The sequence below is a fragment of the Canis lupus genome, chromosome 12 (assembly GCF_003254725.2).
Source record: "Canis lupus dingo isolate Sandy chromosome 12, ASM325472v2, whole genome shotgun sequence".
Classification (NCBI taxonomy): Eukaryota; Metazoa; Chordata; class Mammalia; order Carnivora; family Canidae; genus Canis; species Canis lupus.
The window spans coordinates 40,750,551-40,894,729 of NC_064254.1; the positions used below are offsets into that span (position 1 = coordinate 40,750,551).

At 38.9% G+C, this 144,179-nt stretch overlaps 1 protein-coding gene across 1 annotated transcript; it reads left to right on the forward strand.

Moving 5' to 3' along the window:
* Positions 1–1,622: 1,622 nt before the first annotated feature.
* SH3BGRL2 (SH3 domain binding glutamate rich protein like 2) lies at positions 1,623–80,075 on the forward strand. Its single transcript, XM_025444394.3, has 5 exons — positions 1,623–1,719; positions 18,773–19,266; positions 56,294–56,479; positions 71,705–71,785; positions 75,254–80,075. Exons 1-5 carry the CDS (start codon positions 1,623–1,625, stop codon positions 75,263–75,265), a joined length of 870 nt encoding a protein of 289 aa, XP_025300179.3. The 3' UTR covers positions 75,266–80,075.
* The last annotated feature ends 64,104 nt before the right edge of the window (positions 80,076–144,179 follow it).

Genomic DNA, 144,179 nt, shown 5'->3' on the forward strand with positions numbered 1-144,179 from the left:
AGAAAGGAAACTCAAAGAAGTTCTAATTAATTGTCTTTGCAATAGAAAAGAAAAAGCAGATATTTAGGTTAAATTTGTAGGTACTCAAAAAACTCCCATTGAGAGCTGACCCAGACTTTAAACTTCAGAGATGGAACTTGAACTTGTGTTTTCTGTGATTCGAACTCAGGACCTCAACAAAATTCTAAGCTCTAATACTCCACCATAAAACTCACTCTCCTATGTTACATTATTAGGGTGAAGTCCCCTCAGAATCTTTAGAAGGAATTGTGATTAACACATAGCACTAGATTGGTAATGGTGGCAATTTATGCATTGGGGAGGGAAACACTACATAATTGTTCTATGATTTGGGAGAAGGAAGTATTAACTTCCTCTTCTTCCTTTCTGCTTTCTCCTCCTCTTGGCTCTTCCTTCTCCCTCTCATCTTTTGGCAGGTACACTGTGTTCAATGTGGAACTGCAGCCAAAGGTAAGCCTGACTCTGAAGGTCCCAGAGGGTTTCCTCCCACTCCCACCCCTCAACGTGAAATTTTGAGCTAGATACTGTGTTACCCCAGAAATCTGATACCTGTCATTGCACTATCAAGAATAATTTCTCAAATTGAAGAAACATAGGATAACTGCCTTGTCAGCACAACCTGAAGTTTCTGGCTGTTGGCACGAATAATTTTTCCTTAAAAATAATTTTTTTTCCTGCTCATTTCCACCCTCAAAGTTGCAAACTAAAGTTGGAACTATTCTACACATCTTGAATTGTAAAGCCAGAAGGGATCTAAAGAGAAGTGTTTTCAATCTTTCTTGGCCATGATCTGGAGTAAGAAATATATTATTTACATATGACCCAGTATACATATACACACATGCACATTCTATCTAATATATATTCTATTTTATTACATATTATTGTTTATTATTTGTTCTATTTTATATTTTAATATTTGGCTCATTAAATTAGTTCCTTGATCCATTAATGAGTTTTGGCTTGAAGTTTGAAAAATACTAGCATAGAGATTAAAGTTCTACTTTTCCATGTGGTATCAGAAAATGCAAAAGTCCAGTAAAAGGAAGTGACTTGTCCAAGGTCACATAGCAAAAACTTACATAGACTAGCATTCCAAGGCAAGGAGGATGGAAATAGGATACAGTGCAGAAGGGCGGAGGTGGGGGAGTGGAAGGTAGTGAGATCAGCAGGGCCAAAACAGGAAGCCTTTGTGCCAACATATACACACACTCATGTTCACACAAATTACAAGCTAGGGAAGCCAGGGACAGATTTCAAATAATCAGCTAACCAACAGCATTTGTTTTCAAACATAAAGCATATAACAGGGGTAGAGAACAGGAGAGAGGCAATCTCTCCTTTTCTCAGTGCCATACTTCCTCTCCTCCTTTGCAGCAACATCTTCCAATTCTTGCACACATTCCCATCTGATGCAAGCATCACGTCTCTGGATTTCCTGTTTTCCCAGGATATCCCTGTACTTCCTGATTTCAACCTTGCTGATCTAAAAACCTATCTGAATAATCCCTCTAACGTCAGGATTCATAGGTCTAGGCTTCCTTGCTTCTGATGACCTCCATTCTCCCTTCATCACTTGACACAAGGCCATGCCTTAGACCATGTCAGCGCTGAAAGCCGTCCTCTGGTCTTATCCTGTGGACATGCCCATATTCATTTCACTCCTCTACTCACTCACCCCCCGCCCAGTTCTACCAGGTAAGTATTAAATGCTACTATGTGCTGGGAAATGTATGAAGAGTAAAAGATACCAAATTCTATAACACACAGTTCTTGTGCTCAAGAAGATCTTGTCGGGTTATCAAACCAAGAATTACAATCCAGAATGATATAAGCTATGCTGCTGGTGGTGGTGCTAATAGTAGCTTTTTGATGCTTTCTATAACCAAACACTATTCTAGGTACTTTGTGGGGATGAACTCAGTCCTCTTAACAAGTGAAGGTAATTTAGCTGATAGATGTCAGAGCCAAGATTCACAGCTGGACATTCTGGTTTCAGAAGCCTTGCTAATAGCTACCGCATACCATCAAAGATAAAGACAAACACATGTTGCTATGAGAGTCCATTAGGGGCTCCCAAATAGAAAGCATTCTAGAGAGGATGACCATGAGTCTTGGGAGGTAGTAGATTTAGCCAATTGGAGATGGTGGGTTAAAAGGAAGTGATTCAGTTAGAAAGAGCCAAGTTGGAAGCAAATGGTGGGGAATATTATGGGTAGAACTAATGATTTAACCTGGTTGGAATCTAGAATGCATCTGTAGGGATGGCAAGGGATAAGGTGCACAAGATAGGAATTTTATTCATTCTTTTCCCCTGACATAATATTTAGGGCTCAAAAATGCTGTGAAATGCCATGACCTCTTGAAATCTTTCATTACCCCTGACAACCAGAGATTCTCCTTATTTTTAAATTTTTATTTATTATTTTTCCATTAATTTTTAAAAATTTAAATTCTAGTTAGTTAATATACAGTTAATATACAGTGCAATATTGGTTTCTAAAGTAGAATTCGGTGATTTATCACTTACACGCAATACCCAGTGCTCATCATAACAAGTGCCACCCATCTAGCCCATCCCCCACCCTCCTCCCTCTATCATCCCTCAGTTTTTTCTCTATCATTAATAATCTCTTATGGCTTGTTTCCCTTTCTCCATTTCTTCTCCTCCCCTCCCCTTCCTCCTCTTCTTCCTCCTCCTCCTCTTCTTCCTTCTTCTCCTCCTTCTTCCTCTTTTTCTTCTCTGTTTTTTCTCTTTAAAACCCAATTAGCATCTTGTTTGCTATTGCTCTTGCAACATTTGCTTTGGGCCTCATACTGCAACCACCTCTGCCTTTGTCTTGCCCTCTGTGGGATTTTAGGCATCCCTTTCTCAACCTAGAACAAAGCTTTGCAAGCTTGGCTACTATTGCACCCACTTATTTACTTACCCAACTAGTTCCAGGAAATAGTCAAGGAAGCTTATGAGTATGTATTTGGCACACTGTGTAGAAACGTGTGACTAGTCTGATTCAAACAGACTAATCCTGAAACAGATCTTTTGGTGGAAACAAAGTATGCATTTTGTGGATCCTGGAGGTCAGTGGCCACAGGAGAGGAAAGAGTAGTTTTAGGAAGGACTGGGACTGTAACCCAGGATAGACAGCAGCCCAGGTACATAGAGAAGAGAGCTGAAAGCCACTTTCTGATTTCTGGGAGCGGAAACAGAAAGAACCATTGGAGTGACTGAAGGTGGCTTGGGAGAGGATTCTGCTCGAAGTAAGCCACTCCTGGCTCCCTTCTCAGGACTCAATCCATAGGTTACTTCCACAGAAGACTGATTTAGACACTGCCAGAGGCAGCCCAGAGGACTCACTGTTAACATCTACAGTGGACAGTAACCTAAAGCACCAGCACTCAGATGCTCTTGCATTGGTTAGGGACCATCCTACAAGGGAATCCAGGAGACCGCATGTTTGCTTTAAATTTGGAAATCGCACTACAGGGATTGCAAGCGGCTGGAATGAAAGGCAGGGGCTTAAATGGAGCTTGGGTTTCAGCCAGTCAGCAGGCTATATCATGAGTTGACACCTTGACTGTACTTCTTGGCTGATATGGTTGGAAAAATATCAGTTAGAGTGAGGCTGAATGGACCCTCACTACCAAGTGACTCTGTGAGGCCACTTCTGTGCAGGTAGCTCTACACCATGGTGCACCTTTTGGGTTAATAAATGTGCAAACTTTAGAGTGGGCGCCAGATGCAAATGTGGCTCTGCTGCTTAATAGACAAATCCCTTCATCTCTCTGAGGCTTCGCATCATCTTCTGTAAAAGGGGTGAAATATCTCCCTCGAAGGGTTGCTGTGAGGATTCAGTGTGATCACACCTATAGAGTACCTAATGCAGTACCTGATATTATTGGACACTCCCCAGTAATGGTTATTTATCTTTCAGGAGCCATTAGCCCCTCCTGTATATGAGTATGAGTTGTAAACACAATAAACTGTTACCAGTCTAAATGTCAATGATTTCCGGGGTTATATTTTTATTAATATTTTGTATTTTTCCTTAAAAATCTGCTTTAAACCATCCCTGATTTCTTCAGGGTTTTATTTTGTAAGAATGTGGGCTGAAGCCACCTTCATTTGTCATGCTGGCAAAGCAGAAGGCCCTGAACAGGCTGTGAAGGACTTTCCTCAGCACAATGACACAGCAGAGCTCACATCAGATGGCCAGGCTGGAACATCCACAAGGAGAAGCAGGAGCTTATTTGTACTATGATCCTGCACCCAGCCTCTTTTGGGGAAGCCCAAGCAAGACGGCCACTCAAGGGGGCAACTGTAGGGAAAGCTGGGGGAAGCAGAAAACTAGAGTGTGAAGAGCTGTCGACAGGAGTAATAAGAACTAACATTTACTGGAATTCTCAGCTATATGGCAGCTCTGCTTTAGGCTCTTCATGCATATTTTCTCATACATCCTCATAGTAACTATGTGAAAGGTGGCTTATTATCCTGTTAGGTGGATATAGGGAGAAGATGCATTGCAGCAATAAGTGACATATCTGAGATCACACAGGGGCTTTGCATACATGTCTTCCTCATTCCAGAGCACATTCTCCTACTGGGAAAAACCACATATCCTAGTTTAACAGCCAATCCAGATTAAAATTTCCTTCCCTCCTAAAGCTTTTATAATTTTATTGTTTGTTATTTGTTTTTGGTTTTTGGAACCAAGATCCGGTCAAATTTCACTTGTTGGATTTGACTAAGTAAGGTAAACAAACAAACAAAAAAATCCCTTGAACTTTGGTATATTTGTTTTGTTTCATGACATTGACTTTAAGAGGAGTCCAGACCAAAGTTTGGTGGAATAACTCATATTCTGGATTTGTCTGATTGTTTTCCTTGTGCTGTTAATGTAATCCCTCTCCCCCATTTTTCCCGTAAACTAGAAGTTGGGTCTAAAGGCTTGATTGGAATTAGGTGAAACATTTTTGTCCCGAGTACTTCACAGGTGATTTGTATTTCACATCACTTCAATCAGGAGATCCAAAATGCCAGGTTATCCAACAATAGTGATACCAAATATTATCACTTGGCTAAAGTGACAATCCACAAGTCCTTTTGATGTGGGAAAGAAAGGCAAAAGAAAAATTACATTTCCTTACTACTTAGAGCCCACTCATAAGTTCTTAAAACAGGTAGAGTGAACTTCCTCTAGGAACTCAGCTGCCTTGATGTTAGTACTTTGCTGAGGGTAAGAGGCAATCTTAGCCCAATCCCCAGGATCCTGTAAATCAACTTTAACATACAGAAATTCCTTTGGAAACCTCCTTTATCTGTACCCCTCAAGATATATGTTGGCAATCATCTCCCAAGCATATGACCTACTGATATACATCTGAAGGGTCTCATGACTAAGGTTTTATTAGACAGTAATAAATGACCGTTTCCCAACAATAGCTAGCCATCTCAAAGTCCTGGAAACCATTCTTCCACAATTCCTTAGAGACTTACACTACCTTTTACCTTGTCCCTTGTATATAAACTTGAAAGTATATAATGAGTCACTCCTCATGACCCCAGGGCAGCTCTTTCTGCCCCCGTGCTTTAATAAAACCACCTTTCTATACCAAAGATGTCTCAAGAATTCTTTCTTGGCGGTGGGCTTCAAACCCTAACATCTTTCCTACATTACTTCCATTGCAAAGGTGTAGGAATTCCTTAAAAATTTATTTTACAAGGTATGGATAATCTGTTCCACATATCCTTCCTTATACTTAAGGCATTAACATCATTGATATTTATTTAATTGTATATATTATTTAATTGGTGGTTGCAAAATGGTGATTTTCTAAATTATAATTTCTTCATTTACTTGCAGGCATACTTTTGTAAGCAACAGCTTTTCTTTACCTATTGAGATGAATTATCATTCCTTTAAAAAGGCAGGGTATCTCTTTCTCTCTTAGTGCTAACTTTCAGAGTAAGGAATTGCTACAAGTTGCTTTCAATGGTGGCAAATTTAGTTTTTTCCTCTTCTTTGAACAGGTCTATGGACTTGTGGCTTTTTATTTATTCAACTTTTATAGTCAATTGCAGTCATTTGGGTTCTCAAATTGCCTCAAATTTGGACAGAGGGAGCTCTTTCAAGCTGGCTGGCTCCTTTGTCCTTTGAGATGTCCCCATCACTCTTTGGGCACTTCCTTGCCTTTTTGGCACAAGAAAATATCCTGGACTCACCTTGTACTTTCCATGCCTCAGATCCAGAATCCACCATTTCTTCAAGGAGCCCTGGAAGCTTTTGTTGAGAATAGTATTTAAAAAAGAAGATTTCTGTACTTGATAAGCTCATTACCATTGTAGGGTCATTGCTTCTAAACTGTTTCAGTGGCTAAAACTAAGAAATATATTTATTTAAATCATGGGTTCATATTGATATTTCCAATTCAAATTTAATATTAATGGTTTTTATTTTTTATTTGTGCCTCTTTTCTCTTACATAGAAAATCTCAGTTCCTAATAACCCAACATATTTACTTATTTGCCATAGTCCTCAATATATATAAAGTAGTTTTAAAGTAGAAAAACCAGAGACGCCTGAGTGGGTCACTGATTGAGCATCTGCCTTTGGCTCAGGGCATGATCCTGGTCCTGGGATTGAGTCCCACATTGGGCTCCCTGCATGGAGTCTGCTTCTTCCTCTGCTTCTCTTTGTGTATCTCTCATGAATAAACAAATAAAATCTTTTTTTTTTAAAGTAGAAATACCAGAAAATTATGAAGTGAATTTTAGATATTTTTTGGAGGGGAATTTCTTATTTGTCCTTAGGATATATTCAATTAAATATGGAAAGCAAGACAATATTGTGTTCCAAAGTCACTTGAACAAATTTTCTGTGTATATCACCTATATGATATATAGTCAATTTGTTTCAGTTTGATTTCAAATTGAGTTTGCTTTTATTTTTCTCTGTCATTAAATTTTATTTTTGAACAGTTAAAACATGGTTGAAGACTTATGTGTCTCAAAATAAAAATCACATAAAAACATAGAGAAATCAACCATATCCAACTATATCCCCTCCACCTTGCTCTCCTCCCTACTGCTTGGCCTCTTTCGGCAACCGATTATTTTATTTCTGTGGATTTGATATTTTATGCCTCTGTAATTTCCTCCACTTCTTAAAAGAAAGTAAATGATATTCACTGCTCGGTGCCTTGTTTTTTTCTTCCCTCAAAATATTAACATATATCCAGGGGAATCCATGTAAGTATGTACATATGATCCTCATTCTTTTTGTATTACTGCATACCTTATTCAGCAGTCCTATGCTGTTATTGTTGCTATGTAGTCCAAAGCAAGCAGTTTAGCTTACATTATCTTACTTTTGGCTCTTTTTTGCCTTAGTTTATACCCTTCGGTCCTCCTTTGCATTTGAGGTTTTGACCTCTGCTAAGGCTTTCCAGCTGGGTGGATGCAGAGAATGCCAGGTACCACAGATTCCCAGGAGACTCAACACCTCAGTCCACTGGCCTTTGGTGGAGATGAGGGGAAATAGGAAGTGAAGCGCTGCTGTTTTCTCACAGATCCTGCTGCAGGCACCAGGGCTTCTTCCTGTTTGGATGGGGAGCTAGGGAGTGATGAGTGAGAAGAGGGAGTGGCTCTAACACAGTTTGCATCTATTATTCTGCATCTATTCCCTTTCTCTTCTCTCGAAAGCACAAATGGGAATCATCTGCCTCTTGTGCTAATTTAAAGGCAATTAAAAAAAAAAAAACAGAGAAACACAGGACTTTTACTAATGTTCAGAAGTCATATCATTCAATTGAAGAAAGATCATATTGCATGCTGAAGCTGGAACTTCCATTTTCAAAAATGAATGTTTCCGATTTCTCAGAGTAGCCTTAAATAGACAGCTTTATGCTGACTTTTTCTCCTGCTCACCTCCAAAGCTCATAGCATGCACATTTATCTCGCATTCCCCCATCAATCTCACAGGAATCTGGTTCTATTTTGGTTTTGTTTTTAAATGAGGAACAAATATTTTTTTCTTGCTGGATAATTCTTCTGCAAATCTATTCTTTCAAAGCTCACTTTTTTTTTTTTTTTAAGATTTTATGTATCCATTTGAGAGAGAGAGCATGAATGGGGGAGAGGAGGATGGAGAGGGAGAAGTAGACCCCCACCCACCCCACAGAAGGGACCCGGATATGGGACTGGATCCTAGGACCCCCTGGATCATGACCTGAGTTCGAGACAGATGCTTAACCGACTGAGCCACACAGGTGCCCCTCAAAGTTCACTTCTTAAGTTATTATTAACTTCTTAAGTTAATTTCTGCCTTACTCTTTTAGGAAAAGGTGGGTAGACAAATTTGATTAAATTAAAAAGATTTAAATTTAAAAGATTTTGCCTTTTCCTAAAATGATTTTCTTCTGGCCTTTAGAAATGTGATAGGGCAAAAAAGAAACTCATGCAGTGATGATGTGTGTTTTGCACCGAATCCATCCATGCCAGGTGCATGACTATCAACTGGCTTGTGAGTTACTTATGCTTTAGCACATGCAGAATAAATTAACCTAGCTCTGAATATATCACCTATTATAACCTTGGAAGATAACTGTCTCAGGACTTGGAAGAGTCCTATATGAGAGTCAGCATTCTTTTTTAGCCTTGAAGTCAGGAAGAAGAAGAAGAGTGAAGCAGTGATCATTTCCTGGTCTGAAAGGAAGGGGGGGAAATCATAAAAGAGAAAAGGAATATGCATGGGAAGAGGAGATGGAAAAGTAAATGTGAGAAAAAGAGGAGAAAGGGAGAGGAGGGAAGGGAAGAAAAGAAGAATGAGGGAATATTACAGGGAAAGTAGAGAGAGGGTCCAAACTGTACCACAGACATAGGTCTTGGGGAAAGAACTCTTCTTGGAGGGTTGAAACATTCATGTTCTCCAGTTCTATATCTTCTGCACACAGTGCTATCCAGGGGATTTGAGGAATTTGGTTGTAAATCAAGCACCTTGGAAAATACAGTGCCTCTTTTTGTTAGTAAGCAATATTTATGAGTGTTTACCATGTCTGGCACTTATTTAAGCACTTGGCATGGATTATGTCATTTCATCCTCATCCCAAGGCTAGTAATTAGGTTTTATTATGATCTCCATTTTACTGATGTGGAAACTGAGGCACAGATGCTAAATAATGTACTCAAGGTCCCACTAAGCAAATGACTGTAGTAGTCACTATTTGTTGCACTCAGCCACCCCACCCCCAGCATTATCTGCTTTGCTAGCAGAACCTCAGTAATTTGGGTTACTAATATGCCCATCCTTCATCCTACCCCCACTGGATCAATGATAACAGACCTAAGCCCATCTTGGCTCTCACATTCTCCTTACTGATACACATTTTCCTAGCTTCCTCAGCCGGTGATTATGGGACCAAGTTCTAATGAATGAGATTGAAGAAGTTCACTAGGGGACTTTTGGGAAAGCTTTCCCTCTGTGACAAGAGGAAAGCATATTTTCTGCTTGCCTTCTTCCTTCTTACTACCTGATGATGGTATGAAGATTCTCTACTTGAGGCTGTGGCCACCACGAAGCCACAAGCCCAAGGAAGAATGTCATTATGCTAAGGATGGCAAAATGGAAAGCAGAAAGTGTCCTGGACTTTGAGGACATTGTTGGACTGCTACAATAAACCTAGGTTCACCTCCTTGTACTCTTCTTGTTATGTGAAATGATGTCACTAAGGCCCCTGAAAATTTCTAGGGTTTAGCCCAGCCTGCAGCTGTATGTATAGCAACTGATATGAGAACAGAAGTAGATTTTGGACACAGGAAGCCCATCTCTGCTTTAGGCTCACAGGCCTCTATTCAGGACTGCAGAGTTGTGTCCTTGAGCATCTTCCACTTTGATTGAGTATACAGTTGTTACTCTTCACCCAGGAACAAGGGTAAAATATAGCAAATCACAGGAAAATAGAAATTTACGAGATTTCAACTATCCAAAATATCACTCTACTATCTGAAACAGGAACAATAATGATACATATTGCAAGTGAGTTTTAGATCACACTACAAAGATTCTTTTCAAAGGACCCATATTCCATGTCTCTGCATTGTTCTCACACAACCACTCACTGACCTTTGTTTGTGCTTCTACCCCGGACTTTAGTTTGTACAAAAACATTTCACCCCACCCCCAACATACTCTATTTTATGAATCTTTGTATTCTCAGCATCCAGTAGAGTGCCTAGTGCCTAGTAGGACCTTGATAAATGGTCATGGTATGGAATTAAAATTGCTTAATACCCCTCCTATTGAATTGCTATCAAAGTTTTAAGCTTCTCAGGAATTATGAGGACATGTTAATATTTTTCTGATTTTGAGATATGATTTCTTAATAATTATTAGATTTTAAAGAAATGCAAATTGCTGAAGAGATAAAGTTTAAGAAGTTGCTCATAGAGAGCAGGTGTTCAACAGATAAATCAAACTGAATGGATTTAGCTTTTTAAAAAGCCATATGTTTGGGGCAAATGTAACTATGGTTAAAGTAAAATAAGATTTTTCACTACATTGTTCTTATAGCAAGAAAAATTTAATGAATTTTTTGAATATGTCTGGTTTACAACTAGGGAGCAAGGAAGGAGTAGAATTCTATTGTTAAGTGCTTCATGTTGTCATAAACTTAGGATGTCTGTCCAGGTCATGGCTTCTGAGTACAGTGAGTTGAATTTATAGGGAAGTTTCACTCCCTGACATCAGTGTTAAATGGAATTTTGCTTAATGCAAAAATGCCTTCCTTCTGGAAAGATTGTATTGAAACCCACAGGCTCTTACTGCAGTTGAGACCAAAGTAGAATGATATCCATAATTAAACTTGTCCCTGAATGAATTGGATAAGGATAGATACAAAGAACTGAGGAAAAGAAGTGGCAACCTAGTGTTAGAGTGTTCTATATATATTTTTCTCATCTTTTGGTTCTACTTTTAAGGAAAGAGTCAAGAAATTTAAAGGTAATCAGACCTCATTGTTCTTTTTGAAATCATTATTGCTCAAGGCATTAAAAGGTACTAAAAGCAAATGTTCATAATTTTCATTCAGCAAGCCCTTCAAAATCACAGGAAACAAATAATAAAAAATAATTGCTATAACAATAATAACACTTTGTTTGTTTAACCACACTATTCCATTTTCTTTAATTGTAGCTATATATAAACATTTTCTTAGACTTTCTCTGCTGCAATTATTCTAAATGGCCTTTATGCCTAGCATAATAAGAAATTATAATGAACTGAAAACTCATTAGCAATATATTCATGAGAAATCAAAATAATTTCAGAATTCAACAATAACCTAAATGTAAATTTTTGTTTATTATAATATGGTAATCATTTATAAAGGCAGTGAACTAGCAACCAAAATATTGTAGAGTACTGAAAGTTCTCCTAACTTGTGTTGCCTGCAACTATCTAAATAGTATCAACTTTTAATTTTTATTTTGTCATGGTGAGATCATCTTCTGACGTGGAATGTAATCTTGGAATGGGAAGAGAATTTTATAGATATCTCTCTCCAAAAATAGTTGATTAGGAGAGTCCTTTAAGATAAGAAAACAAAAAAAAAGCAACACGATTTTTGTGTTGTCATTTCCTTCAAGTATATTCTTGTTCAGCTTTCATCTTCCGGATTAGCCATAACCTCTATAAGGGTAGGGACTGTGTTTGATTTACCACTGAATTCCCAGCACCTAGCAAAGCTTCTGGCACATACTGAATGAAAATAGCTGAAAGAAATCAACCGCACACAAGGTTTTTAGTTCTTCCTGTGGTGACCAGCAGATCTCAAAGCCTTCTAGTTACAGTTCGCTTTTCTTCTCATACCTTTTTCCAGTTCCTAGAAGGATCAAGGCATTGAAGAAATGAAAGTGTTTTCTCCTGTCAGACAGGTTAGGGAACCCTCTGGGGTAAGTCAAATATGTGCAGATTCAAGAATATGTCCTGAATGTTGGTTTCAAGGCTTGTTCCTTACTTTATGATTTTTCTTCATTCCTTAAACATGAGTGATCAAAGTTCCATCCAATTCAGGGACTGGTTAGTGTGTTCCTGTTAACTAAGACTTTATTTCATTAAAAATACACAGAATGAGCCTGTTTCCATTCTCTTAGGGAATTCAAGCTGCCATTATTTGACTTTATTACTGCTTCATTTTACCAATATTCCTTTTATCTTAAGTATGGTTTCCTCTAAAATTCATTAACATCAAAAAGATTTTAAGTACTTAAACTGAACATGGCACTGTACAAAGAGGCCCATACAAACCAGATCTTTGCTATTTAGAAAATGAAACTCATAGACATAAAACAGAAATATTTGTGAAATTTAAGGGCACCTGGGTGGCTCAGTTTGTTGAGTGTCTGACTCTTGATTTTGGCTCAGGTCATGATCTCATAGTTGTGAGATCAAGCTCCATATCAGGCTCCACGCTCAGTACAGAGTCTGCTTGTCCTTCTCCCTCTGCTCTTCCCTCCCTTCCCTGCTCGCACTTTCTCTAAAATAAATAAAATCTTTTAAAAAAAATTATGAAAATTATATATATATTTTTAAAGATTCTATTTATTTATTTGACACAGAGAGAGAGTACAAGCAAGGGGACAGGCAGAGGGAGAGGGAGAAGCAGGCTCTCCACTAAGTAGGGAGCTTGATACAGAGTTGGATCCCAGGACCCTGAGATCATGACCTGAGCCAAAAGCAGATGCTTAACCAATTGTGCCACCCAGATGCCCCGAAATTTATATTCTTTATGCAAATGAAGGCCATTCTCTGAATTTACTTTACATGATTAGTAATTGCTAATACGTATTGAGTCCTAACTACATCCAAAGCACTGTGTATAAAAGCATCTTACATGCATCTTCTTCATTAAGCCCCCAACAACAATGAGGAAGGTGAGGTATCCCATGTTAGGTTCCCATGTAAGGAAGGTTCATACAGCTGTGACATTAATTCAAGTCTGGCTCAGAGACCAGTTCCATAACCACTCTGACCTACCCCTGCCCTCTTATAACCTTATAACCTCTTCTCCCACACATCTGTCACCTACTAACAGCCAAATGTACCAAATCAGCTTTCAGAGGAGCAACTGTCTGGAGCAGGGCAGGGATTTGTGATGGGCATAGATGTAGTGACAGAAGTGCCTTAAGTTAAATCCTTGGGGAGCTAGATACTATTGGCTTGAGTCCTGTTTAAAGAGGGCAGCCCTGACCGAACAGAATTATCAATCAGATTCAATTCCATTCTAAAAATAAAATCTGGAGAGTTGAGATTCCAGACCGCTTAAAAGAGCTCTTTAATGTGTAGATAAAACTTACTGAAGAATGTTTATGCTCCCTGATTCCGCTTCATATTTCTGTCCTCCCTTGTCCCCTCTCATCACTCTTCAAATCAAATCCTAATTAGAAAAGACGATGCAGTTGTTTCTTGTGCCTCGTCAGCCCTGAAGCCACTGCCAGCAGGCTAATGCTTCCAGCCTCTGCTGGAAGTGCTCTCACAAAGGTCAGCAATGATAACAAACCATCATCATTGTAATAACACCTAGTGCTTCTTGTAGATTTATTGGGCTCCTAACACTGGGATCAGAGTTTTATTTACACTGGAGGAGGAACTTGGAGAACCACAGGATTGTACAGGATTGCAGAGGTTTTGGCTTAGTTGAGTCAGTTTTTAAAAAATTAAGTTGACACTGAAATTTCAGAATATTTCAGCAAAAATCTCAATTTTTTTAGATGTACTGTCCTGTTAGTGACAGACCACACGGTGAAGCCCCTGTACCTGGACCTTCCTCACCTCTCTCATTTACGTCACTTGCTTGGCCCCGACAGGCACATGATTTACTACCCACAGTTTACATGGGTATTCTGGTAGGATTTGGGAGTTGTCAGGAAAAGACCCCTCTTAAATTAGCCCAGGAAAAAAGGTGGATGTTATTAAACAGCAACCCAAAACAGGAACCGTGGCACACCTGGATTCATGGAAACTAAGACTGGAACTAAGACAACTGTCAGCCTCTTCACTGGCACTTCTACTTTTCACTCCACGGGGGCTTCGTTCTCCCATCACACACCGACTCCCTCTTAATTCATTTCAGTTCCTCATTCCTTAACTTGGCCCAAAGCTTCTCAACCCTTGTAGCATCTTCCTTTATGCTCCTACTAGCGATTACCTTAGTCTTTAGATTTTCCAACTGTGAATTCCTGAAAGAGGACTGACATGTATTTTCAAGCCTGGTCATGAAGGTCATAAGTTGCTCTCAGGCTGCAGTAGGTCACACTAAGTACACAGATAGGGTCCAAACATCTGCACCCAGTTGGAGTGGGAATAGCCTCCAAACAGATACTCTACGGCATAATTTGGAGAACATCCAAAGCATAATTCACACTAATAACAGTCGTGAATGATAATTATTATTTAGACTCACTTTATAGACATGAAAACTGAGGCTTAGGGAGGTGACAAAATTTGTCCAAGAAATTAAGTGGTAAAGCTGGAATGTGAACACAGGCTGCTGACTAACGAACTCCAGGCCTCCATTTCTATTATCTTTCTTGACTTCTAGGCTGAGTAATGTTCTTGATATTCTCTGCTTCCTGAAGCTTAGAACTCCTCTCATGCATTTTGTGATACTGTACCCTTTGGGTTTTGTATTTTTTCTGATGGCTCCTCCATTCCTTTTAGTTCTTTGTTCTCTTTCCAATTTTTAAATGGAAGCTTTCTCCAAGGAACTCTTCATGGCTTTTTTTGTTTGTTTGTTTCTTTCTATACTTTCTGTTTAGGCAAATTCATATACTTTTACATATTTGGATACAGTCAGATACTATGGTTTCTTAAATTGGGGTTTTTGGGCACACATGCCCTCCCAGCCTACCCCAAGAGATTTGTGGATAGAATTTAGGGAGTTCATGAACTTGAATGAGAAAAAAAAAATGAACATATTTATATTTTCATTGAACTCTAACAGAAATTTATTAATTCCAGAGCAGCTGTCTGGCTCAGGTAAGCATCTGACTCTTGATTTTGGCCTATGTCATGATCTCAGGGTCGTGAGATCCAGCCTAGTGTTGGGCTCTGTATTCACTGGTGGTTGGGTGGTGGTGGTCTGCTTGAGATTCTTTCTCCTTCCCCCTCTGGCCCCAGCCCCACCCCCATGCACCTGCACCCGAGTGCTCTCTCTCTTGCTCTATAAATAAAAATCTTTTTAAAAACATACTAATTCCTTCAATTATGAATGTAGACAAGTTACTGTAATAGCAGCAAACATCTGTGATTTTGTTTCCAATAGAAATCATTGGAATCATTGGTATTTTAATATTTTCCAACCATTGCAAATATCTTTATTTTTTCCCATTATACTTTAAAATCATTGTAGCTTACTTCACCCCTGCCAGAATGGCTAAAATACAAAAACCACAAGAAACAGCAAGTGCTGGCAAGGATGTGGAGAAAAAATAATTGCCTTTTACTGTTGGTGGGAATGAAAATTGGTGCAGCCACTGTGGAAAACAGTCTGGAGGCTCCTCAAAATGTCAGCAATAGAACTCCCATGATCCAGTAATTGAGCTACTAGATATTTACCCCCAAAAAGCAAAAGCACTAATTCAAAGGCATGCGTACCCCTATTGTTACAGCAGTATTATTTACAATAGCCAAATTATGGAAGCAGTCAGGTCTCCACTGATAGATGAATGGATAAAAAAGACGTGGGATATATATATATATATATATATATATATATATATATATATAATGGAATATTATTCAGCCATAAAAATAATGAAATGTTGCCATTTGTAACAACATAGATGGAGCTAGAAAGTGTAATGTTAAGTGAAACAAGTCAGAGAAAGACAAATACCATATGATTCCATTCATATGTGGAATTTAAGAAACAAATGAGTAAGAGGGAAAAAAAGAGAGACAGAGACAAGCCAAGAAATACACCCTTAATTACTGAGAATAAACTAATGGTTACCAGAAGGGAGGTGGGCGGGGAGGATGGGTGAAATAAGTAGTTTACACAACATTATATATCACTTATATCTCAATTAAAGGAAGAAAAAACTCACACTAGCCAGGGCTATCCTGACTTATAAAGGAGCTCAAGTCTTAGGTAATGCAGAAGCGTTACTTAAAGCCTTAATGACCTACTCAATTTTCTGAGTTCTGTCTTTAAGTTTTGGTTTGTCTGCTTTTTCTGCAGACTTTACCTATCAGATGGGCACCTAATCCTCCCTGTGGTATTGATACCCTGGTGTTGATCTTGGACCTCTAGTTTATATCCCAGATTGTTTTCTACTCTCACTCACTCTTCCATGTTGTTTACTAACTCTGGGTCTCAACGCCACACTAGCTGTTGTGGGTTCCTGTACTGTTAACACTTTGTCCTGGATACAAGTTCTAAACTTTTTCACCAGCATGGAATAAAAAGAACTATAACCAGAATGATCTTAAAGTATAGCTCTGATCATATCCTTTGCTTCCTTGGAATGCTTTCAAATTCACTTTAAACTTCTCAGTGAGGGCGTTTTGGTTGCAAAAAACAGAAACCTATTTGAGGTGGCATAAGATGAGGAATTTATGATATGGATACAGGGATATTATGTAGGTCTTAAAAGCAGGGATGTAGGAACAGGTTGAGCCATAAACATGGATTGGCAAACTTTATCTGTAATGGGCCAAATAGTAAATGTATTAGGTTTCACAGGCCATATGGTTTCTGTCACTTTGCCATAGACAATATGAAAAGAAATGTGTTCCAATAAAACTTTATTCATAAAACATACAATTTGCCACTCAGGTCATAATTTTAGGATCTCTGGACAAAAACATTATCAGGATTCTCTGAAACTCATCTCCATCACTCTCCAGGCATCTGCTTTGTTGCTTTCTTCCTATTGACTGGCTTCTTCGGCTTCTCGCGCTCTCATGTTGCAACGGCTTCTGAAAGCTCTCAGCTTCCAGATCACAAGTTAAAGTTTAAGCTCTCTCTTTCTTTACCAGTGCTAATTCCAAATCTTAGGGTAGGGATATTGCCTGGTCTACCTTGGGTCAGGTGTTCACCTCTAGACCAATTGGCTTGGGTCTTGCTATGTGAACAGGTCTTTGGGGCGCACCCGTACAACCTCTTAGATCAGATCTGAGAAACAGATTTCACAAAAGAGCAAGGAGCTGGGCAGACAACCCAGTGGGAGTCTCCTGCTGCATTCACTCAAACCTGCATTTTCCACATTGTTCCTATTAACCCTCAGATATCCTTTTCTGAAGCACAACCAACTCCTTGTTGATCTCATAAACTGCATATTCTCACCCTGCATTCCCCCTATCTGCCAGCAGATATTCTATTCATCTTAAAAATCTCTTCTAAAAAGCCACGCTCTCCTCTATATCCACACAGCAGTCTATTGGTACAGTGTGTCTTGTTCTGTTGCTATTTCTGTACCTGTCTTTTTGTTTTGCAGACAATAGGTTCTCTGCTGACTGAGGAAATGACTTATTCAACTTTTCATCCACTTTGGTACCTTTCAGAGAATAGGCTCTGAGTTTCTATTTGTTGAGTTAGTTTAACCATATCTTCACAGCTGAATAATTCCAAACTGAAGAAAATGTTGACTTTTAACAGTGGCAGTTACATAGGAAACACTAAGAAATTATTTTAAATTCCATAAAATATTCATTTCCACATGGGGTAGCCAAATTAAAGTGTATATGCAGAGAGATATTAATTACAGCAAAAGTTATATTTAGTTATTGTTTATAAGAAATCACGTCCCATTAGGATTGAATCTTCTGTTAATGTACTAAATTCAACAGAAATACTACAGAAATGACTTAAGATAATAGGAAAGGTTAGAAACTTGAAATATTAAAAAATGCTCTAAAAAGCAAAGCTCCAAAATGATTAGTATCTGTGCAAGAAATGTACCAAAGAGCTAGAGACTTCATCATCTCATTTCTCTCTTTCTAGAACTATTAATTAACATTGTTCCCAGAACTCAGCTAAATTCCCCCGCTGAAAGGCAGAAAGTAAATACAGTTGGGAAAACTGGTTCATTCCACCAAACGGTGAGAGGCTTAAGCTTTTGTGAAACAGAAAACACTTGCTAAATAACTATTCCTAAACTATTAGCAACTACATAAAAGCTTTTTATTTTAACAACATCCTCCTGGGAGGCTGTGCTTGGAATGTGCATCAGGTCTGAAAAAGGCACAGATTTGGCTCATTTGTAAATATGAGGTGCACAGAGGCGAAGCCATTGTGTAGAGGAGGGGGTGGGGCGGGTGGGGTCCTGATGCCCAAGGTTGATAGAAGGATTCTAATTTCGCTTGGTATTTTATTTTTTCTACTACAATTACAGTTTTGCAAAGAAAAATAAAATATCGGTTGTGCTCTCATCTGGCTTCTAATCTTTAGCATCTACAGAGGAAGAAAACGTCTCATTTAACTAAAAGAATCACCTTTCTGCAACCCCGGGAGCCGCTGGGCACACGGAAGAGCGCCCAGCCCCGCTGCCCTTACCACGCCCCCCCGCCCCCGCCTCCCCGCAGGGGGAGCCCGGCGCGCCCCACCCCGCTCCGCCCCGCCCCGCCCCGCCCGCGGCCGCAGGTCGTCAGGGCTTGCCCCGCGCGCTCGCGGCCTGAAGACCGCAGGTGGGCGCCGCTCGGTCCCGGCCGTCGGCGTTCCGCGTGGGGATGCTCCAAATCAGAGGACCCAAGCTGAGACTCTGAACCAAGCCTTCTCGCCTCGTTTCCTCCCCCCCCGCCCCCCGCACGCCCCTTGTCCTCGCGACCCCGTGCCACAGCGTCTCCCAGCCTCTCCCTCCAGCCACCTGCGTGTGTGCGCGATTGTCACGCAGCAAGGAGGGGCTGGAAAGAGCTCAGTCCCCTGGGCGCTCCCAGGAGAGACCGAAACTACAACTCCCGTCACGCCCCGCGGCCCGCTCCCTCCTCCTCCCCTCCCCCCTCCTCCCGCGGCCAGCGGCCGGCAGGCTCCGCGCTTTTATCTGCGGACCGGCGGGAGGGAGTCAGGTCCGGGCGGTCTCCCCCTTCCCGAGTGCTCTGCCCGGCGGCGGCGGCGGCGGCGGCGGCGGCTCGAAGCCGAGTTTTGCCTCCGCGTCCCCGCCAGCCCCGAGCCCGCTGGGGCAGACGGTCCGTCCCGGCGTGCGAGAGGATGGTGATCCGCGTGTTCATCGCCTCCTCCTCGGGTTTCGTGGCGGTGAGCACTGCGGGAGCCCGCAACGGGCCGGGCGGGGTCTCGGGGTCTCGGGGTCTCGGGGTCTCGGGGCCGGGGGCGCCCCGCGCGGCTCCTGCGGGGGGCGCGCCCGGCTCACCCCTGCGCGTGTCGGTGCGCAGCGCGTGCGGACGCGGGAGCCCGCGCGGGCAGGTGACCCGTCGCACTCGCACGACAGCGAGAAGGGCGGGGAGCAGAGGTGGGTGGGGGGCCCGTGGGGGGCCCCAGCTCGGCCCCAGCTCGGCCCCAGCTCCCCGCAGGCCGGCCCTCCGCGGTCTGGGAGCGCGACAGCGCTGCGGGAAAATGGAGTCTGCGGGAAGCCCCCAGCTCCAGCGGGGTGGTCGGGAATCTGGGGAAGGGGTCCCGCTTCCCTTGGTGTTAGTTCCTCCCGATTTGGGACATTCAGCCTCGTTCTGTTTTGTATGACCAGCTTTTTTCTAGGCTGCTTACTTACCTAGCTCCTGAATGAAACAAGTTCAAGGAGGGAATTGCTCTCTACTCTCCCTTCCCTCGCCGCCCAGTACATTTCTTCAGTCTTATACCTGCGCAAAGAGAACTGTAAACTAGGCTTGTCCTGTCGTGCCAGGATTTCCTTGTTTGTTTTGTCTTTTTTCTTTCTTTTTTTTTTCTTCTGCCTGGGATGCTATGAATATTTTTACATGGTGATGTAAATATGGGTGTTTGGTTTCTTTCCCCTTGTAGTGCCATGGTCAGTTACATCTTGATGTATAAATTGTGGCCTCTAATTATTTTAAGCTGTTTTGTTGGGTCTAGATTCTTGTTTTGTGTTTTTTTTTTTTTCCTTTCTTTTAGGAAGAAGAGAAGTTGAATAGCAAGGTGTCAGACTGTAAGGAACAATTCGGTAGTATACTTGATACTGCGTAGGACATGTAGCAGTATGTTTTCCATGATTATTAAGACTTAGTTTCCTTAGTAAGAGTTAAGCTATAGATTTAAGAGGTTCCTTGGGGAGATACACAATCAAACTAATCAAAAATGCAATATTGATTGCTTAAAATTTGATCTGGTCAGTTGCCTGCCCAGCAACAACCAGAGTGTTTCAAAATTTGTTTTTGAAGCAGGTGCGACAGAGTATGGAATAAAATATTGTTTATAAAGCCTTATACACCATGGAGACTTTTTGCTTAAAAAGAAATCAATACTAGTACAAAAAAGACCTCTTTTTCATTAGGAACAATAGAGGGGAAACTCCAACTTATCTTTATGTGCAGGCATGTGGTGGTCCCCAGACTCCTGACAGTTTTTGTATTTCTAGTTATTTGTGGTTGCTTAGTCATACCTGTCTTTTACAGATTTCTCTACTGAACTGCACTTGTGTCAGGAAACCCATATTTTGTGGATAGGTTTTTTTCAAGTGAGCTTCTTCATAAGAATGCTACAAAGCTTTTGGTTTCACCACCAAGTTGTATCCTTCAATAATTGTTGCAATAGCATTTTATTGATTATGAAAGGGCTGATCTGCAGCATTAAGAAGCCTAGGTTATGTTGGACAAGTCAAAGTCAGAACTTCAGGGAATTACTTGGCTTATCCTGTCAGCAGGTAATTTACAAAGGGGGAAGATAGTTCTGAATTGTGCATCTCTATTTCCTCAAATCCATTAATAAGTATTTATTGTCTACCTATGTCCTTTTTTAATTTTTAAGTTTACTGTTATGTGTTTTGCACATGAAGCTGGACTTGAGACACCTAAGTTTTAATACAGGCTCTGGCTGGTGGTGTAAGCTTGGATAAGCTGCTCTATCTCTGCCTGAGGTAGAATGGATTGTAATGTAAACTCAGAATTACATTCTAGCTTTAAACTGCTCTGATTTCATCAGTTGGGTAAAAGTGGATAAATCCTTCTAGCAGCATTTTTTTTAGACTTTAAATTTATACATATTAACCTCAAAGTGACTGTATTATTTTCCTTTGGTGTTTTACTGTGGTGTCTCAGGTCCCTTGACTGCCCTGCCTGGTAATACGTGTTTTCACATGGTTTGATTTGAACTGGAAAACATAATCTGTTATCACATATGTACAGCCCATAAACAGTAATTATCTATTGTAATGGGCCTAACTTTTTTAGGTCTCAGATAATCCTCAGTAAGTCCCTCCAGTTATATTATCTGTTATATTAATACACAGTTTTTCTATAATTATGTAATATTGATACTTTTGGTGATAAGTAAATATATGCTTATATGCAAGAATAATGATTTCTAAGAGATCGTGAAGTTGTTTAGGTTAACTGTCAGCCTGGGCCTGGGGAGGTTAATAGGGCTTATAGCAGTAAGCTATATTAAGCTTTGAAGGCAAAGCCCCTGCCCCCGGCAGTGTTGTGTTGGTCATTGGCGCTGTTTTATTTGGTGACCACCTGTGATTAGCAAGTGCATGAGAGAACAAATAATTTGATTCCAAGGCAGTTTGGTTCTAGCCGAAGTTTCTTAAACCACAAGGAAGGAATGAATGTAACTAAAAATGGACTTTGCTAAGTGAATCTCCCGTATTTTCAAAAAGATGCTCTGCCCCAATCAGCGATAGATTTAAACAATCTGTTTAGAGAAAATCCTCATATCTTGTCTGACTTGCCTGAATTCTCCAGCTTCAACACATAGCACTAACAGTAATATATGGAATAATTAACACCAAGGCATGGTTGTCCTTTTGTCCTCCTTAGCTCCAGGTAAAATCTGCTTTTATAAGGAAATAAGAGATGCCACATTATTATGCTATGGACACCTAAAAAGCAGATTTCTTATGCAACTGATAGTGTTGCTGTCATTCTTATTGTAGTAAATAACATTTATTTCAGTCCTCAGAAAATAGCTTATTCCCAAAGTGCCATTTTAAAATTTAATTTATCTGGTTGTATACCTGAAAGGGATTGTCCTGGGAACTTTATTCAGGAAATAGATTAATGTGACTTTTTAATTTAAAAACATGAAAATCAGTCAATTGTTTCATTCATTCATTATTTTATTTATTCAACACGTATCTTCTAAGGGTCTGCTGCTTGCCCAGCTCTGTTCTTGTTCTTGTGGGGAACTGGAGGAGAATAGAGGATGTGGTCTCTGCCCTCAAGGAATTTAGGTGGAGACTGAGTGGGGAGATAAGATAGGAAAGCTAAAACCACCAGTAATAAAGTACAGCCCAAGGATAGACACTTGGCTCTTTCAGAACACATTATCAGAGAGAAATAATATAGGGGCAGAGGGATACATTGCAGAATGTCAGATAAGGAGGGAAATGTGCCAGAAATCATAAAATATGCATGTGGGAGCCTTAGGCAGATGGCAGGGAGAGGAGTTGGGTTAGATTTGGAGCCTGGGAGAGTGCAGAGTCCACCTTGTTCAGGCTGGAAAGGGAGGAGCTTTGTGTAGAAGAGGGCAGGTGGCGGATGTCCCTGTGGACCTCATTTGAGAACAGGGTAGACATAAAGTTCTTGCAAGAAGCCCATAACAAACTGTGTAGTACGCAGCATCTCAGTGATGGCTTCAGTTTCTGCAGCTTGCCTGCTGTCTGGAACCCTTTGTCCCCAGTTAACAAGGGATACTGGCAGGGAGGGACCCCTGGTATGTGATTTTAGAAAAATCTTTACCCCTGTGCTTGCCTTGACTAAAATGTCAAAAAAAAAAAAAAGAAAAAGAAAAGAAAATCTTTCAATCTTTTTAAAAGTTTCTGGGCTCGGTTGAGCTGGAAGAAAACCTAAAGAGGTTTTCTTGTGAAGTCCAACCACCTAAAATCACAGAGAAGGAAATTTGGGCATAGAAAGTTAAGTGGCTTACTCTGAGGTCATTTATGTCACTCACTGTAGAGCTAAGAAAGGGTTAAATGGACACCAGGTCTCCTGACTCCTAAATGTATTCATTCCTCTGTTCATTCTGCAGTGCATTCATTCATGCGTTGATTGACTCTTGCAGTCATCAGTCATTGAAAACCTGCAAAGTACCAGGGTCTGCGTTATGTGCTGTTAGGTGCTAGGTGTCTGTGAGGGTCAGGAGAACGGACTTAAACTCTGGCCCGTATAACACAAATCAGTGCTCTCTGTAGCTCAAAGGCTTGGGATACAGACCATTTAAACAGGGAGAATGCAGGGCCAATGGGTTTCTGTGGAGGAGGGTGAAAGGAGCGGTATACCCTTGGATATTGGAGAGAGACCATCATGGGGAAGAAAAGATACAAAGAAATTGGATGCAAAGTTAGAAAACAGAGCTTTGTCCAGGGCTGCTGCTATACTTTCAAGTGGAGATGAGAGTAGCCGGGGAACTCATGGAAGTTGTGCTCAGAGTTGTCTAGATCTTTGTAACTGTAGAAGGCATACTCTACTGGTTTGCATGACATGTAACTATTTTAAACATGCAATAACCAGGATGCTGTTGCATCACCACAGAATGTATTCAGTGAAGCTTCACTGTGTGAGAAGGCCCCGGAAAAGAGTTACAAGGCAGTTCAAGTCAGGATATGACCATGTAGAATAGACTAAGACTGGGCAGTAATTCCTAAGTGATTCTAATGCCAGAAACTAGTGAGAGTGAGCCTGGTTCATCAACCTCTTTCTTTATTTCTAAAGATTTTATTTATTTATTTGAGAGAAAGACTGCGCACATATGGGCATGAGCCAGCAAGCACGAGCAGGGGGAGGGGCAGAGGGAGAGGGAGAGAGAGGGAGCGGGAGCGGGAGCAGGACAAGCAGACTCCCCAGTGAGCGCAGATCTTGATGTGGGGCTCCATCCCAGGACACTGAGATCCTTACCTGAGCCCATACTTAACCCACTAAGGCATGCAGGCACCCTGCATTAGTCCATTTAACTCATTGAACCTTCAGAGTCGCAGGGCAAGGTGATTATTTATTCCCATTTTGCAGATGAAGAAGCTGAAGTTAACTGCTCTGATGAGATCAGACATAGTAGATGGTGAGATCCTGAGTCATATTCTAGCTAGCAGGTGGCTCTCAAGTTTCCAGAACAGTTCTCTTCTTTGGGCACTGCCGCACCCTGGGGGGAATGAGAGTTCCAGGGATGCTTGACATCCTATCATGTGCTGGATGGTTCCCCAGAAGAACTGCCCTTGCAAAATGCTGGAAGTATCCTTCATGAGAAACAGTGCCAAAGAGCATTGGCAAGTGACGATGTAGAGTGAGATTAGGGAAGTAGGAGCATATTAGTAAGAAGTGGCCAGGAGAAGCAAGAGTAAGTTGGGGGTGCAGGCAAGGACAAGGATGTGATTGTAAGGGAAGGCAAGTGCATTGATTTCCTAAGGGCTGCCATTAACAAAGTACCAAAATCAGGGTCTTATACAACAGACATTTCTCAGGGTTCTGGAAGCTAGATCAAGGTGTTGGCAGGATTGCCTCTTTCTTAGGGCTGTGAGGGAGACTGTGCGCTCATGCCTCTCTCCTAGCTTTTGATGGTTTGTTGACAATCTGACATTCCTTGACATGTAGATAAATCATTTTGAGATCTGCCTCATATTTGCAAGGTGTTCTCCTTGTGTGTCTGTCACAGTATCCAAATTTCTCCTTTTAATAAGGACACAGTCCTTTTGGATAGAGCCTACTCTAATGACTTCACCTTAAATTGATCATCCGCTAAGATCCTCTTTTCAAATAAAGTCACATTCATAGGGACTGAGGGTTAGGATTTCAGCATTTTTGGGGAGAGCACAATTCAACCCATAACAACATGGAATATAAGGGATCAAATAGACTAATTAATGGAATTTTCCCCTTTAATTGGAAAGACCGTAGGCACATTTCTTCTAATCTCAAAGTTAGCAGCTGGATATGGAGTTATATGGAATTGTAGTGAATATATAAGGTCTGTTATAGAAAGGGAGATTTAGCAATATCCCAACTGAAGGCCTGACCTCAGTTTTTCTAGTTCATTTTTCTATTTCCCAAAGTTTTAAACTTGAAAATATAAATATAATCAAGGGCATGGACTCTTAGAAAATTAGGGGCTTTTTATCCATTTGTATTGGGATACTTTTAATAAACATTTCTATTTGAGAAAATGAAATTTTGACAAATATAATATGGAATATAATGTGGTTTCCATAGTGTGGGAATTTAAGACTATTTGAATCTTGTTTTTTCCGTGTTTTCCTTTTCTTTCTTTTCTTTTTTTTTTTTTTTTTTTTTTGGTCAGAACAGAAAAGGAAAACAAATGTAGTGATAAAAAGCAGCAAAAAGCAGTGTGAGATACCAAATTAAATAATATTTCTTCTTTAGATGTTTTCATGATTATTTATTTAATGTTTTATTTATTTGAGAGAGAGCACGAGCAGGAGGAGGGTTAGAGGGAGAGAGAGCAGATTCCCCACTGAGCAGGGAGCCCCACTTGGGTCTCCATCCCAGGACCCTGAGATCATGACCTGAGCCAAAGGCAAACACGTAACCAACTGAGCCACCCAGGAGCCCCTTCTTGTTTAATTTATAAAAAATCCTGAAATGATTTTCCTTTCCCAGTAAAGTTAGAAGTGGATGATAGGATAGAAAAAGTCTAGATTCTTAGAGAATGTTTCATTTTTAAAAATAAAAATTAGTGTGACATATGGATATTATATATGAAAGTTTAAAATTCTTTATTTTGAAAAAAAACAAAAAAAATAAAATTCTTTATTTTTCATTTTGAAATGCAGATTAAAAAAATGGGATCAAGACATTATTGCTTTAATTGCTAAATGTCAAGTGTTTTAAAAGTCACCCTCCACTCTAACCTCAAAAGGAGGCTCTTCCAAGTTTCAGCAAACTTTCAGTAGGAACTGCTATAAATGGGTGCTGCTGTAGCTGCAGTTAGGTAGAAACAGAAGTTACTCTGATTTATTATTTATTTATTTATTTATTTTTATATATTTTTTTATTTTTATTTATTTATGATAGTCACAGAGAGAGAGAGAGAGAGAGGCAGAGACACAGGCAGAGGGAGAAGCAGGCTCCATGCACCGGGAGCCCGACGTGGGATTCGATCCAGGGTCTCTCAGATCGCGCCCTGGGCCAAAGGCAGGTGCCAAACCGCTGTGCCACCCAGGGGTCCCAGAAGTTACTCTGATTTAAATTACATTCCTATATACATTATTTTTCTGTGGTAAGTTTTGTTATACTGTCTATTCATTATGTGAAAAAGGACCCTGGTTTTCCAAATTAGTACGTTAGTGAAAACAACTTTTTTCCCCTGTAAAATGGCAAATGCTTATTAATATTTGAGATTTGAGGGAAATTTCCCACTTCTGATTATGCTCAATTGTTTTTTTTTTTCAGGTCCTTTTTCTAGTCATAGTTTAAAAACACGTTATAGAGGGGTGCTTGGGTGGTTCAGTTGGTTAAGGGTCAGACTCTTGATTTCAGCTCAGGTCCTGAGATCAAGCCCTGCCCTGAGCTCTGTGCTCAGCAGGGAAAATGTTTACTCTTTGAGATTCTCTCTCTCCCTCTTTCCTTCCCTCCTGCTAGTGCATGTGCAAATGCTCTCTGTCTCTCTCTTGAATAAATAAATAAAATCATTTTAAAAAATGAAGACATATCTTTGAGCCTTCCTGTTGAATGATTGTTGAGACCAGTAGTGATCAGTATTTTCCGAAATGGTGGTGGTGGTGGGGGGGAGCAGTTGCAGAGGCCAGGAGAGGTGGGGGTTGGAGGTTGGAGGGCGACAAGCAGCCACAACCCAGCAATGTAGTCTGAGGCAGTGCAGCCTCCCTTCTGTCTGTCCTCTTTTAAAAATAGGCTTATCTGAGTTTATCTGCCAGCACTGACTAATTACTCAGGAACTGTACTATGGTAACTAGAAGTGTTGTTATTTCTTTTATGTTTGATTATTTTTTTCCAAACTCTAAAACATAAATCAACCTAGGAAAAGCACCTTCTGGCTCAGGACAGTTTTGATGTAGCACTGAAAGCTGAATGAGATGCTGGCAGATAGGGGACCCCTACCAACAAATCCAGGTACTTTTAGGCTGGTACAACCCCTGGAGCCTAGAACAATGCAGCTGGTCCCCTAGATCTGGTGTCCTTTGTTAACCATTGACAGCTTTCTCATTCTTGGAGGGACCTAACTCTTTTGGGCTGGCTCATTACTAAAGGGGGTTTCCTGGAACTGACCCCTGAAGGTGGAAGGGCAGGGCGTGGTGTACATCAGGGTGTGTCCTCCTTGTTGTGGGACCTCTGTGGGCTCTCTGCCAATGTTGCTCAGAGCTCCTGAAACCGGAAATGGAATGTTGGCTGTGATTGAGGGCGAAGGGTTTTAGGTATTTCAGGATGTGTTTTCCATTTCCTACCAATGATGGCTCAGACCTGGAATTGGCTCTTTGTCAGCTTGGGCCTAGTGGATTGATTTGGGAGTAGAGGGCTGAGAAGAAGAGAGACCCAATTAACTGACTTGCTTGACAGGTCAGTTGGTGGTATTTGGTAAATGGGAGTATAGTTAAAGTCAGCAGCTGTTACTGCATACCAATCCTCTATTCAAAATAAAACGAAGCAAAACAGAAAACCCAAAACAATACAACCAACATAGCTTTTGAGTTAGTTTGTTTTCCTTTTGGTATTAACACAAAGAGTGGGAGTATGGTCTTCTTCATTCATGACATTCCCATGTGATTTGAAGCATACTAGTTTTCTGCTTTAGTAATTATATTCATTAGGATAGCTCTTTGAATGGGAGTTGGCCACTTCTGTAAGCACGGGTCCCCAACTGACAGTTTCAAGCCGCACTGACCTTTTATGATAAACTACTTACTAGCCCAAGTAAGTATTTGGGTTAAATTGATTTATTTAATTCTGGAGTTAGCTTATACTCAAGTCCAGCACCTCCTTCTGCTCCATCCACAGATTATCACTGGGAGGCAATATAATCTCATGGTTAAGGCAGGGGCTATCCAAATCCTAGCTCTGCCATTGATGAAGGGCATGGCCTTATGCAAGTAATCTCAGACTCTTTATTTGTAAAAATGGGATAGGAATGGGTCCTTCTGTATATAACTGCTTTGAGCAGTCTTCCACAGGAGGTATTTATCTGGAGTGTCAGGTACATAGTAAGTACTCAGTGTGTATTATCTATGATTTCTGTTATATTCTCATCAACAGTAGCATTCTAGTAATAGCAGTAATAAAACAATTAAAAAAGTTAAAAACTTGGGTCATGTAAGATCTTTAATCATCAAAAAAATTATATATGGTACAGTAGAACTTACTAAGCCAAGGTTGCATGCTGGTATTAGTTTCTGGTAAACTTATAAGGAATTTTTTTTTACTGAAATTTGAAGTTTGAATTAAATAATTAATAAGAACATTGCAATTTGAGGTTATTCCCCAAATAAATCACTTAATTAGAGTTCTGTAATTTTTTAACACTTTATAGGTACACAGCATGTCAAACATGAGTCACTAAACCATATTGACTCATTACCTACAAAGTGCTTACTATTTGCAATTGATCACTATTCTTTGCTGTATCTAGTACATGAATTTAGAATTCCTGGTTTGATTTAAGGCTTCCTTTACCTAGCAAGTAGATTTCATCCCAGATAACAGCTTTGGTTGTTGGATGGTGGCTGCCTGTAGAGTGGAAGAGAGGTTTTGGAGCTTTGTCTGAGATCAGCTGGAAAACCACTGTGATTGGTTGTTGATGTCTTATCTGGCACCAGAGGAGAAAGGACCAGGGCTTATGCCAGCCCTGTCTTAGACTCTTCGAGATTTGCATAACTGAATGTATTTTGAATGTATGAGTAAAAGGGAAAAGAAATGTGAGACACCAAGTTGAATTGATGGATAGACAATATCTTCTGCAAACGTCTCACCCCAAATCTAGGGGGAGGTGGTAGAGAAGGGATATCTCTGTTTAATGAAGGTGAGTGAAGAAACTGATTATCATGACTGTGAAACCTGAATTTTGATGCTTGCAAAACATTCGTGGGGAGCTTGCCTATGAGGTAGATGGGCAGGCAGATGGTGGTAAAAGAAGTTGGGGGCTTTGTGGGAGAAATTGGTAGAAATAGGGAGAAAGACACTGGAATAGGTGGACTATCAAATATGACTAACTACCTTGCTGAGCCTTAGAGCACTGGAAGGTCAGGTGAACAGTTAATGTTTACCTGTGCCCAGAATGTGGTAGGATTTTTTTTTTTTTTTTTGGATTTTTCCTACAGGTTATTTAATCCTCATAATTCCCCTACAAACTGTATTTATTATACTCATTTTTCAGATGAGAATATTGAGGTACAGGGTGACTAAGTAACATGCCTAGGATCATTCAATTCAATGAATACAGATTTGAACCCCTCCCTGTCTTAAGATTTTGTGTCTAGTGCTTTTATCCCACATTACTAGTGAGAAAAGCCCCTGCTTGGAGGCCAGTGAGATCCTGAGTCTTGCAGACCCAAAACAGCCTAGGATAATAGTGTGTGAACTCAAGTTAGAGAAAGGGGGAGGGGCAGGACTGCTAAAGAGCAGCTCCAGGGGTCCCCACGCACAGCTATTTGGCCGATAATTGTAGCCACATTATCCTTGGCATGAAAGCAATGACTTTGCTTCTGTAGAGACTGATACTTGGAATGGAAATGGAAAGATATTTCATTTATGGAATGGATGGAAATGGTTGAAATGGAAAGCTAGTATTTCATAATAATTATAATAGTAACAAGAACAACTATCATTCATACCATGTGCAGGAAGTACCCAAGGCTTTATGTTTGTTATTTGTATTCCTCAAAGTAACTTGGCTTGGTAGCCATTTGTATTCGTTCCCTGGCTTCCTTCACTCTCTAGTAGAATGGGAAACTGAAGCTCAGAAATTTCAAATAACTTGCCTTGTCATAGAATCCAGAAGGTATAGACACTAGATCTGTGTCATCCATTTTCCTAATGACCATGTCACAGAGGAAGGAGTCAGAGGTTAAAGAGAAGTTGGAATAGACAGTCTTTGAAGACACTGTTGAATGTTTTGTTGGATGTCCTGAAACCAAATGTATGATTTACTTCAAATGCAATTCTCTTGCTTTGTGTGACAGAGTAGAACTGACTTGATGTGTTGAGCTGGAGGGAGCAGCATGGGTTGAGAAAGTAATAGGGTAATATGGGAGAAGGAGAGATTGGCTGGGATGAGGTCCAGGGTAGAGATGTTTTAATCTCTTGGGATGTTTTGGGCAACATGAGATCTCCTGGGAATGGTGGTAGTAGAAGCATGTGTTCTCATTCTTTCCATCTTGGATCCTCTGTTCTTGGGAGACTTTTTCTCCACAGGCTGATCATTCCTTGTTTTCTACCCTGTAAATAATGTGTCCTTTTGGGTGGAAAGAGTTTATCGGTATATAACAGCCTACTATGGAAGTTTGATGCAAGAGTGGGTAGAAACTGAGAGGCCAGAGGCAGGGCTGTTGGTGGTTGTAGGAGAGGGAAGGAAGGCCTGTGGGAGAGCAGAGGGAAAGATACAGTTGGCATGTGCAGGAAGGCAGAAGGAGCCTGCATTTATATACCTTATCTGCCCACTTGCATAATTGTAATTTTTGTGCTTTCCTTATTGTTAGCCATCTCTCTCTCTAAGATCAAATGCTTTATATGTAATTTACTAAAAGAGCCTCATAAGCATGGTTGATAGAAGAAATTTGTGTGTTACAAACAAGATGATAAATGGAAAGAATGTGAATTTTAGGAGTAGAGGGACCTAGGGTTCAAATTATGGCTCTGGTGCCCTAAGTGGCAGGGTGGCATAGCAAGTCTTTTAACTTCTCTGGATCTCAGTATCACCATTTTCAAAGTTGTCAGAGCTTAATGATAAGGTCGCCACTAAAATACTGTGGATTTCATTTACATTTAAGTCTATAATAATTCTCTGGTCTTTTATGAATTTTCAACTCTAAATGAGCTATTCATATTTAATTAGGGAAAAACAAATTATTGTTCCAGTCAGGCAATAGGTCCTGAGTTAGATTGGAACACATCTGTAGGAAGACCTGAGACTGATATTGTTTATTAGGGTTGACATTGTTTATTAGGGTTAGTACAGGCTAGAGGTCACAGTCTAGTTGCAGAGGCTAGAACCCCTTCTTTTTTGATTTTTGTTTGTTTTTGAGCAAAGATTTTAAATATGAGGAGATGTCTAGAATTCCTACTCTTCTTCAGACATCTGAAGATCTCTTGACTCCAGGGCCTTACTCCATCATGACGGATACATCAAAGTTGATTAATGGTGACCTCTGCATCGGGGCATGTGCCTTTGGGGGTCTCTGTACCCCCCACCATTTCTGCTGTCTTCCCAACTCTGAGCCATTTGTTATTGAGCTTATGCTGTTCTTTTTCCTATAATATGAAGTATTTCTTGGCATGCATGTTTATGAAAAGTGGAAATTACAAGATTATATTGAGAGGGTTCTATATGTTTCATGAAGAATGGAATTCAGCAGAAGTTTTTTTGTTGTTGTTGAAAGATGGAAATAATAGTCTTAAATTATTATTAGGTGCTTGTGGCTTCATGCCTTTGTGTTAACTACCTGACCCCTTTGATATTTGAAGGACTCTGTGGAATTATTATGGGAGGTAACAAGTGTCTATTTCTTTTTTTTTTTTTTTAAGATTTTATTTATTCATGAGAGACAGAGAGAGAGAGAGAGAGGCACAGACACAGGCAGAGGGAGAAGCAGGCTCCATGCAGGGAGCCCAACGTGAGACTCGATTCCAGGTCTCCAGGATCACACCCCGGACTGAAGGCAGCGCTAAACTGCTGAGCCACCCGGGCTGCCCAACAAGTGTCTATTTCCTATCTGTGCTTGGTGCTGGCCTCTCAGTCCTCTAATCATAGAACTGCTGCTTGAAGTCGTTATACTCTAGAACAGAATTTCCTGGAAAAGCTTAAAAATGAAACTGGTCATACCCTAAGCCAGGTTGTATCACCAGCATTACCGTTGTCATTTTGGTGTAGGTAATTCTTTATTGTGGGATTGTCCTGTGCATTGCAGACCCTGAGTGGCATGCCTGGTCTTTACTCACTAGGTGGTAGCTATTACTACCCCCTGCCTGCAGTTGTGACCATGAAAAATGTCCCCAGATATTCCCAAATGTCTCCTAGGGGGGAAAATCGCACCTGGTTGAGAAGCCCTGCTCTACTGTATAGTAGCAGAGAGGAAATGCTCATAAAGAGAAGACTCAGATTGCTTTAAAACCAAAAGGAACTGAAGAGATCATTTAATTCATCTGTCTCTTCTGATGAGGTGTGAACTGTTAAATTAGTAGTTCAAGTCTACACTGCTTGTCCTGACAGTCCTAGAACAGTGCATTGTAGACCTAGAATATTGCATTGGGAGTTGGGAAACTGTCTGGTGATGACATTTTTTTTTTTTCTTTTTTGCAAACTCTGTGCTCAACATGGGGCTGGAACTCACAACTCTGAGATCAAGAGTCACATGCTCTACCAACTGACCCAGCCAGGTGCTCCTCCCCCCCTCCCCTTTTTGCTGCCATTTAATCAGCTTTCTGTTTTTAGACAAGAAACTTAGCTTCTCTGGGCTTCAGGTTTCTCATCAGGCTGTTGTTGTTGTTGTTGTTTTTGTTTGTTTGTTATTGTTATTTTTAATTGAGATATAATTCACATACCAGAAAATTCACCCTTTTCAACTGTATATTTCAGTGGTTTTAGTTTATCCCCTATGTTATTACTACTATCTAATTCCAGAACCTTTCCTCACCCCAAAAAGAAATGCATGTCCATTAGCAGTCATTCTCCATTCCCTCCTGTTCCTTGCCCCTGGCAACCACTGATCTTCTTTATCTCTCTTTGGATTTACTTCTTCTGGCTGTTTCACATAAATGAAATCCCACTGTATGTTGCCTTTTGTGTCTGGCTTCTTTTACCTAGCATAATGTTTTCAAAGTCCATGTGTGTTGTAGTAGGTATCAGTACTTCATTTCTTTTTATGGCTAATACTCCATTGTATTAATAGACCACATTTTGTTTATTCATTCATCAGTTGATGGACATTTGGATTGTTCCCACTTTTGGTCTATTATGAATAATGCTGCTGTGAACATTTGTGTGATAATATGTTTTCAATTCTCTGGGACATATACCTAGGAGAAGAATTGGTGTTTCATATGGTAACTCTACATTTAACTTTGTGAGGAATTGCCAAGCTGTTTTCCTCAAGTGGCTGTTTTATTTTATATTCCTGTTAGCAAGGTCTGAGGGTTCCAGTTTCTCTGCATCTTCACCAACACTCATTATTTGTTTTTTCAATTATAGTCATTTTAGTGGGTGTGTAGTGGTATCTCAGTTTGGTTTTGATTTGCATCTCACAATAATGTTGATGCTTTTTAAGAACTGGTTTAGATCCTTCTTTTGAAGAGTTCTTCTAGCTTTGAATTTTAAAGTTTGTTCTTCTATTCTACATATGAACCAATATGAGTAATACAGAATTGAGTCCTTAGGGATATCTATTTTGGAAATTAATTGGGTTAATCAGTTCTCATATATTTATTAGTACCTTTTATTGCACAGTGTTTAGCCATATTCAGGATGCAGAATAGGTACATGACATGGTCCTTTCCCCTCCCACATAACTCCTAATCTGAGGAGAATAAATGAACATGGAAAACAGAGGGTAACACAGAGTCATATGGAATGTAATGTTAAAATTATCTGGCTTGTAGGTTAGTCTCAAGGGCAGGTATGTTTATTTGGACTGAGGACAAAGAAAGTTGTTATCAGAGCTGGACAGAAAAATAGCATCCTTTTGAGTTGGGAAGGTGGCTGTTTTTAAGATTCTAGAAAATTTCACTTAAATAAAAGTGGCCAGTGGAAAATGAAGAGGTTCCCCCCCCCAAAAAAAAATATTTTGTATGAGCGTGTGAACTGAAATAGATGTCATCCTCCCTGTTCCTTTTTGTGAAAAGAATGAATTTGAATTGTGTATCAGTGCTACCCTTTTAGACTAGATGACTCCTTTTCCACTGATAGGTGTTTCCTGTAGTGAGAACAAGACAAATGGAGGCTCTAAAGTTAGTTCCACAGTTCTGTTTTCATAGCAAACTTGGTTTTAAGAGATTATTAACAGGGATGAGATGATTAATAATTCACTTTTTGAATTCCTTTTCCATTAAAGGAGAGAAAAAGGCTTCATCCTTTTAACAAGATTAAGTCTGTGTGTTAGGTTCAGAGAACTTAGACAAACCTTATTGACTCCTAACAGCTTACAGCTTCAAGGCCTAACTTTTTGCCCTGGCATTTTGGGGCCTCGGTGATCTGATTCTGACCTACCTTTGCAGCATTTTCTCTTTCCATGCCTTTGACTACTATAAAAATACACCAGTCTTTTTTACCTTCTGCCTTCTATGCCTTTTCTCATAACATCCCCTCAGCCTGTGCTCACCCTGCATTGTGACCAGATTTCCCTCCTCTCTTTGAAGCCTATACCATCTCCCAGTGAAGTCTTCCCCACGCCCCTCCCTTTCTCATCCTCCCTCCAAACCGGGAGGCTCTGCTTCTCTAGCCTCCATGGTGCAGCCTATGGAACTGCTATCCTGGGGCCTCAACACATTCCACCCTTGGTTATAATTATTTTGTACCCAGGCTGTTTGAACTACAAGTTCTAAGTTCTTTGAGGTCAGGGCTGTTCCATTCATCTTTCTATACCTTCATACTTCTATATACCTCTTTCCTATTAAAGAACTTGGCATGTAGCATTTGCTGAATGAATGAAAAAGAAATATTGTTTCTGTAGCTTCCACATCAAAAATATCAAGCTTATCTAGAGTTCAGAACCATGCCAGAGTGGGACCAGCATGGAACATGTACACAGAAGTCTGCTTTGGAAAACAAAAGGCTGTGAGGGACATGATTTACAGGTTTCCCTGGCTATCCAAAGTAGAACATTCCTATGAAACTTCATAAGCTAAAATGGGATAAAGCCAAAAGGCAATTACCACTAATTTATATAAAAAGATTTTTGAGTGTTCCCAAACTAAAATATAACCTCTCTTAGGCTTTTTTGATACCTTAAGACACATCTTGCTAACAGATGCATAAATAAATGGAGATAATGCATAGATGCTCATAGATACGGTTCAAACCTATGGCTAGCTTGATGCTGAGCTGCTGAGTATAGTTCTGGGGAAGGAGCTTGGAGGTGCCACTCTTGCTGCCAGGGTGCACTCTGCTTCTACAAAGGCTTGCTGCAAGACAAACAATACTATTTTCGCTTTTTACCTTTTTCATGAAGGTGAAAATCCTCTTTGGATTTCTTTCAGCTAGTGGAAATAGGTACTAATGTAGGCCTTTCAGAAAAGTGAAGTGGTGTACTGTGACCTTTCAAAAAGCAAAGACACCTGTATTTTACCGCTTCTTAAATAAGTGGCATGAAGAATCTATGTTATTAGAGATAATTTTATTGTAGTATTACTTCTCTTATGCAGAGCTATCAGACTTCTCAAACCTCTGTGTGGATGAACTGGAGACCTGGAAGGAACCAGAGGGGTCTTTGAGAGGCAGTTGGTGACTCCACATACTGTGAGATTGGGCTGGGGGGCTGGGAGGCTAGGGGACCGCCCTTCAGAGCCTCTCCTCAAGACAGCTGAATGGAATAGTCCACAGCCATTTTCAGCTCCAATGAAGGAGCCACAAAGGGAAGCACTGCAATGAAGGAGCCACAAAGGGAAGCACTGAGAAGTGACAACTGACTCCTGAAGGCAGACCTGGAGAATTCTAGAAGCACAGTTTCAGGCTTTAGTTGGTAGAGAGTAAAATAGCAGACTTTTACACATAAGTGGACTCTGAGAATGTCAGTGCACCACATCAAAGTACTAAGATGGATTATAATGATGATTCTTCATCCAGAACAGATTAAATCAGGTTTGGCATGTTTTCCTTTGATGTACTCGGCTAAACAATGCAGGAGCACGTGGTGCATTTTAGAAAGATTTCTAAACTAAAATTATTTTTTAAAAAACGTCAAAATAAATTTTTGTTTAAAGGGATGAACTTCAGTTATACGGAAAACCACAATCTCCAATTTCAGGAGAAAGTAACTTATTTGCTCCTACCTCTGTCCCCCTCGTTGCAACTCCTCTTTTGCCTTCCATCTTCCTTTCTCTCTACCTTCTCATATAATACCTACCTGTAAGCTCCTTTCCCCCATCATCCTAGGGGCTGTTTAATTTATATTCCTTCTTTTTATATTTCTGATACTGTGCGTTTGTTTTTTGCTTACATGTTGCCAAACTTCACAGCGCCCCCTACCCCCCTCCCACCCCTTCTCCACAGAGTACTGTCCTGGCCTGGAGGCACCATTCTGACTACCAGTTTCATATGGAAGTTCATTTTTGGCCAACCCCATCTCCCTCCACCCCCCCACTAGACTATGCACTGCATCAATTTAGAGGCCTTGTTTTGTCACCTCTGTTTCTTTAGTTCCCAGGACAGCCTAGCACATTGCAAGGTCTCCACAAGATCTCATAAAAACCTGAATAAAAACAATGACTCCTTGACCTTTTAAAGATACTTTGAATTTTCTTTGTACTGGCTCTCTGTTCTCTCTCTCTCCTCTTCCTTCTTTTAATTACTCCACTTACTTTCTTGAGTGGAGATGGAAGGGAGAATTCCATGGAAGAAGATATAGAGAAATTTGAGGTGGAAACACCAGAATTTGGAGGTACTCTTCAAGACTTCACCTTATCTGAAATGCAGGAGTTAGGGTCAACTGTGGGAAGGGTGAGTGCCTGTGGAGATTTGAAAAAGCTATGAAAGCTTCCAGTGGCAGTTGTGTGGGATTCAAACAGAACCAAGTGTCTAGCTGAAGCTAGATGATTGCAGTTCTTAGCAGACAAGGCTCATAACATTGCTCAGTAGCCCAAGGAGGGAAGGCTAAGCTGATGACATGGCCAATCCAAGACAGGGTGGTTCCATAGAATGCAGGCAAGAGCATCCAGACTTTGTCTCAGAGGTATCAGTTTGTGCCTACAAAGGAAACGTGAATTAATTATATGATACCTTATAAAATATAATTGCAAAAATGATCTGGTGTTCCTCACATTACTTTTCAAATGTAAGTAGAAATAGTTTCCAGATCATCTCTTGGGATCACTTTCCACCCAATTGAGGATTAGCTGTTGTAGAAGTGGGAACAACACATTCAAAAACACAATGTACAGAGTAGCATCTCAGGCCATTGATAAAGGCATGGCCTTTGGTTGAAGGCTGATAATTCTTGCCTGCAGAAAATACTGTCCTCAGCAGGATTTCCTCCTTACTGCAGAGGATTTTGATTATTATGGCAAGTTTTGCTAGACCAGCTCTTCTGTAAAGTATTCTCTAATTAACAGAAGGCTCATGTACAAGCAATTGTGTATAATTTTCATAGTCTCGTAAGATAGCAGCATCCTAAATGCATATTTTATACTTGGCTGACTTTTTTCTTTAAGGAAGTAAAACAGTGATCTTGACAAAAAATGTAAAAACAATAAAATCAAGCTGACCACATCTTTCAATCCATTTGCTAAAGATTTATTATGGCCTCACATTGCTAAGTAATACAAGTTGTTGTTTTTAAGTTTAATTTAATTAATTAATTTATTTTTTAAGTGTACTCTGTGCTCAATATGGGGCTTGGACTCATGACCCTGAGATCAAGAATTACATGTTGTGTTTATTGAACCAGTCAGGTGCTCCTGTTGTTGTTTTTTTTTTTTAATGCAAACTAAAAGTAGTTTAATGGATGTGTTGATGGAGAAATTAGTTAGAACTGTTTACATTGCATCAAACAGGTGGGAAAGGAGACAAATTAGCTGACAGGTATGTGATGAGCAGCTCCTCCGAAGCTATCTACTGAATACCATTGGGGATGCAGATGTGATGCTCTCTCTCATGGTCTTCATCTTTTAGAGGAATTTATGGTTGAGCTGGGGAATGTCGCAGATATGAAACTGTGCCAGGCTGTGTGTCATTCTGTGCTGGGTTGGTGGTTACTTTGAGTATAATGGGAATTTGGTAAAGGGAATGATTTGGGAAGGGAGCGGTTGGTATAAGTTAGAGTTTCTCAGCCCTGGTACTACTGACTTTGTGGATGGCTTTCCTGTGCATCGTAGGATGTTTAGCAGCATCTCTGGCCACTTGAATGCCAGTAGTACTGTCTACAAATCAAAACTGCCTACAGACATTAACAAATATCCCTGGTGGGGGGACAGAATTGTTCCCAGTTAAGAACCACTGGGTAGGCATAGTAGAGCACAGTGTGGATTTGGGGCTAAGCCATGAAGAGTAAATAGAACCTGTATAGGAAGTGTGGATAGTATGGGGATGATTTCAGCTGGGAGAAAGCATTTAAATAAAAACTCAGTTTCTACATGTCAGTCTTGGAGTAGGGCTACTCAGAGGATGACTTGTGAAGCAAACTGTGTTGCTGATATTAGCCTTGCAATTGAAGGGAAACATTTAGAAACTTTTATTGCAAGTTTAGAGTAATTTTATAAGTTTGGAGGTTTTTTTTTTATTTTAATGTGATAATAATAAGAAGCTTTAGACTTCTCTCTTTTTTCTTTTCTTTTTTTTTTTTTTTTAAGTAAACTCTGCCCAACGGGGGCTTGAACTCATAACCCCTGAGATTGCAAGTCACATACTCCACTGACTGGGCCAGCCAGACTCCCCTAGGCTTCTCTTTTTTATGTCTTTATTATTTTGTTTTTCTAGAAATTTATTTTCCGAAAGTATCAGTCTGTGACAGAACATTAAAATGAGAACAACAGCAAACTAATCCTTTACCACTAATACTTGGAGGAATATCAAGGCTGTGTCTGGACTGAATTTAGTGTGCAGTGGTGGGGAAGTGCAATGGGCTAGGTATGGTTCAGATGGGACATTGAAGTCAGGGTACCTGACACATCTTAGGCCTCATTCTCAGATCTTTTCAGGATAAATGAATGAATGCCTGGAAAGCTTCCACGTAGAGCAGAATTGACCTAGGAGGGACACCTGGGTGGCTCGGTGGTTGAGCGTCTGGCTTTGGCTCAGGGCATGATCCCAGGGTCCTGGAACTTAAGTAACTTACGACCTCTCTGTGTCTCAGCTTTACCATTTTGTCAAAAGACTAGATTGACAGGCCATTGAATAATTATTGTAGGACAAATGATTGATGTCAGGACTATGGTCCAGGCATCAGCAATTTCACATTCATTGTTTCTGCAGCTTCGTCATTTGCTGATGTAGTATGCAAAGCCCTTTAAAGTCAAAAAGGTATAGCGTATGTCCCCTGCCCTCCAGAATTTAAAATTCTGTCTAAAATTCTTGTCTACTTGACAAAACCCACTAGCTCTCAGATACAAAATGAATTTGAGTAGCACATTCTCTGCAAGTTCGGAGGAAGTGGAGAATATTCTGGACATAGGATGAGACTATGAGATGTGGGTTCTAATTGGGCATTGCAGGAAAAGTAGGACTTAAATATTAAGAAGGCAAGAGGGCACTCCTGGCAAGGGAAACAAGGAGAGGTCTCTGTGGGGAGGAAGTACATGTCGGGAAAGGAGAGGTAGGAGATGGCATTGAGAAGTTGGGACCTCAAATGCCAATCCCACACACCTTAGCCATTCCCCAACAGTACCCATCCTCTTCTCTCCAGCACTAGGCAACCACTATTGTACTTTCTGTCTCTAGATTGGCCTATTCTGGACATTTTTATAAAGAGAATCATATAGTATGTGGTCCTTTATGACTAGCTTCTTTCACTGAGCATGTTTTTAAGGTTTATCCATGTCATGGTATGTATCCAGTACTTCATTTATTTTTATGGCCAGATAATACTCAAATCTATGGATGTATAATGCAAATTCTTGAGCCCCACCCAAGCCTTACTGAGAAACTTTGGGGTTGACCTTGTTTCCATAGTCTGGTCTGATAAGCTCTCCAGGTGATCCAGATATACCTGTGGGTGGAGAGCCATTGCTGCAGGGTGAGTAGGGGAGGGCATGAGGCTGGAGAGGTGGACCTTGTGGGCCCAGGCATGGATTTTTTTCTTTCATCTCAAGGATAGTGGGAAGTTACTGAGAGGTTTTTAAACAGAGATATGAAGCCATTAGGTTTATGGTTTAATAAAACAGATATTTTAGCTTCATTGTGAAAAGCAGTTTGGAGGAATCTGGTTAGAAGAAGACACGGGAAGCTGTACATGAGAGACAGTGGCTTGGCATGCATTAGTGGGAGTGAAAATGGAGAAACATGGGTGGGTTCAAGAAAAATTTTGAAAGCAGAAAGGACATGACTTGATTAGTTGCATCATCAGAGAGAGTCAAAAATGAAGTTCAGGTTTATGGACTTGGACAGGTAACTGGATGGTGGTACCATTACTAAGATCTTCTGAATTTTCTGGTTTTCAAATATGTGAGTAAATTTTTTAAAAAAGATTTTATTTATGTTTTTGACAGAGAGCGTACATAAGCAGGGGAGCAGCAGCAAGCAGAGGGAGAGAGGGAAGCAGGTTCCCCACTGAGCAGGGAGCCCCATGTGGGTCTCAATCATAGGATCCTGGGATCATGACCTAAGCTGAAGGCAGACACTTAACTGACTGAGCCACCCTGCCCCCCATATATGAGTAAAGCTTAAGCATCCATTCCTCCCCCTAGAATCTGTTCTTTTTGACAAGCCCCAGAGACAACATAGGATGACATTTGAGTTATATACTATATAGAAAATTCTCTTGGGAGATGTGCCACAACATCTAGAACTCTAAGCAACATTGGTATGTATACTAATATGTGTGTGCCTCTAAAAAAGTATAAGATGTTTGAGAAGATGGAAAACAAAGATGTAACAAGGTGTTTGGACTCAGGGGTGTGTAGAAGTCTTGCCAAGGAAGGTAAATTTGCATAATTTAGAGAAAAGAGATGATGGAGTGTTTTGTTGAGAGGAGAGAGGAGATATCAGGCTGCATTCAATTCTCAACAGGCCTAGGATGTGAGCTGAGGTACTCTGTCTGGATGGCGGTATGTGAGATCCAGTGTGCCCCAGGATTCCATGATTCTAGAGGTGAGAGCATAAGATTGTGTAGCTGTCTTTCTACAATGTTTATTCAGAGTCAATGAGGAATTATAAAATTCTGAAAAGGTAGTGATATGTGCTTGAGAAGGACATTCTTGTCTGCCTTTAGAAGGGAGTGGGTAGGACAGTAAATTTCTGGGTTGTGTGACCAGCAGAGAATAGGGACTTCAGAAATGCGGAGAAATGGGCAAGATAGGAAGGGTAGAAGTTGCAGGAGTTGGTGGCTGAAGGAAAGAAAGGAGGAGATTACTTCATGATTACTGGGAAACTGGAGGAAGATCTGGCTGTTGGACTCCTGATGGAGCAGTTGTGGAGAGAGGGGGCTGCTGGGAAAGACACTGGTTTAGTTTTTAACACGAATAATTATGTGGGATTAAACATGTAAGTGTGGTTTTGAAAAATAAAGTCACTAAACTTGAGATAGCAGATTTTATAGACTCCTTTAACTTTTTAAATTTTAACTGAATTTTTAATTCAGTTCTGCTATTGTCCTACTTAGCTATCTTTTAAAATTATGCCAAGAATTAGAAGCAAATAATGTCTCAATAACCTATGATCTGGAATGTGAAACGGGTTGACTAATAAGCTATTCTAAAAATATTTATTCCCAGTCAAGAAATATGTACAGGTAATGTTTTCATTAGTGGTGGTTAGATTTGAGTTCATGGGAAGAATTGTTCTGCCAGTGGCAATCTCTCTCTGTTCTGAATTATTTCTTTAAACTCAAGAACAAAAAAAAAACAAAACAAAACAAACAAACAAACAAAAAAAACAAAAAAAAAAAATAAACTCAAGAACAATAGACCGTAGACTCTGACACCTGCCTAAGTTTTAGTTAGGGAACTAAATGAAATTATTAGATGTAATTACATCCAAACTTCTTGATCTGTAATTCCAAAAGAGAGACAACTATAACTCACAATTAAAAAAAAAAAAGGTGTTTACATTGACAATGGCTCTCAGTGTTAAAATAAATACACCAGTACTGACTTTAAGTCTGAGGGTGTACCGTGGGGACATTTGTTAATTCCTCCTTCCTTGACTGAAATCTCTTCTCTCCCTGTGCCACTTTGTAGTTTTAACTTTGGCATTCCTTTTCTCAGTTCCTGTACGCAGCAGAGATGGGAAGGTCAAAAAGGTCATTCCTGTGAACACCCAACAGTGAATAGCGCCCATGGCCTGCCTGTTGCGCTCCCTTCGGCTCCACGAGCCCCTGCACAAAGGTCTACCTCCTCCTCCCTCTCGCTCCGCTTTAGCCCGCTGCCCAGGCCAGGATGGGAGCATGGCGTGAGCATGAGCCTGCGTGCGAGATAAATACTCAGGACACGTTCTACTAGTGAGAAAGTGTAATGTTCATATTTAAAGGGAAACCCAGGGATGCTGGGTCGCTCAGTGGTTAAGCGTCTGCCTTTGGCCCAGGGCGTGATCCTGGAGTCCCCAGATCGAGTCCCACATCAGGCTCCCTGCATGGAGCCTGCTTCTCCCTCTGCCTGTGTGTGTGTGTCTCTCTCTCTGAATAAATAAATAAAAATAAATAAAAAAATAAAAATAATGGGAAACCCATTACTAAAACGTACAGTCCCAAAGAGTGGATCCCGTGTTTAAATCAAGTTTTATAGTTCAGACACTGTCAGTGCTTGAATATTGACCCCCTGTAACTCACCGCTCATTTGGGAAATGAGCTGAAGTAAGGCAGAGGCAAGTGTCTATCCTTATGCCTGGTACAGTGCCTGACACTTGCCAGACCTTCAAAATATCCTTGTGGCATGAACAAATGAATAAGTCAAGGAATGAATGAAGAAAGAGAAGCCAGGTGACTGTGGAGTTATATGGGGTCCAGGTATCCCCAGTGACCAGCAGAATACACTTGCTTAAAGAACAGAATAGAGGATGAGGTTTGTGGCCTTTGAACAAAAATTGTAACAGTAACTAAAACGTGTATGGAGTTCTTTCAGTGGACCAGGTACAACTTGGGGAGCATTATGTCATTTAATTTTCAGCTCAGCCCTCTGAGCTGAATTATGATCTATACTTCACAGATGGGGAGGCTTTGATAGAAAAAGGAACTTATCTGGGGTGAAATTAATCCATTCTTTTCTGCCTGCCCAGGACTGGAACATGACTCAGAGCTAAGAGGTCCAAAAGAGGATCAGGCCACTGCTATTGGCATCATTATCACAATGTTGCAAACATCATGAACAAGGTGCCAGATGAACCAGTGACCCTCACAGACCTTAGAGCCAAGCTTGCTGTGGCTAGACTTCTTCCCCACCGCCTTTATTCTTTACACTGTCCCTGTTTTTAGTGCTACCAAACTGAGCTCAGAGAGGCTCCCTTCATCTAGTTTGATAACAGAGTGTGTGGTTTTCATTTAGGTAAGTTATTTTTGTAACAGTATGAAGTTTTGGACTTGTAGGCAGTTCTCTTGTCATACTGAGTCATCAACAAAGTGGTGTTTTGTTAATAGGAACAGGAAAGTTAAGGGAAGGAGGTAGATTGGTGGCATGTCTTTGTGAAATTGTTTTTGTTTTTTTGTTTTAGCCGTCGGTTGATGTTTGAAGTGATGTTGGGACATTTAAGCATAAGTTTCCAGAAAGGCTTTGGAACCATGGGATTGATCCTTGTGAAAGAGGCCAATTTTGAAATGCAATTTTTAGATATATTTTCATGGAGGTGATAATTGAAGTTGTAGAAGTGTGTGATGTCTTCAAGGGCAAAAGTATTAATATGAAGAGAAAACAGATTATAAAGGATATTGCCCAGATGTTAAGATGTCTCTATTTGCCTTATTCAAGTGTTGTAAGTATATGCTAATGTTCCTGTCTTTTCTGACTCTACATTTAGTACCATGTCTCATTTATGTTAATCTATAGAAAATATATTAGCAATTTAATATGCTACTATATTTACAGTGAAGCTCAGATTAGATTTTTAGGATTTCCTTATCCGTCTGGTAACTTTTCTACTCCCAAGCATGCTAGAATACTTTCAGGCAAAGAATATCAAGATTTAAGCTATACTTTTAGAAAATATGGTGGAATTTTATTCCCTCCATTTTTGCTGGTTTTGCAAGATAGGAATTTGCAAATTTCCTTTTAAAACCTAGTATAAGAAAAAAGGCACTGAAAAATTAGAATAATAGAATCTAATATTTCTCAAATGTTTGGAGCAGAGATTTGCCTTCTTGTTTGGAAATTATTTAGACTTAAGCATTATAAAGACTTAAACATTTTAATCTCATGTGCATGCATATGCATGTTTCTTCTGGTCACTACAGGTTTTTTAGTGCAGTAGTCTATGGAGTTTTTTGATTACATGCCCTAATAATAATTTAAAAATTCTTTGACTGCAGCCCGGGTGGTTCAGTAGTTTAGCGCCGCCTTCAGCCCAGGGCCTGATCCTGGAGATCTGGGATCAAGTCCATGTCAGGCTCCCTGCATGGAGCCTTCTTCTCCCTGTGTCTCTGCCTCTCTCTCTCTCTCTCTTTCTCTCTCTCTCTCTCTCTCTCATGAATAAATAAAGTCTTTAAAAAATTATTTGAGCATATATCCCCAATATGTGTATATTTTAAATAAATAGTGTATATATACTACTATACTAATAAAAGATGTACATCGTAAAATGTCCACAAAATAGCAATAAAAGTCATGGGATACAGTTCAAACAGTATTGTTAATTTTATTTTTCAATGATAAAACTTTCTCATCAAAAACGGTTTTTCTTAGTGAAAACAGTGTGAGCTAACAATCAATACTACAATTTGCAGGTCTGCTTTAACAGTTTTCATTGTTGAAAAGGTAACTCCCCAAGAATGCATAGATGCAGATGGAGGGTGAGAATCATTATAATTAAAGAACAATTGTAATAATTTCTCTGATCCCATTCGTCATGCTAAAGGTATTAAATTTTGATAGTTAAAATTATACTGTCTTCCCAATGTCAGTGAGTTATTCCTAAAAACCAGTCGAAGGATCTTACATTTTTACACTGAAAATTTTAAAAACTCTGAAATTTTCTATTTGAAAGGCTTTTAGATTAGAAAGTTATATTTCTAGGTTTTCATAGTGACAGTTTTTATAGATGACAAGCATTGTTTTCAGTTACAATATCAAACATTTCCTAAAATCCATTCTGTAAAAAGTTATTTGAGAAAATATCATATTTACCTTGAATGGATAAGTTACGAAAAAAGAGAGTGTATATCTGTATGTGTGTGAGAGAGTCTGTGTATGTTAGTATGTTAGGTAGCCTACTATTTATATACTTCTCATCATGACAAAAGCACATTTGGAATAGTTTTCTTTTTTAATTTAAAAAAAAATCTTTAGAACATATTTAAATTTCCAGTGGTAGGATCATGTTCTAAGTACTTAAGAATTTATGCATGCAATAACTCTGAAGATTATAAAAACAGAATATTTGTAATTCAACCAAAATATCCTACCCCAAATGTATATGTTATGGCAACTACATAAAGTATGTTTCTAAATGTTGTATCCTTGGAATATAAAATAAGAAATAATCGCCTCAGGATGACAAGGTCATGGGTGTTTTTGTTTTTTCTTTTAAACAAAAAATTCTTAAGACACCTGGGTGGCTCAGCAGTTGAGCATCTGACTTTAGCTCAGGGCATGATCTTGGGGTCCCAGGATCGAGTTCCATATTGAGCTCCCTGTGTGGCGCCTGCTTCTCCCTCTGCCTGTGTCTCTGCCTGTCTCTCTCTGTGTCTCTCATGAATAAATAAATAAAATCTTTAATAAATAAATAAATAAATCTTAAATTGCAAAGATGGCTTAAAAAATTGAAAACAGAAACCAATGCAAATTGGTTAAGAAAACAGGACCAAAAATTTGGACTGATTCAAAAGAAAATGTGTTAAAAGTATTTATTCAAACTCAGTAGTGTTTATATGGTTAATATAAACATATTGCATGCCTGTTAAGTAGCAGGGACTGTGCTAATGATACACAGATGAAAAAGCACAATTTCTTCCATCATTAAAATTGTATTGCTTTAACTTATACCATATAATACTGGTTGTTTCAAAAGTTGTTCTGTATTTCATAATCCATCTCTTTCTGACACTCTGATTCCTTAAAACTCAAGTTTCAATCTCTTGCTAGACAGCTTCTCTCATTGTTATCTTTGGCTTGGTAGCCTGGTATTTGCTTTCTAGTAAGATAACCTGCAATAGACACCGGACACACAGTACTTTACGTGTAACCTCATGTTTAGTTAACCAGTATCAGAACGTTGACAGTTAGCAGATGGCTTGTTGGGGTTTATTCTCCACCCTGCCATACTCCCCAACCATGAAACATTGGTGAATGTTCTACTTGGGAATGTGTTCACCTGCCGAAAAGGGAGAACCTGGCACACATGAGCTTAAAAGAACAGCAGTTTTGGTCTCTCAGTAAGTCTGCAGGCTGATTTGTTCAGGGCCTGTGTTTCCAGGGTTCTCTTGGCCTTTTCCTGATGCTTACTGGCTCATCACGGAAAAGCTGCCTCTACACCTCTAGCCCTCACACTGGGGTTCCAAGCAGGAAGGGGGACAAAGGACTGGGACAAAGGGCCTAGCTTCAGACTCCACATCTGCTTGACCAGGAGAGCAAAGGCTCATCCAGAAGCTCCACTTAGCAGACATGGGCTCATGCCTCAGGGGCCAGATTTGGGTCCCAGGGCTGCCTAGCTGCAGGGATGCCTAATGCCTGGTGAGTCTAACAGTGAGGTGTTAGGTAAAGAATTTGCCGTGAAATTATGCATCTTTGAGATATTCTGCTTAATTGCTAAGAAGTTCCTAGGGTCTTTGACAAGGTAAAGATCATGAGCCTTTCCTGTTTTTGTGGTGGAAAGGAGTTGTCTTAGAGCCCTTTACTTCATGCTTCAGTCCAGCCCCTGCATTGTAAGTTTTGTCAAGTTATAAGAAAATTTTTACTTTGTTTTCTTTCCTCTGCCTTTGACTTTCTCCATGTGAGATACATAAAAGGTCCTAGTCAGTCCTACATCTACCTCAAGTCGGAAAAAAGAAAACTGTGTACTTGAAGTGTGAAAGTAAGTGAAATGAAGTGTTCCATTGAATCCCTAACGCCTTTGAAAGTACTACCCAGAAGTCACATTATATTTTTTTTGCAGAGAATCCCATCTAGGGCAAAGAAAGAAAAGCTCGTGTTCAAATGAATGAAACAATTGAGCAAGTGCCTGTTATTGCTTAGTTCTTCTTGTATTTAATCCTCTCAATGAATCTATGAAAAAAAAATTTGGTCTATTTCACAGATTTGGCAACTAATGCTGAGAGAGAAGCTTTCTAATTTCTTCAGGGCTACCCAACTGACAGGGCCAGGGTTCAACTCTGGAGAGTCTGTCTGAAAAATACACAGTCCCCTCCCTCCCCCTAATTTTCCCTGTTGTCTTCCATTTGTACTTCATATGTCTTTAAACTTGCTTTCCCACAATTGTGCACATGAAATCTCAATTTTAAAAAAGTCTTCAAATTGAGTATTTCTCTTTATTTGCTAATGACTTCCAAGGTCCAAAGGTACAGCATCAGCTGTGTATACTCCGGAATTCAAACATGACTAGACATGTCTAGAAGTCTATGGAAGGATTCTGACAGGGGCTACTTAATTACATAAATTAATTGTTAGCCTTCTGGGAAAGAACTAATCCTAGGAGAAGAGAGACTGAAGGAGTGCAAGTTTACTTAAAAGTGCCACAGAGTTAGGGGTAAATCTAACTCAAGTACAGTATCATTTATTTAGCCTGGCCTCTGATCCGATCCCTAGGGACTCCTGGAGCCAGGAGGTTGCCAGTGAAAGAGCTACAGACATCTTCACTAAGTTTTTCATGGGTCATTGAGTGTTCATGCCAGGTCAGCTGATTCAGCAGTACCAGCACAGACAGTTTATCGCCTGGGCGCCTGTGGGGGTGGGTCACCAGGGCTTGGGTGCAAGCATTGGGGTCCTCGGCAGGGCTGGGTCTTGCAGGCATTTGGAGTTGAAAGGGTAAATACTCATGGTCTTTGTTTGGGCTGCTACACCACAAAACTGACTGAGTAGCTTATAAACAAGATAAATTTATTTCTTAGTTTTGAAGGCTGGATGTCTAAGATGAGAGTGCCAGCATGGTTAGGTTCTGGTAAAAGCCCCCCTCTGGTTGCAGACTGCAGACTCCTTGCTATGCCCTCATATGGTGGAAAGGGGCAGAGAAGCTCTCAGGTCTCCTTCATAAGGACACTAATCCCATTCACGAGGGCTCTGTCCTCATAAACTTATCCCCTTCCATAGGCCCCCACCTTGTCATACCATCACCTTGGGGGGATAGGTTTCAACATATGAATTTGGTGTAGGGCCAAGACAGCTACTCCAAAGCTTGCTTCAGAGCTTCTGGAGATATGGGGGGAAGTGGGTAGGGGTGACAGAAAGCTGTGGTAGCAATTGGAAGCAAAGTCAGGGAAATACTGGTATATTTGCTTTGTTCTCAGTTGTCTTCCACTTGGAAATATATCAACAATTTAATTAAAACATTTGGGCCAAACAAAAACTACATTATGCACTTGTAATTTTTAAAATTAACTGACAGTAGCATTCATTTAATGCTATTTCATTAATGCTACATACAATTTTCTTCTTCCATATCATTGTCAATGTTAGAAGCAAAGCCTTTTTCACATTCAGGGTCTATAGATTGTTCTGAATTATTTAGGCAATTTACAGTTACATGTAGCGTCCTAGACATACTGCTTTTTAAAATCATACAGCTTTGGCATTAATTGAGAAATATTGGCATTTGATCTACAATCCTTTTTGGCTGAACTTCAGTTACATTTGTTCCTAAATTAAATTACTAACTCAGTTTGATCTCTAGAACATCACCTGGAAATCTTTGATGTTCAGGGCTGAAGTGATCATTCTTTAATCATCCATTCAGTTAATATTTACTGAGGGCCTCCTGCATTGCCAGTCTCTGCGCTTACAGAACTGACACTGTAGAGAGAGAGAGAGAGATGAGCATAAAGTCAAGTACACAGATAAAGAAAGAAAATTTTAATAAATTTAGATAATAGAACTTCAGCTAAGGTGGTTAGAGAGTACTCTCCGAGGTAGATTGTTCTAAATGATGAGAGAACCAACACTGCTGAGAGTCAGGAGGAAGCCTTTCTAGCCCTTCCATGTGTGAAAATCCTATCAGTTAACACTGTGTCGTGAGTGTTTGCCACATGCCAGACACGCTTCTAGGCTCTGGGGATACAGCAGAGAACAAAATCCCTGGCCCTATGGAATTTATAATCGGGAGATAGAGAAATAAATATGGAAAACATACAGTATGTCAGATTTAAGTGCTATGGTGAAAAATGAAGGCTTGAAGGGAAGTAAGGATTTGGCCGGGGAGGGGGGGGGGGGGGGGGGGGGTGGCTGTAAAAATGCAAAATCTGGTTGTCAAGGAAGGCCTCATTAAGAAATTGAACTTTGAACCAGAAATGGAGATCTTTGGTCTAGCCCAGGGCTGACAAACTTTGTAAAGGACAGACTTTCTTCAAGCTTTGGGAGCTCTGTGCCTCTGTGGCAGCCCTCAGCTCTGCCATTCATCATAGGGCCAGAGCAGCCAGGGCTTGTATGGAAATAGGTGGGTGGAGCTATCTTCCAATGCAATTTTATGGACACTGAAATTTGTATTTCATGATTTTTACATGTCATGAAATACTATTTTTTTTCCATCCTTATTTAAAAATATCCCATTTTTGTCTGTGGGCCATACAAAAACTGTTAATGAGCTAGATTTAGCCTGTGGGCCATAGTTTGCCTTCCCATGATCTAGCCTAAGAGATTTTGGAGTATCTGTTCCTTTTAATTGCTTTGGGTGATGTGTAATGATGTTTGTTTGAATAATAAAATCTAACTCTCATCCTTTTGTAGATATCTTCCTGTTTTGGGTCCAACAACTTTTTTTTTCTTGTTTTGTGGTCGTTTTATGAAGAAAATAATGAAAATTCATCTGTTTATTCAGTGACAAGTATTCATTTCACTTAAATTTATGTCTTACAGCCTTTATTTCTAGGTTCTGCTATGCAGTAATACTTTTATTTTTCAATCCATCATACTACAGTATTTCTTTTTTTTTAAATTTTTATTTATTTATGGTAGTCACACAGAGAGGGAGAGAGAGAGGCAGAGACACAGGCAGAGGGAGAAGCAGGCTCCATGCACTGGGAGCCCGATGTGGGATTCGATCCCGGGTCTCCAGGATCGCGCCCTGGGCCAAAGGCAGGCGCTAAACCACTGCGCCACCCAGGGATCCCTACAGTATTTCTGAAGACATTTTAAATAGTTAAGAATTTCTTCAGTTAGCTCTGCATTGGAGTGTGAGCTATAGAAAACCTTGAGAGGGTAGCTTAAGCAATTAAAGGTTTATTTGTCAAATACAGAAAGGTTTAGAGTGGACTGCACAAGACTGATGTGGCAGCTGTAAAATATCATCAAGGACCCAAGCTCCTGTCTTTCTGCTTGACCATCCTTAGCGTATGGTGTTTGTTTTCACATTCGCAAAATGGTTTCTGCACCTCCAGGCACAACTTCTGGGTTTCATGGCAGGGGTGGGGGGTGGGGGAGGTAGGGGGCTTGGGGGGGGGGCGCGAACATGATGGGCTTTGTGTTTTTATTCATTAAGTCAAGCCTTCTGGAGAACGTCTGCCTTCTATCTCATTGGCCAAAACCATGTCATGTGATGACCCCTGGCTCCAGAGGAGTCTGGTAAAACAGGGATTTGTAGGGGAGCACATCAGCTTTTCCAGGCAAAATCAGCCTTCTGTTATTAAGAAAAAAAGGAAGATTGGCTACTGAGTAAAAACAAAACAAAACAAAAAACTAGCATTATCCGCTGTGGCTTTTAAGTGTGTTACAAAAACAAAAGCCTACCTGAATTATATAGGTCCTTCCATCATGGCTGGATACACATGGGTGAAGGCAGGATCTCTCACCACACTGTTATTCTCTTCCACTTGCTCCTCACAGGTCTTTTGATGTTGATTTTAAGGTATGTTTTGTTTCGGGATAGGTGAAATATGGGGAGGAGAAGCTCTTTGTGTCAAGAAAATAATGGGATATGTTACTGTTAGTTGAACTCTGAGTTTATGGCCACACGCCCATGGCAGCTTCCTGTGCCACATGAGAATCTTTTTTATTACCAGCCGCCCCCCCCGCCCCGCCCCGCCCAGCCAGCTGGCTCTTCTCCCAGCCGCTGCCACCTGGGCTGACCTGTCTTCCCCCCCCCACATAAGCCTGGGCACCCACAGTTCAGGCCACGTTCACCTCACCAGATCTGAAAAATAGCCAGTGGTAGCAGCTCGTGACTCGTCTTCCTTCCTGATGCTAATGTCACAGATATCCACGTGAAAACTTCCGATTCTCTGGGTTAAATTTCTGCCCTTTGTTTATTTTTTTTTTTCAGATTGTCTAATTGTTTTTTTTTTAATTTATTTTTTATTGGAGTTCAATTTGCCAACATATAGCATAACACCCAGGGCTCATCCCATCAAGTGCCCCCTTCAGTGCTCGTCACCCAGTCACCCCTACCCCCTGCCCACCTCCCTTTCTACCACCCCTTGTTCGTTTCCTAGAGTTAGGAGTCTCTCATGTTCTGTCTCCCTTTCTGATATTTCCCACTCATTTTTTCTCCTTTCCCCTTTATTCCCTTTCACTATTTTTTATATTCCCCAAATGAATGAGACCATATAATGTTTGTCCTTCTCCAGTTGACTTATTTCACTCAGCAGTAATACCCTCCAGTTCCATCCACGTTGAAGCAAATGGTGGGTATTTGTCATTTCTAATGGCTGAGTAATATTCCATTGTATACATAAACCACATCTTCTTTATCCATTCATCTTTCGATGGACACCGAGGCTCCTTCCACAGTTTGGCTATCGTGGCCATTGCTGCTAGAAACATTGGGGTGCAGGTGTCCCAGCGTTTCACTCCATCTGTATCTTTGGGGTAAATCCCAGCAGTGCAATTGCTGGGTCGTAGAAATTTCTGCCCTTCGTTTATTTGAATGATTTGCTATAATATTAGTTAATTTTCTGTGGCCTTAGCTCCTTTTTAAGAAAAACTTCTTTTTAATCATCTGGCTTTTCTTACAAGTTTGAATAAATATGGAGGCCAGCATGTGACAACATGCTCTGACTCCTGGGGCTTCATATCCTGTTGGAAAACCTGATTTATAGACACCACATCTCTGTGACCATATATTGTTTCTTTTAAGTGAAGCTCTCTCTCTCAATTTAACTTTCTTCTATTCAATCTTTGGAATATTGACATATTTACACTTTTTGAAAAAGATTAAAGTTCATATGTGCAAAGGGTAAAGACTCTTGCTCCTACTTTGTCTCTGTCACCCAGTTCCCACTCCTGCAGCCCCTAGACAGCTATTTCTGTTAGTTTTTTATATAACCTTCAAGAGTTCATTTGTTAACATAAACATAAGCAAGTACAAGTATGTTCCTTTTTTTTCTCTATTTTTTAAAAATGTTCCCAGTCTATGCATAGTTCTGTTCCTTGTTTGTTTGTTTTTTTTCCACTTACTAATGTACCTTGGAGATCTTTTCATAGCAATGTTAACAGTACATACAGAACTCCCCTTTCTTTCTTTTGAAGTTGTGTGGTATTAAAATTATCTCTTTGAAACACAAACCTGGTCCTGTCTCCCCTGCTTTCTGCTTTTAAAACAGATATAGGGGCGCCTGGGTGGCTCAGTGGTTGAGTGTCTACGTTTTTAGCTCAGGTTGTGATCCCAGGGTCCTGGGATAGAGTCCTGCATTGGGGTCCCCGCAGGAAATCTGCTCCTCCCTCTGCCTCTGTCTCTGCCTCTCATGAATAAATAAATAAAATCTTAAAAATAAATAAATAGGGATCCCTGGGTGGCGCAGCGGTTTAGCGCCTGCCTTTGGCCCAGGGCGTGATCCTGGAGACCCGGGATCGAATCCCACGTCGGGCTCCGGATGCATGGAGCCTGCTTCTCCCTCTGCCTGTGTCTCTGCCTCTCTCTCTCTCTCTGTGTGACTATCATAAATAAATTAAAAATAAATAAATAAATAAATAAATAAATAAATAAATAAATAAAACAGATATAATTATTTACATTTTACTCTTTACTGCCAATTATCTTCTTTGTTAGTAACTATCCATTGCTTCTTGAGCATTGTTAGTGTGTGATGATGTATTTGAATTTTTTTAAAACAGCAACCAATTTATTACTTTCCCTCTCCCTCAGTTTTATTGACATATAAGTGACATATAATATTGTTTAAGTGTAAGGTGTACAACCAATGATTTGATATATCGTGAAAGGATTACCACAGTTAGGTTAGTTAACACATCCATCACTCACATCATTTAAATTTTAATATTCTGTGATACATCTTTCAAATATTTTCTGTAGGGAGGGAGAGGTGTTGAGACATGGATATTTTCACACATTGCTAATGAGAATGTAAATTGACGTGGACTTTTTTTTTTTAAAGATTTATTTATTTATTTGAGCACACAAGCAGGCGAGTGGCAGACAAAGGGAGAAGAAGCATACTCCCCATTGGTCAGGGAGCCTGCATTGGACTCCCAGGACCCTGGGATCATGACCTGAGCCAAAGGCAGCTGCTTAACTGGCTGAGCCACCCAGGCGCCCCAACATGGACTTTTTGCAAAGCAGTTTAGCATGGGTCCATCAGGAGCTAGAGAAATGTCTCTACCCTTTTATCTGAGTTTCATTCATAGGGCTTTGTCCTAAAATAGTGTTGAGAGATACAGTCAAAGATCTCTAAATAAAGGTGCTTACTACATGATACTTCTAGTGGTGAAAATTTACAAGTATTCTAAATACCAACAATTGAGTAGTAGTTAACTGAAAATATGTACATGATGGATTGCTAAGCAGATATTAAAATTCATGCTTTTGAAAAAATTTTTAGTGACTGGACACGGGGTATATTTTTGAGTGAAAGGAGCAAGATGCAGCTGTTTTTGTTGAATGTGATCTTATGAAAGAAGGGATCAGTTGAGCAACAAAGGATTATAGTCCAGCAATAAGTGCTCTGTGTGTGTGTATGTGTGTCTGTGGGGCTATGTCTTTGATTTATCCTAGTATTGAGAGTATATGAGTTTTTAGGTTATTCACATTTTGGGGGAGATAAAGAAGTGGGATGGATGTTATGTGTATATACATTATATGGAAAACTAAGGTTCGACTATATGTCAGTTTCATTTTTGATCACTCTCATGAACATTTGAAATGTGTTGAATATGTAAAGCTCTACATACGGATATTAAATCCAAACCCTTTCCTCTAATTAATTTTTTTTTAATTTTTTTATTGGAGTTCAATTTACCAACATTTTCCTCTAATTAAATTTTGAGAGGATTGTAAGTAACTTCTTGTTTGCTTGTGTTACAATTTCTAGACTTTTAAAAATGCAAATACATTGCTTTCATAGTCAAAGGAACTGAATCATGAAGGACATTGTCCTATGCTAAGAAATCTGTGTGTTCTTCCAAGGGCAATGGGGATTCACTAAAGAAGGATTTTAAGTAGGAGAATGGCATGATTGTCTTGACATTATAGGACCTTGATCAAAGTAGGTGACCATTTTTTACCTCAGCATCATCAACCTTGTTTATCTGCCTTAAATGGTTATAAAGGGAAATTAAGTAGGATGAATAATACTTTTTTTGCAAGCCAGAGTTTCAGAATTATATAACTACGTTTCTGAAATTGTGTACCAGTGAGGGAAAAAAGTTAACTTTTTCAGAAATGAGAAATAGCTTAATTCAAGAAACTGAGATAATGCATCAATTTGGATTTATAACCATACAGTAGTTTTCTTGTTTTCTAATATCACTGAGTGTTAAGATGTCCTATTTTGCTAGCTTTGTATTTTTTGTCCGTATTAACTGTACAATCATGTTAGTCATTCATAAATTTCAACCCAGTGATCAAAATCTCTTTGCTCCTACGTATGACATATTTCCATCTCAGGAGCACACGTCATTGAGGCTTTTTGGAGGAAGTTGGAGGAAATTTATAGAGGCAATCAGTATATGAAAGTTTGTTCTTCAAGCGTTTTATTTTCTAGATGACAGGTCTTTCTGGTGGCTTGACCTCTCAGAATGATTCTTTTCTCTGGCCATTAAAAAATTCACTGCACCACTTAAGCTCGTTCTCTGTACACATCCCAGAATTGTTTAGAACAAGCAGGTTTGTTGAATGTTTTACCTGCTGTGTTTAAGATATTGAATATTGTCACCCTGTCTGAATTATTTAGTGTGTACCCTTAAGTAAGAAGATTCATAAGATTTTGAAAACCTACAGATGTGTTTGCAGCTCTTCAAGAGCATACCTGACCCCTAGTGACCAAAGAAGGAAACATAAAGCTGAGAGGAGCAAAAAGGGTTAAGGAATAGAGTTCAAAGTAAGATGGTGCTTGTTGTTTACTCTCACCTTAGAAGTGGAGAACATTTTTCTCTTGTGAATTGATGAAAGGATGCTTTCATGACAGTGGCTACAGCTGTGGAATATCTGAAAGAGACTGCTAAGGGAATAAAAATGTTGCTGCTCCCAGGAATCAGTGAAATGTCAACATCTCAAATGGACTCTACATGGTTTTCAAATGGTTTTGGCAGAGGGAGCTTTCATAACTGTAAATGTCAACTTCTGTAAGTAGGAGGGAGAGTGCTTATGGCCTACTGAGAACTGAGTTCTCACCTCATACATAATCTCATCCTTCCAGGTTGTGCCCCAAAGTTCTGGGGAGTCTATCTAGGTAAAGAAATCATCGTGTGAAGACTTGCATAGACTTCTGCTGGATATCCAGTGAGGGGATGATGCATGGTGCCTAGGAAAATTACCTCTTTTTTTTTTTTTTTCGTCAGTGACCTCTGACAATGAGAAACCAAATCTAGTTCAATTTGGAAATATCTACATATTGTTTCAGATGAGCATTTCTCCTTATTTGTTTGTCTTCTTTCTTTAGATAAAGAAGCAGCAGCAGGATGTGGTTAGATTTCTGGAAGCCAACAAGATAGAGTTTGAGGAGGTGGATATCACAATGTCAGAAGAACAGAGACAATGGATGTACAAAAACATCCCCCCAGAAAAGAAGCCCGCTCAGGGCAACCCTCTGCCACCTCAGATATTTAATGGTGACCGATACTGTGGGGTAAGTAGCCAGATTGTTACCATGCTATTTCTTTGGGTGATTCGGAATATCTAGAGTGAGTTGGGTTTTTTTCAGTGAGGACTGTGTCCTGTTCACCCTGTGCTGTTCAGATTCACAGTCTAATAGAGGGTATATGAGTCCAGGGACACAGACCGTGTGTGAATGTGAGTGTGTATGTGTCTGTTGGTCTTCCTGTCTCTGTGATTGAGGAAAGTTGTGGGAAGGGGTGTGTATGTGTGTGTTTATTGTGTTCTAAATTTTAAAGCAGATTTTTTTGATTAATATGTTTTAGGGGTAGAGTGGAAGGGAGTATCCTTGAATCTTTACCCATCTATTGTTTAAAAAACTGCTAGTAGCTGATTATAAACCAGAGTTTCTTTTTTTAGGATAATGAGCCAGATGGATCATTATGAACATCTAAAATACCTTAGGTGCCTTCCTCCTGTGTGTAGCATATGAGAAGATAAAGTCATTTTTGTCTAATTATCTATTTTCCTTCTTATTGGATTAAGAAAAAAAATTGAAAAACTTCTTCCTGATGAGTAATTAAGGTTTTCCATTCATCATGCTCTGTATAAGTGTTTGTTTTGAGACCTGTACTATAGTTCTTTAAGCATGGCCTGAAGAAGGGGAAAGGGCTATAGTGCTGAGGTGCTTAAGGTGAAATAAATAGGTGGGCTGTATTGGAATGGAGAAAAGGAATAATAATACTTTTGATATCTTGAAAGGAAACAGTTTCCATGTGCATAAGAGAGAAGATGATATTGTGACGTCTACCCCATAGAGATTGTGCACACACTTGTATTCATGTCAGAAGAGGAAAACCCTGAACATGGGCCTAGATTTAGATTGGAGTTCTCGTATGACTTTATGTTGGCTTTGACACCTTTCCAAAGTCATTTTTCTCTTAAAGCATCAATTTTCTCATCTTTAATATCTGTTTTACTTCACAGGATATTTACTTAGCTTAGGCGTGATCCCGATTACTGTAAGGTGCTTTTTAAGCATAAAGCTTATTGTTTATGTGGAATTTTTTAGATTGTGATAGGCTGATCCCGGTTACTGTAAGGTGCTTTTTAAGCATAAAGCTTATTGTTTATGTGGAATTTTTTAGATTGTGATTTCATATTTTATTACAGAAAGTATGTGGTAACTGAAGGTGTATCCCATTCATGATTACAAAGCCTAGAAAATGTGCTCTTGTATCTGCAAACCAAAACGAGGTATAGCTGAAACTGTATAAACTGTACATTTCAAAACAAAGCAAAACTACTAGTCAAATAGTGCTTAGAAGACTTAAAAATCTAACAGTTTTGTATCTCTCAGACTTCTCCGGTGTGAGAATTCCTTTTTCTGGTCTTGTAATTGAGGGGTAATTCAACTGGGTATAGAATTCTAGTAGGTTAGAAAGAATTTTGATGGTTTTGCTTTATTATCATCTGGTTTCTAGGGCTTGCAATAGAAAGTGTCCTGCTGTTTTCCATAGGGCATCCCAGATAGTGAACTTCTTACACCAATTTTCTAATATTATCTTTTTTTTTTCTTGTATTGTCCTTTTTAACTTTTTGTTTTACTTTCTGGAAGATTTCTTTAACCTCAGTTTTTTCATTGAATTATGTCACCTTTTATTTTCCTTTCTTATGTTCTGATATTTTCTTTTGAATAATGTGCTTTTATGAGATGAGTACAAGATCTTAGCTCAGTGGAGATATTAAATATGATTTCTTGGGATGCTTGGGTGGCTCAGTGGTTGAGAATCTGCCTTTGGCTCAGGGCATGATCCTGGAGTTCTGGGATCGAGTCCCTCATTAGGCTCCCTGCATGGAGCCTGCTTCTCCCTCTGCCTATGTCTCTGCCTCTCTCTCTGTGTCTCTCATGAATGAATAAACAAACAAACAAGCAAACAAATAAATAAATATTTCTTTGAGGTTTTCTTCCCTTAAAATATTGTCCCTGTTCTACTAATTCCCTTTTTTTTCACTTTGTTTATTTTGGCCTTTTCTCTCAAATGTGGTGGGCTTTCCTCAGATGTCTGGTGATGCTTGTCTTTTGCTTAGGAGATTAGGCATTAGAACGCTTGTTAGAAGCTGTGTGTGTCTTAATATAGGTGTGTAGATTTGTTTCCCACTGGACTTCTCTGTAGATTGGTTGGGTAGCCTGTTACATTCTCATTGTAGATATAGATAATAAAATCTACAGGCCTTTTCTCAGATGATGGTTTAACTTTTCCAGAGAATGGCCCTGCAGTCTCTTGCTTTGGGGATATCAGCCTGGCTCTTGGAGTTCTGGACATATAGGGTGAGAGGGCTGGAGGATCTCATTCTCTGTCATGTACGTTTTCCCTCCATAGCCCTGTTTTCACACACACACACACACACACACACCCCTTCCATGCTGGTGTTTAGGAGTTTGTTGCTTCCCAGAAGCCATATTTATTAACAGTGTGCCTTCTAGTTCCTTGACCAGTGAGGCACCCTCGGAATCTAACTGCTGCTTATGTAGATTTTCAGTCTCCCAGTTTTCTGCCTTTGTCTGCTCACCCCACCCACCTTCACAATAGCTGATGCCTCCAGATCCTGCCATTTCCTGGGGGCTCCTGTAGTGTGTTCAGACACCAAGGTTTGACCATCCTCTGCTCTCTAGTGCCCTTCATCATTTCTCTCCCCACTTCCTGCATATGTTGTGGTTCAGAACTGTAGATTTCTCCAAGTTTTATTTTTTTTAAAATAGTGTTTCTGATTGTTTTTTTTTAAATTCTTGTTTTGTTGATTTTTCAAGATAAAGGAAGAAAAGACATCTTTGCTCTATCATCACAAAAGTAGAAGTCTTCAGAGCCCTCTGAATACAGGAATGTATTGAATGAATAAAAGAATGTAATGTGAAATAGTTAATTCCTTATCCTTGCTTTCACTTCTTTATGACTTTCTAAATCTCTGTGAATCTTTGCCCTCCAGAGTTTATGGAAACTTTTTCAGGTAGACTGTCTAGGAGCTGGCTAGAGGCTTATGCATTGATTAAACTATGGTGGATAAATAGCATCTTCTCTGTGTGAGCAATGTTAGTCCTGTGGGGATGGTGACAGAAGCGCCAGTACACACTCTGTCTTTATAGTTTGTGCTAGCAGGAGTTTTGAAGACAGTGTTTGCTCTTATCATGGTCAAGTAAATTCGACTTTGACAAAAGCAGAAGCATTAGAGGGCAACTAACCATGGTCTCTCATTCATCCTGCCTGCTCAGGTGTACCTTGCTTTACCTAGTGATAGTTTTTGAGTGGTCTTCTTTGATTGATAACTTGTGGCGATCTGTCACATTGCTGATGACAGGATCCAGTAAGCATGAAGATTCTCCTATTTTCTGAAAGTGGCTAGAAACTTACTACTTATTTTAAACTGGGTGAGCTAGCCATGGGAGACATAAATTGCTGATAAGCTACTCGGTAATCAGTATAGACAATTTCCCTCTCTCTGCCCTTTAGTATTGAATAATCTGCCTGTTGGGAAAAATTCCCCACTGAATGGAAGCTCCTTGGCATGTCCCATCAGTTCTTTTCATCCCAGAATTTGAACATTGAGGGGATAATGCAACAACACAGGATCAGTTGGACAGGGGTCTTGGGTTCAGGAATAGCCATGGCAGGTGTCCTAATGGGGCTGATCCTGGCGTGTGCTCTTGGCCACCCAGACATAGAAATTCCTCTTATAAACTGGTTCTCCAGGTTTAATGTGGATTCAGAGCTTCTCACTATCCTGCCATAAATTCCTTTCCTGTTAAGTTGCTAATGTCCATTTGAGTTTTTTGTAGTCAAGAACCCAAATTGCACAGACTCGTTGTTCTTGCAGTTTCCTGGGAGTTACCTAACATGAACAAGATTCTTCTCTGGAAATGAGTAATCTAAAGGTAAACATCCCAATTACTAGGTTTTTCTCATGGGTTTTATAGTGTCTGATTCAGATTTTGGAAAGCTCAGGATCCTCATGTTGAAGGATTAAACTTTTCTCTGTGGAACTGGCATGTGTGGAGTGCACCAGAAATGAAAATGCACACATCTGTACAAAAGGAAAATATTTACTCCCTTTTCATTTTTTTTTCTCCCTTCCTATTCAGGGGAGGAGAAAAGATTTGAATTTTTAAAATAAATTTTTATTTTATCTTATTTTTTATTGAAAAATGTTTATTGTGATAAAAATATATGTTGTAAAAGTTACTTACTTTTAAGTGTACAGTTTAGTAGTGTTCAGTATATTCATTGTTGTGAAACAAATATCCAGAACTTTTTCATCTTGCAGAACTGAAACTCTGTACCCATTAAACGACTCCCATTTGTCACCCCTGCCCCCCGACCTTAATAACAACCATTCTGCTTTCTACCTGTGGATTTGACTATGTTAGATATTTCTTAGAGGTGAAATCATACAATGTTTGTCCTTTTGTGACTAGCTTATTTCACTTAGCATAATGTCCCATAATGTCCTCAAGATTCATCCATGTTGTATATCTTAGTCCGTTAAGGCTGCTATAACAAATGCTACAGACTGAGTATCTTGCAAACAACAGAAATTTATTTCTCAGTTCTGGAAGCTGGAAGTCTAAGGTCAGAGTGACAGCATGGTTCGGTTCTGATGAAGACACTCTTCTGGATTGCTGACTGCCAACTACCTGAAGTGTCCTTACATGTGAAAGGGACAAGGGACCTCATTTATAAGGGCATTAATCCTGTCCTTGAGGGCTCTACCCTCATGGCCTGATCACCTCCTAAAGGCCCTTGGGCATCAGGATTTCAACATACGAATTTTAGGGAGATTCAAACATTTAGCCTATAGCATTGAAGCATGTGACAAGATTTCATTTCTGTTTAAGGCTTCCATTGTACATATGTACTACATTTTTTTATCCATTCATTCATTCATTGATGGATTGGGTTGCTTCCACCTCTTGACTATTATGAATATGATAGTGCTTTGAACATGGGTTTGCAAATATCTCTTTGAGATTCCACTTTCAGTTGTTTGAGATATATATGTAGAAGTGAGATTGCTGCATCATAAAGTAGCTCTATTTTTTATTTTTTGAAGAACTGTCATACTGTTTTCCATAGTGGTTTTACCATTTTACAGTCCTATCAGCAGTGCAGAAGGACTCCAACTTCTCCACGTCCCACCACTACTTGTTCTTTTCTTTTTTGTTTTGTTTTGTTTTGTTTTGAGAGTAGCCATCCTAATAGGTGTGAGGTGGTATCTCATTGTGATTTTGACTTGCATTTCTCTGATAATTAGTGACGTTGAACATTTCATACTCTTAATGTCCATTTGTATATCATTTTGAAGAAAAGTCTATTCAAGTCCTTTGTAAATCAAGGTCAAATCAATTTTCTCCCATTCTTAGGTTGTCTTTCACTCTGTTGATTATATTCTTTGATGAACAAAGTTTTAAAATTTGATGTAGCCCCATTTGTCTATTTTTGCTTTTGTTGATTGTGCTTTTGGAGTCCTATCCAAGAAATCATTACTTGCCAAATACAGTATCATGAAGTTTTCCCCTCTGTTTTCTTATAGAAATTTTACAGTTTTTGGTCTTGTATTTAGTTTTTAATTCATTTTTAGTTAATTTTTGTATATGGTATAAGATAAGGGCTTAACTTCATTCATTTCTATGTGGAAAACTAGTTTTCCTAGCACTATTTATTGAAGAAACTGCCTTCTCTCCATTGAGTAGTCTTGGGGCACATTTATTGAACAGATCATTTGATCATATACATGAGGGTTTATTTTTTTGGACTCTATTCAGCTACAGTGGTTGATATGTCTGTCTTTATGCCAGTACCACACTGTTTTGTTTACTGTGGCTTGTAATATGTTTGAAAATCAGGAAATGAGAGGCCACCAACTTTGTCCTTTTTCAAACTTCTTTGGCTATTTGGGGTCCCTTGAGATTCCATGTAAAGTTTAGTATATTTTTTCTTTTATTTTTGCAAAAAAGCACACTTGGGATTTTGATAGGGATTATGTTTAATCTTTAGATAGCTTTGGGTAATATTGAGGTCTTAACAATATTAAGTCTTTCAATCCATGAACATGGGATGTCTTTCTATAGATTTGTGTCTCTGTTCATTTCTTTCAGCAATGTTTTGTAGTTTTTAACATACAATCTTAAACCTCCTTAGTTAGGGTTTATACTTAAGAATCTTACTCTTTTGGTATTGTAAAAAGAATTATTTTTAAATTTCCTTTCCCAGTTGTGTGTTCATTAGTGTATAGAGACACAGGTGATTTTTATATGCTGTTTTTTGGTCCTGTAACTTTGTTGAATTTAATTCTTTTATTTTAAAAAAATGGTGGTTAGGAACGGGAATGCAACTTCATTTCATTTGACTGGGTTCACATTAACCATCAAAACGGGAAAAGGTAGTGACTATTTAGATAGTGAAGACAAGTTGATGCAGGTTTGACTAAGAATGCCTGTATTCAGAATTGGGTTTTGGATGATTGTGAGAATAGATAAGGTGAGATAGAATGTGTGGCTGGAGTTACTCATGTAAGTCTTGTCTTGTAAGGAAGAGAGGACAGCTTGCTGAAAGATAGATGGCAGAATATTTTTATAGAAAAATAACCATTTTGATAATTTTCTATAGGGCAACTTATAAGGTTGTTTATATTTTAAAACTGTTGAATTTACTATTTTGGTACTTTTGGGTGATACTTGTAGAATGGTAAATTTGTACCTAAGCATTGGGTCTAATGCTAGTCAAATAAGTTTATGTTAAAGCTATTGACTATTTTGATTTAAGTAATGATTTGGGGGCCAACTCTGACTGCCTTTCCCCATATTACCTTGGTTAATTGGAGCCTGAAAGTAGTCTAGAGATGGGTTAGATTAATCTTAAGGAGATACAGAAAGGCTGACTGACTAGCAGTTTTTCCTGTGGCATCTCCTCTCCTATTCTTTCTTTCCCGTCAAAGGAGACAAGGAGATGTGTTAGTGTCTTCTAACCTTTGGTGTAGGCTCAGAAGCACACCACAGAACACCTAAATATATGTAGTTGTATTGTTTCTAAGTGCAGTATTTATGAAAGTCTTTTGAGAAGATTGTCTTGGGATAATAAATTTTAAGTGTGTTTGGGCATCTTTATGAAGCATGCAGAACCAACTCCCTTAAGTATCAGTTTTCAAATCCCTGTTGTATACATATGATTTTATTTTTAAAAAATCATATGTTTGAATTTATATTGAATTTGAACACACACACCTATATGTATGTATACACACATACATATCCACAGATAAATATAAGAAGTGATTTTCAGCCAAAAGTCTCTCAAGAAGTTGTTAGAGATATTTAAAGAGATTTTCATACTGAATTAGTTATCCAACATTATTATTGTTGTTTCTTTTTCCCCAGCACTAAAATGAATATGGAAGTGGAGAATATTTGAAAAATGAGAATGAGAAGGGGGAACAATAAATACTACCTTTCAAATACAGCTGCAAACACTTGGTCTATGCACACTCTCTTTTCTTACAAGTTGATTTAAATTTTTAAAATCATGTTTTTTGATCATACTATATATACCATTTTTTGCCCTGCTTTGTTCTCTAACAAAAATAGTTTCCATGTCATTGTAAGCTTATTTTTTAGACACTGCATATTATTCCCTTGGGTGGATTATTATAATTTATTTAATCATTCCCTCATTGTGGGCTATTTAGTTTGTTTCCAGTCACTTGAAATGATAGTTTTCAGCTAGCAAGCTGTTTTGAAGAATGCATTAAATTGAATGTTATTTTATAAAGTACATTCTCATTTAAGCTATTCCACCCTTTTTCTTTTCCTTGGAGCCACTTTTCTTTCTTTCCTTAAGAGTCTTCTATCAAATAACAAAAATATTTTGGGGTATACTGTTACCAAGATATGAAGAGTTATGGTTGGTGACCTTAGAATCTGGGTTCAAGGTGAAGAAAAAAATCACTTGGTGAAATGAGAACTAGTAAAAGTTAAAACAAGTTGATTACTATATGTGGTTGCTGGTAAAACCAAAGTTGAGTTTCTTAGGGCTGGGGCGGCGGGGGGTGGGCGGCAAAGTCATAGCATAAAGACTGCCCACTTGCCCAGAGCAGCATTTGGCTTGAAGATTTTGAGTACATTGCAAACACATTTTTTAAAAGCAAAATAAACACTAATATATTATGAGGAAAGATGCCTGACTTCATGAGTTTTTAAGATTGAATAAGCCTTCAAAGAAATTTCACTTTTATAGGGGCTGCCTCAAAATATATCCTCCAATGTTCTAGATCAGGGTTTGGGCTACCTGGTAAATACTTTAGTCTTTTCGGACCACCAGCTCTCTCTGCCACATCATCTTTTTGGTTTGGTTGTCTTTTTTTTATTTGTTGACCATTTAAAAATGTCAAACCATTGCTTAGCTCAGAGGCCCCTCCATAATTTAGTCCTGTTATATATTGTCCATTCACTTTTCCTCCACCTCCTGGGATTCCTTATGGTCACATTTGGACCATACACAGGATTGGCTGTTTCCCAAGTCTCCACCATAAAAGCGAAATATATCCTCTGGCAGAACAGAATAGAATGTAATGATAGACTTTTGACCTATGATGAAGCCCGACTGGCAGTAATTTTGTGTTACTAGAACTCTGATTGTTGGAGTCAATAGGGAAAAGAAAAAAAGGAAAGCTAAAGTTGAAATTTACGTTATTCACAGGAGATTGTGCTCTGTTTCTAAAATATGGATGTTGTTGATGTAGGCTTAATGACTATATCTCATCTACATGATACATAAGGCAAAGCCCTAAAAGTTACCCTAACTCATTTTCTTCACCTCAGTCAATCCCACTTGGTTACCACATCCTGTAATTTTTATCTATGTAATTCCACCCTGTTTCTATCTCAGAAATCAAGGTAGATGGGCCTTGTTATTGAGCTTTCTCCAACTAGGGCTCTGGTTATCACTGCCCCTTCCCTAGGCCCAGCAAACCTGTGCCTCATTCCTATTATGACCTTGATCTCATAGAATTTTTTTTTCACATCTTTCCCTTCAGCCAGTCTCTGAGGTTCCTTGTGTTCACTTCAGCAGGCTCTGTGGCATATTTATCTTAGTATCTATATAATACTAGAAACCCAGCAAGTATTTAGCAAAAATCAGTTGTTTGAATGGATAAATAGTTACACAGATGTTTTCAGCTGACCAGGTAGCTAAGCTGTTCTTGGGGTCCTGCCTTGTTGAAGCTCTGAGCATTTGCATTCCCATTTTATTAGTAAAAGTCAAAGTAAAATTTCTCAAAAGGAAGCTTATTGATCCTTCTAAATTTTACAATGAAATCTGTTTGGAAGATCACCTCTGCTAGAAGTTCACCTATCCCACAGGTAGAATTTTCTTAAGAAACTTAACTTGAATTAGAAGATCTGTATTCCAAGGCTTTCTGTCTGAAAAGATAACTTATCTAATCAAGGAGAATCTTCTTCAGATGTTTTACTGTAAATAATCTTATATGACATCTCACAGATACAAGGAAAGGAAAAAAGTAGGGTGGTGGGGAAGGGGTGATATAAATTCCTCTTTATTGCTTGCTGATCAGCTGTATGCCCAGAAGCATAACAATTTAATTGGATATTCTTTGCAGTTTTATCTCTTTTATATAACCATAGTTTTTATTCTTCTGTCTATAAATGTTTAATCTCCTATTTTCACCTTACTGAGATGTTTGCAGCAATATTCTACAGTGATGAATCCCTGAGACGTGTCTTTCATTAAAACAATGGCCTGTGCTGTGAATATTGAAAACCTTCATCCAGACAGGTTCAGGCTTCCCCAGTTGCATGCTTAATGGTATGGCTTAAATAGGGTGCATATTCAAGGTTTTCTTTTGGTTAAAATGTTTCTCCTTCTGAGCCTTATGCAGTTAGAGTTAATGAAAAGAAAACAAAACTGTTAAGACACTAAGGCCATGTTAATACTTTCAATATTAAGATAATAAAGGAGGGTCAAAAGTGAAAACTCCCTTTACTCTGCCCTGCTTTCTATGCGTCCTCCCCTGGACTCCCAAGAGATAGCCTCTCTTGTCAGGTTCTGCTTTATAGTTTTCTTAATTACCACCATTCTGTGCCTATATTCCTTGATTTAAAACTTTAGACAGCACGTTTTTCTTTGAAAAATGAAGAGAGGGATGCCTGGATGGCTCAGCAGTTCAGCATCTGCCTTTGGCTCAGGGCGTGATCCCAGATCCGGGATCGAGTCCCACATTGGGCTCCCTGAATGGAGCCTCCTTCTCTCTTTGCTTGTGTCTCTGCCTCTCTCTCTCTCTCTGTCTCTCATGAATAAATAAAATCTTTAAAAAAAAAAAAAAAAGGAAAGAAAGATGAAGAGAAATATGGATTTTTAATAGTTTCTCTCATTTCTCCCCCATGTTCATACACACACACACACACACACACACACACACACAACATTGCTAAAGTTTAAAAGTCACATTCTCCTGTAACTGTAATAACTATTATAAAATAAAATATATATACATATTAATATTTATTTTGTTATAAACATATAAATGCTAATCTCTATAGAGCTGTTTAGTTGTGTGAGCAGTCATAGCGGATGGTACATTATCCTATTTTACTAAATCCCTGTAGCTTAAAAGAGAATGACATAAATGTCAATATCCAGAGATTCTCTTAATTAATTGTAAGCCTCTTCACTTAACTCCTCTGGGTATTTCTTAAAATGTTATTGCTGGTTCTTTTTCCTGTGTTTAACACAAACATTTTTTTAAATTCAATTTCAGTTGGTGCTTGGGTAGATGTACTTGCTTGCTCTACTGTCTTGAACCAGCATGGTCAGAAATGTTAAGCATGAATTAGGAATTTAAAATCCTCAGCTTCGGGCTTGCCCATATTTTTGGTGTTTGGCATAAAAATTGCTGAATGAAGCTGTTTCAGACAAATACATCTTACATACACTACCAGGGTTGGAACTGTCAACTATTTTTTCCTTCTATGTCAAGATTTTATAAAATAGAACATAGCATTAATGGTCCTTAACCACTAAATCAAGATATTCTGCTCAGAGGCTACCCTCAGGCTTGAAAATTTTTAAGAAGGAGCCTCTGCCCATTTTCAGCTGCAGCAGCAGTAACTCTGGTAGAAAGAATTAAAATTTTTTTTTTCTTCCCTTTGGGTAAGCCAAATTTGCTTTGGCTCATTTAAAATCAGTGCTGCTACCATTTCCATATAAGCCATGTATTGTTTTTATTCCCCATAGCCTCCTGTTTGGATATGCCCTTGGCATGTAGAAATAATATGGGTCTGTCATTTAATTGTCATTGACTTAGTGTGGGAAGCGATACAGCTTTGCAGCGTGGCTGCTGTGGGTTTTCCTCGCTGTTCTCCTAGGGAACACTAAAAGGGCAAAGAACTTTAAGGTCTTTGTCTCAAATGCTCGTTTAGCCCATAGTAGTCTAATCATGGTGTATGTATGGGTAATGTACGCAAGTAAGCTCTGTGAAAGAATGAGGCTATTGTGCACTTTACCTGTTGTAGATTTTATCATGAGCTTAGAAATTTTCTAACATTGGTTTTCACTTGAATGCAAACAGAAATATAGGTGACAGAAGCTTTTTTTTCTTCTTAACAGCTATTTAGCTTGTTTTATTTTTCTTAAAATTGCAGCATTTAGATAGATATTCCATTAGTAATAGTGCTCAGTTACACTGATACCTATATAGTCCAGAAATTTCTCTTTTCATAAGCAGTTAGCACAAAAACATCTTTTGTTTTCACGTAAGAAAAATGTACCAGCTTCTGAAACTGGGCAATTTTATCTTGACTATGCTCTTATGTTTGTGCCCTTCTCCACAGGTAATATTAACTGATTATTATTTGGTATTGTTACAGAGGTTTGATTGTCCTGAAATGTATAATTTGCAGATGTGTATTTATAGACACTTCAGAGAGAATGTCTTTGACTATAAGGAATTCAGCAAACCTATTTAGAAACTTTATAATAGTGAGTTTTTAAAATACAGTGCTTTTAACTTTTGCAGTACCAACCTTGATATATTTTTAAAAATAGAGGCTGATAAGTGAAATGAATTTGTTAAGAAAGCAGACCTTTCTCTTTTATTGGGGAATGTCTATGGCCATAAGAATTTATACTTTATAGGACTTGATTTTAAAATTTCTAATACTATTTTAAATTATCTCAATCATAGTATTTAACTTATTACCTCTGGAAGGAGGTATTAACTATTAAGAAATCCAAGATTTTAGATTATTAATCACCTACTCTTTGTCTAAATATGACAAAAAAAATTTACCTTTTACACTTTGAGATTCATCAGACTTTATTAGAAAACATTTTTTACATAATTTTTTATATAATTTTTAAAAACCCATAGTAGAGGAGGATTTACTCAGATTATATTACCAGCATGAGATTACCTAAAACATGACAGACACATCAGTCATTAATTTGCAAACACAACTCGTTCATCCTTGACAAAAACTATTGGTAACCTGGTGTTTGTCAGGTACTATTCTAACATTCACTTTTAAAAATTATTGCCTTTAAATTATTCTACTTTTAAAATTAATTACCAAATCTTATATTTGTCACTTTGAAAGGAGTTAATTACCTTAAGTGACAATTTCTAAACTGTTAGGAGGATCTAATCAATATTCACATAAGAAGCCCCCCAGCCATAGTGATGTTAAAAGCAGAGAAAGTATGCATTGAACAGGATTATTTCTTGAACCTGGATCAGTGAAATGGTACTCAACTGTTTGGAAATAACTTTGTTAAAAAGAATATTTTAACAACATTTTCAGTTCATGGGATTTTGCCTAAGTTCTGCTAGACCTGTATTATTTATGACATTGTTTTTCTTATAAAAAATTAAAAATTTTCCATAAAATTATATGAAATCTGTAATATCCTAGAGTCACTAGAAACCTCCAACTGCCCATTTGGTATCTTATTTACTTGAATGTCTCATACAGTTGCTCAAACTGAACATTTTGAAACTCCATTTTAGCCTTATTCTCACATCTGCTTTTTCTCTGGTCTTTCCTATCAAGTCACAAAGCTTAGAGCTGTTTTAAGTCTTAATTCTCCTTAACCCTCTCCCCTAATTCCATGGTTGAGTATGATCAATTCTTCCTCCATAACATCTCCAGTTCACTTTTCTCTATCTCCGCTATCATTGGTCGGGTTCAGGCTGCCACCATCTTACCTGGATTACCAACAACACTCTTCTCACTTTACTACCTGCTTTCCTTCTTGCTGGCCTGACTCTATTCTCCACACAGTTAACTTAGCTATTTTCTTTCTTTTTTTCTTTAAGGTTTTATCCATTTATTTGAAGAGAGAGAGAGGGGAGAAGGACTGTGGGAGAGAATCTCAAGACTCTCTGCTGCCCTGCTGAGTGTGTAGCACAATATGGGGCTCGATCCGATGACCTTGAGTTCACAACCTGAGCTGAAGTCAAGATTTGGATGCCTAACCGACTGAACCATCTAGGCGCCCCTAACTTAGCTATTTTCTGAAAGGAAACTAGATCATTCTGCTCCCTTGCTCAGAGCCCATACATGATTTCCTTTTGTACTTAAGATAAAATTCAAAATCTCTTTCTTGATTTTACATAGTCTGGCATGTGCTCATCCTTGTCAGACCTGCCAGCTTCATTCTTCATCAGTGCTGTTCCCTGTCCTGAGTGCCCCTGTTCCAATCCTTTACTTGGTCAACTCTTCTCCTCCTTCAGATTTTAGCTTAAAATGCCATTTTTGAAGTAGGATTTTTGCTGAGTCTCCCTTTTCAGATGGATTGCTCCTTCTTGGCACGTCAAGGAAGGCCTCTCTTTGGTGGTGAACTGTATTAGGCCTGACCCCAAATTGCAGAGGGAGCTACCACCAGAAATCTGGAAGGAGCAGCAAGTTGTAAGGCTGAGATGATAATGAATTAAAATCAAGCTACCTTCAAAACCACATGAGACTCAACTTGCCAAAGCATTTGAACAAGAGAATCTATACAGAGTGAAATAATTCAAAGATTGTTTTTCATCATTGAGACATTCTTTGCAAGAAGCAGATCTCCATTCTACAAGTCATGGACTCTCATTTAGATTCCTAGACAAGTTTCAAAAGTCCTTGTGATGCTATTGGCTCAGCTCAGCAGTGGATTCATTAGGACTTAGTGACTCCAGTATACAGGGTGCTCCATACCTGGTTTCCTCTTGGGCAACAAGCTTCAGACTACAAAAAGCATTGATTTCAATGTTAATGAGAATTGGCCCCGAATCTCAGCTCTTTCACTGATTACCTGTCAAACTTGGGCAAAATATTTCGTTGCTCTGAGCCAGTCTCCAACCAGGTGGTCTATGGTGGGGATTAAATGAAGTACTGATTGTAAGGCACCTGGCACAGAGCAAATGGCTAAAAATGATTCTGATCACTGTCTGCTTACATTTATCCTTCGGATAAAGTTATCAGAGGGACTTCTACCAAATTTTAAGACAACTTTACATCAACTTAGAAACCATATAGTTATATATATGTGCAACTTTTGGAAAGAAACAATTGATGAACGTATTGACTAGAATTCCTTGATGGTTTCCCTTGTGAAAGTAGGAAGAGAAAAATGATTCCGTGTCTGAGGCAAAGATAAATGTTACAGAGAATATAGTTTCCTCTAGGTTTTATTTGATCTTTTTATTCTCTCTGAAGACACAGTCTGAAAGAATGTGGAAAACTTCAAAAGCAGAATGGAAGCACTTGCACTGACACATGGAGACCTTTATGGCTTTCTGTTTACCCAGTGATTTTTTTTTAAAGCCCTAGATAACAAAATATCAAGAATGGAATTGGGAGTCAGCCTTTCATATTGAAGCACTAGAATAAAATAAAATCTTAGATCTGAGTGATTTCACACAAATAAATGTTAGTGTTTCGCACAGGAGGGAAAGGGAATGTGTTCTGATTTCTCCTGTGTTGTCAGTGTTTTACATTTTAATCCTATCACAGGCCTTGCATTAAAAACATGTTACACCCATCGTCATACTCAGAGAAATTTTTATGCTCAAGCACAGCAAATCCAGTAGATTTATGTAGCTCTTTCCTGGCCTGGATGGAGCAATGATATTTTTTTTACCTTTCTATAAAGAATTTTTCAAAAGTACCAAATACTAATTTTTTGCTTTTTTTCTTTTCTCTTCATCTTTTTTCTAGGATTATGACAGTTTTTTTGAAGCAAAGGAAAGCAACACAGTCTATTCATTCTTAGGCCTGAAATCACGGTTGGCATCAAAGGTAGGTAAATCTTTTCTAGTTTTAAAATTTATTTTTCTTGAATTGTCTCTAGGGATTGAGATTGAAGGCGTTAGAGGAATCATGTGTAGTCTCCTAAATTTTTAAATTTCACTTTCTCAAATGCATAGTCAGGGGTCTGGCCAGTATAAAAACACACAAAGAAGCACAGTTTATTTTTTTCTCAAATTTTCAATTGTTGTATATTAGAATTTATTTTTATAATTTATTTTATTTATAGTCCATATCCCCTTCTTCCAAGAATTTAAGGTAGTAAGTGCTTTCTATTTTAAAGTGCAAGTTTACATTACTTTACATTTTTTGAAATAACAGAATAAAAGCCATATTTTTAAGGTTTTCTGCACATTTAACTTCTTTACTTGGGAGATAACCTATAATAATAAATGGTCAACCTTGAAAAAAAATACTACAATTCCGAAACTAATCAAAAATGTTTTTTGAAGCTACTTTATTATGTCATATGTTGTTGATGGAACATAAAAGGCTCAAGCTTTTCTAATATTTAGACCAGAAGTCTAATCTGTATTTTTTATATATATATATATTAAATATATATATAATGACAGCTTTGTGAAGTGTGTAGATTCACTTTTAAAATAAAAAATAGCATTTTTATTAAATAATATTTTGATTATTCCCCCCGTTAAAACATAACTATTTTATTCTGATTATGAAAGGAGCCTAGTTTCATTTACAAAAGTATAGAGTTGAAAATAAAAATCACCTATTATTCCACCATCCAGAGATAAGCATATTAACTTTTTTGGACGCATTTCCTTGTGATCTTTATATACGAAGCAATTGAGGTTTTGACTATATTTCAAATTGAGACTGAATTCTAAAGTGCCTATTTTTAACACTGAATTAAAATGAAAGTATATTACTGGGAACTTTGATGTCTATAAGTAATAGGTCTTTTGAAGCCACCCAGGATTTGTACCATTTCTGGAACACCTATGGGAGGAAAGCAAAGACTATCAATAATATAAATTATACACCAGCACCCGCAGTTCATAGCTGATGTGAAATCTTGCTTTGTTTTTACATTGCTAAGTCCACAGATGGTTGTGGGTGGTTTCTGTGCATATGTTTTAAACAGTGGCAAAACCCACACATATAATATTTAAAAGTTCTTAAAACTATTTTTATAAAGATGGAAAATTGGAATACTTGTTAGGAAAATTGTAGTATTTTTATAACATATTTCATCCAAAGATATTAAACAATCCAGATTTATCTTCAAAGAAGTGGAGAAAACTTGGGTGGGAGTAATCTAAAGGATGCATAAATCTAGTGGACATCATTATCTATGCAAAAACCTTTAAAAAAATACGGTGTGCTTGCCATCTTTGTTCTCATTTTTCCCTGAAGATGCAGATTCCTTAGAGACTCTGAGGGCTGACTTTTTTATTCTTTAAAAATATTTATTCTCGTGATGCCCGAGTGGCTCAGCAGTTGAGTGTCTGCCTTCAGCTCAGGCCGTGATCACAGTCCTGGGATTAAGTTCTGCATCAGGCTCCCTGCAAAGGAGCCTGCTTCTCCTTCCGTCTCTCTGCCTCTCTCTGTGTATCTCTCATGAATCAATGAATGAATGAATGAATGAATGAATGAATGAATGAATAAATAAATAAATAAAATCTTAAAAAAAATTCTCATAAGTTTCTCAGGAAGCCTATGCTATCTATAAGATAGCATTTTCACATGACTTGTGATCATAGTATTAAAGTTGGTCTTCTGATACTGTTGACATTGGCTTGATTTTAATAGACCATTCCAAAGGACTTAAAGGCTCTGGGCAACCCCACCCATTCAGCCCACCATATTCAGGCTCCTGAATCAGTCATATGAGCAGGAGCACATGGAACCAAAATAGAAGGCCATGGTGCAGTGTTTGTGCGACCCTCTCCTGTGAATCATTCAGTGCCTTAAGGGTTAATAGCAGCTCACACTTCGTCTGCATAGAGAGAGGTTAAAATATGTTTAAGAGCAATTTAGCCTTTTGTCCCTTCCTATTTATTTATTTATTTATTTATTTATTTATTTATTTATTTACCTTGTGAGGAATATACACTCAGTTCACATCCACACTCAAAGGCCTAGGCAGGGGATCCCTGGGTGGCTTAGCAGTTTAGCACCTGCCTTCAGCTCAGGGTGTGATCCTGGGGTCCCAGGATTGAGTCCCACATCAGGCTCCCTGTATGGAGCCTGCTTCTCCCTCTGCCTGTGTCTGCCTCTCTCTCTGTGTCTCTCATGAATAAATAAATAAAATCTTAAAAAAAAAAAAAAGGCCTACGCAGAGCAATGTACTAAAAGGTGGAAGCTCCCTTTTCTCCTTTCCTTTGCCACCCTCTTTGCAGTATACATACATATAAACAATAGGGTTAGAAAGCCTACCAAGGAACATATAAAAACACCATTAGCATCTGTAATTGCTCTTACACAGTAGGGAGAGAGCAGACAGATGGTAGGAAAAGAATGTTTACAAACCCAACAGGCCCAGATATAAGGTAGACTCTGGGCAGTTCTCAAAAATGGACAGGACAGAGGAAGGTAAGAGGTCACAAAATGGTGGCCTATAGGCCACATTGGCTCTGGATGCATCTGTCCTGTGCAGAACTTTGAAAAGATTTTAAATGAGTTGCTAATATTTAAAATAGAGACTTCTGACTTTTCTGAAGAAATTGGAAGGTATGGAAACCCTAGGGGAGCCCACTTCCTCCTTTGACTAGTTGGAGCCAGTAGAAGCCAACCCACCGTGGTACGTACCTAAGAGAAAAGGAGCCCTTTTTCACCAATAATTTTTAGGTAGAAAACCATCAAGTTTGTTGTTTAATTAGATTCAAAGCAGGACCTGGAGTAGAAGTTTCTGCTTTTGGATCCCTGCCATTCAGGGGTGATATTCAAAATATGTAACAACTGGTAAATCCTGGACACTGATCAGCAAGAGTTAGCTTGAGCATGTCTCGGAAGCTCCCCCTATGGCAGGTGTCTTCTGTGGTTGAAACATGGAGCTGTCCTGGTGGGGAGGGCCAGAGGTGGCACTTAGGGAATCAGCCTGCAGCTTATTTACCAAGAGTTTTGGCCCTATGAGTGCTGTTCTTCATCTCTGGTTGCCCTGCACAGGCCCCAAGTGAAGTACCCAAACACAACCCACTCACCTATGTACAAGTGGAACAGTGCCTCTGAGAGGACTCTCAACAGTCATTGGAAACATGTGCCTTCTTTTTCACTTTTATATTTCACTTTTGTAGTTGAGTAGGTATGATTGAAATCTGTGCTGATCCTAAAACCTAAGATTTGCTCTCATCAATCACCTGGGGGTGATTTATTGTGATTTCCAACATCTCCGTTCCTGACATTTAAAATATTATTGCCAGGGTAAATTTTCTTGTCAATCCAATGCAACAACTGACTTTTCCCTTTTTTTTTTTTTTTTTTTTTAATAAATAGGCAGAACCTTAGAGAAGACAAGTGGAAGATTACGGAGATGCATTTTGGAGCGCCCCCTGGTACTCAGCACACACCTGCTTACCCAATGCATCACTGTGACTAAAGCCACATGCATCAACAGTAACTTTGCTTGCCATGGAAAAGGTGTTTTTGGAAGACGTGGGTATAATGGGATTGCATGATTGCTTTAAACCAAATCAGGACTGTGGTGTGTTTTTTCTTATTTTCAGAATTGCCTGCAGTTGCCTCATTCACCTGGAGGTACTCTGACCTGTTATAGGTGTGCTTCCTTAATAACTGAAAGATAAGTGGGTGGCACCATTGGAGAGAAAATGTTGGATCTGCCCTAGGTTGTAGTTGATGCCAGTATTGCTCAGACCTGCCTCTCTTTAAGTTGCCTGGATTGTATCCTTGAAATTAGTTTGCCAGGCTATCAGAAATTTTTGATCAGAAAGAAAAAAAGCAATGCTGGTTGACAAAGGGCTAAAGATTTTTGCTGCAAAAGTCACATACATCACTATTCCAGTGCTTTGTAATAGCACCTATAGAAAAAGATGTTCTAACCACCTTTGGCAGAGGACACTCTTCTTTCCATAAATCCCCCAAAGTCATACAGATGTTTAAAAAAAAAAAAAAAACACTGTTGCAACAATGTGTGATCAGGACCAAGCTACAAGGTTAAAAATAGTTGGTATTTTAAAAAATATAGGCTTCTTTATCTCTTGCAAAGGAAAAATTTCATTTAAATGTAGAAGACAGCTTAAAAGGTATATTTTAGGAGGTGTACTAATTAGATAGCAAATTTATAGGGAAATGATCCGACTCCTCTCTAAAGGGATTTTCAGCTCTAGCAACGTATTTATGCACAAGTAACATATTTTTAAATGCAGCTTCCCTAACTAACAGCTGCTTGTTCTATTTTGTGAATGAATTATATTTTTTTGAGAAAGGAAGATCTTTAGTTAGATATATTTTTGAACCCACACTAAAAGATACTAATATTGGGGTACAATTTCATTTTTTTTCCTCTGTTGCTTTTCACTGGACATCTAACTGCTCATATTTCTGGCCAATGTACAGTCCCAGGTTTTTCAGAGTAATGTAGATACGTGTTCTCATTCCATATATGGATACCAGTGAGCTTTCAGAGCAGTCTTGTGAGAAAGGCGGTGTCAGAGAATAGCTCTGAATTGTACTTGGCATGTAGAATCTCCACTCTCTTTGGAGTGGATACTGAACATGTCTACTTCATTAGGGCAGAGGCTACTTTTCTCCATCCTTATCCCTGCTTACAGTCTTGAGAGTTTTTAGTTGCCAAACATAAACAGTCTTGAACAGGATAAATTCTTAGAGGGTTGCCGAGAATATTCTATTCTCAGCACCCTGATGTGGGACCTATCCTTCAGATTCTAAGCAGGATGTAAGAAATTGAAAGAGCATAAGAATTAAAGCCCTGTCACCTGTGTTCTCTCACCCTCAACTAAATGTGGACCACTCTAAAGGACTTGTAAAATGCTAAAGTTGAAATCCCAGCCTGAGATTTGCAGCCCAGGACTACAACCAGAAGAAGAGCATGCCACAGATTTCTACTTGACTGGAACAAAGACATGATCCACAATTTTCTCTCCAAAGAAAGCTGTTGTGAAATCATGGGTATTACTGCTCAGTTGGCATTAAATGAAATCCAGGTCAAATTCCATTTGATAAATCCCAGGGACTATCCAGGAAACTTTTTTTTTTTTTGAACTGTATATTGTGTTTGAGTAAATGAGTCTTCTGATAAGACTCAGAATTTCGTTTTCAGATACAACAATTTTAAAAACTTTAATTCTACAGTGACCTAACTTATATTTAGTCTGCTCTTGTCCATGAGCTCCAAGAACCAACTTGGTAAGACTGGGGCCTTGCAATTTAAATCCTGGGGTTGTGGGATTGATACGATACTTGCTAGACAAAGATAGCTACTCAGATTTGTTCATCTTAAAACTTTTGAATTCCTGTGGTTATAGTAGGACCAGAATGGTTCTCCTAAACATACTAGATGGATGGTATTGCTAAATTGCTACCAGTTACACATCGTCTATTGCTCACCTTACTTTTTTTTTTCTTTTTTAAATCAGCATGGAAATAGGAGAGACCAGCCCTGGCTAGTACTGTACTTGTTATGAGTGAGGTAGAAGCACATTATGTGGCATTTACTACAATACCCAGGTTCTGCGGAGTACTGACATATTGCCCTCTGGGACCACATTGTGTTCAGAGAATATTGTCTCTTTACGTGTAATGTTTTACCAAAACAAACATGTAATGATTTCTTGTTCCCTTCTTTAACTAGATGCCTTTAGATTTGAATATGCAGGGTCTTAAAAACCTAGGAAAGCAATAGGTGAGAGTTGCAGATGTAGATGTAATATCAAAGGCATTTCAAGACAATTTTTATTTCCTGTAGTAGGCTTATTGGGACAAAGGATATGTGCTGCTAAAAATAAAATTATGCCATTTTAAAATTAGATAAAATATAGAGTGCCATCCTGTTAGGTATATGCAGACCAAAAGAAAATTTAGTTGGGGAAATACTTATTTTTCCAAATTCTGGTTTTCTATTAAAATCAAAGAGGAGAAAAGGAAGATTTTTTTTCTCTCTCTCAGATTCTTATATATATATTTTAGATTTATTTCTGTTTTATAGATTCCTTTAAATACCTGGCTGTTTTTGTATTACATATATTTTAAAATGAGCTAAACTTGTTTTTGGTCTCTCTTATTGAAAGGTACCAAAGCTGCTTTCTGTTTTCTTTTTTTTAAACTTGATTTTGCTCTATAAGGTTTTGCTTTTTCTAGAAATGCTTTTCATTTAACAGTGTTTCTGAAGTGTCCGTGCCCACTTTGATCTGCATAATCATTGTTTATAGATATCAGTGTGTATGCGTTTGTCTCTACAGGCACTGGTGAAATCTCAGATTTTATATTCAGCATTAAACAGAAATACATTCCAGAAAACACATGCTTTGAAAATGGAGTATTTGTTCCTTACCATTTCTTATACCTTTTCTAAGTTTAGTTCTGCGTTTGGTTGAAACCTTCCTGTTTAGTTGGGATGCCATACTTCTACTCCCATGAATCTCATACCTGAATGCCGCAGATTAGTTCTAAGACTGCGACAGATCATTGGACTGTTCGAGGAAACATACGTGTATGCGGTTCTGTGTATATGTGTGTTGGGAGGTGATCACAGACCCCTCAGACAGTGACCATGATCAAGGATGCCATTAAATCTCTTATTCCCTTGGTTGGTTCCAACAGATGAACAATTGTGGTTTCCTGAGTACACTGAAGCCATGGAATGCTGGATTTGTTCCCTTAATTGGGTGTAGAAAACCAAGTACAGTGTAGCTGCCACCGTTAAACGGCATGGCCCCCTTAGATGCAGCCCTCTCTGAAAGCAGGAGAAAACATTTCTGAAGGCAGTCTGAGGCTGATCTCATCACTGAACTATTTCAGACCTTAAACACCAAGACAGAGGGAGGGTGAAGGAGGAAAACAGGCTGTAAGTTTGGAGGAAATGTGCTAAATTGTGAAACCAAATAAGCCAGGTAATCACTGCCCACTTATAACCCCGATTTTCAGTTTTCTTAGTTCTTCTAGAAATGCAGGTCAGGTTGGTTTGGTCATCCTTTCAATCAGCATGTGTTGAGCCCCTAGCACGCAGTGGGTTCTTTCTGAGCAGGACAGTAGTCTCCACCTGGAAGGAGGACAAAACAGAATCAGGAGCAGCGGTTACTGCTGAGTGGTGAATGATGGAGCCGAGGTCAGTTTGTGGCACTCACTGAAACATTATGTATAACCTTCTTTGTTTGTTACAACCCTGCCAATTTTAAAAATTATTTCATGCAGTGGAATATATATGCATACACACATACACATATACACACACACTAAAATATAAAGAGTAATAAACCCCCCCCGTGCCTGTCACCAGCTCATTGCCTTTCCTCCGAGGCGCTGTGTGCTATCCTCTGGCCCTGTCTCACCCGTTTGAGAGCAGGAGCCCCTCTCCTGAACTCTCTTGATCATAGCCTTTCTGTCCTTTATCATATGGATCTTTAAACAATAATAAATGGCATTAAACTGTATCTTCTGTCATTTACTTGATGTTCTTTGCAGTTGGGCATTATCATTTTTAAGCAACCTGTTTTATTTTCACTGCTAAGTACTACACTTCATTATATGACTATCTCACAGTTTTTCCCTTCTCCTGTTATTAGATATTGAACTGCATCTTTCTTTGAAATAGAAAAAGGCAGTGTTGCTATGAACATTCTTTTATATTAAGACTTCTGGTGCACATACCCAAGACTGGATGTATGCCTTGAATAGAATTGCTATGTCATACAATAAAGCACATTATCAACTCTAATAGATAAGGCCAAATTGTTTTCCAAAGTCATGGTACCAACCTACACTTTCACTGGTATCCTAGAATTTTTGCCAAGCTGAAAAATGTAAAATGATCTCTCTTTGTGGTTACATGTTGTACATATTTGATTACTAATAAGTTGAACATGTTTTATTATGATAATTCCTAAGTAGGAATTTGGAAATTCTTCTTCATGTCTCTTACCTTTTTTCCTATTGTGTTTTGTTTTTAATTATTAGTTTTTATAAGTTCTTTATACTTACCTTTTATTGGTTAATGCTTATTTAACTATTAAAGTAAAGAGAAACTATATTTAGAATAGAAAAATCTTCTGAAGCAATTTCCAGAAGTATGAAAGGCATGTGAAATTTTCTTCTATTTGGAGAAAATAAAGTTAAATGCATATATTGTGTGTTCTTGTGTGCTAATTTTCAACTTGTCAGCATATTAGCCAAGAGAAGATGTACTTTGGAAACCCCTCTCTGGGGCAGCCCAGGTGACTCAGCCGTTTAGCCCCGCCTTCAGCCAAGGGTGTGATCCTGGAGACAGGCATCAAGTCCCACATCGAGCTCTCTGCATGGAGCCTGCTTCTCCCTCTGCCTGTGTCTCTGCCTCTCTCTCTGTGTCTCTCATGAATAAATAAATAAAATCTTAAAAAAAAAAAAAAAGGAAACCCCTCTCTGCTCTAGGAGGTTTCTTTCCTTGAAGCTATTTTAAGGCTCATCAATTCTAGTTATTTGGTCGGAAATTAATGTCATATTTGGTTTTCTGCTACAAAATTTTATCAAAAGGAAATCTTTATGTAGACTACATGTTTATAGATGCACATTTCCTTAGTTTACCAACATGATAGACTTACACTAGGCCAAAATGATGTTACACTTATTAAGGACATCAAAGAAGTTCATTTAAAAGATTGTTTCAAATCTATACTTGTAATTAAATAATCCTTAAGCTGAATGAGATAGATATGTAACCTGGGAATATAACCCATGTACTGTGCTTCTAGCATGTTTTCATGTGTGTAAACTGACCAGTAGGTATAAGAATGGGAAACTACAATGCAGTCCTATCTTCTGAGGCTCCTGGGCCAGGAGACAGCATTTTTAATAGACTAAGGACCCTGGCATACTACAAGACTTAGTATGAGAATAAAGGTTGTAAAGTATATTGATTGCATTTTAAATGATCATATTTTGAACATGTTGGATTAAATATTAAAATTTATTTCACCTTTTCTTAAAATGTAGCACAATAAAATGTTAAATTACATGTAGGGCTTGTGTTACAGTTCTCTTGGGTGGTACTATTCTCTACTAGCTTCTTTACCTGAATTTACAATAGAATTTACAAGATTTACAAAACCTTTAAAAGTTCTTTTGGGTTTTGGCAAAATACTTCTTTAATTTGCAAGATGAAAGGAAATGTGAACATGTTTTGGAATATAATTTTCTAATAGAACTGCCAAGAGAAATGTTTTTCTCATTTTTCTTTTTGTCCTTTTAGCCTGAAGCACATTTGTAGTGAGGAGGGAGATTTTTTTTCCTGGGATAAAAAGAGTAATCTGTGTGTCCTATAATATGGGGCATCTCTCTGTGTATATAACCTCTTGTTCCATTATTGTCTTACAAAGTTGATGTCTCCTGTTGAATTGGTCCACATCTGTGAACAGTCATGGTGGGAGTTTTTTGTGTTTTTTTCTTTATTTTTAAAGAGAGAATTGAATGAGCCGTACAGATGCATCTAAACCTGCAAAACAGTGACCAATATCAGGATTTTATCCTAGATTTCCTAAAATGTTGTCTGTATCTGTAAAACTCATTTGAACTCATAAGAATATATGGATGATTGTCTTTCTGAAAGTTTCTTTCTGGTCTCATTGCCAAATATTAAAACAAAATGTGAGTATTAAGGAAAAATATCTTCCTTTTTTTTGCCCAGGTTTTTAAACCATTTTCTTGTTGCTACTACTTAGCAAAATAGTTTCTTGGGGGGGAAAGCTACATTAGTTTTGTTATTAAAATAATTGATGGTGACAGTAGTTGTTTAGGTAGGAGAATGGTTTTTTTTGGTGTGTGTGTGTGTGTGTGTGTGTGTGTGTGTGTGTGTTTATTTTGTTTGGGACCTTTCCCTGAAATGAGAGTGATTGTATGATAGCCCTTGCAAGTCAACAGAAGCCAACTATCTGTGTTTCATGTAACTGTTTTGCATGTTGTTTGGGGGCTCATTTGTCATTCTCATGAACTACCACACCTTTGTTGGATTTATACTTTCAGGATGGATGCAATAACCCCACAGAATCTGTCTGAGGTAAATTATAGATAAACATTTCTCAGGTTAACTTGATTTAGCTTATTGATACTATTATCCCAATCTGTTAAATTGGGATAGTATTTTTCTTCATATCAATCCATTTCATGCCATGTACTAATAATATATCACTAGGTTGAAATACAGATTCTGGGCTCTGGGACAGCCCATAACTAGATTCATTGATGACTCAGATCAATAGGGCAAAAAAGACCAGTAATTTGGCATTGAGTCTGTTATCCTGGACCAGACTTACCCTCTATTCTCACCCTGCCTGTCTTTAGTGGCAAACCACCCGTAAACAATCTGCTCCTAGCCACATCCTAACCAACTAGTATGGGTAGCAGAAGTGATGACAACAGCAATATTTTTACTCCCCAGATTGGCAGACAGAAGGAATGCCTCCCCCTGCAACTTCCCTTGCTGCACTATTTTACATGCCTAATAAGTATTTATTATTACACCATCACAATCATAAATGAGAAACTGAATCCTGACAGGTTTCCTATCCTAGTCATGAGGTGACTGGGGAAATAGAATTTTAGCAGTTAGGTATCTGGCAAGTGAAATGATTACAGCATTCAGACTTGTGGGTGGTTTCTGAATGACAACAGGAAATCTGTTCCCCATCATTGACTCATTTAGAGACCAAGTTGCCTCTGAGCAATTCCAGAGGGATTCAGACCTCTAGAACCCCAACACATAAACTGTAACATCTGCAGCGAGAGGGGACAGAGGTACTGCTGGAATCAGATGGACATGGAGTGGAGGCAAATGACAAGTTGTGATGGGAGAATTTGGGTGGAAATGGTGTCTACCTAAAGAGATGGCCATCTTGCTGAAAATGGGTAATTTTAGCAGAGAAAAGATTTCAAATGATGGTGAAGATCTGTTTTTTTTTCCCAGTGTTTTCACCATTACTGAAAACTTTATTTCATTTTCATTGCAAATTGCCCTTTATGGAATAGTATTTTCAATATAGTTATAATTTACATTTGTTGCTAATTGGAAGAGCATCCTTCGCATGATTTGTGGTAGAACTAAGGGTCACCATATAAGTTGTCCAGCCAAAGCCCAAAAACTCTGTGCGGGTAAGTCGTATATATATATATATATTTTTTTTTCGTACCCCAGCTTGTAAACGTCTGAGAAAGAAGAGAATAGCACTTTCCCATTCAGTGAGGGTATAACCACCAATCACCAGTTAAGCCCAAATACGATGTTATAAAAACCAGATCCATTTTCTCTTCTGTATTAAAACCAGTATGTATGGGACGCCTGGGTGGCTCGCCAGTTTGGCACCTGCCTTCCGCCCTGGAGTCCCAGGATCAAGTCCCACGTCGGGCTCCCTGCATGGTGCCTGCTTCTCCTTCTGCCTTGTGTCTCTGCCTCTCTCTCCCTCTCTGTGTCTCTCATGAATAAATAAATAAAATCTTAAAAAAAAAATAAAACCAGTATGTGAGTTTGTTGATACTCAGTATTGATACTTAACGTTTGCAAGATGCTGATGAAAGTGTAATACTCTGTAACTTAACCTGTGAGCATAAGTGTTCACTACTTAGTAGCTCAGAAGCTGCTTTTCTTTTTTTTTCTTTTCTTTTTTTTTCTTTTCTTTTTTTTTTTTTTTTTTTTTTTAGAAGCTGCTTTTCTTGGTGTTATTTTCTACCATTTGATCTGGGTCCACGTTTTATTAAGAGAGTCAAATTACTTGTATGTCTTTTTATTTTATGTATACTAAATGTATAAAAGCTGACCCTACAGTCAAATAAAATACATGGTTTATTAGTATGTGTTCAACAGTCTGCTTAATAATTTAAAAAATGACCATGAACTAAGAAGTCTAGTTTTTTCTTACTGTATCACTAGTAACTTCTACTCCTTCTGTCCTTTCTGCTGACAACTACTAGTTGTGTAAGTGAAATGTGTTTTTTATCAGTCTGTAACCAAACACGAGGTAAACACCACATGGTTATTTACCCAGGAAGTTAAATATAAAGGGTTACCAAACATTGACAAAGGAGTGACTATCAGATGTAAGAAAACTGTATTTTACCCTGGGGCTAAGGGACAATACCCAAGGAAGGGCAGACCGGGAAGGGAAGCGGCCTTCAGAGCTCTTTGGAGAAGTTAGAGTTGCAGGTCACTTGATGGCACAGAGGTTTGCAGGTTGCCCAGTCATGGTGCAACAGGAAGCAACCTCGAGTGCAGTTGGGACCCAGTGAGCCACGGCCAGGCTCGTGTGCTACAAAGAGAGTCCAGTTGCCAGTGCAGATGGGAGACACAGAGCATGCGTCTATGTCAAGGAAGCTACAGGGAGGTTACTGGCAGGCCAGAACTCCAGGTCTCTGGGGGACCATGTGCCCGGGGCCTCCAAGAGAAGGCAGCACCATTAGATCCATACCACTGACCCAGTGTGCGGCAGCCACACAGGAGAGCCTCCCTCCAACTGAGAAATCTTGACATCGTACTCGTGTGAGGGAGACTTGCTAAAAGGAATTCCGTCCACGATTACAGAACACGTGCCAGAGGGTGAACTTGGAGCTAAGACATGGTAAACTGATAACTGGCATGTATCGCAAATGAATTCTCTTAATGACTTCTTATTGGGAATTAGCCATGTTCATTAAAAGCAAGAGGATGATCAGTGTCTTGTGAAGTTTAGGCAGTTCAAGTGAAAATTTGCATTAAAAGCAATACCGGGGGATCCCTGGGTGGCTCAGCACTTTAGCACCTGCCTTCGGCCCAGGGCGTAATCCTGGAGTTCCAGGATCAAGTCCCACATCAGGCTCCCTGCATGGAGCTTGCTTCTCCCTCTGCTTGTGTCTCTGCTTCTCTCTCTCTCTCTCTCTCTCTCTCATGAATAAATAAATAAAATCTTTAAAAATAAATGAAAAAATAAAAGCAATACCGATGTCTTGCTGTCAGGTATCCAAAACTTTATTGTGGGAAGTTGGCAACTCACTTGTTGACTAACCTGGTGAGCATCATGTCACAAACACAATGTTACAGAAAGATGCAAATTTTAGGATGTAACCATGACTTCTAGTCATCCTTATGTTGAAGATGAAATATTTAAAGGAAAAAGCTCATATGATGCTGAAATAAATATTTAAAGCTTCTAGAAATGCCTCGTCATATAATCAGTTATCAGAGGATATGCACCAACCTATTTATAGAGCACTGCTCTTAGCCTTGCACTAGAATTTCTCAAATTCCTCAACAATAAATACCAAGAACAAAGGACATAGCAATTGGCTCTGAATCTTTTTGCTTTTAATTTACTCCTGTGGCAAACAGAAAATTGAAAAACTTCTCTGTAAAGTCTGACCTACTCACTCACCCTAAAAGATCTTACCTCTAATGGAAGACAAGACAGAAGGTTATTAGGAAATAGAATGTGCCAGATCCAATTAAATCCAATAATTATGTGCATTCCCAGACTCTCGGTTCATGGTGGCTAAGTGATTAAGCGGGTGGGTAGATGAAGAGATAGATGATCCTGCCAGATAGTCTTCCTTTATTAACTTCTAAGTGAGCCTGAAGTGAAAAAAAATTAATTTTGCTGAGGAAGTCATTGGCTTCAAAAGACAACTAATCCAGACTACTCCATTCCTTACCTGTGCCTGCCTCTATCTAGCCTTGCTACTGGGAAGCTTGGTTTGCCCGTTTTCTGTCTTGATTTTCTCACTAGTATCGGAGGGTTTTGTGTGACATCGAGAGATGTTTACTAAATCAAGATAACAAATAGATATTCAGAGTGCCAACATCGTTCTGGACTTGATTGGGAGAATAAAAGTAGCTTCCAGTGTGGCTCTGTCATATTGGAGTTTACAGCGTTGACGTGATTGTGCTGCCACCGAGCCCACCCTGGGAAAGGACTTCTGCAGTGGAAAGGAGCCTTCACAGACTCTGCGCCCTTTTAATTCTATGGTGCAGATTTTATAGGTGTCTGTAAATCAGTAGTAACATTAGTCTTGGTTCCAGGAATTCATTACTCTTACTCCACAAACCCAGAGTTTGTCATCCATCAATACACATGCCGGCGAGGTTTGAGACTATTATCTCACAGAAGTTTTAGTTAGCAAAACACTCCATTTCTCTAATAGGCAAATGGAAGGGTCACTGCTAGCTTGCAATAAAAACAGGCCAAAATCCGATAATCACTCATTATAGAACTACCCGTTCTTCCAATGTGACTGATACTCTTTAATATCGTACTTAAACACAAAAACAAAACCTTAACTAGCACAGCAAATTCAGTCCCTAACATGACCTTTGGGTTGTTTCTCTGTTCAAGGAAAAACCCTGGCCTTCCTGGGCTCCTTATCAATTTTAGCCCTAAAGTCAGAAATCAATACCCGTTGCCTTTAGAAGCCTGACAATTCTGCGAGTTTAGCAGTAACTAGATATAGCCCTTAAATGAGCTCACTGCTGTTCGGTATTTTTCTTGGGGAGAGCACGTGGGCGGGTGATAAAAACAGCATGTTCTCTTGTCTTACAATAACCTTCATTATAGTCAAAGTTCTTTGCCTACCAGTAGCTTTGGTTATATTCAAAGCTTTCAGAAAATGTATAGATGTTAAATGCAAGATGTGGAAAGCTCTCATTTCTTTATATGTGTGCGTGTGTGTGTGCATGTGAGCATGTGCACACATATGTGTGCGCGTTTGTGTGTGCACACACGTGTGTTTGTGTGGGTGTGTGCACACGTCTGCGTTTGTGTGTGCACGCACACATTTGTGTGCGCGTGTGTGCGTATCTGCGCACGTGTGTGTGTGTATACACATCCATGCATATATATCTTAGTGGAGATTTGTCTCAATTTTTAGTTCTACTAAATCTTAGCTTAAAGGAAAAGGAGGCAATAATACCTTTAAACAGAATGTTCTTTCCAGTTATTCCATTCAAGTCTTTCTCTAGCCTATGAAATTTAACCTATAGCAGCCATCAGAAGTAAGCTGCAGTAATTACAGTCAGAAATAGGAAACAGGGAGAGAGTGACAAGTTGAATAGCAAAAGTGGCGGCAGTGCCATGGCACAAATAGGGACACACAGAGGAGGCAATTCTAGCATAAAGGAAAAAAGTGGAAGAACTGAACTGATGATTTTTGTAGAAGTCCGTCCTATGTTTTGAAGTCAAAACAGACAACTCTTCTGGATTTGGCAATATGGAGAAACCTGTACAATCAGAAAGGAGCAGTCCTGGAGGGCAGGGTTTCAATCTTTCTGAATCCTTCTGAATTCTCCCACTCGGCATTCTTATTTCAAATTTTAAAATACCACATACTTATATTTATAAGTTGTAAAATTTCCAAATGGGGAAGAACCAAATATTAGTGAACTTTTGGAGTATTTCCAGAACTCTAAATGTATCCACTCTCCAATGTTTGCTGCTTTTCCACTTGCTTTGAAAATCAAATCAACCTAGTTCCCTCCAAAACTGCATGCAAATCTAAAGGAAAGGAAAACATTAAAATGGTGTTGTGCAAGAAAAATGATTGTTTTGCAAGTTTATGGACCTGGGTGCATCTTTAGTGAATATTCTGAGAGTCAAACAAAATCCACCCTGTTCCAGTGCTGATGTGGAAAATAGAACAAAAGAATAAAATTAAAAAGTAGCTACATATATCATTTCTTCTCTTAGTTTGAATTTTGCACAGAACAGTAGAGCTGGAATGGAATAAATACACATATATGTAACAGGTGAAAAACTATATATATACTCCCCCCTCCCCCCCGGCTGGATAATCTAAAAAAAAAAAATACTACACGCCCAGCATGTATATATACAGGGCCAGGCACCCTTCAACAGGACTTGGCTGGTGGCGACACCTAGAGGCCGGACAGCTGAGTACCAGTTACACATTTCACTTGTCACCACAGTGATTAAAAAAGACCTGTGACGATAATGGCGAAAAGGAAATTTACCTTTTCAAAAATCTTTTTCAGTATATATTTATGAATGTTAAATTGGAAATGAAGGTCTGGGGCAGGAGAAACTGCAGTATTTCAGAAAGTTACCCAAGTGGGTCAGGATACAGATGTTGTCAAAGGAGGTAGGCATTCCTGCACCTTTGGGGCAGGCAGGGAGCCTGGGGAGCTGCGGGTGGGGCGCAGGAGCTGATCGCCAAGCCAGACGCGTTGTGTTTGAATTTCCTTATTGCCATGCTCATTCTCAAAGAGTGGCAGGGAATTTAAAAGTAAACTACAGACCAAATAAGATTTCCTACAGCACCAACCACAGGATCTCGCACCAATAGGTGATAGAAAATATTAAATGTGACTCTGTGTTTTGCTGGAGTGATATAGTGGGAAGGTTCTGACCTCCTTGCCAGCCCTGATGCAGCTGGACCAGCAGAACTAGAGCCATTGCCTGCAGCTTCTCTCACAGCTCAGGGAGAAAGAGCAGAGAGAAAAAAACACAAGAACAGAGAAGATGACCCTGAGACATTTTTAATTCATGCATTCTGTAGAAGAACATTAACTGAGCACTGTATTAGTTTCCTACCGCTGCTGTTACTGCAAATTACCCAAACTCAGTGGCTTAAAATAACATAAATGTATGGTGGGCTTCAGGAGGTCAGAAGTCCAAAATGGATTCTTACAGGCTAAAATCAAGGTGTTGGCAGGGATGTGTTTCTTTCTGCTGGTTCTAGGAGAAAATTCATTTCTTTGCCTTTTCCAGTTTCTACAAGCTGCCTGCATGCCTTAGCTCAGGGCTGCACCACTTGGCTTCTGCTTTCATTTGACATCTCCTTTGATTTAGCCACTTCTTCCTTAAAAGGATCCATGTGATTACATTGGGCCCACTCAAAATAATCTGAGATAAACTCTCCATTTCAAGATCATTAATGCCATCTGCAAATTCCCTTTGCCATTGTAAAGCAACACATTCACAGGCTCAAGGGATTAGGATGTGGACATCTTTGGGAGGAGTGCATTATTCTGTCTACCACAAGCACCCTATAGGTGAACACTGTGCCAACCAGGCCCGGGAGACATAACGTCCCTGCCTTTAACAGGGTGGAGATGGGGATTGTGGAAAAAAAAAAAAAGATTTTTCAGCAGGAAAAACAGTGGTTATGAAGGTAACAGCCTTAGCTCAGCTGAGGCAATCGGTTCAGGCTTCCTAATCCAGGTGCCATGTGACCTAGCTCTGGAAGATCAGGGAGCGTCAGCTCTGGGGGTGAGAAAGGGAGTTTGAAGCAAAGCAAATAGCATATGCAAAAGTTCAGAAATGTGTGAAATAGCTCAGCAGTTTCCATGATTAATAAGATGTCAGGTTGTGCTGCTGGAGGTGGCAGGAGATGAGGCTGAACCTAATCACTCAACTACCTTATGAGAGATTGTTCTTCCTATAATAATATGTGTTCTGGGCTCAGAGAAAAAGGAGGCCGATCTTTTCTCACATAAACATTACTTCCCAGTGTCTGTGGTATAAGAAATTATGTTCAACCCTGATAAAACAGCCAAATGTATTTTAATCTACCTTTTTATTAGCCACTTCTAATAATAAAAGAAAAAGGAGCCATAAAGCTAGAATGAAGATAAGCAATTGATAATCCAATGAAAATATTAAAAGACAATATCTAGAGAAAGATGTATAATATATTTTTCATAAGATTCTTAATATAGTTCTGTTCTCTTACTGCTGGCCTCATGAAAATTTTAGTGAGATTTTCATTAAGAAGAGAAGATTGCCATGGTAAAGACCCAAAGGTGAATTGTTAAGAAATGTGAAACAAATGTGATATTATTGAACCATTTCACACTAAAGAGCTTGTAAAACATGTATTTCCCTGCTATTATGGAAATTTTATTAGATTTTTATCTTTTGAATATAGACGAATCCCCAGCTGGTGCTTCTTGCATCGGCCTACAAAAGAAGTGAGAAATGTGGCTAGAAATCCATGAGGGTCAGTGGATCAAGGTGGAATGAAAGTTTGGAGTGACTGAGGCATCATAGGTGTTTCCCCAATATCAGGAATTGCAGTTATAACATTAAGGAGGTAGCAGACTATAATAGGCTATGGGACTTGGACATAAGTCTGGAACTCTTACTACTTAAAATGTGGTCCAAGGAGCAGGAGCAACACATGGAGACTACCACACCCCAACCCTGGTCAAAATCATGTTTTAACAAGCCCCTACTTATTCAGAGTCACACTGAGGTTTGATAAGCATGCTATAGATCATGGAAGATATTGAAAGATTTAAAGCAAGAGTGTCCAAGAATTAGGTTCACATTTGTATAAAATCACAGAGTTGCAGTGAGAGGAGAAGATGGGTTGTGAACCATGGTGATCTGGGGAAGAATAGAGGTAGAGACCAATTAGAAAGTTAATTCAGGGTTGATAAGGATTGGAACAAGGATCATGGCCATAAAGATGTCTGATTAACTGTTGAGGAGAGGGAGGAGTGAAGGGTGACACCCATATTTTCTGGTTTGGCTGATGGGTGCAATTAACTAAAATAGGGGAAATAATGAGGCTGGTTTTGGACACTGAGCTTGAGATGCAGGCGAAACACCCAGGTGATGAAATTCACCATTGGACAGCAGTGTTGCTGGGCTAAGATAGTTCAGGAAGTCCTGGAGAACAGAAAATGAATGACCACCTGAGAAGTAGGAAAACCAGTGGAAAATATTGTATGGGAAGCTGAGAGAGAGAAGAGTCTCAAAGAAAGGTCAAACAAACACTAAAACACATCCTTTGGATGTGACATCCTAGTTTTGGGGTGAGCTCCTTAGTAATTTATAGGCCCCCAAAATGTGAGACAGAATTGAGAAATTGAGAGGGAGTGGATAGAAATGGAATAAGACCATGAATGCATAGAGAAAGTCACTAAAGAAAAATTCCAAGTTGGAGTGTGTGGACTTGTAGTAGCAGGTGTGATTTTAAGGACTCTTATGGCAGCAAGCAAGCCACTTGAAAAGGAGAATGCTTCAGCCAAAATCTTATAAGAGCCAACTGAAGCACAGGGAGCCCAGAAAAAAGAAAGAAAATTGAGAAAATGGAGATGAGAGGCATTAGAGGTCCTATAGAGATTTTTACAGAAGGAAAACAAAGAAGAAAGTTGGAAATAAGTGATAAAGACAGGGGTGACTCTATTTTAAACGATGGTCATTAAGAGTGTCTTCAGTTTTGCTCTATCTCGTGAAGCGTATGGGGTTAGCCCTGCCTATTGTCTTGCATCACTAATGACGTCTCAGCTGGCTGTCCACGCTACACTGTGTTGGAAGTTCTCCATGCACTAGACCTGCTGTTACCTAGCTGTGTTTCTCTAGGTGTAATATTTTTAGTGCATTACAAACTGGGTAGGCTTCAAGTTATTGTACTTTCTTAATGTTCACAGTCCATGAGCTACAGAGATGTTTTTATCATGGTAATTTTTTTAGTGTCTTCGAAAGATGTATGCTTTAGGGATCTGTTCTACTCAAGAAGCAAAGCCCACAGGAAGGCTTCCATATAAGTGAATGGGAGATCCTCACAGACATGTAAGTTACTAGCTGTATCTAATCTTACCTTCTATTCTAGTATAATTCACAAAAACTTGATTCTGAAGCTGTACTTTTGTTTCCATGATTTTTATGTTTTTTTAAAGTAAAACTAAAAATGACAGAGTAATTACTATCTTTGTAGGAGTCTTTATTTTTACTCAGTCATTACATACAATAATTTCTTCCTCCAAACAAAACATCATAAATCTGAAAGATTTTTAAATTGCCTGCTAATTGGTTTAGTTCAGTTGTTGGCCATACAGCGGGACCTCCCATACGGGGTCTTCATTCATTTTACAGTATTTGTTTATTGTCACCTTTCCCAGGTAACACATCTCTTTTCCACTTGCACAGTCTAAATAATTGAATTCACCCAGTCCTGTATCCAGACGCTATCATTTTTTCCTAAACCTACCTTTATCATCACACCAGTGCTCCTCATTGGGTAACCTGGTATTTATTATCAGCCCACATAACTGGCACTTGTAGCCATCTACAGCCCAAAGATAATTTGGATGTGAAGCAAATAGGACCAACCCATCTTGTTAAATTCAAGCAGTGATAACAGAATACTGATTTGAGGACTGAAGTTAACACATTAGGCACGGCTGGATCTTGGGACTCCAGCCATGTTGCCAGGGCTCTTTCTCTCCAGCTCTCTGCTTGAGCCTGTGTCTGGCTTCATTTCCCAGAGTATTTTCCATGCTGAAGGAAAAACAGCTCCATGGTCCTTAAAACTAATAACTATATATCAAATTTCAGGGAAGACCTTGGCCAGTCTGGATCACATATCCACCCTACAGAATAGCCTACCAGAACCACATGGAGTATGGAGAGGTGGTTCCCCAAAAGAAAGGTTGGGGGGGGGGCTATTGTCACTTGTCATGGTGGTCAGATGAAAATAACAGATATCTGCTACGCCCCCAAAAATGAGTGAAATTAGTCGTTTGGAAATGTTCTGAAAATGATCAGAAGCCACACAAATCGAGTAGTAAGACTTTGTGAATAACAGAATTTGATTTAAGGTAGAATTAGGGACATGACAGTATAAAAGAAGATCATACCCTAATTGATCACAATATGATACCAGAAATAAAGTGAAGAGAAAAAGAGAAGCCCTTACAGAGAAAGACAGATAAAGAGCAGAAATCTCAGTGAGCCCCAGATGGGATCCTGACAGGATGATGCAAGTTATTCTTTAGCAAACACATTGAGCGCCTACTACATTCTAAGGCAGTAGCTCTCAAGCTTTTTGACCCTGAGCCACGTTGAGAAATACATCACATGTCAATCCCCTAACATGTACATATCATGTAATTGTAATACAACTATATGAAAAATATTTACTCTTTCAATATACAGTGCTCCCTGACATTTTCCATTCAGTCCATTGCATATTTCAAAAATTCCTGCGTGTTAGTTTGCCAGGACTGCCATAACAAAGTATTGCAGACTGGGTGGCTTGAACCACAAAAATTTGTTTTCTCACGATTCTGAGGCTGAAAGTCTGAAAGTCTCAGAATGAGGTTTCAGCAAGTTTGGTTTCTTCTGAGGCCTTTGTCCCTAGCTTATAGATGACTATCTTCTCCCTGTGTCTTCACATGGTCTTTCTTCTGTATATGTTTGTATCCAAATTTCCTTTTCTTAAAGGACCCCAATCCTACTGGATTGGGACCCACCCTCATAGCCTCATATTACCTTAATTACCTCTCTAAAGGTCCTGTCTCTAAATACAATCACATTCTGAGATACTGGGGATCAGGACTTCAACAAGCGAATTTTAGAGGACACAACTGTGCCCATGACATACCGGTTTCTACCCAGTAACTTAGTTTCACAGTCCTCTATTGGGTTGTGCCATGCAGTTTATAAACACTGTTCTAGGAAAAACAGAGAATACCTTCTGTCAAGGAAGTCACTATCTAGCTCAGGGCTCAGTATCCTTTTTCTGTAAAAGGCCAAGTAGTAAATATCTTAAGTTTTATTGGTTATATATGGCCCCTATTGTGTATTTCTTTGTTTTTCTTTAAAGCACTTTCAATCTGAGCTCAAAGATTGTACCCAGACAGACTACAGATTTGATTTAGCCAGGGGACCAGTAATCTAACTGTCCACTTGGTTGGGCGCTTCCTTCAAGCCTCATAGAAGAGGACACCATATTAAAATGATCTGATTCCTTCATTCCAATTCTAATTTTGCTTATGCAACCTCCAGAAATAATTTGGCTTTCCAAATAGACTGTCCAATTTCTAAGAAAAGATGTACAGGTCAGAAAACACAATATTCTGGATTACTTAGCAGTTATTTTCCAATTTCCAATTCATAAACTGGCAATTTGATTGTCACATGTGTATGTGTATTTGTGTGTAATGTGCTTATTTCAATGAATCAGCTCAACTCGGCATTCGCTGAGAAACTTTGCTGTGGGAACTTGTGTTCCAAAAGCTAGATCTGGGAACAGAGTCACCACAGGTTGTGCCATTCTGGGTGGGCCCAGTCTAGGAAAACATGCAGCATCCCTATTCCTCACAGTATCAATTTTCTATAAGGTCAAGTGATTAAATGTGACTAAATAGAAAGAAAGGTTGAAATCTGACAGAGACAATGTGTTCTATGTGCCAGAAGAGTAAACACCTGAGTTGCATTCCATCCTACTTTCTTTGTCCTTTTAGGAATCATTTTACTTCTCTAAACATCTCTCTGCATGTCTACAAAAATGGCTGCCAACCATTTTTCCATCCTTCTTCCTGCAAACCACTTGCCCCATCAAGAGATAGGATCTGTTTCCCCTCCCTTTAAATCTGGGCTGGCTGAGTGACTTGCTTCGTCCAGCACAGTGTGGTGGGAACGAGACTGCACTAACTCCAGGCCTGGGCTTTATGAGGCCTGGCAATTTCTGCTTTGCTCTGGTGGGCTGTGGCTATGTAAAGAAACTTAGACTACACTACAGAATAATGGCAGATCACATGATGAGACCCAGCCAGCACCCAGCTGAGGTGTGGATCATGTGAATAAAGGTATCTTGGGTGTTCTTGGGTGTTTCCCAGCCTGAGCTGAGTACCTGGCTCATGAAGCCACCTATGCAATCCCAAATAACACTGTGAGGACAGAACCTCCCAGCAGAGCCGATCCATCCCACAGAATTATGGGAAATAATAAATAGTTTATTATTAAATTATTAAACAATTGTCCTGCATTAAGAGAGCAGAATGGAGGAAAGCTCTCTAGGTAACCCTGATGCTACCTTGTCTCAGTTAAGAATAGTTTGGGCTGCAACTACTCGACAAAACCCTAATTACAGTAGCTTAAACAACATGGAAGTTTATTTCTCCATCATGTGAAAACCTTGGGACACTGAAATAACTAGTCAGAAAACACATAGAGCATAGAGTGCTACAGCTTTTTTCTACTTTGGTCAAGAACATGCTTTTTCCAACAGTAATTCTATCACTTCATCTGCCCTCCCCCCAGTCAGCATCCTCAATTTCAAGTTACTAAACCAATGATTACTCTTTCAGAGTTGCCCCCACACTAACTCTGAATAGAAGTGCATGTGGATTTTAGTTTAGAACACCTTAGCTCCTCAGATCTACTCTCAGCTTCAGGCTTCAAGAAAGACTGACTGATGCTAAGTATCTTCCTGGAGGACCACAAACCTCTGGCTGGATCGTCCAATAATTGCAGAGACTAATTTAGTCACAAGTGTTAAGCTTTGGGAACTTCCACTGCATACCCCTCCTTCAAAGCCTTGAGTAGGGACCTAGCAATATGTTCCCATATCATCATATATTTGTATAAAAGTAATCATAAGGCTGGTCAAGACTACTGTCTTTCTCTTCTGTCATCCTTTCTCTAGTGTCAAGTATATCCAATTGGCCAGGGGCTAAAATATGGCTGAGGGGAAGCTGAACTGGGGATACACTTAGTTTGAAAAATGTTTGTGTGGTTGGCAGTTACTTCTTTGTACAGGGAAGTTACTGCTAGCTGGCTTGGTGTGGGATGAGCTCCAAGAATACTCCTGCTTCCCACTGTGCTGATTCACAGCATCACAGCACAATGATGCAGGACCAGAGGTGGAATCGTGCTATAAACATGTCCTACTACCGTTGCTATTGAAGCAAATGGACATAGAAGAAAAAATAAGGTTTGTGATGTATCAACCATAAGCTGGTCTGTGGAAAGTTTTCCTATCACCAGTGTGTAACATTGCATACTGAGGGTTCAGTTCTCACTGATGCCAAACCAAAAGAGAAGTTCTTTCTGGTCAGGAAGGTAAGCAATAAATACATGTAATTATAAAAGTACCAACACTTTTTTCTTTTTTTTTAAAGATTATTTATTTATTTATTCACGAGAGACACACAGAGAGAGGCAGAGGGAGAAGCAGGCTCCATGCAGGGAGCCCGATGTGGGACTCAATCCCAGGTCTCCAGGATCACGCCCTGGGCTGAAGGCAGCGCTAAACCACTGAGCCACCTGGGCTGCCCTACTTTTTTTCATTTTTTGATGGGAATTATGCAAAATAGAATGTAATGGAATTCCTCAGTTTGAAAATACAAACCTGCAGATTAGTGAGGATATCTGTACCTGAATTACACATTTTATGCATCCTAACACATCAGATTTAGTTTTAGCAATTTTGATACAGGCTGTCCTGACATATAGTTCAGTAGTTCCAGACAAAATGACCCACATAACTGAGTGTTATAGTTCAAATAATATTTAAGATTAGTCACTTACTGCAATAAAAAATCTGAAATGCTCTGAAATCCTACAACACATATACAGAAGAAATTTACTAGACATTTTCTAAAAATATACAGGTCATTAACAATGAGTTGTTTAGGAAAAAAAAATTTACTAAACCATAATTCTTTTAAAGTTCAATCATCTATGCCAGAGGAAAGAATGAATTATTTCTAATTTTTCTACAGAAAGTTGAATTAAAAAATAATTTTCATATAAGGAAGTAATCAAAGAACATACAACCAAAAATGTAGGAAAAGGTATTATACATATGTTAGATATTTAATTATAAGAAATATTCTTTTTTTGGATTTAGGAATGTTGGTATTAATCAATTTTTTAAAATTTGTATTTTATGTGATATTTTTTCTTACTCTAGCCAAAGTTTACTTTCATACCTAATTTTGTATGAGCTCTAAGCTCCATACTATTTGAATCTACCTCTGAATAAGAGAAGAAAATCTCCAACAGTTCAACTAAATAAGAATAACCTGTCCCTCAAAGAGTGAAGATTTATGTTATGATGTACAAATGTGATGCTGACATTCAAAGATGGGGCTTTCTGAGTCTATAGACACAGCACTCCTGTAGCTGGGGAGGCTCCCAGGCTGCGTGGAAGGTCATCAACCAGCTAGCCAACTTGACTGCACTGTCCTGTGCTGAGGTAGAGTATGTTTGGCAGTTGTACCACATGTGTTCAAAACACTTGTTACTTGAAAAGAAAGATGGTGCTCCTTTTTTTCTTTTTTCTTTTTCCTGGCCAAAGCGAGTGTTAAATAAACTTTAAGATAAAATTCCATCTACAGGCAGATCTTTACCCCATAAACAGGGAACTTTGCTGTCTAGACCTTCATTTTCCTGGTTTCCTGCTTGAAAGTAAACATTTGTCTTGGAGCGATTCAATTTTAAGCAGAGAAGGGGGAGACATTTAATTATCAAAAATAATTATTACCCAAAATAAGTTCTTTTCATTTGAAAGTGTATTCCCTGGACAGTATTTCAACTCCAAATATGTTAGGTTAGTTAGCAAAAAATGTTTTATGCATCACCGTCTAATTAACGTTCAGGAAGTGGTGCTCCCAGCAGACAAGGAAAATATTCCTTTATTTTGACATCACACCATTGTTGAATTTATGGAGTTGGATTAAGCACCAGAATAACTATTCATCACTTATTAGTATTCATTGCAGGAACTGCCCCTGAACTTCATGATTTTCAAATAACCTTTTAAATAAACTACACATTGATTTATTTTTTTTTTCCTAAACTACACATTTAAATGTACTTTATTTTCATCTGAAAGATGCACAGATAATTTTTTCTGAGCTAGCAATTTGTGGTTTCCTTTGAAGTTTTGTTTTCTATTTACTTTTGGAAGAGTTTGTTAGAGTTTTTATAATCTAATTCTAATTGCCTAAGAATTATATCAAAATGTAATGAGAATTTAATCCAGAAATTATTTTTTGATGGGAAATGGAGGAGCTGTGACAATAAACCAGTTGCATAGTTACATTTTATTTTTTAAGTTTAACCATCCATCTTCCCTCTCCTTTGGCTGAAATAAATGAACTTAGATCATTATATCCTTTTATTCTTTATAGAATTGAGTTTATTTAGTAGTACAATCACTCTATTCTACAGAAATTAGTCTAGAAACATATTTCAATTTCAGTGCTGCCAATTCCTGTTCATTCTATTCACTACTGTAGTTATGGCTTAATTAACCAAAGGTGTAGATGTTTTGAATATTTTAATAAATATAAAACTCTATAGTTATGTCTTCTCACCACCCACACTAAATTTGCTTATACATAGAAACAATTAATTCTGTTTACCAAGAAATAGTGGTTTGAAGTTTTTGTTAACATTTTGTTTTCTAACAAGCGCTTTTCCTCAAGTGTGCAAGGTCAACCTGGTAATTAGGTATTGTCAATGTCATACTCACAAAAAAGCCATCTTAATCATGGAATAATTTTTACTTATTTTTTTTCCAGTCAGTGTATTCTCATGCAAACAATAAATATATTTATGATCAGTGTTGACAAGAACCTCCATGTTAGGTATACTTGGCCTTTCAGTTATTCATTCCAAGCCCATCTGATCTGCTCAAATCAGGGTTCACTGATGTGGCAGTAAGTCTTCTTTAGTGTATCACCATTGGAAATCAATGACTCCTAGTAAAAACCATCCACAACACTACATCTGCTGGTTAAACTAACAAAATTATTTTAGTTTATAAAAATTTTGTTTTATAGTGTGAGTCAAGATTTTTAGGGTTGGTCACCAATCTAATATCTTTTTTTTTTAATTTTTATTTATTTATGATAGTCACAGAGAGAGAGAGAGAGAGGCAGAGACATAGGCAGAGGGAGAAGCAGGCTCCATGCACCGGGAGCCCGACGTGGGATTCGATCCCGGGTCTCCAGGATCGCGCCCTGGGCCAAAGACAGGCACCAAACCTCTGCGCCACCCAGGGATCCCATTGGTCACCAATCTAAATAAATAGTAAAAATCTTGGTTCTTAGGGCAGTATAAAAACAGTAGTATCTGGATTGCCATTTTAGTACAATCTCTGCAATGGAAGTCCTTTAGCTCCTTTTATCATCTTTACAGACAAGGGGTCATGGACTTTCCTATGCGCGCTGAGCATACCTTATGATGGTATTTTCCAAGCTTCATGGCTCTGATTACTGTTTCTCAGTATTACCAAGTGGGAAGTAGTCACCTATTAGCTGCAGAGGTCAGTGGTGTGGCCACTCATTCACTCTCATTGTCGCCACACTGAACTGGTCAAGAAAGAAGGTGGAAAAAAAGACAGTGACTGTGCTATGTGTTTTCAGCAGTGCCCCCAATATTAAAGATATTTTTTTGATTCACTATGATCATTACACTTTCTTCACTGCCTTCTCTCCAAGAATTTGGAGAGGAGTCTGGAAAGGCTGTGTCAGGAGCTATTATTCAGGGCTCCTCTCAGAATCTCTCTCTCTCCCCCATTCAGGCTTAATAGTGTTAGCAAATGTTCTCTGACCCTCTCCCCCTTGAACCACTGCCTTTTTAAATTCTAATCCTTCGTTCAGAAGAGGAAGAGACAAATGTGTTTCCTCAGTTGTGTAGGATACTTTTTAAGGAGCCAGTTGTCTGAGCCAATGCTTCTACTTATTATCTTTTCAAAGTTCTCCAGATCCTTGGGTAAATAAAGCCATTGGCTATGTGGCCAGCAGTTGACTATTCCATTATGTGCGTAAATTCGCAGAACTGACTGCACAATTCCCATCTTTACTCTTGGACTCATGTTATATTTTGTCCTTGGAAGTTCTAGATGATGTGTCTGTTAGGACAATTTCTTTCCTATCTTGTAAGGTCTAAGGTGTACACTATTTCCTCCTTTTCATCTCTCTCTTAACTGTAATATCAGCAGACTTGTCGGATTTCTTTGTACTCACATAACTTTTCTCTGTACTATTGCTTTGACAAATACCAATTTCTTATCCTTTCCCTTTACACAAACATACCATGTTTCTCTTTGTCAATCTGGGAAACCCTTTATCCTGACTTTCAAAAACCTCAAACCACTGTCCCTGCCCTATTTCTCTTTATCTTTGGCTTCTCCCCCTTATCTGCACCTACCGCAGCCTAACTGATCTCTTGTCTTTTGGAGAGATCAAAAGAGGGGATCTCTCTCCACCTAATGCCTAGCCATTGTTTGTTCATTTCTCCATCTGGAATGCTCTTCTTCCTTCCCCTCCCCCCAGTCAGCCTTCAAGCTGCAACCCAACTCCTTCCTTCTTTCTTTAGGATGCCTTTCTTGATTACTCTTGCTGATTTTATTTTATCCTTTTCTGAATGGAAATATAATAATTGTGTTATAACTTATTTCCAGAATTTCTTATTTGTCATTTATCACCAATAATACTATATGCTTCCTTATCTCCCCAAGGAGATTATGTGTTTTTGGAGAATAAGGTCCAAAATTTAGGCTCCCCATCCTTCCTCACATTGAGTTTCCTATGAGAGGCACTAAATAGGCATTTGTTGAACCATATGGTGCTGGACTATTCTGCATCACAGATGGACACTTGACTGATATTGAACTGAATCTCAGAAAGGTTAAATGATTGATTGCCTTAGGTCACACAGTTTTCTTTTCTTCTGTCCAATTTCCTGCTATCATCAGCAATAAAAATATAGCCATTTACATTTGATGCAGCGGTTTCCTTCCTCTCATTATCCTTAATCTTCTAAAACCTTCTTTTTTGTTATGGTTTCCCCATGAAACAGGCTTGTTTTAGTGCAATCCATTCCTGGCCTGAATGTTTTATGTTATCTGATATGTAGATCCTTTCTCTCACTATATTGATGATATAGTACAGGAGTTGGCAAACTTTTCTATAAAGAGCCAGAGATAAATATTTTAAGCATTGCAGGCCATTTGGTATCTGTCGCAAACACTCAACTCTATCATTATAGCACAAAATCAGCAAGAGACAATTGTAAACAAATGAGATGACTGTGTTCCAACAAAACTTTTTATGAATGCTGAAATTCTAATTACAAATAATTGCCACGTGTTCATATTATTCTTTTGTTTTTTTTGAAAACAATCATTGAAAAGTATAAAAACCATTCTTAGCTGGTTGGCTTTACGAATACAGATAGGTGGGCCAGATTTGACCTGCCAACTCCTGTTACAGTGTATTAAAAATGCAGCATAGCCATCATCAGCCAGGGTCCTTTAATTAAAGGAAAAGTTGGCTTGAGCCTGGTTCACCAGCCTATGGAATTTCAAATCTATCCCTAAGCTTCCTATCTGTTCTTGGTGGACATATGACCTCCTCCACTTCTTATTCCTTCTTCCTTATGTCTGGCCCCTGTTCTACACCATGCTGATTCCCCATGAAATAAAGACCCTTTATTGAGCTCCTCAAAAAAGTCCCCATTGACACAGGTCATCATGAACAAAATAGACTTTACTGAAGGTTTCAGAAGAGGAGTTTGTCACAGAAATCTAAAATATGTCAATGGAATAGGATATTACATTTCTTTTTTTTTTTTTTTTTTTTTTTTTTTTTTTTAAATTTTTTTTTTTATTTATTTATGATAGTCACAGAGAGAGAGAGAGAGAGGCAGAGACACAGGCAGAGGGAGAAGCAGGCTCCATGCACCAGGAGCCTGATGTGGGATTTGATCCCGGGTCTCCAGGATCGCGCCCTGGGCCAAAGGCAGGCGTCAAACCGCTACGCCACCCAGGGATCCCAGGATATTACATTTCTTAAAAGGTCATTGTATCCCTTTACCCATCCCCCATCCCCAAATAAATATTATGTCTTCTTTTAAGAGGACTGGTTCAACTTTTTTACAAGAGTAATGCCTTTTATCTCCTTTCAAGTTTTAGGCATTCAATCATTCATTCATTCAACATGTATTTATTGAATGTTTAATACAGTGCTGTCTAAAGAAACTTTCTGTAATGATGGAAATGTTCCACATCTGCATTATTCAATACAGTAGCCACTAGTTACATGCAACTATTGAGCACTGGAAATGTGCCTAGTGAGGCCAGGAACTGAATTTTAAAATGTATTTTATTGAAAGTAATTTAATTGTAAACAATCATGAATGGCTGGTGTTACCATCTTGGATAGCAGAGATCTAATATGTGCAGGCCAGTTAGATACCTTAAGAAGTCCTATTCAGACTCAGTTTCTAAAATTTAGCACAAAATTGAGCCTTCACTGCCAGTGTGCAGGATTTAATTAAAATGCTATGTTTTATCATGGCTGTCTTATAATCAATAACCCTCAAAGCTTTCACTTTTCTCTCACGTCATGTAACTGAAGATAGTCCCTGGCTTTCAAGGTTCTCCCCTATTTTCCACTTCAATAGTACACAAATGCAAAGGTTCATTTCCCTCAAGGGCACATTCCTCACAAAAAGCACATCTTCAGCCATGTGTCCAAATGCTATATTGATTCCAGCTGCCTTTTTTTTTAACCAAGTACATAGATACAACAGCTGGTCTTTGTTTTTAATGCCTCTCCATTTAGGGTAAATATTTCATCTTAAATACTGTTTTAATATGTTAACATGGGAATGATCCGTATGGAAACTCTCCTATAGAAATATTGATGGTTTGTATACAAGAGGATTAATCTAGCTGGATTAGGAAGGCTTCAAAATTGTGCTAGAGTATTTCTCAGAAATGTCGATGGTTGTTTAATTTAATCACTATAGATAAACATAATCCCTTGGGCAATGAAGCCATACTTTTGGCATTGTCACAAGGTTATAATTAACCTGTGCATTATAGCAGAGCTGGCATCATTTTTACCAGGCCACTTGGAACATTCTATCAGAGAGTATAATATTCAAATACATGTGGATCTTGAAGAGGATCCACAACCCCAAAGATTTTTGGATCCACAACCCCAAAGACTAAGTGAGTGTTGGAATCCATTCCAAAATTATAGCTCGGAACAAGATAGTATCTAAAAGGGCCAGCATACTCAGGAGACTAGTTATGTTTTAGCCTTTCCTAGTTGTTCAAGGCCCTTAGCAAATGGTAGGTCTCAAGATACAAGATACCGATAACTACTTTCCAGATTAAAAGATAGATTAGATATAAAACACCCAATTAGGATTTTGTCATATAATAAGCACCTGACAAATCTTAATTCTCCTTTCCCCGACTTTGGTCCCTGGCCTTTTAGACTTCATTTCCTAGGGAGGTGCATATCTATAAGAGCCGTCTCTCAAGGATACTGCAACTGGACAACCTATCTCCCGGGAGTAGAGGTGCCTGGAGGGATTGTGAGATAGGACAAACACAGAACGCACAAAAAATTCTTATAGGGAATGTCCCAGGAAACATGAACTCAAATTAAAAACCAAACTCCAATAAATCCTTAAAGATTTTATTTATTTATTCATGAGAGATACAAAGAGAGAAGCAGAGACATAGGCAGAGGGAGAAGCAGGCTCCCTGTGGGGAGCCTGATGTGGGACTCGATCCCAGGACCTCTGGATCACGCCCTGAGCCAAAGTAAGATGCTCAACCACTAAGCCACTCAAGTGTTCCTCAAATAAAGCCTTAATGAGCAATGGATAGTGTGGTGGAAAAAATATTGCCCAGTTATCAGGAGAACTGGGTTCTAGCTCTCACTCTCTATAAATCCAAGTTGAACACTTTGACACTGAGTCCTAATTTTCACTTATGAGCAATGGATCTTGAACCAGGTAGTCTCAAGATGGTATGACACTTTGTCATTCTATAATATTTCACTACAAGAATGATTTTGGTAGTAGCTTTATTAACCCTATTAACAAAACAGCTGTAATAATATCTTTAGCTGCATTTGAGGAAACAGTATCAATAGGGCTCCTTGACTCTCACTGTGGTCTCAGTCCACAATTAAATCAGGCCTGACTTATCCTTTCACACAGTAGACACTAAAGTCTAGACCTTTAGGGCCCATGAAAATGTAGTTTTAATTTCTTTTAAAATCTGAAGAAAAAAATGAACATAATAAAGAGGAATATGTAATAATAAATGCAGCCTTGAGTATATTGTTTTTATACCAATTCTGCAATAAAATATAATTAAAATTTTTTTTGTTTAAAGGAAGAAGGGAACCATGGTCATAATGCAGTCCTATCCATTATAGTTTCTGGTGTATAAGAATGTATAAGACTTTTGATTAGATAAAACTTAGAAGAGTCTACAAGGGTCTTTGTACTCTAGATCCAGTAGTTGACCCTTGGTGGTAATGTTTACAAAAAAAAAGTTATATTTGAAAGTTAAACTAGCAAATCAACATAGTGAATGAGACCAATAATTTACAAAAGTTACTTAAAATGCAGGAAGCTTCCAGGAAGAGTCAAGTTAAGAGATATGTGGTAGTAATTACAACCATTATTGACCATTTATGATGTATCAGGTATTATACTAAGTGCATTATATGCATAACCTCATTTACCCTCACAACTACCTTAAAAGGTGAGTATTATTATAAACTCACTTTATAGAGGAATAAACAAGTTTATAGAGATTAGAATATAGAAATGAGATTTGAATATGGAGTTTGATTTGGGAGAATGCAATAATGCCCTGACAAATGCCCCGCACCCTGTGAAAGCACACTAAACCCTCCACATGTTAGCAGAGCTCATTAGAGGTGGAGTGATTCTTCATGGAGCACAGGGAAGCAGATCATACAAGACAGACTCCAAATGGGTTAATCCTAAAGATGAAAGTTAAAACTTGAAGGCTAATTGGTATCTCATGACCAAGTATTAGATAAAAACCTCTTAGAGCACAAAGCAGTGGAACTCTTGCCCCTCTGCAGATCAGCATGATTTTCAGATAGGTAATTGATGATGGGCCTTTCATGAGAGACTCTTGAAATTTTTAAAAAATGTATAACAGATTGACAAGGGTGTAGTAATACAATTTGAGAACACTTGTCTTCTTAAAAATCTAAGTTTTCAATGGTTACGGATCAAGAGAATGAAAATGTTGGAAATTAATTATAAGAAATATAAAGAGGGGCATCTTGGTGGCTCAGTCAGTCAAGCATCTGCCTTTAGCTCAGGTCATGATTCCAGGCTTCTGCAATGGAGGGATTCCCACTCAGCAGGGAGTCTGCTTCTCCTCTCCCTCTCTGTACACTTACTTGGGTGCGCATGAGCTCTCTCTCACAAGTAAAAAAATAAAATCTTTTTTAAAAAAATAATAAAAAGAAATGACCATTCCAACAGATAGATGGGAATCATAAAAGAGAGGTCCAGCTCCAGCAGATGAGGAGATACCAGGACTGAAGTAGAGAAGACCAAAACCAAAAGCTTCCTTTAGCTACACTTCTAAGTGTTCTAGGGATTCCTAGTGAGATAACATTGGAAGTTATTATAAATATCACAGCACATAGTGTTCATAGTTTGTAGTAAAGAACTATGCTTAAGCTAATTTAGAGTAATTTTTTTTGCACTTCTTATTCCACATGGTCTTCATTAAGTTATTCTCAATTCTTTTGTGATCTTTCTTTTTTTTTTTTTAAAGATTTTATTTATTTATCCATGAGAGACACACAGAGAGAGAGAGGGGGGCAGAGACACAGGCAGAGGGAGAAGCAGGTTCCATGCAGGGAGCCCGACACAAGACTTGATCCCGGGTCTCCAGGATCAGGCCCTTGGCAGAAGGCGGTGCTAAAACCCTGAGCCACTGGGGCTGCCCTTTTGCTATCTTTCTTAAGGGTTGGATTATTGGCCTTCTCTAATACTCGAAGAGTGTTAATGTCTATATCAGATTGACCTCACTCGGCATGTGATAGTTTGACATCTTGGGACCTTGCTCTCCCCAGAGGTAGTAGGATGGTGTTGATTCCCTGGCATTCCACCACAGCCAGTAGGTCTTGCTTAAAGCCTCTGAGGACACATCCTCAAGCTCTGGAACCCACAGAAGGCTGTCACAGAAAAGAAGAATACTTCACTTGGTGTGGAACCTATTTACATCTTCCAGGCTCACAGGGACTATGTTGGCGGTCGCCAGGGGCAACAACAGGGGCATAACAAGAACTGTTATGGTGGTAGGAAGATGCCCTCATCCATAGCTGGAAGATTCCAGACCTCAGCATGGACCTCTGTGATGGTTACGACATAAGTGTGCTGAGCCATGTGCTTCCTGGAGGGCCATGCAGAGGCTGTGTGGGCCCCAACCTTTAGTCCCATATCCCAGTGCCTGCCCTCCTATTCTGTCAGTGGCACCCATCCACATCCAGGACCCTGGCAGCAGCACCTTGACCTGTTTCTGTACCTTCTCCACAACCAGCGATCATAGGATTCTACTTCGGTGGCCTTCTCCAGCACTAAGCCTGCCCACATAGTCCCCTTCTACTGTTCTGCAACACAACTCTTATGACTTTGAAGTTGGCAGTGTCCTCCTCATACTAGAGTCTAAGAGGAGCAGCAGCCCAACCCAGATCAACCAGGTAGTGAGTTACTCAAACCAGCCCCTCCTCATCACCACCCATGATGACAGAGGCATCCGCTTCCTGGACAGTCAGACAGGGAAATCCGTGCACTCCATGGTTGCCTACTTGCATGTGGTCACCTGACTAGCCATGGACCCTTCCCTAATGGGAAGCCATGACTATCCCCTGCATCTGTGGAGCCTGGACAACAAAACACGCATGGAGGAGATCATGGCCCATCTCCAGAAGCATGAGGAGGCCATCCAATATATTATCTGCCACCCCCAAGGCATTCATTGCCAGTATGGGCACTGATGTCCTGGCCAAGATCTTCTTATAATGTTCACATGGCCCAGCCCTTGTCACATGCTGGCTGGGGAGTTGGCCAGGCAGGTGGGACTGAGATGACTCCCAGCCCCAGTCTAGGGGCCCAGAGGCCCAGTCTCTTCCCACTTGCCTCAGAGTCTTTCCCCAGGTGCTTTGCCCAGGAGACCCTCCCCTATGACCTACCCTTACCTAAGCATCCAGCCCAGGGAGCAGCCTCTTTTAGGAATCACCCTCCAGGAAGGCCTTTGGGAGTTTCCTCTCTGGGTCCTGATGCCCAGTCCTGGTACCTTCGTGGGCACAGCACAACCAGGACTGGATGTCCTTGGGGATCAGCTTTTCCAAGATGCCAGAAGGTGCCGAGTTCTCTCATTGAACCCCCAACTCCTCTTTTTACCCTCCCAGACCTGAGCAAGAGCTGTGCTGGGAGGAGCCCCAGGCCCTCCTGCTCTGGGTTCCACCCAGATGCCATGAAGCCAGCTGGACACTGGACTGTCCTCCAGAAGCCTGTTCAAGCCAATACTCTTTCTCCAGTTCTCTCAGCATAGCTTTCCGGGAAATTCTCAATGCCTCTAAGGCCAGGAGCTGCCTGGGGAGCAGGTGATGGCCTCATGGGAGACACTCACTCCTACCTTACCTCCATAGAAAGAGGACTTTCTCTTGCCTCTCTTTGGGGCATGGAAGGTGGAAAGGGGTCCCCATAACTTCTTGAATATCTATACAAGTAAATGGAATTTTAATGGAGCTCCATCCCCACCCCTGTTTGTACTGTGTGATAGTCTGTCTTCTCCTCTTCTGGTCCTCTATTCTCTTCCTCTATTTCACTCCCTTTTTTGGATTCTATACTGAGTTCTGGACTCTATTCCAGGTTCCTGTTTATAAGCATCATCCCCTCTGCCCTGGACTTGGATGTGGAACTTGTCTCCATAAGCCCTTTGGAGTAAGAAAAAAAAAAAAAGGAAAAAGAGTTAGCTATTGCTATTATCTGCATAACATTTTACAGATGAAGAAACTGAGGTTATAGGAGAGACGACCAGATGTTATTGGTGGTAAATGGCCAGGCTAGCTTAAACCCAGGTCTAAATGACCCCGAAATCCACACACCCAGTACTATATTGCTGCTTCTTGTGCAGCAAAGGACATTCTCTTTTGTAGGACTGCAGTGAGACCTGTATGATTTACTTTTCTAACTGACCCCTTCCTGTTCTAATTCCAAGTGTGCCAAGCAGGTTTCTGATGCCTTACGAGGATCCTGGTTGTCAGAGGGGGTGCTCTGGATAGCAGAAATGTGTGACCTGACCATTAATCTCAGGATTAATGGATTGACATTGTGACTAGTACATAAGAAGTTTTTGCTTTGCTTTTTGTCTTTTGTATCACTCAATCCTGAGAACTCTGGGAGCACTGGCAAAATTCAGTTCCTGACCCTCGAAAGCTGGTGCACAAGCATGAGCTGTAGTAACCATAACAAGGAATCATCACATTATGCATCACCCTTTGGCCTAGTCAGTCTTTCTGCCTCATTCCTCTCCACCTGTCTCATGCACCATGAAATTCTTCTGACAAGGCCTCAGTTTATTTTTCCATCCATGTCATTCTATGACCTTAATGTGAGTCAGTGTTAATATATCATTCTTGACACTGACATAATTTCCTATCTCCACAGCTATTTTCACTCCAATGAAAAAATTTAAATGTGGTCATTATTCCTGATTTTTCACAATTTAGAATTCCTTGATAATATTCATAGGAAACCAAGGAATCGCTTCTTCTCTCCTGAGTGAGGGGAAGTGGAAATAAGGAGAGACCTCTATGGAAATCCTCCAACTGATGGGGAGGAAATACTGGTATTGAGTCAATGAGATTTATCTGCTCTATTCCAAGTTTGTGAGAATTTTAGGAATATTGTCTAGAATTGGTGGCATCATGATGACTGGTTTTCTGGTTTTCTGGCATACTCTGCTGGGCTGTAAAAGGAATACATGGTCTTCAATCAGGACAGAAGATTCTCTCTCAGATCATCCCGACATCTGGGATCAGCCTTGGTCTTCCCCTGAGGCTAGGAGAAGCATGAATATTTGGATAAAACTGGGCTTAGTACAACTTTTCAGAAAAGATTTTCTTTTCTTTTTTTTTTTTTTTTTTTTTTTTTGGAGTAGGAAGGCAATCCTAGCCAGTGTTCCAACCAGTGGTAGACATCACATAAACATATGTGGAAATAAACAAAACTCTTCTGTGGGTAAATGAGGGGAAAATGCTCACCCAATATACAATAAAAGATAATATATATAGTTGTGCTGCAAGCTCAATGAATTAAAATCCAATTTTTTTGCAGATAAATGAGAAAGTTATTTTCACTTTTAAAGTTAGTTCTTCACAGGAAGTTTCCTTTAAAGGCTGAACATTGATTAATCTGAAATAACACAGGTAAAAATATACAGAAGCACTTCAGATACATCTTCTTTCTTTCTTCTATGTATCTATGTTCCAGCCACATGACATTTTTCTTGTTCCTAAATCTGCCATGCCGATTCATACCTCTGTCCCTTTGCATATGCTAATCCCTTCACCTGGAAAATTCCCTCACACATTTCAGCCATTGGAATTCTATTCTGATTTCCAGGCTCTTTCCAAGTATTAACACTCACATGACACTTTTATTAAATATAATTGATCTTCTCTTCATGTCTTTCTACATCTTTTGTTTCACTGTGAACACATTTTCTACCTCCTAATTAAAAGGTCCAAGTAAAAGGACCAAGGTTAGACTCTGTATATTTCCCACTCCTACATGTCTAATAGCTTGTCTTGTATAGAATGTTCTCACATTTTTTCTCCCTAGGTACCACTTATAGCAGAAGAATATATGCCTTCAAACTGCTTTAAGATGGAATTTCTTTTAAGCATCTCTTTCTCTTAAAAACTCACATGAATTTTTTTTTTTTTTTTTTTTTTTTTTTTTTTTTTTATGACAGTCACAGAGGGAGAGAGAGAGAGGCAGAGACACAGGCAGAGGGAGAAGCAGGCTCCATGCACCGGGAGCCTGACGTGGGATTCGATCCCGGGTCTCCAGGATCGCGCCCTGGGCCAAAGGCAGGCGCCAAACCGCTGCGCTACCCAGGGATCCCCTCACATGAATTTTACATTCAAATCTATCATGTAGTATTGGTAATTTTAATATAAAATGTTTAAATTAACTCCTGTGTAAAATCTAGACTCTAGAAACCACCTCACAGTTTATGTTTTACCTAGTTAGACTTTCTGGGACACAGCCCTTGGGATACATTTTTCTCAGTTGAAAAGAATGTAAGTAGAAGTTTTAAAATGTTTATTGAATTGAATTAAACAAGTGCAATGTAATGTAAAATGAAGCATTTGTTCCAAATGCCAAATAATTGAGAAAATATAGTCAAGACAGAGGTTGACTTCTCATTATTAAGCTTAGAATAACATTTCAAAGAATTATTTAAAATAGCATAAGCTACCCAAAATGCATCATACATCTTTTAATGTTCCCCCTCCCGACTCCTCCAATTCTCATGTCCAACTTATGAAGTGATCATGTTAACCTGCTTGCAGCTAGTTGCTCCAAGAACCTACAAATGCAGAGTTCCACAAAAGTCAAATCCCCCCCCCTTGTTTCTTTTTGGTATTTTAGCCTATGAGCTTCTGGACCCATGTCTCTTTTCATGGTTATGATAGAATCAAAACTTAAAAGACTTTTTTTTTTTTAATTCTTCCTTGTTTTTTTTTTAATTTTTTTATTTATTTATGATAGTCACACACAGAGAGAGAGAGAGAGGCAGAGACACAGGCAGAGGGAGAAGCAGGCTCCATGCACTGGGAGCCCGACGTGGGATTCGATCCCGGGTCTCCAGGATCGCGCCCTGGGCCAAAGGCAGGCGCCAAACCGCTGCGCCACCCAGGGATCCCTCACTTAAAAGACTTTATAAATAAATGGCACCCAGTGTTAATATCGTATCTACCTGCTGAAGAAGTTTTAATGGATATGTCTAGAAGAGATTTCTAAAATGACCTAGGAGAATACCAGATTACCTTAGGGAAAAAATAAATTGCTGAATTTGAACATACAGTATAAATAAATAAACCACCCCTAACTCTTACCCTCTGCTGAAACAGATCTAATGCTCAGGCATTTGAAGAAATCATTTCTTAAACAACATTCCTATGGCCCAAAATATGCTAAATGCCTCCCAAAGTAAAGATCTTGATGATAACAATAATGGAGTCCAGTGGAACGTAGAATTCTCTGACTCTGTTGGGAAATGTGTTCGTGCAAGAACCTGGCATTGTTCTTCATCGTAATCTCCAACTACAGGCAAATTGATCATGGCAAAAGGCATTTTTAACCCAACAGGGTTACCTGAGCGCAGATGTGATCTGTTCTTTTTGCATTCTTTACATATCTCAGCATGAACCTTATTAACATTCGTTGAAGGGAGAAGGGAAGTAGACCGGAACCAAGAGCTACGTGATGCAGTTTTCCATCTCTGCAATAATGCCTCCCCTACTGCTCCCAAATTTCTCTTCTAATATAGCATGATGTACGTGGGTCAGGTGTGAAATGAGTACCTTTATATTTTCCTCTCCTTGACTATCTACTTGTATTTTTCCTTCCTTGCCTGCTGACAAAACAAGCAGACATGATTTTCTGGGTCTGGCTTTGACAATGGGGTGGAATGCCTGGCGTCCATTGCTCCTTTCTTAACGCTTATCAAGCTGCCCTGTTCCTTGCATCAGGGCTCTCTGAAACAGCCATTCTGTCATTGATGGCTTGGTAGTCTTTCCGGTGCTGCCCTTATTCTAAGTATTTTCTGTTGCACTTGGCTGAAATTGTATATATGCAGTAAAATCACTGAACTGAGGAAGATCTGCCTGCCTGTTTCTCCCACAAGGCAAACAGCATCCGGAGGAGCAACTCATCACGGATCCAGTGATATTTCAGTCACACTGTGACCACGCAGGCAGGTTTAATCAACTTCGCCACACGCATAATTCACAGTGGATCCTTTTGTTTCACTTATCATCAGAATGAATACACACAGGAAGCTCATTTAGCCCCCACCATTTGTCATCGGTTCCCATATTAAACATTGATTTTATTTTCCCAGGTCAGAAATGATGAAATCAATATCTAACATGGCAAGTTTATATTTGCTCACACTTTTCATTCCAATTCCCTGACAAATTTTAAAACATTTTACATTGCATAAATGTTTATAGATTTAAATGTCAGTAAAGGTTAAGAGTTAATTGCACATGAAACTGACTACATTAAATTTTAAAGTGAGAGTGGTTATTACTAAACACATACGGGGAGGTATTGTATTATTTTTTGCTATGATCCACTAACTCACTCATTAGTTAATTTGTTCGTTATTCATTTGACACGTGTTAATGCAGCAGTTAGTATTTTTCAGAGTGCTTGAAAGTAAAAAGTTAAGCATTGACATATAAAAGTGTTTTCAAACTAAAAAACATCATAGAAATGTATCTGAAAGTCCTTTTTGTGTTTTGACACATCTATTTATTCACAAAAGGTTAGGCACTTCCTGTGTTCAGCACTATGGTAAGAACTGTGAGTTCACAGACAAATAAGAACCAACCCCCACTCCTCCCCACCACCCCTTCAGGAGCTCATAGTTTAGCTGGAAAGAAGTAGGCACCGGAAAGGACAGATTTGGTAAAGAAGTTATAAATGAGGTTCTCCATGGTAGCCTCATAGGTGGCCTCCTGCTCCATGGGCTCCACAGAGAGAGAGAAGAGACAGAAACCAGAGAGAAGAGAAATGTCAGCTCTGAAATGGCTTGAAGTATTTAGGAATGTTGAAAAATTATAGCACTTGGAACAAATAATAAGAAAAGTAACTAGAAAAAGGGAAGAAAGAGCCAAGATGTGAAAGTCTGTTTGTGGTGCCTCGACTTCAGCCATTAGTCATGGGTCCAGTTGCTGTTCAATAGCTTTGAAACATTGTGTAAGCCTCTTTGTTTTTCTGAGATCTGGTTTCCTTATCTACCAAATGGGGGTGATGATATCATATTCCCAAACCACCTCATGGGATTGTGGTAAGAATTAGGTTAAATAATGTACATGAATCATTATTAATACAGTGGAACATGGCATACAAAAGCAGTATTATCATTATGATTATGATTATGATTTAAAAGCTGAGGTAAACTTGAATTACCTGGGAACTAGTCAACAGAAACAATCTTGTTTCCTGGAGCACCTAATAGTAATAGCTAATTTACAAGCATGTAGTAGAAACGTCTTTATTTAAACATCAATTCCTTGACTGAGAATTGACAAAAACATCTCTAAATGAATTGACTGAAAGCAAGTTGAAAATAAACAGCTCACAGCCTCTAGTGTGAATGGAGCCCCTAAAGTTGTGCTGTGTGTTGCTTGTACAACCATACCCTAGGGCCTTTGCCAAAATAAGGGTTTGATAAAAGAGTAAAGAAAGAAAAGTGGAAAATAAGTATTTGAAAAGATTTGATCTAGCATATTCCAAAGTTGAGACATGATTTACTGATCCAAGAGCACACTCAGATTCTGAGCCTGATAAAGATAAATACACACTTCCAGCTTTGCCACTGACTGGCTGTGGATACTGATCATGATATTTCAACTCTTGGTGCTTTTGTTTCCTTATATATAACATTTATTTATTTATTTATTTATTTATTTGCACATGCACACATGAGTGGGGGTGAGAGGCAGAGGGAAGGGGAACAGTAGACTTCCTATTGAGGGAGCCAAACATAGGGCTTGATCCCAGGACCCTGGAATCATGACTGGAGCCAAAGGCAGACGCTTAACCGACTGAGCTACCCAGGCATCCCTATAACACAAAATACTAACACTTTCTTCATAAGCTTGTTGTGAAGTACAGGTGAGTTTGTATTTGTGTTTAATGCACTGGTACAAAGCATGCACTCAAAAAATGGTAGCTATTATTACAAAGGAATGACAACTAGATTGATAGCCTATTTGTAACTGGCAACAATGAGAGAGTAATACACTGATATCCTTAAAGTGCTAAAGAGACAGTAACTATCAACCTAGAATTTTATTAAGCCTAGGTAAATTATTAACATCAAGGGAAAAAAAAACAAGATATTTTCAGACCAAAACAAAGAAAATGTACACCCCATAAACCCTCACTAAGGAATTGTTAAAGGATACACTATGTAAAAAGAAATGAATTCATAAGGCCTGAGTTAGGAGAAAGAAAATTTACCATAAAAAGGGATTAAAATAATTCTGAATTAGTTATTGAATAGACAGCATCTACTATTTTTTGTGTTGAAAAAATTAAAACTGAAAATCAGATTAAAACAATAGGAGGAAAGTCCAATAATAAGTAAAGCATGCTAACATATGTATCCTACACAGGAAGAAGACTGAAATACTGTTAGAAAATTATATACTTAAATATTTATATTTTAAAAATAAAGGTAATTTGTCACACATGAAATACAAGATATATCCTCCGAATTGGCAGGGGAAAATTTAAAGAAAATGAAAGTAAAGGTAAACAAAAGTATGAAATAAAACAGTGGAAACAAGATACCACTATTTGCAATAGTATAAATTGGGAAACAACATTACCAAGAGAAGAATGGATAAATAAATGTTCATACCATTGTTCAGTGGTAAACAATAGAGTAGGTCACATAAATGAACTGGAACAGCAGATATCAAAGGTCTGAAATTGGAGGAAAAGTGAGATGCAAAGTACATACTGAGTATGATAACATTTATCTAAATTTCTGAAGTATAAAAACATGGGAAGAAGAGGGGAGAACTAAAATTGGCTAAAGCCCAACAAATTTATCTGAGGTTAATATTCTCATGTATTAATATATTCTTGGTCATAATTTCTTAGACTTTTCTGGTTCTTCTGATATTTTGTGATATCTTAGGTGCCTATTTGACATTCTAGTTTGTTTTTCAGATTATTTTCTCTTTAACTTCAAATTCTTTTTAGTCAAATATGTCAGCTCTGCTATGCACTCCTCACAGAGTTCTTGAGCAAGGGGCAAGGTGGAGAAGGGGAGATGGTTGCATTTAATATATATATATATATATATATATATATATATATATATATATAATAACTACCTCTGCATTCCAAGGAATGCTGTCTCTTTCCAGTCATCTTACATTTTCACCACAAACCCAGGACTGATAAGCCACCACAATCATACATTCAGAATTATTCAGGTTTTGGTCTTAGTTTAATTGCAGATCATACATTTTCAAATTATAATTTAATTTGAACTATCACTAACTGTCCAGAAATACTGGATTAAATACTCAGTGAGGGGATCCCTGGGTGGGTTAACGGTTTAGTGCCTGCCTTCAGCCCAGGGCGTGATCCTGGAGACCCGGGATCGAGTCCCACACATCAGGCTCCCTGCACGGAGCCTGCTCCTCCCTCTGCCTGTGTCTCTGCCTCTCTCTCTCTCTCTCTCTCATAAATAAATAAATAAATAAAATCTTTAAAAATAAATAAATAAATACTCAATGATTGTTGCCTTTCTTAAAATCAAGGATCACACTGATTTCCTACCTCTGTAGTATGCTCATTGATGTAACTCTAACTCCCCACTCAGGTTTCACATTTGGCACAGTCTATTCTCAACTATATTATAAATTCACAGAATGTCAGAATTTTGGAAAAAAATATTTTAGAGACCTATTGCCCAATGGACCCATTTAATAAATGAAAAAATTCAGTTCAAAGAGTTAAGTAAATTATTGAAGATCGCACAACCACTAAGTGCTGGCTAGCATCAGGTCTTAAGTTCAACTGTCTTGATTTACACTTTCAACCATTGAGAATATAGAGTGTAATCCATTGTGTATTTTTAAGAGGCTTTAGGCACGGAAAGCGGGTGTGCAAACATAGTTCAGCTTTTCTGTCTTCTCTTGATATGTTCTCTTTATCTTTCATGTCAGAAGAAAACTGATACAGTTGGAAAATCAGGTAATTACTGAATGCATAGTAGTTTTAAGTGATTAGATTTCCAGAAGGAATTTAAAACCCATACAACACAAGTTCCTTATTTTTAATAATCTATCACTTCTTCATTGAAACTTCTAGTCACTTTCTATATCCAAAGCAAACATAAAAAGAAAATAAAGATTTCTTAGATCATAAGCACAACTAAGTGCCAGTTTGAGACCCCAATCTAAGTAGGGTATAGGAACAGATTCAGTGGGAATGGGCACCATATGCAGAAGGATTAGGGAAAGAGGACATAAAAATGAGAGTTTCTAAATGACAGAGGAAAAAATTACTTAGCAATTTTTAGAGCAATTTAAGAAGTTTGGAGACTAGCCGTAAAAATAAGCAATGTAAAAACTTCCAGTATTGGCCAAGATTGAGTAAACCTACTTCAGTCTGTCTCACTGATTATAACTAAAACTCTGGGCAGGATATAAAAAGTAACTGCTTGAGGACTCTGAAAAGTAATCATAGCAGGCTGATTAGGGAAGGAACTTAAAACCTGCAGTACAAACCGCCAGCATGGTGATGAGTTTCTTCTACTTCTTTCCCTCCTTTGTCTGCCAGCTTTGCCATGATGATATACCAAGTCTAGGAACTGTGTAATGTGCAAGGACAGGAGAAACTCTGAAAGAAACCACTTTTTCTAGTCAGAGGATGGGGGAAATGATCAGCCCGTGAGGCTGAATGATCCTCTTTTCGCCTCTTTTTCCCTTTGCCTTGGGCCAGCCCCAACTGTGAAGTTGCCCTGCTGCAGCACTAGTGGCAGACACGGCATCAGCATCTAAAATCCCAGAGACAATTCACCCTCCAGCTAGAAGAATCAGGAGAAGGAACTCTTGTGATGTCTCTCTCATACCCTCTCTTATCAACTGAACCCCAGGGCAACCCCAATTGCACAGAATTGCACGATAGCACCAGGGCTTGAACCCTGAGAGAAGGAGATCCCTTAATTCTCTGTGGGTACAAGTCGCAGGCTGCCTCCACAAGCTGTGCATGTGTAGAACAGACCCAAAGAAACTTAGCAAAAGATTTGAGACTTAAATTGTGATCTATTCTTGCTGTCCTGGTCTCAGACTGACCCCTTTACGGTTCATGCACACAGGCTTTGAAAACCAAACATTGGAACTACCATCCCCGGACCCTAAGACAAAACTTACCATCTGATCCTATCTGGGTTGTTTGCCTGCTAAAACAAACAAAACCAACACTGTCCAAAGGTCTTAACAGAACGTAGAACCTCACAAGATAATATTCAAAATGTCTAGGATAGACAGACGTACTAGAAAATTACTCATATATATATATATATATATATATATACATATATATATATATATGTATATATATATATAAAAAACAAGAAAACCTGAATAATACTCAAGAGAAATAATAATCAACAGATTCTAACCCCCAAATGACAAAGATATAGGAATTGTCAGAGAAGTTAAAAACAGCTATTATAGCCACTTTGCACTCTGAGGTAAAGGTGAATATTTTCAAAATAAATGGAAAAGTGTAAATTATCAGCAAAGAAATAGAAACAACAGAGAAGAAACACAAAAATTTTAGAATGAAAAATACAGTATCTGAAGTAAAAAATTTACTAGATTTTAGTAATCTAAAATCTGGCTCAGTAGCAGAAAAAACAGAACTGAAAGGAAAACAAAAGTTTTTAAACACTTAATAGATCCTCACAAATGTGTGGGACAATATTAAAAGGTCTAATTTGCTGCCAATGGAGTGACAGAAGGAGAGGAAAAATATGAATTCAGAAAATATGTATGAAAAAGGAATGACTGGAAACTTCCCAAATCTGGTGAAAGACATAAGTTTACAGATTCAAGGTCAGTGAACTCTAAAACAAATAATACCACAAAAAATTGCACCAGACCACATCATAATCAAAGTGCTGGAAACCAAAGATGAAGAAAAACAATCTTGAGAGGAGCCAGGAAAAAACGACACATTCCTAAAGAAACAAGGATTATTCAAATGAATATTTTTCATTGAAAAATGCCAAGTTACTCTTGGGAAAATGGTGGAGGAGTAGGGGGACCCTATGATTCCCTCATCCCTCAAAAATAGCTAGATAAATATCAAAACATTCTGAACACCCAAGAGACTAGTTGAGGACTGAGAGAACGAACTGCACATCTAGAGGTAGAAAGACTGCCACATTGCTGAAGGTAGGAGCTGGGAGAGATGCTTAGGGGGAGAAAAGAATTGCAGGTGCTGTGGAAGTGAGAGCCCTGATCATGGAGAGAAGAGCAAGAAAGAAAGGACAAGAGAGAGAAAAAGTGAAACCATGCACAGGGGATTGCAGAAGAAAAACTCTTCCTCAAAATCATTGACTGGGTAAAGGAGAGGGCCTGACTATTACAAGTTTTTATAAGCAGTGGAGCTCAAAGTCTGAAGTTTTAGAAGTTTGTGCCATCACCAGGGTCATGTCTAGCAGGCTTAGTAGTGCTCCTGTGGTGAAGAAAGGCAGAGGCCTGGCAGATCCCCTGGATCACCAGGGGAGAAAGAGTTCCCCTTCTTGGAATGCATTTGGGAGAGGTGACATAACCTTTCTGGGGAAAAAAGAGCTGGTGGGAACCAATTGTGCTACCTTGTCCACTAGCACTGGAACAAAGACACCAGCTGAGGGCAGCAAACCTTGATGCTGGCCTTTTGCTGGGCTTTACCATAAACTCTGAATCACTACTCAGTCATGCAACCACTTTTCTGGGACAAACCAGCACCAACCACAGCACAGGAGACCCCCAGAGGATCAGTATAGCTCCTGCCAGTGCGGGTTCTCTAAAATTTGGAGTTTTGAAATCCAGTCTCCTGCCTGAGATAAAACACAGGAGTACTGTGCTGCCTGACGGGCAAACAGCTCAGAGACAGGGTGAAAGCAGGGATTTGACGGAATCCAGTGACAAATGAGAAGGGCTTCTAAGGGCTTCCTAAAGAGTGGCAGGTGTGAACTTCCTGCTCAGGGGATGAAAGAGCAGGACATTTCCAATTTCCTTCCCACTCCCACCATCAACACTGATTGCATTGAGCGACCACTGCCCTCCAGTGGAGGCTGGAGCCACTTACACCAAGCCCCACTCCCCTGCACCCTGCATGTGCATCTCCCCTAGGACAAGTTGACCTGAGAAGCAGTGCAGCAGGCTCCTAACCCATAAGACTAGCACAAATCCACAAATCTCTCACACACACCAAGTGTACTGATAATAGAGTCCTGCAAAGCTTCAGCTCTAGGGGAAATAGGATCTAGCTTCTTTTAACAAGCAGACCAAAATAAAAATTAAAGCTTTCTACAGAGACAAGGTCCCAAAACCCCCTACTTCAGGCAAGGAGAAACTGAAGAGAACTGACCCGAGGGAAGCAGCAGCCAAAACACAACAGCAGAGTGCACACTCTGAAATTACTGAAGAACCAGGCTCTAGACAGTATAGGACCTCTTCTTAATAGAGCTATTACTCGCAGGAGCAGGAATATAACAGGCTTTCCTAACAATCACACAATAAGACAATGATGTAGACAAAATGATAAAATGGAGGGATTCACCCCAAAAGAAAGAAAAGAAGGAAGTAATGGCCTGGGATTTAATCAATACAGATATAAGTAAGATTCCTGAACCAGAATTTAAAACAACAATCATAAGGATACCAACTGGGCTTTAAAAAAAAAAAAACAGAGAGGACACGAGAGAATCCCTTACTGCAGGGATAAAAGAATTAAAAACTAGCCAGGCTGAAATTTTAAAAATTCTATAACTGAGATGCAAAACCGAAAGGATGCAATGACAACAAAGATGGATGAATCAGAGGAACGAATAGAAGTGATATAGAAGATGAAATTTTGTAAAGTGATGAAGCTGAAAAGAAGAGGGAAAGAAAACTATTGGATCATGAATGTAGGCTTAGGGAACTTAGCGACTCCTTAAAGCATAGTAATATTCATATCATAGGAGTCACAGAAGAAGAGATAGAAAAAGGGGCAGAAGGTTTATTTTAGCAAATTATAGCTGAGAACTTTCTTAATCTTGGGAAGGAAACAGACATCAAAATCCAAGAGTCACAGAGAACTCCCATTAAATTCAACAAAAGCTGGCCCACACTGAGACATATCATAGTCAAATTCACAAAGTACACTGACAAGGAAGGAATCCTGAAAACAGCAATGGACAATGGAAAAAGTCCTTAATCTACAAGGGGAAAGAAAAATCAGATTCAGAGCAGATCCATCCACAGAAAGTTGGCAGGCCAGATAAGAGTGGCATGATATATTCAATGTGCTAAATGGGAAAAATATGCAGCCAAGAATACTTTATCCAGCAAGGCTGTCATTCAGAATAGAAGGAGAGATAAAGAATTTCTTAGACAAACAAAAACTAAAGGAGTTCATGACTACTAAAAATATTAAAAGAAACACTTTGAGTGGGAAAGAAAGACCAAAGCAACAAAGACTAGAAATGAACAAAGAACATCACCAGAAATCAACTTTACAGGTAACACAATGGCAATATATCTATCAATAATCACTCTGAATATAAATGGACTAAATGTTCCAATCAGAAGACATAGGGTATCAGAATGCATAAAAAACAAGATCCATCTATATGCTGCCTACATATTTAGACCCAAAGACACCTGCATATTCAAAGTGGGGGGATGGGGAACCATCTATCATGCTAATTGACATCAAAAGAAAGCCAAAGTAGCCATACTTATATCAGACAAACTAGATTTTAAACCAAAGACTCTAATAAGAGGGCGCCTGGGTGGCTCAGTGGTTGAACATCTGCTTTCAGCTCAGGTTGTGATCCTGGGGTCCTGGAATCAAGTCCCACATTGGGTTCCTCACAGAGAGCCTTCTTCCCTTCTGCCTATGTCTCTGCCTCTCTCTCTCTCTGTCTCCCTGTCTCCCTGTGTGTCTCTTTAAATAAATAAAATCTTTAAAAAAAGACTGTAATAAGAGATGAAGAAGGATGTTATATCATAATTAAGGGGCCTATCCATCCAGAAGATCTAACAATTATCAATATTTATGCCCCTAACTTGAGAACACCCAAAATTATGAATCAACTAATAACAAACATAAGGAAACTCATTGTTAACAATACAATAATAGTAGGGGATTTTAACACCCCATTTGCAGCAATGGACAGATAATCTAAGCAGATCAACAAGGAAACAATGGCTTTGAATGACACACTGGACCAGATGGACTTAACAGATATATTCAGAACATTTCATCTTAAAACTGCAGAATACACAGTCCTTTCAAGTGCACATAGAACATTCTCCAGAATAGATCACATATGGGGTCACTAATCAGCCTTCAAAAAGTACAAAAAGATTGCAATCATACCATACATATTTTCAAACCACAACGCTATGAAACTTGAAGTGAACCACAAGAAAAAATTTGGAAAGACCACAAATGCATGGAGTTTAAAGAACATGATACTGAAGAACGAATGGGTTAACCAGGGAATTAAAGAAAAAATTTACAAATACATGGAAGCAAATGAAAATGAAAACACAACAGTCCAGGGATCCCTGGGTGGCGCAGGGGTTTGGCGCCTGCCTGTGGCCCAGGGCGCGATCCTGGAGACCCGGGATCGAATCCCACGTCGGGCTCCCGGTGTATGGAGCCTGCTTCTCTCTCTGCCTGTGTCTCTGCCTCTCTCTCTCTCTCTCTCTGTGACTATCATAAATAAATAAAGAAAAAAATATTAAAAAAAAAAGAAAAAGAAAACACAACAGTCCAAAATCTTTGGGATACAGCAAAGGCAGTCCTAAGAAGGAAGTATATTGAATACAGGCCTATCTCATGAAACAAGAAAAGTCTCAAATACTCAACGTAAATTTACACCTAAAGGAGCTAGGTAAAGAACAGCAAATAACGTGCAAAGCCAGCAGAAGAATGGAAATAACAAAGATTAGAGCAGAAATAAATGATATAGAAACAAACAAACAAAAAACCAGTAGACCAAATCAACAAAACTGAGAGCTGGTCTTTCGAAAGAATTGATAAACCTTTAGCCAGACTTATCAAAAGGAAAAGAGAAAGGATTCAAATAAATAAAATCACAAGTGAAAGAGGAGAGATCATAACCATCACCACAGAAATATAAATAATCATAAGAGAATATTATGAAAAATCATATGCCAACGAAATGGGCAATCTGGAAGAAATGGATAAATTCCTAGAAATATACAAATTACCAAAACTGAAACAGGAAGAAATAGAAAATTTGAACAGACCCATCACAGCAAAGAAATTGAATTAGTAATCAAAATTGAAAACAAAGGTCCAGGGCCAGATGGCTTGCCAGGGGAATTCTACCAAACATTTAAAGAAGAATTAATATTTATTCCTCTTAACTGTTCTAAAAAAATAGGAATGGAAGGAAAACTTCCAAGCTCATTCTATGAGGCCAGGATTACCTTGATTCCAAAACCAGACAAGACCCCACTGAAAAGAGGAGTGTAAAAATTATAGGCCAATATCCCTGATGAACATGGATGCAAAAGTCTCAACAAGATACTAGCAAATGGAATCCAACACTACATTAAAAGAATTATTCATCTCAATCAAGTGGGATTTATTCCTGGGCTGCAGGGGCAGTTCAATATTTGCAAATCAATTTAATTAACTGCATTAATAAAATAGAGGATAAGAACCATATGATCTTCTCCATAGATGCAGAAAAAGCATTTGACAAAATACAGCATCATTCTTCATAAAAACCATATATGAAAGACCCACAGCTGATATATCATCAATGGAGAAAAAGTAAGAGTTTTTCTTCTACAGTCAGGAACAAGACAGGGATGTCCACTCTTATCATTACTATTTAACATAGTACTGGAAGTCCTAGCCTCAGCAATCAGACAACAGAAAGAACTAAAAGGCATCCAAATCAGCATGGAAGAAGTCAAACATTCACTATTCGCAGATGAAATGACACTCCATGTAGAAAACCTGAAAGACTCCACTAAAAAATTGCTAGAACTACTACATGAATTCATCAAAGTCACACAATATAAAATCAGTGTACAGAAATCTATTGCATTTCTATACAGCAAAAATGAAGCAGCAGAAAAAGAAATCAAAGAATTGATCGCATTTACAATTGCATCAAAAGAATAAGATAGCTAAGAATAAACCTAACCAAAGAGGTTAAAGATCTGTACTCTGAAAACTATAGAACACTTATGAAAGAAATTGAAGACGACACCAAAAAATGGAAAAATATTCTATGCTCACGAGTTGGAAGAACAAATATTGTTAAAATATTTATACTACCTCAAGTAATCTCCACATTTAATACAATCCCTATCAAAATACCACCAGCATTTTTCATTTTTGTTGAGACAAACAATCCTAAAATTTGTATGGAACCACATAAGACCTCAAATAGCTAAAACAATCCTGAAAAAGAAGAGCAAAGGAGACCTCACGATTCTGGACTTCAAGATATATTACAAAGCTGTGATCATCAAGACAGTATGGCACTGGCACAGAAACAGACACATAGATGAATAGAACAGAATAGAGAACACAGAAATGGGCCCTCAACTCCATGGTCAAGTAATTTTCAACAAAGCAGGAAAAAAGTTTCCATTGGAAAAAGTATCCAAAGGAAAAAAGACAGTGTCTCGGACAAATGGTGTTTGGAAAACTGAATAGTAACATGCAGAAGAATGAAACTGGTCCACTTTCTTACACCACACACAAAAATAAAATCAAAATAGATGAAAGACCTAAACATGAGACACGAAACCATCAAAATCATAGAGGAGAACACAGGCAGCAACATTTTTGACCTCGGCTACAGGAATTTCTTACTATATACATAGTAAGAAGCAAGAGAAGCAGCAAGAGAAGCAGAAGCAAAAATGAACTATTGGGACTTCAAGATAAAAATCTTCTGCACAGCAAAGGAAACAATCAACAAAACTAAAAGCCCATAGAATGGGAGATGATATTTGCAAATAACATATCTGATAAAGGATTAGTATCTAAAAACCTATAAAGAATGTACCAAATTCAACACTCAAAAAAACCAAATAATGCAGTTAAGAAATGGGCAGAAGACATGAACAGATATTTCTCCAAAGAAGATGTCCAAATGGCTACCAGACACATGAAAAGATGCTCAACATCACTCATCACTAAATCAAAACCACAATGAGATACCACCTCACACCAGTCAGAATGACTAAAATTAACAACACAGGAAACAACAGATATTGGTGAGGATGCAGAGGAAAGGGAATTCTCATGCACTGTTGGTGGGAATGCAAACTGGTGCAGCCACTCTGGAAAACAGTATGGAAATTCCTCAAAAAGCTAAAAATAGAACTACCCTATGATCCAGAACTGCACTACTGGGTATTTACCCAAGGGATACAAAAATACAGATTTGAAGGGATACACTCACCCTAATGTTTATAGTAGCATATCAACAAAAACTAAACTATGAAAAAAGCCCAAAAGTTCATCAACTGAGGAATGGATAAAGAAGAGGTAGTGTACACACACACACACACACACACACACACACACACACACACTGGAATATTACTCAGCCATCAAAATGAATGAAATTTTACCATCTGCAATGATGTGAATGGAGCTACAGTTATTAGGCTAAGACATATTTACACATTTACACATATTTAAAAAGACAAATACCATGTGATTTCACTCATATGTAGAATTTAAGAAACAAAAAAGATGAACATATGGGGAGGAAAAAAGGAGAGGTAAGCAAACCATGAGACTCTTAACTATAGAGAATAAACTGAGGCTTGATTAAGAGAGGTGAATGGGGGATGAGCTAACTGTGTAATGTTTATCAAGGAGGGCACTTGCGATGAGCACTGGGTGTTACATGTAAGTGACGAATCACTAAATTCTACTCCTGAAACCAATATTACACTAGATGTTAACTAACTAGAATTTAAATAAAATTTGAAAAGAAAAATGCCAAAATACAACTGTCAGCTCAAAATTCTATATCCTGTGAAAATATCTTTATTTATTTACAGAATACTTCAGTCAAGAATAGCAGAATACACTCTCTTCTCAAGTGCATGTGAAACCTTCATCAAGATAGACCATATCTTTGGCCAAAAGTAAATAAATATATAAAAATGACAGATTGAAAAGAATTAAAATAATATAAAATATGTTCTCTGATCAAAATGGAATTAAAATAGAATATAATAATAATAATAATATATATATGGATAATTCCCAGATATTTGGAAATCAAAAAAAACCATACTTCTAAATAATATATGGATCAAAGAAGAAATATCAAAGGAAGTTGGGTAATGTTTTGAATGGAATGAACATGAAGATACCACATGTCAAACTTTTAGACTACAGCTAAAGTAATGCTTAGAGAAAAATTTATAGCATTACATCTTATATTAGGAGAGAATCTCAAATCAATGCTTTTTACTTTCTCCTGAAGAAACTGAAAAGAACAAACACAAAGCAAGTATAAGGAAGAAAATAATAAAGAGCAGAAATCAGTAGTATTGAAAAGAGAAAAGAGCATCGATGCACTGAAAAGTTAGATTTTCAAAAAAAAAAGAATAAAATTGATAAACCTCTAGTATAAAGATTGTTGGTATAAAGATAAGAAAAGGTTATATCACTGCAGAGCCTGGAGACATTGAAAAGATAATAAAGTGTATGATAACAACTTTATTCCCATAAAGTCTATAACTTAGATAAGGTGGACCAATTGCTTGAAAGGTACAAGCTACAAGATCTTATTCAAGGAGAATAAATAAATGGAATAGTACTATACCTTTTGAACAATTGGATTTGTGCTGCGAAGTTTCCAACAAAGGAAGCTCTAGGGCTGAATGGTTTCAATGGAGAATTCTACCAAATATTAAAGGGGAAATTATACCAATCCTACAATTCACTTCCAGAAAATGGAAGATACAGTTCCCAGCTCATTCTGTGAGGCCAGTATTATCCAGATACCGAAACCAGACAAAGACATTACAAGAAACTAAAACTACAAAATGTTATCTCTCATGTCCAAATGTGAAAATCTTCAACAAGGTATTAGCAAATAAAATCCAACGATATATGAAAAGGATAATTCAGTATGACACAAAGCTATTTCAACAGTAGAAAATCAATCAATGTAATTCACTATATTAATAAATGACTCATAATAAAAATTCTCACAAAATTAGGAATAAAAGGGAATTTCCTCAACATGATAAAGAGCAAAACTGTACAGCAATATTATTCTTAATGGCATGAGACTGGACACTTTCTCCCTAAGATCAAGAACAATGTAAGGATATTCTTTCTCACCATATTCACTTTTCACCATATTTACTCTTAGTAACATACTGTGGGTTTTTAACAGTGTAATAAATCAAGAAAAAGAAGATATACAAATTGGAAAGGCAGTACTAAAATTCTTTCTATTCAAAGAGAACAGTTGCTTTGTGGAAAATTTCAAGAAACCTAAAAAAGAGCTTTTAGAACTAACAAGTGAGTTTAATAATGTCACAGGATGCAAAGTTAATATAAAAAATCAATTGTATTTCTATATACCAGTAATGAGCATTGAAAATTGAAATTATAGAAAATTGTGCTTTACAAAAAAAATTAGATACTAAGTATAGAATGAACAAAATATATGCAGATTCTCTATGCTGGAAACTATAGAACACTGATGAACAAAGTCAAAGTGGACCTAAGTAAATAGAGACAGGTGCCATGTTAATGGAAGACTCAATACTGTTAAGAAGTTAATTCTCTCCTAACTGATCTACAGATTCAACAAAATCCTAAACAAAATTCTGATAGGATTTCTTTAGATAGGAAAAATTCTCAAATTTATATAGCACAGCAAAAAACCTAGGATAGCTAAAACAATTTTTTCAAAGAAGAACAAAGTTGGAGGATGCACACTACCTGATTTCAAGATTTCCTATTAGGCTACAATAATCAACACAATACGATAATGGCAAAAGGATAGGCCTGTGGATCCACGAAATGGAATCAAGAGACCAGGTATAGATCCACTGATGAGGCAAAGGCAATTCAATGAAGAAAGAATAATCATTCAGTCTTATGCAAAGAAAAGAACTTTGATATTACATATATCAAACAAAAAGTAACCAAACATAGGTTATAAACCTAATGTAAAATATGACACTATAAGACTTTTAGAAGATATCATAGGAGAAAATCTTTGTAAGCTCGAATTGGGGAAAGATAACTTGATACAACTCCAAGAACATGATCACAAAAGGAAAAAATTCCTTAATCAGACCTCATTAAAATATAAAAACTTTTGTTCTCTGAAAGACAATGTTAAGAAACTGAAAAGTTAAAAAAAAAAAAAGAAAGAAACTGGAAAGACAAGCCATAGACTGATAGAAAATATTTATAAATTATACATATGACAACTTGTATCCAGAATATATTTTTTACATGTTTTCTTTTTTTTCAAGATTTTATTTATTTATTAATGAGAGACAGAGAGAGAGAGAGAGAGAGAGAGAGAGAGAGGCAGAGACACAGGCAGAAGGAGAAGCAGGCTCCACGCAGGGAGCCCGATGCAGGACTGGATCCCTCCACCGCAGGATCACGCCCTGGGCAGAAGGCAGGTGCTAAACCGCTGAGCCACCTGGGCTGCCCCAGAATATATTTTAAAAATCTTAAACCTTGACAAAAAGAAAGCAAATAACCCAATTTAAAAAATGGGCTAAAGATTTGAGTAGACACTTCACCAAAGAAGATTGATAGGCACCTGAAAATATACTGTAACATCATCATTCTTCAGGGAAATTCGAGTTAAAATCACAAGATATCCTTATACTTCTATTAAGATGAACAAAAACAAAAACAAAAAAACCCTACCAATATCAAGTGCTAGCAAAGAAAAGGAGAGTGGAATTATCATATACTGGTGGTAGACATACAGAATGATGCAGCCACTCTGTAAAATTGGCAATTTGTTATAAAACTATACATGCAATAACCATTCAGCCCAGCAATTCCACTCCTGGGTATTTTACTTAAGAGAATGAAACAAGTTCATACAAACACCTGCACACAAACATTGTTAATCAGCAGCAACTGGAAACAACTCAAATATCTAGCAACTGTGAACAGATAAATACAAACTATTAATACAGGCAGTGAGGTGAAGCTCGAATACAGTATGCTAAGTTAAGGACCAATAGTCTCTAGGCCAAATTCAGCCACATTTATTCATTTCTATAATGTCTGTGGCTGATTTTGTGTTACTATGGCAGATTTGAATAGCTGCAACAAAGACCATATGGCCCACATGGTATGGTGACTAAAAATATTTACTACCTGGTCCTTCCAGAAAAAGCTTACCGAACCCTATGCTAGTGAGGGAAGATAGACACAAAAACTACTGTTATATGGTTCCATTTATACAAAATTCTGGAAAAGCCAGAACTATTGGAATGGAGAACAAATCACTGGTTCTCAGGGGTTTGGCTTGGTCATAGAGATTGACTATCAAGAATCAGCGTTTTTTAGTGTGACAGAATTGTTCTGTATCTTATTATGGTGGTTTTACACCACTGTCTGCATTTGCTAAAGTTAACATAACTGATATAATTGCATATCTGCCCCCCAAGGTGAGTCTATATATAAACTAAAAATTAAATTTAAAAAAAGACCCCAAAAAGTGGTGCAAAATGGCACATATATTAGTCTGGACTTTTTGGCTGCAAGTTGCAGGAACTCAAATGATTTTTAAGCAGAAAAGGAAGGAGATGATTCAGATGATTTCAGATACCTATTTTGGTGAATGACAGACCCGAAGGCTGAGCTTCAGAAACCAGAGCTGAGAGGTGAGACCCACAGATCATTGGGGCCAGGGTTCTTTCAGATCTCATATTCTTGGTTGCTCTCTCCTATTGATCTCCTTGTGGCAGGAAGCCTGTCCCCTGGCAGTTCCAATTTAGTAACCAGGAGAAAGAGAGAATTTTTTTCCCTCTAAGTGTTTATTTTTCAACTCCAGGGAAAGATGATGACCTTTGTGGTCACAGACCTACACCTTGATCAATCACTGTAGCCCAGAGGGAAAAAGCCCTACGATAGCTAACCCCCATTCTGTGGACAAATGACTAGGGTCTGTTTTGAGAAGAATGGGATTAGAAAGTTTTTGGGCAGGCAAAATCCAGATGCAGGCTCAGTCAACTTCATTAACCATAAATTAATAAAATAAATACAACATCTAGTGAATATCTTTATAGTTCCACAGTTGTTTCCCTGCACTAGGCAAACTTGGATTTGAAAAGCAAGTCAAAGACATCTAAAAAAGGTTTTGAGACACTTAAGCCATGCAGTCCGTGACTTAATTGGACTGGGAGCCTATCTTAATTAAGTATGAAAATATTTATTTCAGGTCCCAGTGGATTTCATTGAACTATTGATATTTCAATAAAATGATAAAAGGGAAATGGCCTAACACTATTGGTGTAGCCCAAATTAAAAGACCTCATTAAGAAAATCAAGCCTTATTGTATCACCTTTCTGATTAAGCTTTTTTCCTTTCAAGTACCAATCTTTAAACAGTTTTGAATTATCTTTTAAAAATCAAATCTAGATAGTTTCTCTTGTTAAAAGATAATAGATATTTAATTTTAAAGATTTTTCTCAGGAAGCCATTAATCATGATGATTGAACTCAGTTTACTAATTTTCTTGCCTCTGTGTCAGTGAATTAGAACCAACATTCTCTTTAAATAGAAGACAGGCATTCAAAAGCCTTAATTTTTCTATTTTCTTGCAGTGGATGTTAGAAAGACATCATTAAACAAAGTATAAATCCTCTTCCAAAGCAACAGACATCTAAGCTTCATTATCTTGTTTTTCTCTTTCCCAAGCTGCGATATTATTCCAAGGGCTCCACCTGAGAGGGTTAAACAGAGTAGACTACATATACACCCATCTCAAATGCCTAAATTACCAACCGTATCAGGAGAGAAAGAAAAACAAAAGCTGGCTTCCATTCGCCCAGGCTTCTGGCTCATCAACCAAGAAACACAGCCTCGGCTGCTCACTTTCGGTCTTGCATTGATGACTACTTCCCAGGAGGGAACCACAAAGAGAATCATTCACCCTCAAAGGCTCATACTTTCTAGCCTGGGGAAGCAAGAGCAGAGGAAGAAATTGAAATAGGACTTGCCTGAGAGCAGCTCTGAACGTTTTCAGGGAGGATTTATGTCATGTCCTCTCAAGTTTTTAAACCTAATTTAATAAGTATACAGCTTCTTTGCAAAATAACACTACGCATATCAACCATTTTTATCTTTTCCAAATGGAAATGGAAGCAAAGTTCCCCATTACTGGCAAATCCTATCAGTATTACAGCAGCAGCAAAGAAGTTAATCCATCTTGTTTTTTTCTCCTGTGCAATATAGTTATACTATCACGTATTTTAAATTGTTCTTCTAGTCTATTTTAGAGCTGCAAGTTTAAGTGAGGTAGAATAGTTAAAGTTTAAGCTGAAAACTTTAAAAAAAATGTTATTAGGAAAAGTCATTTTAACATTCATGAAGCAAAGCCAATCTGGTATGATCAAGTTTAATAGAAATGATTCAAGACTGTTCTACTTGTTCTAAAATGTGTGGCGATTGACAAAATCTTTCTTGTCCATCCAAATTGAAGACAAAGCCAATTCGGAGAAAAAAATGGTATTAGGGACCCCCACATTCTAGTTCAAGGAACAATCAGAGGTGTGTCTAAGGGTTTGTTGATTCACTTTACTGATACAAAACCTCTATCTCAACATTAGCTTCTCGGATTGAGATGAGACGAGAAGGCACAGAGGGCAGAGGGAGAGGCTGGGTGGAAAGTAAGTTTGTGCAGGGAGGCTGAGGAGGAAGGGGCTCAAGCAGTGGTGTACCTGGAGGCCAACCTAGGGTATTTGACACCCAGGATGAATTTATATCCCCTCCTTTCTATCATGAAAGTATTTCAATAATTGATACAAACTGAAATAAGCAATAATAACCAATGGAAAAGAGATGCAAACAGTGAAAAATGTTTTACTGATTTTTGTAAATATAATTATGCCAGGGAAAAAAATAATTAAAAATTAGCAACACATTGCAGAAAAAAGGAAAAAGTAATGGATTAATCTATTTTAATTACAATAATGCCATTTTTGAAAAAAAAAAGGGGGGGGAAATTAGTCCTTCATGTTGGTCTGGCACAGTAATGAATAACATTACTGTTTCTGTTTTCAAATCTTAATTTTGTCAAAACGGATCTTCATCATGTATTCATGTTTTGCCAGATTTGTCGATATCTCATCTTCCCTCATGGTTGAAGAACTACTTTTTTGTTCACTTTAATTTCAAAAGCTTTTTTTTTCACATGAAACAATACACAGCAAATAGTAGTAAAAAATCTTAAGCATACGGATAAGTTCAGCAGAGATTCATAAAAACCCCACTTCACAACAAATTCCAGCAATTGCAATACTAAACATGTCATTGTTTCTTTGGGATCTATTTTAGCAGCTTTTAAATGTCTCCAATCAAAAAGATTTCACTTATCTTTACTATAAATTCAACATAAATTATATCATATTCCATAAAAACTTATGAAGTTTTCCTTCTGCAAAAATCAGACATTATTTTATTCCTTGCTTTACAACAAATGTCCAGTTCTTGGTAAGGATAATAAGGTGATTCAATCCCAGATTCTTTTATATCTCCTAGCAATGTAAGACCAACATCTTTTGTTATTTCTCCTGGGATTTTTCTTTCAAACTTGATGTTTTTCCCTATGTAAATATTTATTTCTTATGTGTGTTGTTGGGAGAAAAACCTTTTTCTCTACCAACTTAGGTCTGAATGGTCAGGGGTCTGCAAATTAATTGACACATAAATGGGACAAAAATGTACTGTGTGTGTAGAAGTGCTCTACAGAGACATCTAGAGATAAAGATTTATATACCAGATTAATAAAGGGAGGAGCACTGAGTCAGAGCTTCAAAGAATGGAAGCTTCTGATGCAGGTTGTTTATACAATTTTTTTGGAATATTCCAGTGCCCAAGGACAGTTGGCTCTATGACAGATGATTCTCATAAAGCCCTGCTTTAGTCAGATAAGAGAAATTCAGATAAGGTTTCTTTCTGCATCTGTTGTAGCTCAGATGTTTTCCCTTTCCTAACATTCTGGTGGGTCTTTGGTCCTTTTGATGTTATGTGCCATAATTACAGCTTTCTTCAAAATTTCTGTGTGTTGATCTCCAAATAACAATTTTAAAGCCTGCTGTCTCCTTGTTGCTCAGGGCTGATTTGGGCTGTTTACAAATATTTTGGGGTCTTATTAACCTCATCTAAAACTTCACAACCAGAAAAAAGATAATTTAGCAAAGAAAAATTGCATGCAACACAGGGAAATTTTAAGCTTGTCCTCTAGGGTCCACATTTTCTTTTGGATTACATAGTACTTTGAAGATTGAAATTAACTTTTCAAACTTGTTTTGCCTGTGTAGCTTCATAATGAATATGCCATCTAGTCTGGGAAAATCTTTTCACTGTTATACACACATTCTGCACTGTTTTTCATCAATGAGGTGAGAATTAAATGAATGAATACATTTTTTTTCTCCCAAAGTTCCAAAAGAGCCACTCATAAAGCAATGCTCCAAAAGAAGTGAGCTCTGCAGAATTGCAAAGACTGCTTTACACAAGACATACGTAAGAATTGGAAGTAATTTCTTTGATTGGTGCCTGACATCACTGTATGTGCTGTAGTTTTGGCTTTGTCATATCAATGACCATGACAGATTGACCATGATTCTGCCCATCTGTCACCATTCAGTTGCTTTAACAACTTTTCTGTGGGCTTAACAACAGTTTTCCAGAAATAGCAAAGAAGCCCAAGAATTATTCCTTTACTTAAACTTCCTCATCTTCAATATGGATGTATCTAACCACTTTGCACATTTGATCAGTGTGTGAAACATGAGGCATGCTAGCAAAAGTAATTCCTAAGTATTATGCTTTTAAAATATCTGCTACTTAGTGGTACCATTGATTGAATGTTTTATTTACTTAATAGATTCTTTAGTTAACAATTTAAAAAAGGGGATATATTTCAACTCTGTAAAGATGGAATTCAAACTCAGCAAAATATTGCGTGTACACACAAAGATGTGCACATACCAACCACACACATCACACCTCACACTTTACATATTAAGCAAACAAAAACTCCAAGTGGTCACATAGAATGACAAAACTGAAGTTCTCCGATTCTATTTCCTTTTACAATTGCTGTGCTATCATTATTTGACTTGGAGTCATTAGTTAAAAGTAGGAATATGGAGTACCATAGCAGGTGTATCTAAACTAAACCATTATGAACTTACTCTCATAAGGAATGCATGTTATAGAATCCCTGTGTGTTGGCAGCTAGCTGGTCAGTGGAGAGTTCTCCAAATTAACTTTCATATAGAATAAATATTTATTAAAGGGTAAGCAACAAAAATGTCTTAATCTGAGGCACATGCATGTACAAACACACACAAGCCAGTAATTGTTTAGAACTTAAATCAACAAAAGCATTTATAGAGAGAAGTATCTTATCATTGATGTTATTTAGAATTGCCAGTCTGAGGAGATGATAAAAAGCTTGGGGGCACTGAGGGGGACACTTGGCGGGATGAGCACTGGATGTTATGCTATATGTTGGCAAATTGAACTCCAATAAAAAACTAATTTAAAAAGCATACCGAATTACAGTTGCTTTTATTATTGTTTTTAAATTCTCTACAGGTAATGTATTGCTTTATTTCCTGCACTGAAGGGAACCCCTCTCATCACCTTATTCTTGATACATTGGTATCTAACGATTCTCCAGCCAAAAGAATTTTTTTTTTAGATTTCATTTATTTATTCCTTAGAGACACACAGAGAGAGGCAGAGACACAGGCAGAGGGAGATGCAGGCTCCTCAAGGAGAGCCTGATGTGGGACTAGATCCCAGGACCCCAGGATCACAACCTGAGCTGGAGGCAGACGCTCAGCCACTGAGTCACTCAGGCGCCCCCAAAAGAATCATTTTTAAGGTCTGTAGTCTTGCTTTAAAAGTGGGAACTGGTTTGTTGTTTTCTGATTGAATATTTGCTTGACTGTTGGGTTTGCTGACATGCCTTGATGTTTCCAAATGGGAGAAAGAAAGTTGCCATAGTGGCACAGCCCGGTGGAGAAAGGGGAAGGCTGTCTTCATATTTCTGAGAGTGTGCCTGTGACTGAGGCCCCGGACTTGGGGTATAGTGCCAAGGAAGTTTGGAAGAAGCCTAGATAATGAAACTATATTAGGAATAGGAAGAATAACCACAGACAAGAGCTGCCCCCTTGATAACAAGAAACCAACTATCTCTTATCACCTCAGGAGACCCACCCTCCCAAACCCCCAGTCTAGGCCTATGGAGCCTCAAGCTGGTCTATGCTAGGTAATAGGGGCCAGAAGGAAGAGGGTTGGAAGAGACTTTTAAATTGAACATAAGATTGAAATTTTAAGTGAGGAGGATTAATTTTCAACAAAGAAAATGTCTTAATAACCAAGCACGTTTGACAAGGTATGGAACCAGTCAAAGACGTCTTTGAGGGACTATTATCTACTGGGAAAAACGTATGCAAGCTAGGTGTCAATAGAGCCGAATTAGTAAAAGTTTTTGGGAAAAAAATACAAACTTTTATTTTTGTACTTGGATAAGTTAAGATTCCTCACTGGGCTATTTATAACAGTTACATTCTTTTGGGTACAAGATGCTTTGACACACTTCGGTCCCCCAGCTCCTGCTCAGTGGGAACCTAGAGAATGATTTTCCTGACTGGGTCCCTGTTCTAATTGTCCTCTGTTCCTAGGACATGGCCCATGACCTTTTTTCAGAGATTTGCTTTGCTTCCTTTGACACTAACTTTCGGGCTTTGAGTTTATCCTGTTACCAAAGGTTTCAAGAATCTCAACGTGAACCATTTAGTTCTGGATCTGTTTCCAAAGATATGTGTGTGGGTCCAATATGCACAAAAATCTCTCTCAAAAACTAGCCAAAAGTTATTGCATGAATCATGGCAACTCATCCTGCTTCAAATAACAGGACTTCCCATTTTTGTTTTCCTAATTTCCGTTATATCCTATTTCTTTTTCTTTCCATTTGTTCTGCTCCGTATTTCCCAGAGGAGTGCCCCCTAATTTTCTTGTGAACTGGATAATTATAAAGTCTAAATGAGTTCTTTTTATGTGAACATCTCCTAAATTGTTAACATACTCAAGTTTCTCATTTAAATAATAACTAGAAATTGTTAAATTTGAGTTATGTATGCATAAAGCGTTCCATCATTGGAACACTGGAAAATCTTTTGAGGCTATTGATTGTATTGGGCTAAGAAATTGCTTTTCTTGTCTGTGTTTACGGAAAAAAGAGCTATGCTATTTCAAAAGTGTTTTATCTTTGGGCTTCTTTCTAAACGTGTAGCTGTTGAGTACTGTATCTTTTGTGACAAAGATTGTAAGTCTATTGTAAAAAAAGATGCTAGATAAATTTTATCATACCCATTATTAGCTTGGAAGACTTTGAAAATTATTTTTTACATTTCAGATACTCAGGACAACATATTTGCTATAATTAGGAATAATAGAGGAGGATACAAGGAAGACAGAGATTGTAATTCCTCATTTGCCATCATAAGCCGTACTCCATAAGGGCTTTTAAGGTTCTGGTGCATATGTGTTTTGTGATTTAAACATCCATCTGAGTTCCCCTCTTGGATTCTGTTAAAAATCATATTTCCCTAAAGGTCCCAAGACTTCTGTAAAACTAGGTCATATAATACACTCTCTCAAAGGAACGAGACTTTTTTTCATAAGAGATAAAGTGACTGCCCACAGGATAAGACTTAAGATAGATTGGGCCAATTGGGCTTTTGGCACCTTTTCATAAATGAAACAACTACTAGAAATATATTATCCGTGTCTTCCAGAACTCTAAATAAAACAATAAGGATAGTCTTATGCTTGTAAAGCGCTTTATAGTGTACACCATACATTCATGTTTTAAAAGTTGTTCCTCCCAGCTGTCCTGGGTGGCTTAGTCGGCTAAGCATCTGCCCTCAGCTCGGGTGATGATTCCAGGGTCCCAGGATGAAGCCCCAAGCTGGGCTCCTTGCTCAGCAGGCAGGCTACTTCCCTCTCCCTCTGCCCCTCTTCTTTCCACTTGTGCTCTCTCTCTCTCTCTCAAAAAATAAATAAAATATTTTTTAAAAATGTATTCCTCCTCACAGTAATCCTTTGAAGTAGGTATTATTATCCTTATTTTGTGAGATCTTAATTTACTTTCTTAATATGGTAGTCCTGAAAGCCTAATTCCAGGTCAGTCAGTGCTTTTCTACTCCTCCACAACTTTGGCTCTACTTCTGGTGAATAAATCTTTCATTGAGAAGACTTAGGACAACCTCCTGGAATATTTCTCAGCCTCCGGCACACAGAAACCTTTGCATGACTGATGGTGTTATTGCAGTGAACATATTGGCATATGAAAGGGAGATTTCTCCCCCTAAAGTGACACCATCTCCTGTATGACCTATTGTGACTTTTAGGTAGTCAACCATTTTAAAGTTGATAAACTTAAAAAAATTTCAAGAGAATCTCAAAATAGAAACTATTAAGATATAAATTTCATATCCTCATTCAATTTTATCCCAATTAAAAGAATAACCTCTTCTATTCACTCAATGTTACAGTCCTCTTCCAGGCTCTCTCTATAGTCCAGGCTGTCATTCTTCTAACTCATCCTGCTGTTCCTCAGCTAAAGCTGAGTTTTTCAAGTTCCAAGAAAAAATGGGAACCTTTTCTGTTTTGGCATTAGGAATCCCACTGAGACCCTTGGAGTAACTATTTGCTTACCAGCCATCTCATCTCTGACTTAGCACCAGTGAGTCTGTCCAGGGAAATATCCAGAACTCACAGCCGCTGTTGGTTGGCACTCCGCCTCTTTGTAGCTTCAGTGGCTACACTCTTAGAATATCAGGCAGCTTCTAATACAAAACTAAGAATTCCATCTTATGTACCTGTATATTTCCAGTAGTGAAATTTCTTTTTTTTTTTTTTTAATTTATTTTTTTATTGGTGTTCAATTTACTAACATACAGAATAACACCCAGTGCCCGTCACCCATTCACTCCCACCCCCCGCCCTCCTCCCCTTCTACCACCCCTAGTTCGTTTCCCAGAGTTAGCAGTCTTTATGTTCTGTCTCCCTTTCTGATATTTCCCACACATTTCTTCTCCCTTCCCTTATTTTCCCTTTCACTATTATTTATATTCCCCAAATGAATGAGAACATATAATGTTTGTCCTTCTCTGACTGACTTACTTCACTCAGCATAATACCCTCCAGTTCCATCCACGTTGAAGCAAATGGTGGGTATTTGTCATTTCTAATAGCTGAGTAATATTCCATTGTATACATAAACCACATCTTCTTTATCCATTCATCTTTCGTTGGACACCGAGGCTCCTTCCACAGTTTGGCTATCGTGGCCATTGCTGCTAGAAACATCGGGGTGCATGTGACCCGGCGTTTCATTGCATTTGTATCTTTGGGGTAAATCCCCAACAGTGCAATTGCTGGGTCGTAGGGCAGGTATATTTTTAACTCTTTGAGGAACCTCCACACAGTTTTCCAGAGTGGCTGCACCAGTTCACATTCCCACCAACAGTGTAAGAGGGTTCCCTTTTCTCCGCATCCTCTCCAACATTTGTTGTTTCCTGCCTTGTTAATTTTCCCCATTCTCACTGGTGTGAGGTGGTATCTCATTGTAGTTTTCATTTGTATTTCCCTGATGGCAAGTGATGCAGAGCATTTTCTCATATGCATGTTGGCCATGTCTATGTCTTCCTCTGTGAGATTTCTGTTCATGTCTTTTGCCCATTTCATGATTGGATTGTTTGTTTCTTTGGTGTTGAGTTTAATAAGTTCTTTATAGATCTTGGAAACTAGCCCTTTATCTGATATGTCATTTGCAAATATATTCTCCCATTCTGTAGGTTGTCTTTGAGTTTTGTTGACTGTATCCTTTGCTGTGCAAAAGCTTCTTATCTTGATGAAGTCCCAATAGTTCATTTTTGCTTTTGTTTCTTTTGCCTTCGTGGATGTATCTTGCAAGAAGTTACTATGGCCGAGTTCAAAAAGGGTGTTGCCTGTGTTCTTCTCTAGGATTTTGATGGAATCTTGTCTCACATTTAGATCTTTCATCCATTTTGAGTTTATCTTTGTGTATGGTGAAAGAGAGTGGTCTAGTTTCATTCTTCTGCATGTGGATGTCCAATTTTCCCAGCACCATTTATTGAAGAGACTGTCTTTCTTCCAATGGATAGTCTTTCCTCCTTTATCGAATATTAGTTGCCCATAAAGTTCAGGGTCCACTTCTGGATTCTCTATTCTGTTCCACTGATCTATGTGTCTGTTTTTGTGCCAGTACCACACTGTCTTGATGACCACAGCTTTGTAGTACAACTTGAAATCTGGCATTGTGATGCCCCCAGATATGGTTTTCTTTTTTAAAATTCCCCTGGCTATTCGGGGTCTTTTCTGATTCCACACAAATCTTAAAATAATTTGTTCTAACTCTCTGAAGAAAGTCCATGGTATTTTGATAGGGATTGCATTAAACGTGTATATTGCCCTGGGTAACATTGACATTTTCACAATATTAATTCTGCCAATCCATGAGCATGGAATATTTTTCCATCTTTTTGTGTCTTCCTCAATTTCTTTCAGAAGTGTTCTATAGTTTTGAGGGTATAGATCCTTTACATCTTTGGTGAGGTTTATTCCTAGGTATCTTATGCTTTTGGGTGCAATTGTAAATGGGATTGACTCCTTAATTTCTCTTTCTTCAGTCTCATTGTTAGTGTATAGAAATGCCACTGACTTCTGGGCATTGATTTTGTATCCTGCCACGCTACCAAATTGCTGTATGAGTTCTAGCAATCTTGGGGTGGAGACTTTTGGGTTTTCTATGTAGAGTATCATGTCATCGGCGAAGAGGGAGAGTTTGACTTCTTCTTTGCCAATTTGAATGCCTTTAATGTCTTTTTGTTGTCTGATTGCTGAGGCTAGGACTTCCAGTACTATGTTGAATAGCAGTGGTGAGAGTGGACATCCCTGTCTTGTTCCTGATCTTAGGGGAAAGGCTCCCAGTGCTTCCCCATTGAGAATGATATTTGCTGTGGGCTTTTCGTAGATGGCTTTTAAGATGTCGAGGAATGTTCCCTCTATCCCTACACTCTGAAGAGTTTTGATCAGGAATGGATGCTGTATTTTGTCAAATGCTTTCTCTGCATCCAATGAGAGGATCATATGGTTCTTGGTTTTTCTCTTGCTGATATGATGAATCACATTGATTGTTTTACGGGTGTTGAACCAGCCTTGTGTCCCAGGGATAAATCCTACTTGGTCATGGTGAATAATTTTCTTAATGTACTGTTGGATCCTATTGGCCAGTATCTTGTTGAGAATTTTTGCATCCATGTTCATCAGGGATATTGGTCTGTAATTCTCCTTTTTGGCGGGGTCTTTGTCTGGCTTTGGAATTAAGGTGATGCTGGCTTCATAGAACGAATTTGGAAGTACTCCATCTCTTTCTATCTTTCCAAACAGCTTTAGGAGAATAGGTATGATTTCTTCTTTAAACGTTTGATAAAATTCTCCTGGGAAGCCATCTGGCCCTGGACTCTTGTGTCTTGGGAGGTTTTTGATGACTGCTTCAATTTCCTCCCTGGTTATTGGCCTGTTCAGGTTTTCTATTTCTTCCTGTTCCAGTTTTGGTAGTTTGTGGCTTTCCAGGAATGCGTCCATTTCTTCTAGATTGCTTAATTTATTGGCGTATAGCTGTTCATAATATGTTTTTAAAATCGTTTGTATTTCCTTGGTGTTGGTAGTGATCTCTCCTTTCTCATTCATGATTTTATTAATTTGAGTCTTCTCTCTCTTCTTTTTAATAAGGCTGGCTAATGGTTTATCTATCTTATTAATTCTTTCAAAGAACCAACTCCTGGTTCTGTTGATCTGTTCCACAGTTCTTCTGGTCTCGATTTCGTTGAGTTCTGCTCGAATCTTTATTAACTCCCTTCTTCTCTTGGGTGTAGGATCTATTTGCTGTTTTTTCTCTAGCTCCTTTATGTGTAAGGTTAGCTTTTGTATTTGAGTTCTTTCCAGTTTTTGAATGGATGCTTGTATTGCGATGTATTTCCCCCTTAGGACTGCTTTTGCTGCATCCCAAAGATTTTGAACGGTTGTATCTTCATTCTCATTAGTTTCCATGAATCTTTTTAATTCTTCCTTAATTTCCTGGTTGACCCTTTTATCTTTTAGCAGGATGGTCCTTAACCTCCATGTGTTTGAGGTCCTTCCAAACTTCTTGTTGTGATTTAGTTCTAATTTCAAGGCATTATGGTCCGAGAATATGCAGGGGACAATCCCGATCTTTTGGTATCGGTTCAGACCCGATTTGTGACCCAATATGTGGTCTATTCTGGAGAAAGTTCCATGTGCGCTTGAGAAGAATGTGTATTCGGTTGAGTTTGGATGTAAAGTTCTGTAGATATCTGTGAAATCCATCTGGTCCAGTGTATCATTTAAAGCTCTCGTTTCTTTGGAGATGTTTTGCTTAGAAGACCTATCGAGTATAGAAAGAGCTAGATTGAAGTCACCAAGTATAAGTGTATTATTATCTAAGTATTTCTTCACTTTGGTTAATAATTGATTTATATATTTGGCAGCTCCCACATTCGGAGCATATATATTGAGGATTGTTAAGTCCTCTTGTTGAATAGATCCTTTAAGTATGATATAGTGTCCCTCTTCATCTCTCACTACAGTCTTTGGGGTAAATTTTAGTTTATCTGATATAAGGATGGCTACCCCTGCTTTCTTTTGAGGACCATTCGAATGGTAAATGGTTCTCCAACCTTTTATTTTCAGGCTGTAGGTGTCCTTCTGTCTAAAATGAGTCTCTTGTAGACAGCAAATAGATGGGTCCTGCTTTTTTATCCAGTCTGAAACCCTGCGCCTTTTGATGGGGTCATTAAGCCCATTCACATTCAGAGTTACTATTGAGAGATATGAGTTTAGTGTCATCATGATATCTATTCAGTCTTTGTTTTTGTGGACTGTTCCACTGAACTTCTTCTTAAAGGGGAATTTTAAGAGTCCCCCTTAAAATTTCTTGCAGAGCTGGTTTGGAGGTCACATATTCTTTTAGTTGCTGCCTGTCTTGGAAGCTCTTTATCTCTCCTTCCATTTTGAATGAGAGCCTTGCTGGATAAAGTATTCTTGGTTGCATGTTCTTCTCATTTAGGACCCTGAATATATCCTGCCAGCCCTTTCTGGCCTGCCAGGTCTCTGTGGAGAGGTCTGCTGTTACCCTAATACTCCTCCCCATAAAAGTCAGGGATTTCTTGTCTCTTGCTGCTTTAAGGATCTTCTCCTTATCTTTGGAATTTGCAAGCTTCACAATTAAATGTCGAGGTGTTGAACGGTTTTTATTGATTTTAGGGGGGGATCTCTCTATTTCCTGGATCTGAATGCCTGTTTCCCTTCTCAGATTAGGAAAGTTTTCAGCTAGAATTTGTTCAAATACATATTCTGGCCCTCTGTCCCTTTCGGCGCCCTCGGGAACCCCAATTAAACGTAGGTTTTTCTTCCTCAGGCTGTCGTTTATTTCCCTTAATCTATCTTCATGGTCTTTTAATTGTTTGTCTCTTTTTTCCTCAGTTTCCCTCTTTGCTATCAACTTGTCTTCTAGGTCACTCACTCGTTCTTCCACCTCGTTAACCCTCGTCGTTAGGACTTCTAGTTTGGATTGCATCTCATTCAATTGATTTTTAATTTCTGCCTGATTAGCTCTAAATTCTGCAGTCATGAAGTCTCTTGAGTCCTTTATACTTTTTTCTAGAGCCACCAGTAGCTGTATAATAGTGCTTCTGAATTGGCTTTCTGACATTGAATTGTAATCCAGATTTTGTAACTCTGTGGGAGAGAGGACTGTTTCTGATTCTTTCTTTTGAGGTGAGGTTTTCCTTCTAGTCATTTTGCTCAGTGCAGAGTGGCCTAAAGCAAGTTGTTTTGGGAAAAGGAGAAAAAGAGAGGAGAGAAAGAAGGAAAGAAAAGAGAAAGAGAAAAAAAAGGAAGAAAAAAAACGAAAAAAAAGAAGAAAAAGAGAAAGAAAAAGAAAGAAAGGAGAAAAAAGGGGGGTGGGGGAAGGAAACAAATCAAAAAGCAAAAAAAAAAAAAAAAAAAAAAGAACCACGGGGGAGTATCTTCTGATTCTGTGTACTTTAAGTCCCTTGGCTTCCCCTGGAAGTTGTCAGTCAGTCTAGCTGGTCTTCTGGGGGAGGGGCCTGTTGTGCTGATTTTCAGGTGTTAGCAGTTGGGGGAGCTGCTGTGCCCCTGCCTGGTGCAGGGCTCAGTGGGGGTTGTTTACCCCGTGAGGCCCCAGGAGGAACAGCCCCAGTGGCGGGGCAGCTCTGGAAACCTGGATTCAGCTCTGGCAGGAACTCCGGAGCTCTCCGTCTGCCGGGCCTGGAGGCTCCGGGGCGGGGCCGCTGATCTGCTCAGCTGGGGCAGGAGCGTCCTCGCTGTCCTGGGCCCTCCCGGCCTCTGCCTGTCCCGGGGGAGGCGGGATCCTGGGCTGTGTCCCGGCGCCCTGTGCTCCGGAGCCTGCGCTGTTGGATTCGCGCTCCCGGGCCGCGCAGCCCCCTCCGCGGAGCCGCCGCCCGAGCCCCCCGAGCTGCTCCTGGAACCGCGCAGCCCCCTCCGCACGGAGCCTCTTCCTCCGCCCGAGCCCCTCCGAGCTGCTCCCGGGGCCGCGCAGCCCCCTCTGCGGAGCCGCCCCCGAGCCCCCCCGAGCTGCTCCCGCCCCGCAGCCCCCTCCGCGGAGCCGCCCCCGAGCCCCTCCGAGCTGCTCCGGTCCCGCCGTGCGCGCTGCAGCCCTTAGGGAGCTCGGCGCACTCTCCCGGGGCGCAGGTGTCTGTTAGTGTCCCCGGGAGCCCGAGGGCATCCCCGCCCTCCTGGGTCCTGCTCCAACTCCCTGCGGGCCCCTTTCCGCCCGGGAAGGTCGGTGCAGCTCCTGCGTCTCCGGGACGGGGCTCTCCTGTCCTGGGGACACTCGCCCCGGCCTCAGCCCGGCTCCTCGCGGGCCCCTCCCCGTTGGAGGCCTTCGTTTCTTTATTTCTTTTTCCCCGTCTTCCTACCTTGATAGAAGCGCGAACTCTTCTCACTGTTGCATTCCAGCTGGTCTCTCTTTAAATCTCAGGCCGAATTCATAGATTTTCAGGATAATTTGAAGGTTTTCTAGGTAGTTTGGTGGAGACAGGTGATTTGGGGACCCTACTCTTCCGCCATCTTGCTCCTCCCCGTCCAGTAGTGAAATTTCTAGTAGTGCCTGACACCTACTAGAGGTTCTACCAACATTTACTGAATGAATGAATGAGAAATCTGTGTGTTCTCATTTTATGGAGGGAAAATATTACAGTGAATTGCTAAAACATATAGTTTATAGTGACAAGGACTTGAAATCAGAACTCTTTATTCCTATTCCAATGTGTTTCCTCTGACATGTCTTGGTGGCTCTGTCAGTCATTTCTCCATTTCTCCATTCCTATTCAATGCATTCCCAGAGGGCATATTTCCTTCACTTTTCCTAAATTCAATGATTTAAATCACTTCTGTTCAATGTGTCAGCCCCCTACCCCCTAGGACCCAAAACTATTCTAAAAGTTCTACTGCTTTCCTCATAATGGGTGACATGCAGTACAGCCCCATTTCACCTGGGCAAAGGGTGCATCAACAGGGAAAAATCATCTAACCCATAAAAGCTGCTGTGGTATGCTCACATCTCTTGCCACATGAAAAGGATGAAAATTTTACATCTTTAAACTATTTATTTCACTACAAAATAACAACTTCAGTGAAACTTCAAGCACTTTTGAAAGGGTATAAAATGAAAAGTAAAAATCCCACCTCCCCTCACTGATTCCCAGGGTTTCTTTCCAGATGTGGAACAATGTGTCATGTGTGCCGCCAGGAAGATGTCTTACAAAAGCAAGCATATACATGTATCCTTTTAGGAAAATACACAAGGGCCATTCCAAAAATGAAGTTAAGTGAAGAGGACAATCTTCAGAGTGATAGAGGAATAAGAAATCAGATTGCAGAGGTCAAAACATTTACGCAAAAAACACAAGGGGCACCTGGGTGGCTCAGTCAGTTGAGCATCCAACTCTTGATTTTGGCTCGGGTCATGATCTCAGGGGTTTGAGATCAAGCCTGGAATTGAGCTCTGCATTGGGCGTGGAGCCTGCTTAAGATTCTCTCTCTCTCTCTTTCCCTTTCCCCTCCCTCATCTAAAAAAATAAAAGTGCACACAAAACAATGATATTGTATTCATGTTACCTATATATGCATGAAAAAGTATAAAAATAAATTAATCAGATACACACTAAATTCATGTAATTCCCAAGAGATTGGTAAGGTGCAAGGGATAGAGGATGATGGACAAAGGGACTTC

Coding starts and splice junctions, on each gene's coding strand:
- SH3BGRL2 (XM_025444394.3), top strand. CDS start 1,623: ATGTCAGCGCTGAAAGCCGTCCTCTGGTCTTATCCTGTGGACATGCCC. Junction 1,720..18,772: donor CCCCCGCCCAGTTCTACCAG/GTAAGTATTAAA, acceptor ACCCAAGCTGAG/ACTCTGAACCAAGCCTTCTC. Junction 56,480..71,704: donor ATGGTGACCGATACTGTGGG/GTAAGTAGCCAG, acceptor TCTTTTTTCTAG/GATTATGACAGTTTTTTTGA.